Source organism: Bos grunniens, chromosome 7 (assembly GCF_055505025.1).
Source record: "Bos grunniens cultivar Pamir isolate PY7600 chromosome 7, Bosgru_T2T1.0, whole genome shotgun sequence".
Taxonomy (NCBI): Eukaryota; Metazoa; Chordata; class Mammalia; order Artiodactyla; family Bovidae; genus Bos; species Bos grunniens.
The window spans coordinates 31,008,776-31,152,954 of record NC_141171.1 but is presented as its reverse complement, the minus strand read 5'-3'; the positions used below and the strand labels follow the sequence as shown (position 1 = coordinate 31,152,954).

General features: G+C 37.9%; 1 protein-coding gene and 1 long non-coding RNA gene across 3 annotated transcripts; both read left to right on the top strand.

The window, feature by feature from the left end:
- Positions 1-72,162: 72,162 nt before the first annotated feature.
- SNX2 (sorting nexin 2) lies at positions 72,163-134,669 on the top strand. Of its 2 annotated transcripts, XM_086410669.1 has the most exons (16): positions 72,163-72,292; positions 101,654-101,771; positions 105,612-105,775; positions 107,068-107,134; positions 107,487-107,530; positions 108,937-109,078; positions 111,871-111,949; positions 118,060-118,135; positions 119,096-119,209; positions 119,462-119,555; positions 120,960-121,165; positions 127,367-127,510; positions 128,627-128,707; positions 128,831-128,902; positions 130,408-130,502; positions 131,244-134,669. In XM_086410669.1, the coding sequence occupies exons 1-15, from the start codon at positions 72,185-72,187 to the stop codon at positions 130,456-130,458; spliced, it is 1,560 nt and encodes a 519-aa protein (XP_086266795.1). In that variant the 5' UTR covers positions 72,163-72,184; the 3' UTR covers positions 130,459-130,502; positions 131,244-134,669. The 2 variants fall into 2 exon arrangements, with proteins under 2 accessions (XP_086266795.1, XP_086266794.1); XM_086410668.1 differs by lacking the exon at positions 131,244-134,669 and having other exon boundaries at positions 130,408-130,892.
- Positions 134,670-137,748: 3,079 nt separating this feature from the next.
- On the top strand, positions 137,749-143,635 carry LOC147368996 (uncharacterized). Its single transcript, XR_015167057.1, has 2 exons — positions 137,749-141,045; positions 142,295-143,635. It is a non-coding gene; the product is annotated as an uncharacterized LOC147368996 (long non-coding RNA).
- The last annotated feature ends 544 nt before the right edge of the window (positions 143,636-144,179 follow it).

The following is a 144,179-nucleotide window of genomic DNA, read 5'->3' as shown; positions in this document are numbered from 1 at the left end:
CCGTGAATCGCAGCACGCCAGGCTTCCCTGTCCATCACCAACTCCCGGAGTTCACTCAGACTCATGTCCATCGAGTCAGTAATGCCATCCAGCCATCTCATCCTCTGTCGTCCCCTTCACCTCTTGCCCCCAATCCCTCCCAGCATCAGAGTCTTTTCCAATGAGTCAACTCTTTGCATCAGGTGGCCAAAGTATTGGAGTTTCAGCTTTAGCATCATTCCTTCCAAAGAAATCCCAGGGCTGATTTCCTTTAGAATGGATTGGTTGGATCTCCTTGCAGTCCAAGGGACTCTCAAGAGTCTTCTCCAACACCACAGTTCAAAAGCATCTATTCTTCAGCGCTCAGCCTTCTTCACAGTCCAACTCTCACATCCATACATGACCACAGGAAAAACCATAGCCTTGACTAGACAGACCTTTGTTGGCAAAGTAATGTCTCTGCTTTTGAATATGCTATCTAAGTTGGTCATAACTTTCCTTCCAAGGAGTAAGTGTCTTTTAGTTTCGAGGCTGCAGTCACCATCTGCAGTGATTTTGGAGCCCAGAAAAATAAAGTCTGACACTGTTTCCACTGTTTCCCCATCAACTTGCCATGAAGTGATGGGACCAGATGCCATGATCTTCGTTTTCTGAATGTTGAGAGCTTTAAGCCAACTTTTTCACTCTCCACTTTCACCTTCATCAAGAGGCTTTTTAGTTCCTCTTCACTTTCTGCCATAAGGGTGGTGTCATCTGCATATCTGAGGTTATTGATATTTCTCCTGGCAATCTTGATTCCAGCTTGTGTTTCTTCCAGTCCAGCGTTTCTCATGATGTACTCTGCATATAAGTTAAATAAACAGGGTGACAATATACAGCCTTGACGTACTCCTTTTCCTATTTGGAACCAGTCTGTAGTTCCATGTCCAGTTCTAACTGTTGCTTCCTGACCTGCATACAAATTTCTCAAGAGGCAGATCAGGTGGTCTGGTATTCCCATCTCTTTCAGAATTTTCCACAGTTTATTGTGATCCACACAGTCAGAGGCTTTGGCATAGTCAATAAAGCAGAAATAGATGTTTTTCTGGAACTCTCTTGCTTTATCACTATAAAAAATCATAAATTCACAAAGGAAGATAGGAAAAAAGGAACAAAGGAACTACAAAAGGGCCAGAAATTGACAAGATGGCCATAGAAAGTCCACACCTATCAATAATTACTTTAAATGTAAATGGATTAAAGTCTCCAACCAGAAGACATACAGTGACAGAATGAAACAAACAAACAAACAAAATCAGGACCCAACTATATGCTGCCTATAAGATACTCACTTCAGCTGCAAGGACACACACTGGGGGAATTCCCTGGTGGTCCAGTGGTTAGGACTCCATGCTTTCACTCCCAGGACATGGGTTCAGTCCTTAGTGGGGGAACTAAGATCCCACAAGTCATGCAGTGCAGACAAAAAAAAAAAAAAGGCACACATTGTATCAAAATGAAGGTATGAAAAGAGATATTCCACACATATGGGAAACAGAAGAAAGCAGATATAGCTATACCTAATCAGAGAAAATAGACTTTAAGTCCAAAACTGTAACAAAAGGTAAAGAATGTCATTATATAATGATAAAGAGATCAATTCATCATGAAGATATAACAATTATAAATATATATGCACCCAGCATCATAACACTTAAATATTTTAAGTAAATACTAACAGATCTAAAAGAAGTAATAGACAGCAATACAATAATAGTAGGGAACTTCAGTACTCCACTTTAAGTAATGGATACATCATCCAGACAGAAGATCAACAAGGAAACATTGGACCTGAATACACTTTAAGCCAAATTAACCAAACAGACCTAATAGAGATACATAGAGCATTCCATCCAACAGCAGCAGAATACACATTCTTCTCCACTATATACAGAACATTCTCCAAAATGGATCATAAATTAGGTCACAAAACAAGTCTTAGCAAATTTTAAAAGACTGAAATTATACCAAGCATCTCTTCTAACCACAATCAATAAAAGAAGAAAAACTGGAAAATGTTCAGATATGCAGAAATTAAACAAACAAGTCAAAGATAAAATTGAGTGGGAAATCAAAAAATATGGGAAGCAAACAAAAATGGAAAGGAAACATAACATACTAAAATGTATGGACTGGAGCAAAAGGAAGTTCTATGAGGAAAGTTTATAGCCTGTGTTAAGAAAAAAAGGAAGACCTCAAATAAACAGGCTGATTTTATACATCAAGAAGCTAGGAAAACAAGAATAAACTCAATCCAAAGTCAACAGAAGGGAGGAGATACAGATCAGAGCCAAAATAAATGAAATAGAGACCAGAAAACAATAGAAAAAATCGAGAAAGTCAGGAGTTGATTTTTTGAAAAAGTTAATAAAACTGACAAACATTTAGCTAGACTTACCAAGAGAAAAAGAACAAGAATTTGAATAAAATTATAAATGAAAGAGGAGACTTTGCAACTGGTACCACAGAACTACAAAAGATTGTGAGAGACTGAAATGAACAATTAAACATCAACAAATTGGACAACTTAGGGGGAAATGGAAAAATTCTTAAAAACATACACCCAATCTACTAAATCTGAATCATGAAGAAATGGAAAATCAAAATGGACCAATAACAAGTAAGGAGATTGAATCATCAAAAACCTCTCAACAGGGGAGTTTGGGGAAGAATGGATATAAGTATATGTTGGCTGAGTTCCTTGGCTGCTCATCTGAAACTATCACAGCATTGTTAATTGACTATGCGTGCTAAGCAGCTTCAGTCGTGCCTGACTCTTTGCAGTCCCATGGAACCCTTGTGCACTATTTGTGGGACTATAAGTTGATCCAGCCACTATGGAAACCTATATGGAATTTCTTCAAAAAAATTAAAAACAGCTACCATATGATCAGCTGTCTCAATAAAGCTGAAACTTAAAAAAAAAAAGAGAGAGAGAATTACTTGGGCAAACAACAAATTCTCCCTTTGTTTGAGGAGACAAAAGAAATCTGATAGAAGACCATAGAGATGGGGGGAAATCTACTTGGAAAAGAGAAAGAGTACTTGGTAAAATTAGAGAAGATAGCATGAAGCCCATGGCAAGGTAAGAGTCTCATTTTAAAATGACTGTTTATTAGGGGAAAGGGAAGGAAGGAAAAAAAAGAGCAAGGCAGTTCCTAAAAGAGAGCTGCATTGGAAGCTTATTAAGAGAGCTGAGCCAATTATGTAATTGAAACCAGAACTAGTTGGGATAAAAGTAGAGGTTTAAAAAGTGAGATCATAAAACCAATCCCAAGTAGGCACAGTGTTTATACACAGAGATAGAATATGTCCTAAGAGACTTCAGAGGTCTGTTGCCTGTTTTCTAAGTAGGACTTGAGCTATAATGCCATAAGGGAGACTTTAGGGCAATGAGTAAGCACATTCCCATTTCATAGTCCTCTTAGATGGGAAATTCCTGTGTGCTTTATATATGGGAAGCTTTTAAAATGCAGCAATGGATGAAATTAGGATGAAAAGCAGCTATTAAAAGTCCTGCAACAGAAACCTTAAGTTGTACTTGATTAGAAAGTTAGTCTAAATAATGTGATTTGTACCTACCATAATAATTGCTAGGCTTCCCTGGTGACTCAGCTGGTAAAGAACCTGCATGCAGTGCGGGAGACCTGAGTTTGATCCCTGGGTTGGGACGATCCCCTGGAGAAGAGCATGGTAACTCACTCCAATATTCTTGCCCGGAGAATCCCATGGACAGAGGAGACTGGCAAGCTACAGTCCAGGGGGTTACAAAGAGTCGATTACGACTGAGCAACTAAGCACACAGCACATAAAAATGGTTACCAGGAGTTAAGTGGGAGAGGTATAAATTGGGAGATTGAGACTGACATATATACATCAGTCAGTCAGTCACTTCAGTCTCTCAGTCGTGTCCGACTCTTTGCGACCCCATGAATTGTAGCACGCCAGGCCTCCCTGTCCATCACCAACTCACAGAGTTTTCCCAACCCGTGTCCACTGAGTCGGTGATGCCATTCAACCATCTCATCCTCTGTCGTTCCCTTCTCCTCCTGCCCTCAATCTTTTCCAACATCAGGATTTTTTCAAATGAGTCAGCTCTTCTCATCCGGTAGCCAAAGTATTGGAGTTTCGGCTTCAACATCAGACCTTCCAATGAACACCCAGGACTGATGTCCTTTAGAATAGACTGGTTGGATCTCCTTGCAGTCCAAGGGACTCTCAAGAGTCTTCTCCCACACCACAGTTCAAAAGTTCAATTCTTCAGCACTCAGCTTTCTTTATAGTCCAACTCTCACATCCACACATGACCACTGGAAAAACCATAGCCTTGACTAGACAGACCTTTGTTGACAATGTAACGTCTCTGCTTTTGAATATGCTGTCTAGGTTGGTCATAACTTTCCTTCCAAGGAGTAAGCGTCTTTAAATTTCATGGCTGCAATCACCATACAGTGATTTTGGAGCCCAGAAAAATAAAGTCTGACATATACACATTTCTATATATAAAATAGATAACTAATAATAATCTGCTGTACAACACAGGGAACTCTACTATTCTATAATGGCCTATATGAGGAAAGAATCCAAAAGAAAAAAAAATGGATATATTTATATGTACAAGATTTACTTTGCTGTATACCTGAGACTAACACAACATTGTAAATCAACTATACTCCAATAAAAAAATTTTTTTAAGAATAATTAAGCAAGAACTATCTTGCTTCCTGAAAAACTCAGGAAGCAAGATAGTTCCCTCATGGACCTAGCTAGGGGCCTGTCATCTGTTCACAAACTGAACTAAAACTAGATATTCACTATACTGGTAAATATTTCTTCTTATTCCCTTGACAAATCTTCAGCTACTGAGCAGAGGCCATTGATCACTTTAAAGAATACTCATTACCAATATCCTAAATGTAATATTAAAAGATGAAAAGAGGCAGTAAGTTAAAAAAATGGTTATAAAATAAAATTGTAACTTAATTTTAAGAATTTAAAATGGAATAGTCTATATAAATTTTGCACATTGATTTTTCAAAATATTTTCTTGCCAATCTATATCTCTCAATTATAAGTTTCAGGGTCCTTTTGTTTGTTTGTTTGTTTAGAAATCTTTTTATCATTAGGATATTGACACTTTTCAGAACAAGTATAATTTTCAGACATTATACAAGGCAACTTATCATTAAATATCAATATTTATCAATGTTCTGTTTAGTTGAAATATTATTTTAATTGTAAACACCATTTTTGTTTATAAAAAAAATTAATAAACCTTATTGATTTTAACTTGCTTTTACAAATATCCTAAGTCTCAAGCTAAATGATATTTTAAGTAGAAAAACACTGTGTTTTAAAAATTTTGGTATATTATTTTTGTGGTTTATGTACACACATTAACTGGTTTCTTTTATAGGAAACCTGACAAAGTTTATCATATTAGGTACTGTGAAATAAAGGCAAGACCTCATGAGCTTTTAACAAAAATACTCAATGCAACAATTGCAAGAATCAAAGATATTCTTATTTACTGGTTGATAATGAACTGCCTGCTGTGCTGTGCTTTGCTTAGTCTCTCAGTTATGTACGATTCTTTGTAACCCCAGGAGTGTACCTGGCAGGCTTCTCTGTCCAAGGATTCTCCAGGCAAGAACACTGGAGTGGGTTGCAGTGCCCTCCTCCTGGGGATCTTCCCAACCCAGAGATCAAACTCAGATCTCCTGAATTGCAGGTGGATTCTTTACCATAAGAGCCACCAGGGAATTGCCAGACACAATATAGAAAATATCAGTTCAGTTCAGTTCAGTCGCTCAGTCATGTCCAACTCTTTGCGACCCATGAATTGCAGCACTCCAGGCCTCCCTGTCCATCACCAACTCCCGGAGTTCCCTCAAACTCATGTCCATCGAGTCAGTGATACCATTCAGCCATCTCATCCTCTGTCATCCCCTTCTCCTCCTGCCCCCAATCCCTCTCAGCATCAGAGTCTTTTCCAATGAGTCAACTCTTAGCATCAGGTGGCCAAAGTACTGGAGTTTCAGCTTTAGCATCATCCCTTCCAAAGAACACCCAGGGCTGATCTCCTTCAGAATGGACTGGTTGGATCTCCTTGCAGTCCAAGGGACTCTCAAGAGTCTTCTCCAACACCACAGTTCAAAAGTATCAATTCTTCAGCACTCAGCTTTCTTCACAGTCCAACTCTCACATCCATACATGACCACAGGAAAAACCATAGCCTTGACTAGACAGACCTTTGTTGGCAAAATAATGTCTCTGCTTTTGAATATGCTATCTAAGTTGGTCATAACTTTCCTTCCAAGGAGTAACTCTCTTTTAATTTCATGGCTGCAATCACCATCTGCAGTAATTTTGGAGCCCCCAAAAATAAAGTCTGACACTGTTTCCACTATTTCCCCATCTATTTCCATGAAGTGATGAGACCAGATGCCATGATCTTCGTTTTCTGAATGTTGAGCTTTAAGCCAACTTTTTCACTCTCCACTTTCACTTTCATCAAGAGGCTTTTTAGTTCCTCTTCACTTTCTGCCATAAGGCTGGTGTCATCTGCATATCTGAGGTTATTGATATTTCTCCCAGCAATCTTGATTCCAGCTTGTGGTTCATCCAGCCCAGCATTTCTCATGATGTACTCTGCATATAAGTTAAATAAGCAGGGTGACAGTATACAGCCTTGACGTACTCCTTTTCCTATTTGGAACCAGTCTGTTGTTCCATGTCCAGTTCTAACTGTTGCTTCCTGACCTGCATATAGGTTTCTCAAGAGACAGGTCAGGTGGTCTGGTATTCCCATCTCTTTCAGAATTTTCCACAGTTTATTGTGATCCACACAGTCAAAGGCTTTGGCATAGTCGATAAAGCAGAAATACATGTTTTTCTGGAACTCTCTTGCTTTTTTGATGATCCAGCAGATGTTGGCAATTTGATCTCTGGTTCCTCTGCCTTTTCTAAAACCAGCTTGAACATCTGGAAGTTCACGGTTCACGTATTGCTGAAGTCTGGCTTGGAAAATTTTGAGCATTATTTTGCTAGCGTGTGAGATAAGTGCAATTGTGCGGTAGTTTGAGCATTCTTTGGCATTGCCTTTCTTTGGGATTGGAATGAAAACTGACCTTTTCCAGTCCTGTGGCCACTGCTGAGTTTTCCAAATTTGCTGGCATATTGAGTGTAGCACTTTCATAGCATCATCTTTTAGGATATGAAATAGCTCAACTGGAATTCCATCACCTCCACTTGCTTTGTTCGCAATGATGCTTTCTAAGGCCCACTTGACTTCACATTCCAGGATGTCTGGCTCTAGGTGAGTGATCACACCATCATGATTATCTAGGTCATGAAGATCTTTTTTGTACAGTTCTTCTGAATATTCTTGCCACCACTTCTTAATATCTTCTGCTTCTGTTAGGTCCATACCATTTCTGTCCTTTATCGAGTCCATCTTTGCATGAAATGTTCCTTTGGTATCTCTAATTTTCTTGAAGAGATCTCTAGTCTTTCCCATTCTGTTGTTTTCCTCTATTTCTTTGCATTGATCGCTGAGGAAGGCTTTCTTCTCTCTCCTTGCTATCCTTTGGCACTCTGCATTCAAATGGGTATATCTTTCCTTTTCTCCATTGCTTTTCGCTTCTCTTCTTTTCACAGCTACTTGTAAGGCCTCCCCAGACAGCCATTTTGCTTTTTTGCATTTATTTTCCATGGGGATGATCTTGATCCCTGTCTCCTGTACAATGTCACGAACCTCAGTCCATAGTTCATCAGGCACTCTGTCTATCAGATCTAGTCCCTTAAATCTATTTCTCACTTCCACTGTATAATCATAAGGGATTTGATTTAGGTCATACCTGAATGATCTAGTGGTTTTCCCTACTTTCTTCAATTTAAGTCTGAATTTGGCAATAAGGAGCTCATGGTCTGAGCCACAGTCAGCTCCTGGTCTTGTTTTTGCTGACTGTATAGAGCTTCTCCATCTTTGGCTGCAAACAATATAATCAATATGATTTTGGTGTTGACCATCTGGTGATGTACATGTGTGGAGTCTTCTCTTGTATTGTTGGAAGAGGGTGTTTGCTATGACCAGTGTGTTCTCTTGGTAAAACTCTATTAGCCTTTGCCCTGCTTCATTCCATATTCCAAGGCCAAATTTGCCTGTTACCCCATGTGTTTCTTAACATCCTACTTTTGCATTCCAGTCCCCTATAATGAAAAGGACATCTTTTTTGGGTGTTATTTCTAAAAGGTCTTGTAGGTCTTCATAGAACCATTCAACTTCAGCTTCTTCAGTGTTACTGGTTGGGGCATAGACTTGGATTACTGTGATATTGAATGGTTTGCCTTTGAAACAAACAGACAATACTATATATATATATATATACATATATATATATATATACACACACACACACACTGGATTGTTTTTCAGCAGCTTCCCTCTGGCATCCAAATCAAGGATTTCCATAAATAAAAGCTGCAAAGCAATTCACATAGTGGTTAGTTTAGGCCAATGCTTTTTTCACCTTATTATTTGTTTTGTTTTCTCCACTACCCCCATCCCCTGCAGTGACACAGTATTATTAAAAACATTAAGTCCTTTGGACTTACGCTTCAGATCAAGACATCATTTGAGTAATTTAAAATGATGTGCAGCTCTTCACATAACAAACATGTGTTGTGGTCGTAATTACTTCAAAAATAATTATATGAAAATAGCCTGACATATCATGCTTTACCAATTACAGAACCATGATTCTGACACATGGAAATGCTGAAAGATGTGAATAGCTGTTCTTCTGTTTAAGTTAGAGTGCTGCAAAATTCCGATAATGACTTCATCTTTTCAGTTAACATAATCAGTCCACAATACACCATACTAAGTCATAAAGTGCAAATCCAAGGAAGATAATACCTTCACTAAGTTACAGAACTTGGCAAATCAATACAGTACTCTTTAACACTTAATAAAACACACTTTTGTTGGAGCTGTTTATTTTGTGATAACTTTTACTCCAGAAATGTTATTTGAGTATGAAATTAAAACGTTATGATTTTTAATCGTGGTTTTTAGCAGAGCAAGTTATTTTATACAGTTGATGTCTTTTTAAAATACAATTTCTCCTTAAAAGTGAGTTCCTGCATGTAAGTTCTCTCAGTTTACTGCAGCAGGGCAGTGGTGCATATGTAGAGGTGGATCTGCTTGGGTCTGGCATTGGTATAAAGCCAAGTAGAGTTCCAATGCACAAAAAGCTTTAAGATTCTACCTTAAGGAGGTTTAATCAGCCAATATCAATTTCCAAGTATACTTTTCAAAAATTGATGAATTATCACATTAATACTGAAATCCTCAAAACCAGTAATTTCATTTCAGTTCAGTTCAGTTGCTCAGTCATATCCAACTCTTTGCAACCCTATGGACTCCAGCAATGCCAGGCTCCTCTGTCCTTCACCAACTTCCGAAGCTTGCTCAAACTCATGTCCATTGGGTCAATGATACCATCCAACCATCTCATCCTCTTTCGTCCCCTTCTCCTCCTGCCTTCAATCTTGTCCAGCATCAGGGTCTTTTCCAATAAGTCAGTTCTTTGCATCAGGTGGCAAAAGTATTGGAGCTTCAGCATCAGTCCTTCCAATGAATATTCAGGACTGATTTCCTTTAGGATGGACTGGTTTGATCTCCTTGCAGTCCAAGGGATTCTCAAGAGCCTTCTCCAACACCACAGTTCAAAAGCATCACTTCTTCAGTGCTCAGCTTTCTTTGTGGTCTAACTCTCACATCTGTACATGACTACTAGAAAAACCATAGCTTTAACTATATGGACTTTTGAAGCAATATAATGCCTCTGCTTTTTAATATGCTGTCTAGGTTTGTCATAGCTTTTCTTCAGAGGAGCAAGCGTCTTAATTTCAGACAACACTAATTTCAGCTGGTCCCTTTTATTTAGAAACTCTGCACCTCTTTGTTTTGATCAAGTCACAGATCTTTTCTTCAGCTTATTAAAAAAAGAACCCTACCTAAAATAGAGTTGTATGTTTTAAATAACAAATAAATATAATGCTGGTGTAGAGACCTGGGGAACTGCATGTTGTGTATCAACTTTCATTACCACTTCTTCACAAATACTGCTATTCCCATTGCACTCCTTGCAGTCCAAGGGATTCTCAAGAGTCTTCTCCAACACCACAGTTCAAAAGCATCAATTCTTCGGTGCTCAGCTTTCTTTATAGTCCAACTCTTACACCCATACATGACTACTGGAAAAACCATAGCTTTGACTAGACAGACCTTTGTTGGCAAAGCAATATCTCTGCTTTTTAATAAGCTGTCTAGGTTGGTCATAATTTTCCTTCCAAGGAGCAAGCGTCTTTTAATTTCATGGCTGCAGTCATCATCTGCATCTTCTAATTAAGGGTTTTATTTTTTGGTAAAACAGATTCTGATACATTCACATAACAGAATATTATCCAACCACTTAAATATGTGAGGTAGAACTGAATGGGAAAGACATTTGCAAATGATAAGACTGACAAGGGGTTAATTTCCAAAATACATAAACAGCTCATACAGCCCTACATCAAAGAAACAAACAACCTAGTTAAAAAATGATCAGAAGACCTGAATCGATATTTTTCCAAAGAAGACTTACAGATGACCAACAGGCACAAGAAAAGATGCTCAGAATCTTTTATCATAAAAGAAATGCAAATCAAAACCACAGTGAGGTATTGCCTCACACCTGCCAGAATGGCTATCATGTAAAAGACAACAAATCAAAATGTTGGTGAGAATGTGGACAAAAGGGAACCTTTGTACATTGTTTGTGGGAATATAAATTGATGCAACCACTGTAGAAGCGGGATTCCTCCATAAACTAAAAATTGAACTATTGTATGATTCAAAAATTCCACTTCTGTGTATATATCCAAAGAAAATGAAGACATTAATTTGAAAAGATACATGCACACCAATGTTCATGGCAGCATTGTTTACAGTAGCCAAGATACAGAAGTAACCTAAGAGCCCATCAACAGATGAATAGATAAAGAAGATGTGATATATATAGCTAATGGAATACTACTCAGCCATAAAATGGAGTGAAATTTTGCCATTTGCAGCAACATGCATAGACTTGGAGGGTATTATGCTTAATGAGATGTCAGACAGAGACACATACCATGTGAGATCATTTATATGTTGAATCTAAAAAATAAAACAAGCCAGTAAAACAAAAAGAAACATATTCATAGTTATAGAGAACAAACTAGTGGTTACCAGTGGGGAAAAAAGGAGAGAGAGGGAAGACAGGAATTGGCAGTTAAGAGGCAGAAACTATGATGTATAAAATAAATAAACTACGAGGATGTATTGTACAGCACAGGGGATACAGGCAATATCTTAAAATGACCATAAATGGAGTATAACCTTTAAAATTATGAATCACTATATTATATACCTAAACTCATACAATAATTATATATCAACTATACCTCAGTAAAAAAAAGATAAAATAAGTGCTTAGATAAACAAGCATTAGCATAGAAAGATGTGCCTAGTATATTTAGGGAAGAAAGAAAACAGCTGCATAGTATCTACAATGCTGGTCCTATTTTTGTTTTATGTGTATATAAACATGGTAATAAGTCTGGAAGGACATCTTCCAGACTATTAGTAATGGTTATCCTTCCATGTTATAAAAATTTTTCCCCTTTTATTTTATAAGAATTGTTTAAATTCTCAGGGGTATCTATGACTTTGATCGTTAGGGAAAAATAAAGCTTTTAGTTAAAATAAAAAATGCCACTGAAACAATTAATGATTAATTACATAAAAGTATAATTACTCATATATACACTGAACCAAAGTGAAAGAGAAAAAAGTATAATGAAAGATTAAAAGCTTTAAGAAAAATGAAAACATTCAGTCCCTTCTTTTCTTAAAGATGATTGTTATCTAATAGCATTTCCTTTATTTGAGCAGAGAAAATGAAACAACAGACAAAGCACATTTAATAGTTTTAGTGGAACATCTTTTCCCCATATCTCCGATTTTACAAAAAAAGCAAAGCAGGCTATCTTGGAAGCAGATATGAAAACTCTCCCTGACCCCAGACCTAAAAAGGAAATAAAGCCAAATTACGCCCCGCAGCACACGTGCAACTGCCCCGCAGTGTTCCAGTCTACTGTTACTGTGTGTGTCAGTGCTAAGGCTCTTTAGTCTGCAAACCCCTTGAAATGGTCAACCAAAGAGTGTACATAAGTGCATATATAAATTTTCTAAGAAGGAAAGTGATCTTTTAACACTCTTTTCCTACCCCCAAATATTAAGCACAACATTTATCTATTCATATATATCCAAATATTCAACAGACATTGAGAGTCTTCCTTGCCATTCATTGTTATACATATAGTAGGAATGTCATTAGCCGACTTACATGCCTCATTTCTTATTCTTACAGCAATACTGTAAGTAAAGATTATCCCTATTTTCCCAGTGAGGAATATGGAGAATTAAGGTTATCATATTCTTTGATGTTCTGTCACTGAGACTTGGGGGTCTCTGCCCCTTCCCCTTGAATCTAGATGGGCACTCTGACTACTTGGACCAACTAAATAAGATGAAATTGACATTGTCAATTTCCAGGTCCAGGTCTTAGGAGACAGCAGCTTCTACTTCCTGTCCTTTGGAATAATAGTCCTTATAAGCCAGCCATCATTGTTGTGAGGAAGCCAGTGTAGCTCCACAGAGACTCCCTCATGGAGAGGAACTGAGCTCCCTGTAGAAAGTCAGCACCCACCTGCCAGCTCATGTTCACTCAGGAATGAACTTTCAGGAAGCAGATCTTCCAGACCCAGTCCAACCAGCCCAATTAAGGCTGTGCAGAGCAGAGACGAGCCATCATCTCCATTGCACCTGTAGTAGGCAGAATGATGGACCAGGATTTACTCCCTGAATTTCAGAACTTGTGAGTAGGGAGTCTTACATGGCAAAGGGGAATTAAGGTTGCAGATGGAATTCAGATTGCTTATCAGCTGACCTTAAGTAGAGAGGTTCCTTCTGGATTATCTAGGGTAGGTCCAATGCAATCACAAGGATCTTTGAAAGAGAGGAGCAGGAGAAGGTCACAGTGATTCAGTGGAAGAATGGCTTGACTTGCTGTTGCTGGCTTTGAAGATGGAAGAGGGATCCATGAGCCAAGGAAGGCAGACAGCCTCTAGAAGCTAAAAAAAGACAAACCAATTCCCTCCTAGGGATTCCAGGAGGGTGTATAACCTTGCAACACTTGATTTTAGCTTAGTGGTTAACTGTGTTGCATTTCTAACCTTCAGAACTGTGAGACAGTATATTTGTGTTGTTTTAAGCCACTAAATTTGTGGTAATTTGTTACAGCAGCCATAGAAAACTAATACAGACCCCCTCCTTAAGTTGCATATTTGTGAGCAAAATAAATTATTGTTTTAAACCGCTACCTTTGGAGCTGGTTTGTTCCTCAGTGAAAGATAATTGGAGTAAGAAAATTAAGGCTAGAGTAATTAAATAATTTTTCCAAGTGATCCAAAAAGTTCAATTACCTGGCCCTGGCATTACATGCTGTGAAAATTCTCAAACACCTCCACTGACAGAATTTCATCCGCTATTTCCTCCTTTGGACTCCACCACTTATTTCTTTGCTGCTCCCTGATTCTGCCCTCCCAGGAATCTCAAGTGTTCTTGTGCCAAGTCCGGGATGCCCTTCTCCCTGTCCTCATTCTCGGTGGTGACACTGCTGACCACCCCATCTCTCTTTTCTCCAAAAAAGGATTACTTGAAGTATTACTTCAAGGTCAACATATTTAAATCTAAACATATCATTTCTTTTAAATGATGACTATTTTAACAGTTAATAGTACATAAGAGAGCAACTAAAGACTCTTTAGTAAGCTATTGAACATTTTTATGAATGCCTAGGCCTTTTTTTTTTAACCTATTTGAAGATGCTTTATAGATTTAATTTTCTATGTTTAAGTATCTTTTTACACTGGGTCCATAAATGCTCTTTTAAATTAGTGATAGTGAAAATAGTTATGCTGGAGATAATTATATTTAGTGATTAGGTTTTACAATAAAGCTGTTTTAATCAGCTTGTTTAATACTCTTTACTGACCATTACGGCTTCCCAGGTGGCGTTAGTGGTAAAGAACCTGCCTACCAATTCAGGAGACATAAGAGACGAGGATTCAGTCCCTGGGTTGGGAAGGTCCCCTGGAGAAGGAAATGGCAACACACGCCAGTATTCTTGCCTGGAGAATCCCATGGACAGAGGAGCCTGGCGGGCTACAGTCCATAAGGTCTCACAGAGTCAGACACGACTGAAGCAACTTGGCATGCACACACACACTGATCATTATAGCATCAGATACGAAAAGTTTAGCTTTTAAGGCAAGGATGACATCACTTAACTGTTTCAAAAGTCAATTTCGTAGTAAATCTTCCCCCAAAATGTCCAAAGTAAAGTGACAATTGGTTGAAAAATAATTTCCCTTCATTCCTCCTTGTTTGTTGAGGATCATCTGATTTTTTTAAAACCCACAATATGTTTATGATTTAAAGAAAATCCTTTTCTCCTGAGTGAAAACAGTGAGTGCCGTTTCAGATCCCAGAGCAACTCTGTGGCCTACCAATCCAAAGACAGATTCAGTGGAACCATGGACAACCTTAGGAAACCATGAACCAAGTAGCCTTTGACTCACACCTTTCAATTCTTGTGATACCCCCAAAACTTTGGCTAGGAATCTGAAGAGATGGCAGGTGCAATATAACGTGTCACATGGTGCTATTTGTTAAAATGGTAAACACGGCTTTTGAATTTTATAATATTGCTCAAATAGGGGGCAAACATGAATCAATCAATGAGCTGTCTTAGTTGACCATTTTATGTCCTAACTGCAGTTTCAGTAAATGAGGAGAATTGACACAATGTCCACTGAAAAGATGGATAAAACAGAAGGGAAATTAGAAACTCGGCTTCATCAACAAAGTGAATGAAAACATTCCAAGAAGGGTTGAGGAAGCTTATAATCATACAAAGATGTAAAATTCACCAGGTGACAGAGTGACTGGTCTGTGTTTCCGCAGAGGGTGCCCATCAAAATAGCTTCGGGAGCAAGTTATTGATAATAAGGACGCATAGGACTCTTTCCATTGCAAATTATGGAAAATCCAACTCAAACGTAATTAACAAAAATAATTTGTCAGTTCATTCATCTGCAGGCTCAAGGACTATTCTAGCTTCAGGAATAACTTGCTCCAAGGACTAAATGCAATGTTCTATAAGCTCAGTTCATCTCCAATTATCAGTTCTGTCTTCTTACGTGTTTTGGCTTTATCCTGAGGTTATCTCCCAGAATATAATAGAACAGGAGAAGTGGAAATGGTCCTTCCTATACAAATAAGGTTGGGCGAAAGGAAGTGATTTCCCAAAGAAGATGCTAGATAGGGTGGAAGCGTACATTGAGCAGCCTTGTGTTCACTATGATAGTACTGGTATAACATGTTAGTAAGAGACATTATGAGTATTGTTTATATTTTTTAAAATAAGCAGAATCACTTAGTTGTAGAAGCATATACAAACAGGTAAAATATCAAGCCCAAGCACTTGGATACCTAGTGAGATGCTGATTGTGGTTCTCTTTAAGTCAGTTTATGTTCTTTCCAACTTTATCTCGCACAAGAATTGTCCACACAAACTTTGCTCCAGCCTCACCAATCAGCTAATCTGGATTGCTTACAGTCCATAGGGTCTCACAGAGTAAGACACGACTGAAGCAACTTGGCATGCACACACACACACTGATCATTATAGCACCAGCTAAGAAAAGTTAAGTTTTTCAGGCAAGGATGAGATCACTTAACTGTTTCAAAAGTAAATTGGAAGATCAAGTACCTTGATCTTCTAAATTTCTACTACCTGGAATGTCCCCTTCACCTCTTCATTCTTTGCTATCTAAATTTCCCTTTTCCGAGGCTTATTCATAATTGTTTCCTCTATGAAGCAATTGAGAAATAATAATCCTTTCTCCTAAATGTTCTTATAATTTGTAAATTAAAATTTGCAGTTTTCCCACCAGTTTTGACTCTCCAGATCATGGAAGATATCCTTTTGACGACTGACCATTTTGAATGAACACTGGGCACTGTATCTTCACTCTTTTGCACTTGTCACTCTACCAATTTATATCTTATAAGCATAAAGCTTTGCCTCTAGAAGATATTCAGTAAATGTTTGGGAACTAGAACTTAACTGAATGAAGGGCAAATCCTAAAAGGAAGCTAATGATGGTGGTAACTGATCAAAGCTAATGTGAGTAAAGAATGCATACTTCTAAGATGAACATTTAAAATGTGACTCCTGCCCCCAAAAAGTGTGTGTTCACAAAACGTGAAATAAAGTCTTACCATATAGAAAAGCTTTCCCTGAAGAAATGGTTGAAAACCATTTAAAGCAAAACACTGGCGTGTAACTAGTCTCAATCCTAAGAAATAAAACATTATAATAGATTTATTTACTTAGAAAATATAATATGTGACAGGTGATCTTTTTAAAGAGTGAGGGAAATCCATTCTCATAACTAGAGCTTGCTGGGAATAATTTCTGAAATTGTGGGCAGTTATTGTATACAATTTTAGCTATAATTTTAGATGACCTTATAGCTTTGGGAATTGCACTATTTTATAGCCCAGAAGTGATTACATAAAATCGTGTTTAAACGATTACAATAAGAACTACACAGGCAGTAATGTTTGCTACTTTGCAAAACACTTAGCCCAGGAGACTCTTTAAAGCTGAATGGAACAGAAAATGCTGGTAGTCATGTTAGACTATTCATCCAGTAAATATCAGCACTCACTGGCTACTACAGTGAGCAATGTTTCCTCTGAATTTCATATCTCATTTACCACTTAACATCAAAGCAGCCAGGTGCATCCTTGAAAAACAGAACAGATTAGTTATTTAACATCCTTTAGTTTATTTAGCATTATAAAGATCCCCTCACCTTAACCACATTGTCATTTTAATTTTCAGTGTTCTAGTTTGAAAATACTAATTTTTAATTCATTTAGGCCAATCAATGAAGGAGACATAAAACCAACATAAAACTTTTAAAATGTCTTTTAATTTAGCTTACATAAAACTTCCAAGTTTTTAAGAATCTCAATTAATAAAAACAGAAGAAATTATATTTAATCCCCAATAAAATAATAAATGTAGTCAGTAAACATCAGTGGCTATTAACAACATTAGGTGAAATGTTCATGGAAAACTGTATAATGGATAGGTCAGGTTGACAACACCTGAAACCATTGATCAATCTTAGCATCATTAAAAGTATTTCCAGAAAACAGTTTGTGATACACTAGTGATTTTTTTTCTTCTATTACTGTGTAACATATCACTCCAAAGCTTAGTGGCCTAAAACAAATATTTATACTTTCACATGGTTTCTCTGCTCACAAATTCAACAGTGGTTTAGCTGGGCAGTTCTAGCTCAAGGAATCTTGAGGTTGCAGTCAAGACATCAACTAAGGTAACAACCATTTGAGTTTCTGCCTGAGGCTGGAGGGTCCACCTCCATAATGGTTCACTCACATGACTATTGGCAGGAAGCCTCAATCCATCATGTGGCCTTCTCCCTAGGGCCACTGAGTGTGTGCATCTGCCAGAACATCTGGCTGCCCCCAGATTGAGTGATGCAAGAGAAAGAGAGGAAAAATCTACAAAGCCTTTTATGTCACATAGCAATATTTCTGTATGTACCATTGGTTTACAAGTCAGTTCTATTCAGTTTGGGAGAGAACTGACTATACGAGGACATGAATACAAAAAAAGTGAGGGGCAACAGAGGCCAATTGGTGGTCAGCTACCACAAATGGGAAGCAATCTTCTAAAGTACTCTTGCCTCTTCTCCTGTAAAACCAATCCAGAATTGAATCAAACATGTCTAACTACTAATATATAAAAAACAGGTCTAACTACTAATATATAAAAAATTAGGAAGAGGTCAGCAGTGGCCACAGGACTGGAAAAGGTCAGTTTTCATTCCAATCCCAAAGAAAGGCAATGCCAAAGAATGTTCAAACTACCACACAATTGCACTCATCTCACATGATAGTAAAGCAATGCTCAAAATTCTCCAAGCCAGGCATCAACCACACAATTGCACTCATCTCACATGATAGTAAAGTAATGCTCAAAATTCTCCAAGCCAGGCATCAACAGTACATGAACCATGAATTTTCAGATGTTCAAGCTGGATTTAGAAAAGGCAGAGGAACCAGAGATCAAATTGCCAACATCCACTGGATCAATGAAAAAGCAAGAGAGTTTCAGAAAAACATCTACTTCTGTTTCATTGACTATGCCAAAGCCTTTGACTGTGTGGATCACAATAAACTGTGGAAAATTCTGAAAGACATGGGAATACCAGACCACCTGACCTGCCTCCTGAGAAATCTGTATGCAGGTCAGGAAGCAACAGTTAGAACTAGACATGAAACAACAGACTGGTTCCAAATCAGGAAAGGAGTACATCAAGGCTGTATATTGTCACCCTGCTTATTTAACTTATATGCAGAGTACATCATGAGAAATGCTGGGCTGGATGAACCACAAGCTGGAATCAAGATTGCCAGGAGAAATATCAATAACCTCAGATATGCAGATGACACCACCCTTATGGCAGAAAGCGAAGAACCAAAGAACCTCTTGATGAAAGTGAAAGAAGAGAGTGAAAAAGTTGGCTTAAAGCTCAACATTCAGAAAAGTAAGATCATGGCATCTGGTCCCATTACTTCATGGCAAATAAATGGGGAAACAGTGGAAACAGTGACAGACTTTCTTTTTTGGGGCTCCAAAATCACTGCAGATGATGACTGCAGCCATGAAATTAAAAGACGCTTGCTCCTTGGAAGGAAAGTTATGACCAACCTAGACAGCTTATTAAAAAGCAGAGATATTGCTTTGCCAACAAAGGTCTGTCTAGTCAAAGCTATGGTTTTTCCAGTAGTCATGTATGGGTGTAAGAGTTGGACTATAAAGAAAGCTGAGCACCAAAGAATTGATGCTTTTGAACTGTGGTGTTGGAGAAGACTCTTGAGAATCCCTTGGACTGCAAGGAGATCAAACCAGTCCATCCTAAAGGAAATCAGTCCTGAATATTCATTGGAAGGACTGATGCTGAAGCTGAAACTCCAGTACTTTGGCCACCTGATGTGAAGAACTGACTCATTGGAAAAGACCCTGATGTGGAAAAGATTGAAGGTGGGAGGAGAAGGGGACGACAGAAGATGAGATGGTTGGATGGCATCACCAAATCGATGGACATGAGTTTGAGTAAACTCCAGGAGTTGGTGATGGACAGGAAAGCCTGGCATGCTGCAGTCCATGGGGTCGCAAAGAGTCGGACACAACTGAGGGACTGAACTGAATTAAACTGAAGGAATGGGTGCATGCATGTTAAGTCACTTCAGTCATGTCCGACTCTTTGCAACCCCATGGACTGTAGCCCACCAGGCTCCTCTGTCCATGGGATTCTCCAGGCAAGAATACTGGAGTGGGTTGCCATGCCCTTCTCCAAGGAATGGGTAGAGGAACACATTAAACAACACAAGAAGGAAACAATTAGTCAATTCTAGAATGTGGGACAATCTAAAGAACAAGATTTGATTTCTTCAGTTAATATATAATGTAGGGAGACAGTTACAGATTAAAAGAGATTTAAGAGATGTTAGCTCAGTCAGTAAAGAATCTGCCTGCAATGCAGGAGACTGGGGTTTGATTCCTGGGTTGGGAAGATCCCCTGGAGAAGGAAACAGCAACCTACTCCAGTTTTCTTGCCTGGAAAATCCCATGGACAGAGGAGCCTGGCAGGCTACAGCCCATGGGGTCGTAGCAGTCAGACACAACTTAGTGACTAAACCACCACCAAGAGATGTTAAGGACTAAATGATAATGATTTGATGTATCAATTACAAAAAAAATTTTTCATAGTTGTGAAATATCAAGGAATGAGTGTTTAGGTGATATTAAAGAATTATTGTTAGGCATATTCTGTAGGACAACGGTATTGTGGGTGGGTATATATATGCCCTTATTTATTCTAGTTATATGCTAAAGTATTTACAATTGAAATGCTATGGTATCTTTTTTTTTTTTTTTTTCACTTTTTAGATTGAACTATTCAGTTCAGTTCAGTTCAGTCGCTCAGTTGTGTCTGACTCTTTGAGACCCCATAGACTGCAGCATACCAGGCCTCCCTGTCCATTACCAACTCCTGGAGCTTACTCAAACTCATGTCCATCGAGTTGGTGATGCCATCCAACCATCTCATCCTCTGTCGTCCCCTTCTCCTCACGCCTTAAACCTTTCCCAGCATCAGGGTCTTTTCCAATGAGTCAGTTCTTCACATCAGGTGGCCAAAGTATTGGAGTTTTAGCTTCAGCATCAGTCCTTCCTATGAATATTCAGGACTGATTTCCTTTAGGATGGACTATATTGAACTATAGTTGATTTATAATATTGTGTTAGTTTCAAGTGTACAACTAAGTCGTTCAGCTGTTGTTGTTGCTGCTGCTCAGTCCTAAGTCATGTTCGACTCTTTGCAATCCCATGAACTACAGCACGCCAGGCTTCCCTGTCCTTCACTATCTCCCCAGGTTTGCTCAGATTCATGTCCCTTGAGTCGGGGATGCCATCCAACCATCTCATCCTCTGCCACCCTCTTCTCCTTTTGACTTCTATCTTCCCAGCATCAGGGTCCTTTCCAGTGAGTTGGCCCTTCATATCAGGTGGCCAAATTATTGGAGTTTTGGCTTCAGCACCAGTCCTCCAATGAATATTCAGGACTGATTTCCTTTAGGATTGACTGATTTCATCTCCTTGCTGTCCAAGGAACTCTCAAGAGTCTTCTCCAATACCACAATTCAAAGTTACCAGTTCTTTGGCACTCAGCTTTCTTCATAATCCACCTCTCACTTCCAAACATAACTATATGGATCTTTGTTGGCAAAAATACATATCCACATACCTATTCTTTTTCAAATTCTTTTCCCGTTTAGGTTATCACAGAATATTGATCAGAGCTTCCTGTGCTATACATTAGATCCTTGTTGCTTATCCATTGTAAATATAAAAGTGTGTATAAATAATATAACAAAAGTAATCAAGAGTTATGGGGATAGATTAAAACAAGACTGGCAAAAAAAAAAAGAAAATTTCTAAACACTAACTTATATAGTTATGGAAGCTCATTTTACTCCTTTCTGTAGTTCTGAGTATGTTTGAAAAATCTGTATAGTTTTAAGCTACTGGAAATTTGGGGTTAATTACAGCAAATGGCATTACCTAAAGGATAGCCAAAGAGGGATTGGAGGGTTTTAGCTGCATTAGATGGAGAAGGCAATGGCACCCCACTCCAGTACTTTTGCCTAGAAAATCCCATGGATAGAGAAGCCTGGTAGGCTACAGTCCATGGGGTCGCTAGAGTCAGACACAACTGAGCGACTTCACTTTCACTTTTCACTTTCATGCATTGGAGAAGGAAATGGCAACCCACTCCAGTGTTCTTGCCTGGAGAATCCCAGGGACGGGGAAGCCTGGTGGGCTGCCATCTATGGGGTCGCACAGAGTCGGACATGACAGAAGCGACTTCGCAGCTGCATTAGAAGATGGGGTGGGGCTACAGCTGTGGTTCTCCCCTTCTATGATCTATCTTGAAGTCTGTGGCATGAGAAGAGATAGACTAGGAGGTAAGGGCAGGGTGGAAGAGGTAGGCAGTCATGTCAGAGTCAGTGCAAAAGTATGCACGTAATGGTGCTAACCGTTGCTTCTAGGGAAGTGACAGTAAGACCAGAAAGGAAGGAAAAATCCTGCACTCGTGGGTGGCCACATCCTAGGATAATCTGCAGTTGCTTCCTGTCTAATCACCACTGTTTCCTGTGTAATTCCCCTCTCTGAAATGATAAATTTCTTATCATTTCAACTCAAATTTCCCTAACCTCTACAAAAGGTTTTGCTCTGTTTACAGTTTAAGATTTGTTTTCAGGGTGAGACGGTAATAGTTGATTTTGCTCTTCTTTTCAATCTAAATTTCTCATAGGAATATCATGACACTATTTCTGTGTTTGATTATATTCAGAAACTTGGAGAAAGCCACTATATAAATATCAAGTGATTAATTGGGTGTCACAAAAAAAGACTAAGAAAGACTTTTATTTCTTATCACTATTTTTAATCCACATATTTTTAACATATCTGTATTTAACTTAAATGAAAGGGCTCAGGGCTGATTTTAGAAGGTTATTTAAAATGTTTATATCTTTCCGGGCCTTTCCTGAATGGAAACATTAGCAATTAGAAAACTCTAAATTCATGAAAAAAAGAATATTGTACAGGGGAATGGAAGCCTCAGACTCAAATCATCACAGAAATCGTCTTATGAAAACCTTGCTAGTAAAAGGTGGTATTTTATCCCAAAATAGTATAGAATTCCATAGCTATTTATGGATCAGAAAAAGAGTCTTTTGGATGGTCAGTTCAAATGTGATATGTCTTTGGAAATGGTGGTTAAAAAAGAGGAGAGGTAGTCAATTATATCTCAGTAAACCTGGGAGAGAGAAAGAAAGAAAGAACAAAGGTAGCAAGCTTCAGTTTCCATAACTAAAATAAAGTTAATTACATGGCCAACTGTTTAGAACATATAAAAACATTTCATTGTGAGTGTGTGTGTGTGTGTATATATATATATATATATATATATATATATATATATATAATGCTTTTGTTTAGGGAATTTGTTTAATTTCTTTCTATACCCTCTACATAGGGATGTCACAGTAATTTCAAATAAAAAAGTCAAAACCCAGGCCTCTAATGAAAAATAAAAAATATGTTAGTTTTGAAATTTAAAATTCTGTCAAACTGATCACTTGGGGTTATGTAGCACTATATATCCTGATTTAATTAAAATACAGTGTTCAATAAGGAATAATTAAGTAAAACAGTACATGTTTTCTCACCAAAGTGGCCCTGTTTCCTAACCCATTAGTAAGCTAAATGTGTGTGTTCAAGCAAGAACAGTGGCTGAGTTCTTTCTGGGCTGCAGTCAGTAATGCACCTCTCTCTTGATACTTCCAATGTGGTCCACAGAATGTTCTGTATTGGCTGGCAGCTTGTCACATAGGCTGACTTTCAGGCCCCACCCAATACCTACTGAGTCAGAAACTATGTTTTGACAGGATCCCTAGGTGATTGATAGGAGTGGTATATTTTGAGAAGCACTGCTCTAGAATTCATGAGAATGCTTCTAATTTCTATTCTCACCTTTCACTTCAAATCCTACCACCAGATGTTTCTGTTTCAGTCTCAGAGATTTTTCCTCTCCATGTCTGTCTAGGCTTTTAGAATATCAAATATAGATAGCATCCTGGTGTAGACCCTAGCTCCTCAAACTGGAAGTCCCCCTAGGGCAGGGAACAGGTCCAGAATTGTGTCTACATCCACTCTAGTTCCTCCCGCATAGTAAAAACTCAAGTACTTTTTGGAGAATGAATAAAGTGAATGGCTAAGAACCTGTCTTTTGATACCAAATGAAGGAAGTGTGCCGGAGAAGGCAGTGGCACCCCACTCCAGTACTCTTGCCTCGAAAATCCCATGGATGGAGGAGCCTGGTAGGCTGCAGTCCATGGGGTAGCTAAGAGTCGGACACGACTGAGCGACTTCCCTTTCACTTTCACTTTCATGCATTGGAGAAGGAAATGGCAACCCACTCCAGTGTTCTTGCCTGGAGAATCCCAGGGATGGGGGAGCCTGGTGGGCTGCTGTCTGTGGGATCACACAGAGTCGGACACGACTGAAGTGACTTAGCAGAAGGAAGTATGCAGCTTGACTCCTCCACTTACTAGCTGTACTAATACGGGAATCACAATCCCTTTCTCAAAGAATTCATTTGAAGATTAAATGAAATTAAATGTATTCCATTGTAAGGGCTCTGGGATTTTTCCATATATTAATAAAAGTAATACTGTATCTTTTCCATTTTTAACTATTGTCCCCAGGCTTCCCTGGTGACTCACTTGGTAAAGAATCTGCCTGCAATTCAGGAGACCCAGGTTCGATTCTTGGGTCAGGAAGATCCCGTGGCAAAGGGAATGGCAACCCACTCCAGTATTCCTGCCTGGGAAAACCCATGGACAGAGGAGGCTGGTAGGGTACAGAACATGGGGTCACAAAAAATCAGACACAACTTCACAACTAAGCCACCACCCCTGTCTTAGTCTGCTTGGGCTGCCATAAAAATGTACTGATTCTGGGTGGCTTAAACAATAGAATATTATTTTCTCACAGTTCTAGAGGCTGGAAGTCTAAGATGAAGGTTCCAGCAGGGTTCAGTTTCTGGTGAGGACTCTCTTCTTGACTTGGGGACAGCCAGCTTTTCATGTATCCTCACATGGTAGAGAGCTCTCCAGTATAGCTTCTTCTTTTATACGAATAACAATCCCATCAGATAAGGAATGCCCCCCTCTGACCTCATTTAATGTTAATTATCTGTTAAAGGCTCCTGTCTCCAAATACGGTCACTTTAAGACTTAGGGTTTCAACAGACAAATTTTGGGGAGACATAGTTCAGGCCATAGCAATCTCAATACATGGCATTGCAGTACTCATAATAAATATTGGCTTCCCAGAGGGTGCTAGTGGTAAAGAACCTGCCTTCCAGTGTAGGAGACACAGAGACACAGGCTCATCCCTGGGTCGGGAAGATCCCCTGGAGGAGGACATGGCAATCCACTCCAGTATTCTTGCCTGGGGAATCCCAGGGACAGGGGAGCCTGGCGGGCTGCGGTCCATAGGGCAACAAAGAGTCAGACGTGACTGAAATGACTTAGCGCTTAGCACACACGTTAGGTATATCTACGTTGATAAAGGCAACATGATTTGTGTTTCTTTAGCTCTATAATATCTTAATGTGTCCCTCATTTTAATTTTTGTGTTTACTTTGTGTTATTTGGATCTCTTCTCTAATAATTACTCTTTCTTCTAGGTACCTCGGACTTTTAATAACACAATTTAGCTACGTTTATACTTCTTAAAATTTTCTTGGGTTAAGGAAATAAGATGTCAGACTACAAGTAATACTTATACACATTTCCTGTCCTATATCAGGACTTCCCTGGTGACTTAGACAGTAAAGAGTCTGCCTACAATGTGGGAGACCTGGGTTCGATCCCTGGGTCTGGAAAATCCCCTGGAGAAGGAAATGGCAACCCATTCCAGTACTCTTGCCTGGAAAATCCCATGGATTGAGGATCCCGTTAGGCTACAGTCCATGGGGTCACAAAGAGTTGGACACAACTGAGCGACTTCACTTCTTCATCCTATATCAAGATAAAAAGTTTAAAGATATAAATAAATCATTCTAAAATTTTACTTTCCTAAATATACAAACTAACACTCCTTTAATTTTTGAATTCATCTCTGACTATGCTTTTGCTCTCTTATTCTGATCTAAAAAAAATCATAAAATACTTTTAAAAGAGTTACTATCCATCTGTGACTAGCAACATTTATTTAAATAGACTTTTCACCTAATCTCTAGATACTGATATGTTCTGTGACTGCTATGATCGTATGAAAACCATGCCTACTTGAACTCTTAAATATTTCCAAGAACTCTATAGAAATAGACAAACCATTTAACTCAAAGAAACACTTAATGAAAGATAGTTATTATTCAATAAACTTTTCTTTCTTTCATCATGCTTGGTAAGAAAAAGAAGATATGAAAAACAGATTCCCCTCTCTGGGAGCTAGTTGGCTAGGAGGAGAGGCATACATACGAACAAAAAGTAAAGAAAATATCATTGATCCTTTAATGAAAGTGTCTGTAAGATTCAAATGATTGGTTGTGTTTTAAGTATACCTTGACTGTGGTTACAAGTCAATATCAATGACAGAAAAACTCCTCAAGAGCATTGTCTAGATTTGCTATCTGATTTTTTTCTATTTTGCCACACATTTATTCAATACTTCAAGCAAAACAATAACACCTTATGGACCTTGCATGCATAAAAAACAACATGGTAGCTGCTTCATTTCTCCCCTCTGAATATTAACAAGAAACATATCTGGAAAGGAAAAGTCCTAGCTGAGTCACATTACAAATCCACCACCCTTTCCATGATTATTCAGTCCAAAATCACCCAGTACAGCCTCCAGCACGTACTATCCTTCCCCTCTGCAACATTTTTCTCCAAGCACTAACATTCTATATGTTTGACTTTTTGTTTTGCTTACTGTCAGGCTTGCTCCACCTAAATGTGAGCTTCATGTTGGCAAGGGTTTTGTTTGTTCACTCTTCTCTGCCTGCAGCCCAGGAGAGTGCCTGGCACATAGTAGGCCCTGAGTATCTATTTGCTGGCTAAATGAATTATGTAAGCATTCTGATGAATATCTGAATAGATCTGTGATCATGATTATTGGTCTATGGGACAACCACAGACGGATTTTCTAACTGTAGCAAATGAGCATTAGAGGCATAGATGATAAATTCACCAGCTGCATAGTAGTGAGACTGCTTAAGAACTAATGGGCTATAACTTATTTCCATTCTCTATCCCCTCGGAACAGAGAGCAAATTTATAGAAAATAGTGAAGGAGCAAAAAGGTGTTTTTTAGCATCTTTCAGGTAATATATGGAATGGTGAAGATAAGAGTTTGTTCATGTAAAAAGGGAATGCTTATCACCAGATTTCTCACATTAAAGTAGGCACTTGATAAATGTACCTGGCTGCTACTGATAACTATCTTTAACACCTTGCCTTATCTTCCACTCTTTTCTCCAAATGTACACAGCTGGTGGAGACCTGTGCTCAAACATGATCATGAGAAACAGATCAATGCTTCATTTTCCTCTGCCCCTTGTACAAAGCCCCCTCTTTGAGGAAAACTCCGTCACCCAATGGTAGCTTGAACTGCTCCTTTTTATAGAATCATATTACTTTGGTTCATTTGTACAATTGATCTCTTTATGAATTTCTGTATGTATATCTCACAAACCTATGATAACAGGATCCCAACATTACACTGATATCAGACACACACACTGGAATAATTTGCAGTAAACTTGTTATATGGATCGGGCACTATATAGAGAAACCACGAGACTGTCTAGGAATCCAGGCTAGCTAAGGGGTGTTGTCCCTGCCGTTAACAACAGAGACGAAGTGGATACCGGAAGGAGAGAGAGTTGTAAACAGGGAGCCTCCATGGGAGGAGCTGAGACTTTCTGTAGCAGCCAACTTAAGGTGTCTTCATAGGGAGGTCACAAGGGCCACACATACCCTGACCTGTTTCTCCTCCCTTTCTCTAATTTCTTATCAGGACAGCCCAGTAGCTGACCCCATCCAGGAGCCAGGAACCACAGGATGGAATTCCTGCCAGTCAGCTTTCTAGGGCAGACAGCAGGTTGGAAAGCATATGGAATGAACCCAGAATGGCACGTGAAGCTTTCACGTCACCCAGTGAGAGCAAGGACTGGCTCTCCGGCTTCTCTCTCTATCCCCTAAACTATCTTTCACAAACTACTTGGTCTCTACATTGTATGCATGCAGTGGATCCCGGCAGGGTCCACTAACCTATCTCAGAACAGTTGAACAGAACTTCCATACCTGTAAAAAGGATCATAGTTTAACTGGAATGACTGCAGTGAGTCCTGAGATTATCTCAGACATATCAGAAACAACCTGAACGGCAAGAATCTTCCACTTAGAGTCATTTGTGACATGATCAGAAACAGAAAGAGTAAGCTCCTGGATTGTGGGTGGATTCTTTACTGCTGAGCTGGGGGGAAGCCCCAAGGCCCTGAAAGACCTTGTAAAATATTATTGGTCGGTTCTTTGGATTGGTGACCTGGAGTTGCCAACATTTCCCACTAGATGGGAGGCATAGAAATGCTGAAATAAAGACTCAGTTCTTGTGATAGCATGCTTCATGGCCTAATGCAAGGGGGTGTGAATTCATGGACTAGACTCCTAATACAGCACCAGTCGCTGGAAAACAACTCCCTCACATAAAAAGGTTTTTAACCAGGGTCTTACAGGTTTATCTTATTCCTTGTTATATTACTCTTTTAGCCTTATAACTTTATATGTATGATTTATGTGTTATGTTTAAATCTTAGTCAGTGACAGATATAAAGGAAGATCAATAAGGGAAGGAGAAAGGTACCTGGGAACTTTGGAACTTAATTTTTTTAAATGTCAAGCTAAGGAAATCAGAGAAGGCAGTTAGGGACATGGCATATATCTTAAAGACCAATTAATATTCTCCATGCCTTTTATGAAATGGATACCTCCCTTAACTAGCTATATTGCTTTCACTCAGCAGCCTAATAACCCAGAACGTAGTAAAACTAAATGCCTACCTTATTGATTAGCTGTCAAAAATATTATAATATTTCACCTTTCTCATAAAATATGTGCTAAAAATTTATAAGGACATTAATATACAGATTTACCTCTCTAGTGGGATGTGCTATGAATCCAAAACAATATGCTTCCTTTGGACTTTTCAAAAGTAGGATTTGTGTACAGAACTTCAGAAAACACACACACACATATATAGCAAAGCTCATAAATAAGAATTTGTCTTTGAGCCTTACACATATGTTCTTAGTTCTCTTTTAGGGTTTTAAAATAGCATAATTTCTTTATGATCACATTAAAGATCTTTTAAAAAGAGGTAAACTACATTAAACAAAGCTCATTTTTTCATTCCTAGAGACATATGCTAAAAATAAAAATTATTAGGAAATAATCATGTTTTCCTCCCAGAGGGAAAGGGCCTTGTTTTACTTTCCCTTGGATTCCCAAAGCTGAGGCTAATGCCTGCCATATTATCAGTATTTTATAAATGTTATAACCAACTGTATACCGTATATGCTAAATATATAGCTATATACCTCTATTGTCATTAAAACTCATGCTCTAAGAATTATCAAATGACTGTAAATGTACTACACACATGGCTTACTCCAAAATATTTGGAATGATACCTGTGATATATTTTATAATTAGAATGCTTTCCATTTCTGGGAACAGAAGGCCTTGTCTTAATGTCTGAAACAGCAGGAAAACTGATTCTCATGTGTAGGAAGCCTTGAGATAGGATGAATTCAACACTGGTAAAGTTAGCAGCCCAAAGTCATGTCCAAGGACCCTAACTCTTTCCGTCCTTCTGTTTTGCCTTCTCAGCACATCAGCCTCATTAGACTAAGTCCCTCCATGGGTCATTTCAGAAATGAATACAGTATTAGAGACATAAAAGAAGAGAAAAGGAAAGACCCTTTTGTCCCCGAATCTCTTTTTAAGATCAAAAGGTTCCCAGAATCTACCCCTTAAACACCCAGCTGGACTCTCCACAAATATGTGTGTGTGTGTGTGTGTGTATTTTTTTAAATTTTTTTATTATTATTTTTTTTTACTTTACAATATTGTATTGCTTTTGCCATACATCAACATGAAGGCTAAAAATCTTAGTTCTTTCAAAAATAATTTTCCTGCTACATTCTAATACAGCAATCAAGAACATTGCTACAAACTTAACATGTTCATTATAATTCAAGACTTAGAAAAGCTGTGTTTTTAGCTGCGCAGCAGACATTGTTGGCTGCCTACCCAACAGCCACTCCATTTTTTCCACCTTTATAAAAAAATCCTCATTTCATCCAGATGCCTTCTTCTGGAATAGTTAAGATATTGTAGTCTCCTTTAAAAAAATAAATAACACTTGTTCTTTTTTTTTTTTTCGATACATTTTTGTATTATTAGTAGAAATCTTTTAAAATCATCTCACTGACCTTGGTTCATGCTAGTATGTACTCACAGTATTGTTTTGTTTCCTTCACTGAAAAGCAATTATTTTCATTCACACTGCTCTACACACCTAGGATACAATTATGAACACTACAGACCCAAATCCTTGTCTTCCTAGAGCACAAGCTGTTACTAGTGAGATATACTGCATATGAGAGGCATTTTAACATTAGGTAACTATTTCAAAGTAAATTAACATTGTTTTTTTTTTATACTCTCTGACAGAACAACCCAGTTTCTCAAAATTTGTCCTGAAAAAAGTCAAACATGGATACATTTATTAGTGAACTACTGAGTTCAGAATAGTCTATAAAATAAGAAAATTGGAGATAACCTAAAAGTCCAAAATCAGAGAACTAGTTAGGAGGGAATTATTGTATGTCTATATAAGTAATCGTTTAAAATAATTATGCTGTTTATTACTTGGAATAGTATGCAGCCAGTAAACATAATTGTGTGAAATAATATTTATTTGTAAAAATGTTCATGACAGAACACAAAATGAAAAAGTAGGCCATGTGGCAATATAGAAACTATAATAGTGTTCTGATATACCTGAATACGAATAATACCAAAGTGTTCACGGTAATTTTTTCTGGGTGGTATGATTTAGAGGAAGATTTTCCCCCTTCTATTCTCCAGGTTTTCTTTTCTTTTTTTAATGGAGAAGAAAGAAAGAGTGGCTTTATTACTTTGCCAGGCAAAGGGGGAGCACTTCTCCCTGGTGAGTAAGGAAAGGTTATATAATCAGGCAGCAGAATGTGATAATTTTCAAGGCAGTAACAGTCTTGTATTCTGCTTTCTTCTGCAGTTTCAAAAGGATGGGGATGCTGACAAGTATAGGGTGTGTACAGGTCCTAGGTCAGGTTTTCATTTTTGAACATACTCTGACTTGATAAATAAAAGGGGGGAAATTAAAGTTATCAATGCTGACTTTCAGGTCTCATTGTAAAAGCATCAACCATTTATGAAGTGCCTCACACATGCCAGCCAGTACACTCAGAACTCTACATTGTACTGTTGCTTCATCCTTCCACAACTCTAAGTCAGGCATTGCTATTTCCTCCTCAGGCTTTAAAAGGATTTGAAGGAGGTTAAATATCCTGGCTAAGATATAGTGACAGTTCCACCAGCTTCCTGTTCAGCCTGTTGGGGACAGCACCTCACCTCAGCCTGTCCAAGTACCTCTTGCTCCCTATTCTGGGGTTTCTGAGACACTGTCCCAGAGGTGTCCATAGAATCCACTTAGTGCTTACACACACATAATTGCACATGTGTGAGTCCTCTGCCCCCGAAGGGAGCCACCCTCTGTGGGCTGCACCACCTACATGCCATTGTCCCCTTACTGCTAATGGGGCTTAGCTAATGGGAGGGCACTGACGGGACATCAGTGAACAGGAGAAAAGCTGGACATTTCTTCCTGCACTCCTGCTTTGCTTCAGTAGAAAGTTCCGGAGGACACTTCATCCCTAAGCTCCTGTTGGCCAACTTCTCTGGCTTGGTGCCAGCATCTGCCAGGCCATTTCTTTTCCTGATCCCTTCAGAGCAGTCATAGTAGCTTTCAGTCGTGGCTGGTTCCTGGGTGCTTCGACATTTCTCGTTCATTCCTGTAGCCCTACCTTCACCTCTGTAAATGGCTCCTTCAATAAATTCTCTCCTAAATCCTGGCTAAGCATGCTTTCTGTTTCCTAATAGAACCCTTCAGATACAATTACACTTATGGAGATTCTTATCTAAGAGCTAATTAGCTATCTCTCTTTGTAAGAAAAGTTCAGGCAAGAAGAACACAGGCAGTAAATTGGAATAGTTTAATAAATAATGAAGTCTATGCTGGAAAGCTGAAAGAAAAAAATTAGGATGAAGGAAGCATAGCATAATAAAAAGGTCTTACTCTAACAAATACAAATCACACATTTGATAGGAAAATGAGAAAAAGATCATTATTCTTAAAACTAAAGATACAAGGCTAGTGAAAATAAATCTGATCACAGGAAATACACAACTTGTATTTACTGTTTTTGACATTTAACCAAATTTGGTCATTGCATTCATATAAACAGTTTGCAAATATGTTCATATGAAGAGATACAGGGTACCAGCAATGCTATTCACTCTAACATCAGGGGTGCCAGCTTTTCACATGTTTAAAACGGTCATAAACAATGACGTCAAGTCTCAATAATATTAGCACAGGTCACTTGATTTACCAACACAATGACAAACAAATGAGCTTTTAGTAAACTGTGGGCCAGGCCCTGCACTGACATGTTCATGTAACTCATCTCCATTTATTTCCTTAAGAACTATGCTGGAACGTAGAGTTGTCAACTTGATTTATTAGGAGCTCTCTTTCTCAGAATCCCCTTCTCTGTACTGTTCCAAGTTAAACAAAGAAGAACCTCTCGGGAGCTTGTCAGATGCAGTCATGGACAGATGCAGAGGTGTGCGCAGGCCCTAGCTTGTCCTCACTGTCCCCTGTGCTGAGTCCTGCTCATGTCTGTCGGCCTTGCTGACCAAGCATGGCCCCAGGCTCACCACGCACTGCGTGACTGGGTGAAGGCGTGAAGGCGTTTTCCCTTCTTGCACCACTTCACTCAAGAATCAAATTCCCCAGATGCTGAGCCTGGGGCTCCAGTCAGTCTAACCTGGATTACCTGCCAGCCCAAGAAGACAAGTGCCTAGGTAGTTCCACCAGGGATACCACACATTTAGAAATGGATAACTTCTCAAAAAGGAAATCAAGACTTGGAAAGGGAGAATGGACACTAGCTGGCCAAAAATAACAACAGAGCATCAGATGTCTGCTCTGTGCATTTACCTGGAATGTTCTGATACTGACCAGCTAATGACAGCAGGTAAGACTTAGGCAGCACCTTCTCTGTGCCAATGACTCAGCCATTTACACGGACTACTTTAATGTTCACAACAGTCATAGGAGGTAGGTAGTTTTCTTTCTCTGTTTCACAGTGAAGAAAACAGATAAAGCTCTCCTTTCATCAACTTCCATTCTGTAAAATATAACCAGCCAGAGCTGGTACCAGTTAAAGGTGTTAACTCTAATTTCAGAATAACTAGTTTCTTCAAGCTCAATTTCATAGGAATTTTTGTTACTCCATCATTCAGGGATCTCAAGACTGCTAATTTATATTGTAATGACTAACTATATTGTATAAGCCTCATCCCCTTTGCTCCATAAGGAAGACCTAAGCATGCATAAAATATTCTATTTTTATTAGTATTCAATTTATTAAGATTAAATTTTTAAAATCTACTTTTGCCTTAAACTTTAATTATAATTTATAAATCCTCTTATTTTATTTGGCAGATTTTCACAATCAGTTTTAAGGAAGATTTTGTTGCTGTTCAGTCACTAAGTCATGTCCAACTCTTTTGCAACCCTATGGACTATATATCAAAGAAGGCAATGGCACCCCACTCCAGTACTCTTGCCTGGAAAATCCCATGGATGGAGGAGCCTGGTAGGCTGCAGTCCATGGGGTCGCTAAGAGTGGGACACGACTGAGTGACTTCACTTTCACTTTTCACTTTCATGCATTGGAGAAGGAAATGGCAATCCACTCCAGTGTTCTTGCCTGGAGAATCCCAGGGATGGGGGAGCCTGGTGGGCTGCCGTCTATGGGGTTGCACAGAGTCGGAACCAACTGCAGTGACTTAGCAGCAGCAGTAGGCTCCTTGTTCCATGGGATTTCCCAGGCAAGAATACTGGAGTGGGTTGTCATTTCCTTCTCCTTCCCAATCCAAGGACTGAACCCACGTTTCTTGGTTTGGCAGGTGGATTCCTTACCACTGAGCCATCAAGGAAGCCCTAAGGAAGCTTTTATAATTTAATCTAATGCTTTTAAATACTCTGATGTATAAACCGGGAAAAAAAATTCTGATACTGAATTTATAAGTGTACTGTATTTTTTCAGTATTACAATAGCCTCACATTCTCAAGAAGTCAAATGATTCTTTTCTTAACAGCTTTACTAGATATAAGTCATATGCCATACAGTTCACCCATTTAAAGAGTACAAGAAATGTACAATTTAAAGTGTATAGTTCAATGTATCCATAGAGCTGTACAGCCACCACCATAATCAACCTTAGACTATTTCCATCACACCATAAAGAAACCTCCATAATCTAGCAATTCTTATAAATCAAATAAGTTAAATTTATAGTAAGATGAATCGTAAATTCTCTTAATTGCTCTAATCATATGGTTTATAAACATATTTTTTAATTGGAGTATATTGCTTTACAGTGTTTTTTCTGTTTGTGCTGTACATCAGCATGAATTGACTATAGGTATACATATATTTCCCTCCCTCTTGAACCTCTCTCCCACCCACCATCCCACCCCTGTAGGTCATCACAGAGCACCGAGCTGAGCTCCCAGGGCTATACAGCAGCTTCCCACTTGCTATCTATTTTACAACATGGGAGTGCGGGTGGGCTCAGTCACTTCAGTTGTGTCTGACTCTTTGCGACCCTCGGACTGCAGCCCACCAGGCTTCTCTGTCCATGGGATTTTCCTGGCAAGAATACTGTAATGGATTGCCATTCCCTTCTCCAGGGTATCTTCCTGACCCAAGGATTGAACCCAGGTCTCCCATACTGCAAGCAGATTCTTTACTGCCTGAGCCAGTCTTACCTCTAGGAAAGCCTAGTGGTAAAGAACCCACCTGCCAGTGCAGGAGATGCAAGAGATGCAGTATCGATCCCTAGGTCAGGAAGATCCCCTGAAGGAAATGGCAACCCACTCCAGTATTCTTGCCTGGGAAATTCCATGGGCAGAGGAGCCTGGTGGGCTACAGTCCATGCGGCTGCAAAGAGTCACCTGCATCTCTATTCCTGCCCTGCAAATAGGTTCATCAGTACCATTTTTCTAGATTCTATATATATGCGTTAATATACAATATTTGTTTTTCTCTTTCTGATTTACTTCACTCTATTTGACAGGCTCTAGGTTCATATACATGACTACAAATGACCCAATTTTGTTCTTTTTATGACTGAGAGTATTGCACTGTATATATGTATCGCATCTTTATCCCTTCAACTGTCGATGGACATTTAGGCTGCTTCCATGTTCTGATTATTGTAAATAGTTCTTCAGTGAACACTGGGGTATGTATGTCTTTTTGAATTACAGTTTTCTTAGGGAATGTGGCCACTAGTGGAATTGCTGGGTCATATGGTAGTTTTAGGGGCTTCCTTGGTGGCTCAGTGGGAAAGAATCCGCCTGTAATGCAGGAGACAAGGGTTGGATACCTGGGACAGGAAGATCCCCTGGAGGAGGGCATGGCAACCCACTCCAGTATTCTTGCCTGGAGAATCCCATGGATGGAGGAGCCTGGCAGTCTACAGTTCACGGGGTGGCAAGAGTCAGACATGACTGAAGCGACTCAGCACAGCACAGCACATGGTAGTTTTATTCATAGTTTTTTAAGTAATCTCCATACTGTTCTCCCTAGTGGCTGTATCAATCTACATTCCCACCAACAGAGCAAGAGGGCTCCCTTTTTTCCACACCCTCTCCAGCATTTATTGTTTGTAGATTTTTTGACGATGGCCATTCTGACCAAATATGAAGTAATACCTCATTGTAGTTTTGATTTGCATTTCTCTAATAATGATGATATTGAACATCTTTTCATGTGTTTGTTATAAACTTAGAGTTTAACTTAATATCACAAATGTAAAACAGTTATTCAATTACTCACTTTAAATTGGAATGATGGAACCCTTCTAACAGGCCAAATTGTCTAAAATATAAATATCTGAAGATAGATTATTCCTTAAGAAAAATATACTAAGGGAGGAGCTAAGATGGTGGAGGAGTAGGACAGGGAGAACACTTTCTCCCCCACAAATTCATCAAAAGAACATTTAAACGCCAAGTAAATTCCACAAAACAACTTCTGAATGCTGGCAGAGGACATCAGGCACCCATGTCTTCGAAAGGAGGTAGGAAAAAATATATAAGACAAAAAAAGAGACAAAAGAGGGAGGGACAGAGCTCCATCCTGGGAAGGGAGTCTTAAAAAGAGAGAAGTTTCCAAACACCAGGAAACCTTCTCACTGCTGAATCTGTGCCGAGCCTTGGAAGCACAGAGGGCAACATGACAGGGAAGGAAAATAAATAAACAATTAAAACCCGCAGATTACGAGCCCTTCAGTAACTCCCCCAGCAGAGAAGCAGCACAGATGCCTGCACACACCACTAGCAAGTGGGGGCTGGGCAGGGAGGCACGGCGCGGGCTGCATCGCTTAGAATAAGGATCTGGCCTGAATACCCCCAGCGCTATCTGAGCGAAATAATTTGGGCTAGCAAACCAGACTGTGGGATATCTACCACGCGAAAAGCCAGCCCTAACCTAAGACACCGCCCGGCCCGTGCATGGAACAAAGGACTGTACAGAGATAGCCGACTGCAGACCGATCCCCTCTGGTGACAGGCAGCCAGAGCCGGAAGGGGGCAATCACAGCCCCAGAGAGACATTATCTACAAAACTGTAAGCAGGCTTCTTTGCTAACTAAAACTTCTTGGGGGTCTGGACAGTCAACATCCGCCTGAGAAGGTGTGCCAGTTGTACACCTAGATAACCGAGCAGCGGGGAGGCGGTAAGTCGCAGCAATCGGGCTCACCAAACACCTCATCACCTGAGCTGCTCGGACCGGGAAGGGCACAAAACGCTGGCCCAACCAAGTCCGGACATGGGAAGGGCACAAAACGCTGGCCCAACCGAGTCTGCGCCTCTGAGGACTACCCAAGTGCCTGAACCTGAGCGGCTTAGACCTGGGAGGTGCGAGCAGTCCAGGGCCAGCCACGGATGGTTCCTGGCAGAGCAGCCTAGAGCCTGAGCAGTGTGGGCAGGGAGGCTACATGCGCCGTGAGCGGAGGCAGGCCCAGTGTGGCTGAGGCACTGACAGCACACGCCAATGTTATTTGTTTGCAGCGTCCCTCCCTCCCCACAGCGCGACTGAACAAGTGAGCCTAAAAAAAAAAAAAAAAGTGTCAACCACCGTCCCCTTTGTGTCAGGGCGGAAACCAGACACTGAAGAGACCAGCAAACAGAAGAAGCTATAACAGAGGGAACCGCCTTGGAAGCTACAGGCAATAGATTAAAACCCTGTGGTTAGAACTGAATACATAGGAAGGGGCCTATAGATCTTGAGAAATGTAAGTCGGACCAAGGAACTAGCCGAAAATGAACTGACCCCACAATACCCAAAACAAAACCAGAGAAAGTCCTAGATATATTTTTACTATTTTAATGATCATTCTTACTTTTTTTTTTAATTTTTAAAAAAATTTTAAGTCCTCTATTATTCCTTTAATTTTCACTTTTATAACCTACTATTACTTTGCAAAAAAAAAAAAAGACCCTATTTTTTTTAAAGCAAACTTCATATATATATTTTTTATAATTTTTGTGACCTTGTTTTTTTTTCTTTTCTTTAACATTGTATTTTTGAAATTTACTCTAGATTTTTAATTTTAGCTTTTTGATATTTGTTATCAATTTTATACCTATATATATATATTTTTTTAATAATTTTGTGACTTTTTTTTTCTCTCTCTTTCTTTCTCTTCTTCTTTTATATAACATTGTATATCTGAAATTCCAAACTCTACTCTAGATTTTTAATTTATGCTTTTTGGTATTTGTTATCAATTTTGTACCTATATTTTCTTTATAATTTTTGCGACTTGGTTTGGTTTTGTTTGTTTATTTTTTCTCTCTTTCTTTTTCTTCTTTTTTTTTTAACATTTTATTTTTGAAATTCCAGGCTCTACTCTAGATTTTTAATTTTTGCTTTTATGTATTTGTTACCAATTTTGTACCTTTAAGAACCCAATCTTCAGTACCCATTTTTCACTAGGGAGTGAGATTACTGGCTTGACTGCTCTCTCCCTCTTTGGACTCTCCTTTTCTCCACCAGGTCACCTGTGTCTCCTCCCTAACCCCTCTCTACTCTATGCAACTCTACGAATTTCTGTGTGTTCCAGACGGTGGAGAACACTTAGGGAACTGATTACTGGCTGGATCTGTCTCCCTCCTTTTCATTCCCCCTTTTATCCTCCTGGCCACCTCTGTCTCCTTCCTCCTTCTTCTCTTCTCTGTATAATTCTGTGAACATCCTGAGCGGTCCATTTGTGGAGTGCACATAAGGAAGTGATTACTGGCTAGCCTGCTCTCTCCTCTATTGATTCCACCTCCTCTCATTTGGGTCAGCTCTAACTCCCTCCTCCCTCTTCTCTTCTCCATGTAACACTGTGAACCTCTCTGGGTGGCCCTCACGGTGGAGAAACTTTTCATCTTTAACGTAGATGTTTTATCAATGGTGCTGTATAGAAGGAGAAGTTTTGAAACTACTGTAAAAATAAGATCGATAACTGGAAGCAGGAGGCTTAAGTCCAAACCCTAACTCCAGGGAACTCCTGACTCCAGGGAACATTAATTGACAGAAACTCATCAAACGCCTCCATACCTACACTGAAACCAAGCACCACACAAGGGCCAACAAATTCCAGGGCAAGACATACCAAGCAAATTCTCCAGCAACACAGGAACACAGCCCTGAGCTCCAAGATACAGGCTGCCCAAAGTCACCCCCAAACCACAGACATCTCATAACTCACTACTGGACACTTCATTGCACTCCAGAGAGAAGAAATACAGCTCCACCCACCAGAACACCGACACAAGCTTCCCTAACCAAGAAACCTTGACAAGCCACCTGTACAAACACACACACAGCGAGGAAACACCACAATAAAGAGAACTCCACAAACTGCCAGAATACAGAAAGGACACCCCAAACTCAGCAATTTAAACAAGATGAAGAGACAGAGGAATACCCAGCAGGTAAAGGAACAGGATAAATGCCCACCAAATCAAACAAAAGAGGAAGAGATAGGGAATCTACCTGATAAAGAATTCCAAATAATGATGGTGAAATTGATCCAAAATCTTGAAATCAAAATGGAATCACAGATTAATAGCCTGGAGACAAGGATTGAGAAGATGCAAGAAAGGTTTAACAAGGACCTAGAAGAAATAAAAAAGAGTCAATATATAATGAATAATGCAATAAATGAAATTAAAAACACTCTGGAGGCAACAAATAGTAGAATAACAGAGGCAGAAGATAGGATTAGTGATATGAAGATAGAATGGTAGAAATAAATGAATCAGAGAGGAAAACAGAAAAACGAATTAAAAGAAATGAGGACAATCTCAGAGACCTCCAGGACAATATTAAAATGCTACAACATTTGAATCATAGGGGTCCCAGAAGAACAAGACAAAAAGAAAGACCATGAGAAAATACTTGAGGAGATAATAGTTGAAAACTTCCCTAAAATGGGGAAGGAAATAATCACTCAAGTCCAAGAAACTCAGAGAGTTCCAAACAGGATAAACCCAAGGCGAAACACCCCAAGACACATATTAATCAAATTAACAAAGATCAAACACAAAGAACAAATATTAAAAGCAGCAAGGGAAAAACAACAAATAACACACAAGGGAATTCCCATAAGGATAACAGCTGATCTTTCAATAGAAACTCTTCAAGCCAGGAGGGAATGGCAAGACATACTTAAAGTGATGAAAGAAAATAACCTACAGCCCAGATTATTGTACCCAGCAAGGATCTCATTCAAGTATGAAGGAGAAATCAAAAGCTTTACAGACAAGCAAAAGCTGAGAGAATTCAGCACCACCAAACCAGCTCTCCAACAAATACCAAAGGATATTCTCTAGACAGGAAACACAAAACGGTGTATAAATTCGAACCCAAAACAATAAAGTAAATGGCAATGGGATCATACTTATCAATAATTACCTTAAACATAAATGGGTTGAATGCCCCAACCAAAAGACAAAGACTGGCTGAATGGATACAAAAACAAGACCCCTACATATGCCGTCTACAAGAGACCCACCTCAAAACAGGGGACACATACAGACTGAAAGTGAAGGGCTGGAAAAATATTTTCCATGCAAATAGGAACCAAAAGAAAGCAGGAGTAGCAATACTCATATCAGACAAAATAGACTTTAAAACAAAGGCTGTGAAAAGAGACAAAGATGGTCACTACATAATGATCAAAGGATCAATCCAAGAAGAAGATATAACAACTATAAATATATATGCACCCAACACGGGAGCACCGCAATATGTAAGGCAAATGCTAACAAGTATGAAAGGAGAAATTAACAATAACACAATAATAGTGGGAGACTTTAATACCCCACTCACACCTATGAATAGATCAACTAAACAGAAAATTAACAAGGAAACACAAACTTTAAACGATACAATAGACCAGTTAGACCTAATTGATATCTATAGGACATTTCACCCCCAAACAATGAATTTCACCTTTTTCTCAAGTGCACATGGAACCTTCTCCAGGATAGATCACATCCTGGGCCATAAATCTAGCCTTGGTAAATTCAAAAAAATTGAAATCATTCCAAGCATCTTTTCTGACCACAATGCAGTAAGATTAGATCTCAATAACAGGAAAAAAAACTATTAAAAAATTCCAACATATGGAGGCTGAACAACACGCTGCTGAATAACCAACAAATCACAGAAGAAATCAAAAAAGAAATCAAAATTTGCATAGAAACGAATGAAAATGAAAACACAACAACCCAAAACCTGTGGGACACTGTAAAAGCAGTCCTAAGGGGAAAGTTCATAGCAATACAGGCATACCTCGAGAAACAAGAAAAAAGTCAAACAAATAACCTAACTCTACACCTAAAGCAACTAGAAAAGGAAGAAATGAAGAACCCCAGGGTTAGTAGAAGGAAAGAAATCTTAAAAATTAGGGCAGAAATAAATGCAAAAGAAACAAAAGAGACCATAGCAAAAATCAACAAAGCCAAAAGCTGGTTCTTTGAAAGGATAAATAAAATTGACAAACCATTAGCCAGACTCATCAAGAAACAAAGGGAGAAAAATCAAATCAATAAAATTAGAAATGAAAATGGAGAGATCACAACAGACAACACAGAAATACAAAGGATCATAAGAGACTACTATCAGCAATTATATGCCAATAAAATGGACAACGTGGAAGAAATGGACAAATTCTTAGAGAAGTACAACTTTCCAAAACTGAACCAGGAAGAAATAGAAAATCTTAACAGACCCATCACAAGCACAGAAATTGGAACTGTAATAAAAAATCTTCCAACAAACAAAAGCCCAGGTCCAGACGGCTTCACAGCTGAATTCTACCAAAAAATTTAGAGAAGAGCTAACACCTATCCTACTCAAACTCTTCCAGAAAATTGCAGAGGAAGGTAAACTTCCAAAATCATTCTAATACGACCATCACCCTAATACCAAAACCTGACAAAGATGCCACAAAAAAAGAAAACTACAGGCCAATATCACTGATGAACATAGATGCAAAAATCCTTAACAAAATTCTAGCAATCAGAATCCAACAACACATTAAAAAGATCATACACCATGACCAAGTGGGCTTTATCACAGGGATGCAAGGATTCTTCAATATCCACTAATCAATCAATGTAATACACCACATTAACAAATTGAAAAATAAAAACCATACTATTATCTCAATAGATGCAGAGAAAGCCTTTGACAAAATTCAACATCCATTTATGATAAAAACTCTCCAGAAAGCAGGAATAGAAGGAACATACCTCAACATAATAAAAGCTATATATGACAAACCCACAGCAAACATTATCCTCAATGGTGAAAAATTGAAAGCATTTCCTCTAAAGTCAGGAACAAGACAAGGGTGCCCACTTTCACCATTACTATTCAACATAGTTTTGAAAGTTTTGGCCACAGCAATCAGAGCAGAAAAAGAAATAAAAGGAATCCAAATTGGAAAAGAAGAAGTAAAACTCTCACTGTTTGCAGATGACATGATCCTCTACATAGAAAACCCTAAAGACTCCACCAGAAAATTACTAGAACTAATCAATGATCATAGTAAAGTTGCAGGATATAAAATCAACACACAGAAATCCCTTGCACTCCTATACACTAATAATGAGAAAACAGAAAGAGAAATTAAGGAAACAATTCCATTCACCATTGCAACGGAAAGAATAAAATACTTAGGAATATATCTACCTAAAGAAACTAAAGACCTATACATAGAAAACTATAAAACACTGGTGAAAGAAATCAAAGAGGACACTAATAGATGGAGAAATATACCATGTTCATGGATTGGAAGAATCAATATAGTGAAAATGAGTATACTACCCAAAGCAATTTATAGATTCAATGCAATCCCTATCAAGCTACCAACAGTATTCTTCACAGAGCTAGAACAAATAATTTCACAATTTGTATGGAAATACAAAAAACCTCGAACAGCCAAAGCGATCTTGAGAAAAAAGAATGGAACTGGAGGAATCAACCTGCCTGACGTCAGGTTCTACTACAAAGCCACAGTCATCAAGACAATACGGTACTGGCACAAAGACAGAAATATAGATCAATGGAACAAAATAGAAAGCCCAGAGATAAATCCACGCACATATGGACACCTTGTCTTTGACAAAGGAGGCAAGAATATACAATGAATTAAAGACAATCTCTTTAACAAGTGGTGATGGGAAAACTGGTCAACCACTTGTTAAAAAATGAAACTAGACCACTTTCTAACACCATACACAAAAATAAACTCAAAATGGATTAAAGATCTAAACATAAGACCAGAAACTATAAAACTCCTAGAAGAGAACATAGGCAAAACACTCTCTGACATACATCACAGCAGGATCCTCTATGACCCACCTCCCACAATATTGGAAATAAAAGCAAAAATAAACAAATGGGACCTAATTAAACTTAAAAGCTTCTGCACAACAAAGGAAACTATAAGCAAGGTGAAAAGACAGCCTTCAGAATGGGAGAAAATAATAGCAAATGAAGCAACTGATAAACAACTAATCTCAAAAATATATAAGCAACTCCTACAGCTCAATTCCAGAAAAATAAATGACCCAATCAAAAAATGGGCCAAAGAATTAAATAGACATTTCTTCAAAGAAGACATACAGATGGCTAACAAACACATGAAAAGATGCTCAACATCACTCATTATCAGAGAAATGCAAATCAAAACCACTATGAGGTACCATTTCATGCCAGTCAGAATGGCTGCGATCCAAAAGTCTACAAGCAATAAATGCTGGAGAGGGTGTGGAGAAAAGGGAACCCTCTTACACTGTTGATGGGAATGCAAACTAGTACAGCCACTATGGAGAACAGTGTGGAGATTCCTTAAAAAACTGGAAATAGAACTGCCTTATGATCCAGCAATCCCACTGCTGGGCATACACACTGAGAAAACCAGAATTGAAAGAGACACGTGTACCCCAATGTTCATTGCAGCACTGTTTATAATAGCCAGGACATGGAAGCAACCTAGATGTTCATCAGCAGATGAATGGATAAGAAAGCTATGGTACATATACACAATGGAGTATTACTCAGCCATTAAAAAGAATACATTTGAATCAGTTCTAATGAGGTGGATGAAACTGGAGCCTATTATTCAGAGTGAAGTAAGCCAGAAAGAAAAACACCAATACAGTATACTAACGCATATATATGGAATTTAGAAAGATGGTAACAATAACCCTGTATACAAGACAGCAAAAGAGACACTGATGTATAGAACAGTCTTTTGGACTCTGTGGGACAGGGAGAGGGTGGGATGATTTGGGAGAATGGCATTGAAATATGTATAATATCATATACGAAACGAGTCTCCAGTCCAGGTTCGATGCATGATACTGGATGCTTGGGGCTGGTGCACAGGGACGACCCAAAGGGATAGTATGGGGAGGGAGGGAGGAGGGTTCAGGACGGGGAACACGTGTATGCCTATGGCGGATTCATTTCGATATATGGCAGAACCAATACAATATTGTAAAGTTTAAAAATAAAATAAATAAATAAAAACAATATAAAAAAAGAAAAATATACTAATAATATGGATTATCTACTTCATCACTTGCATATTTAATTCCAATTTCTTCCAGAGATAGAAATACATCTGCCCACTAAAAAAAAAGTTGTAATATAATTTGTGATTTGCTCTTGTAGAGCAAGTTTGAAGAAATATTTTTTTCTGCTAGGTGAAGTCGCTTATCAACAAAAGATTCTGGCCAGGGTTTGAGAGCTAGAATAAGAGACACTCAAAACAACTTTTCTCATAACCTTGAGCAACAAGCTAAGCCTACTTTTACAGACCCTGTATCAAGAGACTTGGGTATTGGTGTCTTCGTAGCAGATGAAGGAAGGAAGGTTGGGATAACCTGAAAGAAAGAGGGACCCAAGCTGTATGGTGGCAGGCAGAGGTGGGAGAGAAAGTTATTTGATAAGACATTTTATGTAGGGAAAGCAGCTGACAAATTTTAGGACAGGAATATCTAATACCCTGAGTTGCAATTACCCTCTGTTGCCTCCCAGCTTCAGCAGAAATCTAATTGTCTTATATTTGAAACATATACATATGACAGCAAACAGCCAAGAGTAATGTAAGGATGCAGTTAGCTCTGTAGGGAGAGACAGGAGTGGTAGTGAAAGCAGAAGTAGCCTGGGCATTCCTTTCTTCAGGAGGGTGTATTAGGGCATCTTTAGGATACCAGGCTACAGGGATGAGATGGTGGCTTGGGCATGTTATTTGATTATTAAAGAAAAGGGTGATTCCAGAAAGACTAAAGGTTAGGGAATTACCAGGCAGCAGAGGCTTAGGTTAAAGAAGGATGTAGTCACATGGTTTTTTAAGGAAAACTCTTCTCCAGAGAAGAGATGATGAGTTATTTCCTGTCATTGTTCCTAGAATCAAATAATAGACTATCTCATTTGTGCAGAGTGACAAAATTCTACATTTACATTTAGCTACTCAGCACCTCTGCAGCCAGAGAGGACTTCCCCGATCCTCTTTTTCAACCAATGCTAATGGAAGAAAATGTCAGCCTCTCATATTCTCATATCATGAGGAAGGAAGTGAATCATGAGTGCTATGGCACCAAGTGTTCTTGAACTGTCTCAGTAACTCCAAGAATTCTGAATCTTGATTTTTCTAAGTAAGGAGAATATTTTGCTAATATTTTCTTTGGGGTTGTTTGTTTATCTTCATAACCCTCCGATTTGACATTAGAAATTTTATTTTTTTAACTTTTTATTATTATATTGAGTATAAGCTGATTAGCAAAGTTGTGATAGTTTCAGGTGGACAGCAGGGCAACACAGCCATACGTAAACACATACCCACTCTACCCCAAAGTCTCATCCCATTCAGGTTGCTATGTAACATTAAACAGAGTTCCATGTGCTCTAAAGTAGGTCCTTGTTGGTTATCCATTTTAAATGTAGCAGTGTGTGCATGTCCATCCCAAACTCCCTAACTATCCCTAAAGGTTTTTAAATAGCCTTTTATGTGGGACTGTGCTTATGTGTGGAGAAGGCAATGGCACCCCACTCCAGTGTTCTTGCCTGGAGAATCCCAGGGACAGGGGAGCCTGGTGGGCTTCCGTCTATGGGGTTGCACAGAGTCAGACACGACTGAAGCGACTTAGCAGCAGCAGTAGCAGCAGCAGTAGCAGCAGCAGTGCTTATGTGTCTCCAAACAGCTGATCTGTTTGAAGTGAGTCAAGTCATTGGCTAACATAAAAACAAAAAATTCAAACACACACACAGTTAAGCAAACTACTTGCCTTCTTGAAAACTCAAACATTGGGCATTTTCCCCACTTTTAATGATGATTCAGTAGCCCTTTATATCAGTTCACTTGGGTTTGGCTCTTTGACTTCCCAAGTGTATCACCAACAGAGTTTTGAGAACTCAGAGCTATATACTTCCTTTCTGGGAAAGATGGAAGGTAAAAGGAGAAGAGGGTGGCAGAGGATGAGATGGCTGTGTGGCATCACCAACTTGACGGACACGAACTTGAGCAAACTCTGGGAGATGGTGGTGGACAAGAAACCAGGCATGCTGCAGTTCATGGGGTCGCAGAGAGTCAGATCCTAGTTAGTGACGGAACAACAACATACTTCCCTTCACTGTTTTATTAGCAAAGGGTGCTGTGCTTTGTGCTGTGGCACTCAGCTGCTGGGAATTTTTTCATTCAAGCCACCATAGCCTGTCCTGGCTGTCCCAGGCAGCTACCTCCCCAACAAAGGCCCCCACACCCCCTCAGAGAAGTCAGTGAATGCTTTGGTGAAAGAAGTTGAAAGAATGCGAGTGGCAGTTAGGAACTCTTCCTCCGCACCTCAGTAAACAGTTTGATTTACCACAGCTGAACTTTGGTGACATTTCATAGCTTGCTCTGTGGGGAGGCTTTCTGTTACTGAAAGACTTGTCAGCCCGCTGGATCTGTGTGGTAACTTCACAACTGCTTTGCAGATAGCAGATGTGGGTGGACAATTACATGAAAAGGAACATACTTTTCTGCCTGGGAGAGAAGAAAAGTTCATGCAAGATTGAGCAGAGCTATTCTTTTGTCAAGGAACATGGTGTCAACTGAAAAAAAATGCACAACCTAAAAGTTAAGAATTATGTTTTACTTGGCAGACTTTCTGAGGATTCAAGCCCAGAAGGCAGCCTCTCAGATAGCTCTGAGGGATTTCTCTGAAGAGGTAAGGGAGTTTTTGCAACAAAACCAGGTAGTCAGAACATCAAAAGATTGTACTGAAGTTGCTTCAGTTGTGTCCAGCTCTACAATCCAGTCTACCAGGCTCCTCTGTCCATAGGATTTTCCAAGCAAGAATACTGGAGTGGGTTGCCATTCCCTTCTCCAGGGGATCTTCCCAACGCAGGGATCGAATCTGCATCTCTTATGAACCCTCCTGCATTGATAGGAGGGTTCTTTACCACTAATGCCACCTGGGAAGCCCCATCAAAAGATTACTATTAATTAAAGAAAACCAGACATCTCAAGTTAACATGTTTTAGTGGTTTTCTGTACATGGGGAGATGCAAGAATCGGGGCTCACTGAAGTCATTCCTTTAATATGCATCTTATTGGTCTAAGGTCAGTATTCTGCTTTCCTCACCCTGAATCCCCGGTGCATAGTTGGGGGTGGCTTCCAGGGCTGCTGGCTTAGTGGCTGCAACATCCTTTGTTTACTGATATGGCCAGCAACCTTTTTAATTCACAACAGCAGCCTTTGCACTGCCCCTTCCCATGAGAAAAAGCCTTTCCCCATGGGATGGAAGGATTCTTCTGGGCTTCAGAACAGACCATGTCAGCTGCACAGTGAAAACCAATTATGTGATATTCTTGGCAAAGAATAGAGATTACTTTTGATATTGCATCTCAACTCTTCTGTAAAATATGCCCTTTTTTTTTTCAACACAGTGGTATAACATGATCAGTTTTCTGGCTGAGATTATTTTGAGAATTTTTTTCCTCTTTTTTAAAAAAGTTAATTCATTTGGCTGCATCAGGTCTGGGTCTTGGTTGCAGTGCGTGGAATCTGCGTGTCGCGCAGGACCTATCATCGTGGTGCACAGACTCTCTAGTTGTGATGCACAGGCCCAGTAGTTGCAGCACACAGGCTTAGTTGCTCCTCGGCAGTGGGATCTTAGTTCCCCCACCAGGCCTCGAACCTGTGTCCCCTGATTTCAAGGTGGATTCTTAATCACTGGACCACCAGGAAAGAAGTCCCTTTCCTTTCTTTATGTAATCGTGAAACGCACATGAAGCCAGGTGAGTGAATACAGTATTACGAGTTGAATTGTGTGCTGTCCAAACTCATATGTTGAAGTGCGTACTCCCAGTTCCTCAGAATGTGACCTTGTGTGAAGACAGGATCCTTGCAGAGGTAATCAAGTTAAAGTGAGCTCATTAAGGTAGGCAGGCCCTAATTCCATATGATTGATATCTTCATAAGAAGAGGAAATTTGGACCCAGGGATCCACGTACAGAGAAAGTGCCATGTGAAAATGAAGATGGCTATCTACAAGCCAGGGACATAGGCCTAGAACAGTATTTTCCCTCATAGCCCAGAAAGAAAAAACCCTGCCAACACCTTGATATGAAGCCTCCAGCCTCCAGAACTGAGATATTGAATCTCTGTTGTTTAAGTCAACCAGTTTTTGGTGCTTTGCTACAATAGTGCCAGCAAACTACTACATATAGCAAAACAAGACGTTCTCCTCCACCTCCGGCCAAACCACAACATAATTTGTGTTTCTGCTCCAGAAACACAAGTTCAAATGCCAGCAGTGCCAAGGCAAGTAATCCAAAGCAGTGGAACTACCTGGAAGGGCTAAATGGAATTGTTAAAGGGGACGGAAGCAAACTGGAAAGCAGACAGGATCTAGCTCTAGTCATGTTACCATGCATAACTGTAGGCCTAGCTTCGCCAGAGGATCTGACTCTTTAAAGAGAAACCCAAGATGTAGACTTTTTAATATAGAAAGCTTCCTGTTTTAAAATATTGATAACTAACTGAAAGGTCTCTATATAGTCCTGAAAGTGAAAATGTTACTCAGTTGTGTCCGACTCTTTGCGACCCCACGGACTATAGCCTACCAGGCTACTCTGTCCATGGAATTCTCCAGGCAAGGATACTGAATGGGCTGCCTTCCCTTCTCCAGGGGATCTTCCCAACTCAGGGATCCAACCTGGGTCTCCTGCATTTCAGGCACATTCTTTACCGTCTGAGCCACCTCCTCTGGCTCTGTATTTTCCTAACCAATGCTATATGGGCCACATAAAATTTGTGTGAGGCCCAGTTCAGCCAACAACCTGATGAATTTTTTTTTTTTTTAATGAAAACTTTTTTTTAAATTTTATTTATATCTGGCTGTGCTGGGTCTTCATTGCTGCACGGGCTCTTCTCTAGTTGCGGTGAGCAGGGGCTACTCTTAAGTTGCCGCACGTGTGCTTCTCATTGTGGTGGCTTCTCCGTAACATGCTCATGTTAGGGAGCATGGGCTCTATGGCATGCGGGCTTCAGTAGTTGCAGTGTGTGGGCTCAGTAGTTGCGGCACCCAGGCTCTAGAGCCCAGGCTCAACATTGTAGCACAGAGACTTAGTTGCTCCGAGGCATGTGGGAATCTTCCTGGATCAAGGATCAAACACGCATCTCCTGCATTGGCAGGTGGGTTCTTTACCACTGAGCCACCAGGGAAGCCCAATCTAAAGGAATTTTAAGGAGAGATTACCCAGGATGCTCCCAGGGTCTGAGAGGAAGGAGTCAGAGACTTCATTTCAACCAAGGATCTCATCTCAAAGCCCCTTCACATGTAATTTGGGACATGTAATTAGTTCTGACCAATGGAATGTGATCAGTGGAAATGAAGTATATTGCTACTATGCTGTTACCAATTCAGATCCTTGGACTCTTTAATCAACAGAAATTGATAAAAGGCCAGACAAGGAATTTAAGCAAGGCTTTATTAGTATTTTATTGCTGCACCATGAGATCAAAAATAAGAAAGAGATGCTCTTGCTCACTCTCTGAGGAGGGCAGGCTGGTTCCTTAAATGGAGTGAGGTTGGGAGGAGGCGGTGGCTTCAGTGGTCTCCGCACCCCCTTGGTGGTGCTGTGTGCAAAGATCATGCGCAGTACCCTCCATTCACTGCAAGAATGGCATTTGCTTTGTAGCCTGTTTGTATCTCATTATTTGTAATTGCACTATCTATGTGTGCATGTAGTTGATTTTAGTCCTTTATGCTGTGCTGTGGGCATCCCTGGTGGCTCAGATAGTAAAGAATCCACCTGCAATGCAGGAGACCTGGGTTCGATCCCCGGCTTGGGAATATCCCCTGGAGGAGGGCATGGCAACCCACTCCAGCATTCTTGCCTGGAGAACCCCCAAGGACAGAGGAACCTGGCGGGCTACAGTCCATGGGGTCACAAAGAGTCGGACACGACTAAACAACTGAGCACACGTTCACATGTAAGATACTTCTCCCTGACCCTGACCATCAAAGGGAATCGGAAAAGACACAAGGAGGGAAAATTGCCTTGTATTAAGATAACAGGGTACACAGTTCCAACCTCCTCTGCACATTCTGGAGGAACAGGAAAAACATGACTTAGGGTCAGATTCCCAGTTTGATCTATCAAGGTCTCACAGTAAGAAATGAGTGGGAGGTGAAATTATCCCTTACCTGAGAACATCCAGGAAGAATTTGCTACCCTTTTCTTCATTCTTTGCCTATAAGAGGTCCACTGAGACCCACACGGTACACATATTGATGGCTATGTTGTCCACTTGCCTCTTGCCCACTCTTTCTCATTAGAAATGGTGTGGGACGATGGGTACTAAGTGAAATTTGTGCTTCTTTTTTTAACCCCAAAATCACACCATCAACACAACCATTATAAAATTTTCCTTGAACAGTCTTATCAGCCATAGTCATACTGCCAACATTGACTTGGTTACTGAACTTAATGAAGTAGTGACATTTGGAGAAATGTAACGTGTTTTCTGGATACTAGAGAACGCCAGAGAAGGGCTGTGATCCTTCTTTGGTCTTGCCACTTGACCTTTGGGCTCTTTTAAAATTCTCATTCTCACTCAGATATAAACCCAACCCCTGGGTCCTGTGACTCAGGTCTTGTGACTCAGATAAATACATATTAACTTGCTTTTGCCTACTTAGCTAGTGTCCTTACTGCTAATGTGAGTTTATGAATATCATTTTTCCCTCTGTCACCCTTAAGGCTTTTGCTGACTCCTTCCCCCATCCCTCTCCTATCATTTTTTCTCCCCAAACCTTCCTGGACAAGCCTTTATCTCATTAAGCTGATGAGCTTTCTACACATTTCTACATATCAAAAATAAACCTTTTGTAAGGAAATAAACTGGCACATACAAACATAGAAACATTGACTTTTTGCATCAATATCTATCTGTTAGTTGATTTTGATTTTTTTTTTTTTATTGTAACATTTAACAAACCTATTGGCATTAGAGGATTAAATTGTTCAGATCTCTTAACCATGTGACTGTTTATCTCACATGTTTACACTTGAGAGCTGGTAATTGTAAACTCAAATAAGCAAATAATGTAGATGTTATCTGCAGAAAGAATTTACCCAGAGCACAGGCTGTTACAGAAACAGAAGGTGACTACATTTTTTTATTGTAGATTTCAGTCACTCAGCTAGAAATTTTTTTGTTGTTTAAATATTAACCTGAATAAACTGTATTTTGCATAAATGTAAACAGTTTCATCTTCATCTCTGAATTGACTCAACAACATTGTGTTTCATATATCACTGCACTGTGTTCAGTGCTTCCGAATAGATTTTCCTGGTGAAAAGAGATCATAGTGGCTTCTGTTTGTTGTGTGAACTTCACTAATCTGATATGTATCATGTTTTCTTCTTTGTACTGATGAGTTTCTAGGTTTATGCTCCAGGGATTATTTCCTACTTCATATTTGTGCCAGCCCAGCTGCTTCATTCTTAATGGAGCTATGAGTAATTACCCTCCACTCTTCGCTAGTAGCGTATTGGACACCTTCCGACTTAGGGGGCTCCTTTTCTGGCATTCTATCTTTTTGCCTTTTCATACTGCTCATGGGGTTTGCCAGGCAAGAATACTGGAGTGGGTTGCCATTTCCTTCTCCAGTGGACCACATTTTGTCAGAACTCTTCACCATGTATGACCTGTCTGTCTTGGGTGGCCCCTTACATCATGGCTCCTGGCTTCACTGAGTTATGCAAGCCCCTTGGCCACGACAAGGCTGTGATCCATGAACAGGTTAGATAGCATCGCTGACTCAATGGACATGAATTTGAGCAGACTCCGGGAGATAGTGTAGGGTCCCGGCATGATGCAGTCCATGGGGTCACAAAGAGGGGGACACAATTTAGCAACTAAACAACAACAGTTTTTGCTAGCAAGTTAGACAGAGTCTCATGATCTTTTAGGAAAATGTCCTGTCGTGGTTTGGGAGTGGCTGGAGAGACCTCAAGGTAGGCAGATAATTGGGAAGCTAATGAAAAGGTAGGGAGCAAAGGGTCTGATCTAGGATTAGATAAAAGGCATGCCTTCAAGGGTTTGCAGTGAGGATACTGGAAGGTCACAGAGAGCCAGAGAAGTCAGTGCAAAAATACACCACGTGAAACAGGTAGATCAGGGCCCAGTTCCCAGGAAATGGATGACAAGAATAACACAGAAAGCTGGGTAGCAGGTGTTTAAGGTGAATTTCCCCTGTGGGGAATAGTAAGGGACAAACATGAGCCCTGAAGATCTGGGCATAAGGAGGCCAAGCAGTTCTCTGGCCACAAAATTCTGTTCAAGTTGCTGCCATTTTTTTTCTTTGAACTCTGGCAGTAGAGATTTTATTGCCTTCTGCTTTCAGTTCACCATATCCATGCTTCTTCTTACTATATGGTCTAAGGGGGAAAACTATATATATATATATATAAAATTTATATATATATATAAAATTAAGATCAGTCACTCAGTCGTGTCCGACTCTTTGTAACCCTGTGGACTGCAGCACACCAGGCCTCCCTGTCCATCACCAACTCCCAGAGCTTACTCAAACTCATGTCCATTGAGTCAGGGATGCCATCTAACTATCTCATCATCTGTCGTCCCCTTCTCCTCCCACCTTCAAGCCTTCCCAGCCATCAGGGTCTTTTTCAATAAGTCAGTTCTTCATATCAGGTGGCCAAAGTATTGGAGTTTCAGCTTCAGCATCAGTCCTTCCAAAGAATATTCAGGGCTGATTTCCTTTAGGATGGACTGGTTTGATCGCCTTGAAGCCCAAGGGACTTCAAGAGTCTTCTCCAACACCAGAGTTCAAAAGCATCAATTCTTTGGCACCCAGCTTTCTTTATAGTCCAACTCTCACACATCCATACATGACTACTGGAAAAACCATAGCGTTGACTAGATAGACCTATTTATATATATTATATACTGTATATTTTCAGGCTCCTCTGTCCATGGGAGTCTCCAGACAAGAATACTGGAGTGGGTTGCTGTTCCCTTCTCCAGGGGATCTTTCTGACCCCAGGATTAAATTCAGGTCTCCCCCATTGCAGGCAGATTCTTTACCATGTGGGCCACAAGGGAAGCCCATATAATATAAATTGTATATTTATATAATCTACCTTTATCTGCATATGCCCTTTCTTCCCATTAAAATGGGAGGAATGTTTCTTCTCTGTGTTGGGTTCCACCTGCTCAAATTTTAAGTAATCATGGTGGAGGCCTAGGGTGGAAAACTCCGTAAGTAATAAATATTCATGTGAATATTTACACTTCCCACTGAGGTGGGAAAATGTTCACAATATATTCCTAAAACTAAAAAACTCAGTCTATACAACAATATGCATGTCACTCAGTCATGTCTGACTCTTTGTGACCCCATGGACTGCAGCATACCCGACTTACCTGTCCTTTACTATCCCCCAGAGTTCGCTCAAACTCATGTCCATTGAGTCGATGATGCCATCCAGCCATCTCATCCCCTATTAACCCTTCTCCTCCTGCCCTCAATCTTTCCCAGCATTAGAGTCTATTCCAATGAGTCAGTTCTTTGCATTCTGTGCATAGTATTCATATTCTATGCATAGTAGAATATCATTTTAAACTGGTACAGATAGGCAGATGATAGATGGATATGAATGAAACTGTGTATATTAGAAGTTATTATTCCTCAATGAGTGGAGGTGGAGACGCTATATCTTCTAATTTGTATGCACAGAGTTGAATTACCTTTGTAAATTAGTTTTTAAGTTATTATTTTCAGGAAAGTCTAAAGGAAAATGGTACAAAGTAGTAGTACAGAGACAAAATGCCAGTCTCTATACTACTACTAATGAGATCCAGGACATTTCCTAGAGAGGGCTTGCCAATTAATCCCTGAGCTTTCTAGAAGACAATACAGAGAACACTCAATTAATTACTGATTCATAAATTCATAAGATAAAAACAGGCCAGTATACTAATATTGGGGTGCATATACTAGAATTGTGGTGCTGGAGAAGACTCTTGAGAGTCAACCCTAAAGGAAATCAACTCTGAATACTCATAGGAAGGACTGATGCTGAGGCTGAAGCTCCAATATTGTGACCACCTGATGCTAAAGCCAACTCATTGGAAAAGACCCTAATGTTGCGAAAGACTGTAGGTAAAGGAAAAGAGGGCGGCAGAGGATGAAATGGTTAGATAGCATCATCGACTCAATGGACATGAATTTGAGCAAACTCCAGGAGATTGTGAAGGACAGGGGAGCCTAGTGTGCTGCAGTCCATGAGGTCACAAAGAGTTGGACACGGCTTAGCGACTGGACAACAACAACAACATACTAGCATATTATTCATCCCACTTTTCAAGCAGAGAAACAGCGATATTAATTGCCCAAAATTCCAAAGCCAATATGTGGCAAAAATAAAAGTGAACACCTGCTATTTCATATCCAAATACATTCACCTCTTCATTAATATGTGTTTGTTCAAAAGAAAATGAAGTGAGAACAGAGAACACAGAGGAGGTGTCGCTTGAATTTGACCAGGAGAGTGGGCAGAATTTCAGCTCTGGGGGAAAGGAATGGAAAAGGTGTTCAAAGCAGGAGTGGAAACACTGCAAGAGAAAAGCAAGATCAGGAAACAAGCTATTTGTTTAGTGTTATGGTTCTGGGTATTCAGCTTATATGAAATGTAAACATTCCTTACCCTGTGATTTAATGCATTAAATTTTTTTCATTAAAATCTGGTTCTAAATGTGATTCAACATCACTTAAAACATTTTCAATGGAGATAGCCTTCATGGGACTTTTGTAAAATGAAATGATACAACGTATAAAGTAGTAGTTACCTCTCATGAGTACGCACTGGATACAAATTTTAGTTGCCATTATTATTTTAATTATTATTAAGTCAATATAGTTCCTTCCACACATTCTCTAAAAGTATCATCTTAAAAACCTGTTTTAACACATGTACACCCATGGCTGATTCATGTGAATGTATGGCAAAAACCACCACAATATTATAAACTAATTAGCCTCCAATTAAAATAAATTTTTTAAAAAGTAAGTAAAAAAAAAAAAAAACAAGAAACAAAAAAAAATTGAAGCTTTCTTTCTTCCCTTCTTGCCTCCCTTGCCCCCGCCTTCCTTCTTTGCTTTCCTCCTGTCATCCATCCTTTTCTTTTTTCTAACTTCCTTTCTTTTTAACCATATCATTCCGGAGACAGTGTTCTGACATTCATTATTAAAACTAGAAAGTGACTGTAGAAATTTCAGGTCACATTGGCTGAAGAACCAAATGAGAACAAAGTGAAAAAGGAGGCAAATCATGAAGGAGGCTGTTTGCTCCCCTTCTATGTAAACTCGGGTTTCTATCCACAGCCTTAGATTTTGAACATCATCAAAGACCACTTATTTGAATAACACAATAAGAATCCCTAAGATGTATATGTAAAGAACCTGCCTGCAAATGCAGGAGACGTAGGAGATGAGGATTCGATCCCTGGGTCAGGAAAATCCCCTGGAGGAGGGCATGGTAACCCACTCCAGTATTCTTGCCTGGAGAATCCCATGGACAGAGGGGCCTGGCAGGCTACAGTCCATGGGGTTACAAAAAAACCAGACACGACTGAAGTGACTTAGCATGTACGCAGGATGTATATGACAACACACTTAAATACTGAAAGATCTGATAGACATAAAGCTACATATCAGTTGATTAAAGAACTAACTTTCTTGTTCCAGAGCCAGAACCACAGGGTTTTATCCTCTAGATCAGTGATTCTCAAAGTCTGATATTCCAACCAATGGTACCCTACTCCAGTACTCTTGCCTGGAAAATCCCATGGACAGAGGGGCCTGGTAGGCTGCAGTCCATGCGGTCACTAAGAGTCGGACATGACTGAGTGACTTCACTTTCACTTTTCACTTTCATGCATTGGAGAAGGAAATGGCAACCCACTCCAGTGTTCTTGCCTGGAGAATCCCAGAGGCGGGGGAGCCTGGTGGGCTGCCATCTATGGAGTCGCACAGAGTCAGACACAACTGAAGCGACTTAGCAGCAGCAACAGCAGCAGCAGCATTAGCTTTATGGAGTACTGTTTAGAAAAGCAAATTCTTGGTCCCACCTCAGACCCTTTGATTCAGAGATGCTTAGGGGGAAGCCCAGAAATCTGTTTTCTCAAGCCTTCCAGAGGATTCTGAGGCACACTAGAACTTGAGAATCACTGCTTTCTATAAGTCAACTTTAACAGAAGGGCATAGTCCCACAGAGTATGAAAAAAGCATAAACAGATTGTCATCTCACCATGGTCTCATGACCAGATGGGGGAGAAAGGAAATGAGCTTTCGTGGTTTGTAGCCAGGAGTTAGTTTCTCTAGCCATTTAGGCAGGTGGAAGAGATGGGTGGATGGAGGCATTGAGATAGCCAACAAGTCTTCAAGGAAATTGAGTCTGACTTTGCCCCAGTAAACAAGGTCAAGTTAAATTAGCAAGTAGCTGTGACACTGGCAGCATGATCTGGGTGTGTGCTCTGTTGCATTATACTGTCCAGAGAGATGTTATCATTCCCTCCCTCCCACTGGGCTGGCTGGATGTGTCCTCTTATTGACAGAAACAGGGACAGGATGGTTCAGTTACATCAAGGGAAGCCAGGCATCTAGGGATGGGGCTGCCAGGCGAAAGGGACACTCCAAGCCTTTGAAAACATATATTCCAAAGCCAATTACACACTAAAATTCAGATAGAACTTTGGTACCTCAACTTAAACTGTGGTATTTAATTGTATTACATCAGTCTATTTTAAATCTAAAGCCTATCTAGATTTAAATCTTAAGATTTAATTTAACTTTAGATTTAAATCTAAAGATTAATCTAAAGGCTTCAAATATTTTGAGAATCTGACATCAAAGATAGAAAGCCTCATTATAATTGGTGCTGACCTGGAGGGTCCTTGGCCCCATCCTAAAGGATTATCCTAGGGAATTCTCACAAAATCCAACTGACAACTATAATTTTTTTTAAATGTCCCCACAATTGCATCTTCATAGAGGTTTTAAAAATCATTGGAAAAAATTATTAGTATAATCTCTCCCAGTTACAATATGGTTTCTCAGATCCTTTTTAGGGCCATCTTGTATAACTAATTCATTAATCATTATATCACAATTAAATACAAAGAAGATTTAGGATTTTTAAATTAGAATATACCTTTAAACATAGAGGACTGCTTTTTCACTGGTAAAATGACAACTTTAATATAAAATACACTGAAGAATAAGATGTTTTCACTGTGGACACTTTTATGAGTAATGAATAAAAATGTCATAGTCAAACTCTATGTAAATAACATATTGACTCTATGAATAGTATTCTTTTTCTATCTATGCAAATATTTTCCATTTATACTCTATGTGCCAAGATAAAACCACTTTTAAATTACTTCCTTAAAATGGCACCACCTTCTTTATTTCTTCTAAGCTGTATGTTTACTTTTAACTCAAGATATTTTTGAAGTCTCAGCGTTCACTGGATATTGTTTAAGAAGTGAGTTAGATACTAAAATAAGAAAAAATTTAATTTAATAAAAACTCCCAAATGGATGGAATTTCTTCTGATTCTAGTTTACTGGTTTGGTTTCCAAAAATACATAGATATTATGCAAATATATAAAAATAGCTCTGTTAATACAAGAAGAGTTGTCTGTGTGTTCTGTATGTACATTGTTCTGAGTTCCTGAGAAGTATTCTGACCAGCAGCTCACTCCAACAGCAGGAATTAAGTTTCTTGGTAAACTCAGGACTCTTTTAAGAGTTTATTAATACTTGTCTAATAATGGTGCTTTGATTAAGAAAATATAATTCCCACTCAAATATCATCAGATTCCCCACTGTTAGGGATGATTTAAGTGTGATATAACAATATTTGTATCTGAGATTTCCTCATTAGTCTTAACTTTAAATAGATCATATATATGCTGGCTTGAAGTAACAATACACTGAGCTCTTTCATGGTCAGATGAAAACTTTTCACTATCAGTCCCAAGATCCCACCATCTTTAATACTTCTTAATGTCAGAAGAGTAGAGTGAACAGGAAGTAAAATGTGCCTCTCTTTAGCCCCATATGCCCTGCCACCCCCAGGCCATCATTCTGTCATCTGCCTAGAATTTAAGGAATGAGACTTTTCCATTTGATTATGTGCTTTATCTCATCTAATCTTTCCAAAAAGTCATTAAGTAATGGCTCAGATGGTAAAGAATCTGCCTGTAAAGCTGGAGACACAAGTTCAATCCCTGGGTTGGGAAGATCCCCTTCAGAAGGGAATGGCTACCCACTCCAGTATTCTTGCCTGGCGAATTCCATGGACAGAGGAGCCTGGCAGGCTACAGTCCATGGGGTCGCAAAGAGTCAGACACAACTGAGTGACTAACACTACACACTAAGTGCTTTATCTCATCTGATCTTTGTAAAAAGCCATTAAGGAAGTTCCTATTTTTACTCAGAAACTCCAAAGCCTGCACGCTTCACTACCACACAATATTAGCAGAGACACAGGTGCCTCAACCAGTTTGTATTCATGAAATGTACAAGTATCGCTCCCAAATTATGGAATCTACTGCACAGATCCTTCTTTCCAAAGACTATGATTTTTCATAATACTTGCCTTACAGTAATAGTAGTCATGATAAAGAAGAAAAATCCTGTTATCTGAGATGATTTTGTAGTTGTATTATTTAGGATTAGGTTGGCTATGTGTGACAAAAATTCCCAAACAATGATGGCTTAAACAAAACAGGAGTTCGTTTCTGTGTGATGTAAAAGCCTGGAGCTGATACAGCAGATTCTGAATCAGGGACTCAGGCCCCCTCTACTTGATTGCTCTACTGGTCCCAAGTTTACTTATGGTCCCAAATGGCTGTTGGAGTGCCAGCGATTATATGTGATTACATACAACTTCTACAGCCAGCAGAAATAGTGGGTGGGGAAAGGGCATATCTCCTTTTTTTTTTTTTAAATAAAGAAGTTTGTACATAAAACTGTTTACATTATATGAGTCTCCCGCATTGTAGGCAGACGCTTTACCGTCTGAGCCACCAGGGAAGTCTTACATTATATAGGATGGCCAGAACTTAGTTACATGGGCACCCCTGCCTATAAGGGAGGAAGAAAAGTTCTCTTTATTCTGAATTATCACGATGCTTGCTGAAGTCTGATGCTTATTATGAAGGAAGAATAGGGTATGATTAGATTTGGATTTAGGGGATCAGCACACAGTCTCTGCTCAGAGGGGGTCCGGGGCGGGGGGTGGTTCATCCATGCTGAGAGGACAGCAGGGTGAACTCAGGACTATGAAGGAAAGGATAGCATATGTCCATAAAGGTCTGGGCCGAATGTAGCCAGATCTTTAAATTTTTTAAAGAGAAGCCAGGACACTGGATTTTTATGTGAAATTTCTTGATTTTTAATTACCAGTTGATTAAAATATTTTTTAAAAATGGTGTGGGCCAAATAAAACCCATCTGTGCCAAGGCCTCAGACTGACAGTTTGCTTCCTTTGATCTAAAAGAACTGGTTTTGTTTCTTTTTTTAGCTTTATTTTCAATTAAACAACATACTGACTGAGGAGTACAATGTGTATGGTACCATGTTAAGGCCAATGAAAGACAAAAAGATGTAATCTTTCATTGGAACAAGGCAGTCTCTGATATAGGAGACAGGGTTCATGACTAGAATTTTTTAAACAAGAGGTTGCAGTAACTCATTTTTAGTTTTATTTCCTTTTGGTTTTGACCCAGTTTCTTTACCTGACCCCCAACACCGTATCTTATTTCCTTTGATCTTTTCCCCAGTTTTAATAGTTTCCATTCCCACTTCAGTTCAACCAAGCAAATAATTCCATCCCTCAAAGTATGTATTTATAAATGCATCTCTTAGAAATATCAAATAGTCTCTTCCTTATTTTGTTGGCAGTGTTCTATTCTACTGAAAAATTGCTTTAAGCCTTTCTTTACATGCTCTCATCCTTGTAAGTTTAACCATATACACTTGTATGATATAATTTATATCTGAACTTTTTATCCTCAGAAGAATGTGTGATAGGACAAAACTTATTAATATGACTAATATGTAAGTGTCTACAACATTCGCTACTGCTCCTCCCAGTAGGTGAGAGACATGGAAAAGCCACCAGTACCACTCAGGCAGTTCTCTTGACCTGCCCTGGAAGACCCAGGATGCCCAATCCTCCCACTGTCCTCTGGTGCTGTCATAACTGGCAGACTGGAGTCAGGACCTGCTATATAATTTGCAGGGACCAGAGTTTAGACTTGTAAATAATTTCAAGACATTGATGTCAAAGCATTAAACTAAGCATGAGGTGCTTCTGAGTGCAGGGTGCTACGTTGGCTACAAAGCTCTCAGGGCCATGAAGTTGGCCACGACTGTGGCTGTGGACCTGTGGACATTTGGAGACAGAAAAGTTTGCTGGAATGCTGGTAGCAGGAAAACATGGCCCAGAGACATGGGATGAGGTATTTTTTTCAGGGGCATATTGGGGTGAGAGAAGTACAGAGGTCGTTTATAGTATGAGCAAAGGGAGGGAATGGAAAGGTTAAAGACTTCTTGTTTGGAGTGTTATAGTCTTCATGTCTCCCTTTAGGGTGTTCAAGAAATAGAACTGAAAAAAAAAAAAAAAGGAAAAAGAAAATAGAAGTGAAGAGGATAGATCTAGAGATAATCATACTAAGTGAAGCTAAGTGATACAGAGAAAGACAAATATCATATTGTATCACTTACACGTGAAATTGAAAATAATGATACAAATGAACTTATTTACAGGACAGAAATAGACTCACAGACAGAGAAAAATTTATGGTCACCAAAGGGGAAACAAGGGGAGGGATAAATCTGGAATTTGGGATTGACATGTACATCAATTCAGTTCAGTTCAGTCACTCAGCTGTGTCCAACTGTTTGTGACCCCATGGACTGAAGCACGCCAGGCCTCCCTGTCTATCACCAACTCCCAGAGTTTACTCAAACTCATGTCCATTGAGTCGGTGATGCCATCCAACCATCTCATTCTCTCTGGTCCCCTTCTCCTCCCACCTTCAATCCTTCCCAGCATCAGGGTCTTTTCCAGTGAGTCAGTTCTTTGCAGCAGGTGGCCAAAGTTTTGGAGTTTCAGCTTCAGCATCAGTCCTTCCAATGAATATTCACGACTGATTTCCTTTAGGATTGACTGGTTTGATCTCCTTGCAGTCCAAGGGACTCTCAGGAGTCTCCTCCAACACCACAGTCCAAAAGCATCAATTCTTTGGTGCTCAGCTTTCTTTATAGTCCAACTCTTACACCCATACATGACTACTGGAAAAACCATAGCTTTGACTAGACGGACCTTTGTTGGAAAAGTAATGTCTCTGCTTTTTTAATATGCTATCTATGCTGACATGTATGTACATGCATTGTACATAAAAAATAATAAGAACCTATCATATAGCACAGGGAAATATATTTAATATCATATAATAGCCTATAATGGGAAAGAATCTGAAAAAAATACATATACATGTATATATGTGTAACTTTGCTGCATACCTAAAACATTATAAATCAACTATACTTGAATTAAAATTTTAAATTAATTATTTTAAAAAAGAAGAAATGGAAATGAAGAAACAGTTATTTTGAAAGGTTGTTTTATTCTGTAAGAGTCTGTGCCATTCAGGGAGTGAGAGACATGGGGGTCATAACTATATATCATTTTAGAGTTAGTAGCAATCTCACTATTTAGGTGATTGCTGAAATTTTCAGAGTCATGGCAGTTTGTTGGCACTGATGACCTGTGATAAAGAAAACATGATGCTTCACTGACTTCCTTCCTTCCTTTAACAAATGTGAAGTCTTTCATTATTTTCCAGTAAGAAGCTTAAATATTTTCACTTAATTATCATTAAAGTTAAGCAACCAAATGATTACTTTCCAGATACAATTGGAAAGAAGATCATAATGAATCTTGTTTCTTCATAACTGCTACCCTGTATGCCACTTCACTCACCAGAAGCTATGTTCAAGGACAAGATCTGCTTAGGTCTTCTCAACTTGTTCCCCATTACCTCCTACACACTTGTCTGTCCGTGGCTGCCTACCATCTTCACTCTTTTCTCTATGCCTCCAGACTCCCAATTCCCATCCAAATGCTCTTACATCATCATTCTCTGCCCAGAAAGTTCCTTCAGCCTCCTTGCCTGGAGTAATATGTCACTTTTCACCAAAAATATAGTTCATATAGGTTCTAAATATGACTTTACCGCTACTACTAAGTCGCTTCAGTCGTGTCCGATTCTGTGCGACCCCATAGATGGCAGCCCACCAGGCTCCATCCCTGGGATTCTTCAGGCAAGAACACTAGAGTGGGTTGCCATTTCCTTCTCCAATGCATGAAAGTGAAAAGTGAAAGTGAAGTCGCTCAGTCGTGTCCCACTCTTAGCGACCCCATGGACTGCAGCCTACCAGGCTCCTCTGCCCATGGGATTTTCCAGGCAGGAGTACTGGAGTGGGGTGCCATTGCCTTCTCCGAAATATCACTTTATGTATGTGCTAAGTCACTTCAGTCGTGTCGTGTCCAACTCTTTGCGACCCTAAGGACTGTAGCCCGCTAGGCTTCTCTGTCCACGGGATTCTCCATGCAGGAATACTAGAGTGGGCTGCCATGCCCTCCTGCAGGGGATCTTCCCATTGCAGGGATTGAACCCAGGTCTCCTGTGGCTCCTGCATTGCAGGCAGATTCTTTACTGCTGAACCACCAGGGAAGACCTAAATATCACTTTAATACTATCAATTTTTAATCCCCTCTGGAAAAAGTCTCTTCTTCTTGGAGATTCATGCAACTTGCTGTCCCTCCTTGTCATTGGAAACCATCTGATTCTGGTCACTCCTCCCTGTTGAGGGAACCTCAAAATTCTTAGCTGCCTTGTCTCCCCACCAAGCTCATCCCCAAAATATCTAGCCTTGAATCAGCCTTATCATCCACCTCACTCCTTCACCTCCAGGGCCAGACTATAGGAGAAAATCACATAAGTGTTGGGATTATTGCTGCCAGAAACATACAGCCTCCATAGGCTTCCAGTAGTATTCGCCACTTCCCCATATGTCCCTAGTGAATGGTCTCATCAAATCTTCACAAGATCTACTGAAAATATTTGGAATTGCCATCTATGCTGGTACTGACTTCTTTTTGCTTATATATTAACCTTTCCTATCCCAATAAATAAATGTATTTTATACGTGGGCTTCCCTCATAGCTCAGTTGGTAAAGAATCCACCTGCAATGCAGGAGATCTCAGTTTGATTCCTGGGTCAGAAAGAATTGCTGGAGAAGGGATAGACTACCCACTCCAGTATTCTTGGGCTTCCCTTGTGGCTCAGCTGGTAAAGAATCTGCCTGCAGTGCAGGAGACCTGGGTTCAATCCCTGATTTGGAAAGATACCCTAGAGAAGGGAAAGGTTACCCACTCCAGTATTCTGGTCTGGAGAACTATACAGTCCATGGAGTCACAAAGAGTAAGACACGACTGAGCAACTTTAACTTTCATCAGTTCAGTTCAGTCGCTCCGTCGTGTCCAACTTTGTGACCCCATGGACTGCAGCATGCCAGGCCTCCCTGTCCATCACCAACTCCTAGAGCTTACTCAAACTCATGTCCATCAAGTTGGTGATGCCATCCAACCATCTCATCCTCTGTTGTCCCCTTCTCCTCCCACCTTCAATCCTTCCCAGCATCAGGGTCTTTTCAAATGAGTCAGTTCTTCGCATCAGATGGCCAAAGTATTGGAGTTTCATCTTCAGCATCAGTCCTTCCAATGAATATTCAGGACTGATTTCCTTTAGGATGGACTGGTTGGATCTCCTTGCTGTCCAAGGGACTCTCAAGAAGTCTCCTCCAACACCACAGTTCAAAAGCATCAATTCTTCGGCACTCAGTTTTGTTTATAGTCCGACTCTCACATCCATACGTGAAGTGAAGTGAAGTGAAGTGAAGTGAAGTCACTCAGTTGTGTCTGACTCTTTGCAACCCCGTGGACTGTAGCCTACCAGGCTCCTCCGTCTATGGGATTCTCCAGGCAAGAATACTATTGGAAAAACCATAGCTTTGACTACACGGACCTTTGTCCATCATTACCAAAGTAATGTCTCTGCTTTTTAATATGCTGTCTAGGTTGGCCATGACTTTTCTTCCAAGGAGCAAGTGTCTTTTAATTTCATGGTTGCAGTCACCAAACCCCAGTGATTTTGGAGCCCCCCAAAAGAAAGTCAGTCACTATTTCCACTGTTTCCCCATCTATTTGCCATGAAGTGATGGGACCAGATGCCATGGTCTTCGTTTTCTGAATGTTGAGTTTTAAGCCAACTTTTTCACTCTCCTCTTTCACTTTCATCAAGAGGCTCTTTAGTTCTTCGCTTTCTGCCATAAGGATGGTGTCATCTGCATATCTGAGGTTATTGATATTTCTCCCAGCAATCCTGATTCCAGCTTGTGCTTCTTCCAGCCCCACATTTCTCATGATGTACTCTGCATATAAGTTAAATAAGCAGGGTGACAATATACAGCCTTGATGTACTCCTTTCTGATTTGGAACCAGTCTGTTGTTCCATGTTCAGTTCTAACTGTTGCTTCTTTACCTGCATACAAATTTCTCAGGAAGCAGGTCAGGTGATCTGGTATTCTCATCTCTTTCAGAATTTTCCACAGTTTATTGTGATCCACACAGTCAAAGGCTTTGGCATAGTCAATAAAGCAGAAATCAATATTTTTGTGGAACTCTCTTGCTTTTTCGATGATCCAACAGATGCTGGCAATTTTATCTCTGGTTCCTCTGCCTTTTCTAAATCAGTTTAAACATCTGGAAGTTCATGGTTCACATACTGCTGAAGCCTGGCTTGGAGAATTTTGAGCATTACTTTGCTAGCATGTGAGATGAGTGTAACTGTGCAATAGTTTGAACATTCCTTAGCATTGCCTAACTTTGGGATTGGAATTAAAACCGACCTTTTCCAGTCCTGTGGCCAATGATGAGTTTTGCAAATTTGCTGGCATATGGAGTGCAGCACTTTCACAGCATCATCTTTTAGAATTTGAAATAGCTCAACAGGAATTCCACCAACTCCACTAGCTTTGTTCATAGTGATGCTTCCTAAGACCCATTTGACTTCACATTCCAGGATGTCTGGCTCTAGGTGAGTGATCACACCATCATGGTTAGCTGGGTCATGAAGATCTTTTCTGTATAGTTCTTCTGTGTATTTTTGCCACCTCTTCTTAATATCTTCTGCCTCTGTTAGATCCATACCCTTTCTGTCCTTTATTGTGCCCATCTTTGCATGAAATGTTCCCTTGGTATCTCTAATTTTCTTGAAGAGATCTCTAGTCTTATAAATAAAGTTGGGTGTGGACTTTTTCATTTCCTGCCCCTCTATTTTGGAGAAGGCAATGGCACCCCACCCAGTACTCTTGCCTGGAAAATCCCATGGACGGAGGAGCCTGGTAGGCTGCAGTCCATGGGGTCACTAAGAGTTGGACACGACTGAGCAACTTCACTTTCACTTTTCACTTTCATGCATTGGAGAAGGAAATGGCACCCCACTCCAGTGTTCTTGCCTGGAGAATCCCCGGGACGGGGGAGCCTGGTGGGCTGCCATCTATGGGGTCGCACAGAGTCGGACACGACTGAAGCAACTTAGCAGCAGCAGCAGCAGCCCCTCTACTTATTAACAAGTCTGTAACTGCATCCACCCTGTGGTAAACTGATTGCATTGATGAACCAAATTAATGACTTCCTTTTTCCACACCCTTTGCCCTATAATTTTGTAGTCACTTCTCATTCTGATCCTAGGCTTGGCTATGTGACTTTCTATTGTGAAGGATTACAAAGTACCTGTATGTCTCTACCTTCTTTTTTGAAATCCTATCATAGCCTTGCAAAGAAGCCAGACTAAAAATACAAAACAAAACAAAAAAAAAGAGAGAGAGAGAGTGAGAGAAATAAAAGAGAAAAGAAGCCCAGTCTAAGAGTATGAGAGCACATAGAGCAGAGCTAAACTGTCCTATCCCAAAGCAGCCTTGTTAGCCAGCCCCTAGACTTATCCCTCAGCTGACCACAGATAAATGAACAAACCTTATGATAAGATTCGCCACATCTGATCCAGCAGAGCTAAGTTGTAGACCTGCAGACTCATGAGAAATAAGAAATGATTGTTGTTTTCAGTGACTAAGATTTGGAATGGTTTGTTATGCGCAAAAGCTAATACAGGCTCTAAATGTCTCTTTGTCCATACAAAAGGATGAAGTAAACCTTCTCTTTCTTAAGGCACAGTCTTCTACTTGCTTTTATCCTATTCCTGCCTGTATGCTTTCAGATCTCAACCATTCCAATTATTTCTCTATTCTTATATTCTCATCTTATTGTTGTCTTTTCACCTCTTTCCATAATATACAAACATGTTTAAATCTAATTAAAATAAAACATACACACAAAAAAGTAAGCCTATGTCTTCAGCAAGTTACTGACCTATTCTATTATTGCTTCCATTTATATATTTTAAAAGAATAGTCTATACATGTGCATTTGTCTGGATTTGCCATAGAAACAGAACCAACAGGATGTGTTACATATAGAGAGAGATTTATTTTAAGGAACTGACTTATGCAATTATAGAGGCTGGCATACATGCGTGCTAAGTTGCTTCAGTCGTGTCTGACTCTTTGCCACCCATGAACTGTAGCCTGCCAGGCTCCTGTCCTTGGGATTCTCCAGGCAAGAAAACTAGAGTGGGTTGCCACGCCCTCCTCCAGGGAATCTTTCCAACACAAGGATGGAACCCAGGTCTCTTATGTCTCCTGCACTGGCAGGTGGGTTCTTTACTACTAGCGCCACCTGGGAAGCCCTTTGATGTTGTTCAGTTGCCCAGTCACGCGAACTCTTTGTGACCCCATGGACTGCAGCATGCCAGGCCTTCCTGTCCCTCACCATCTCCTGGAGTTTGCCCAAGCTCATGTTCACTGCATCAGTGATGTCCTCTAGCCATCTCATCAATAAGGAAAGCCTTTAGTGAGTCTAAAATCTGATAAGGTAGGTCAGTGGGCTGGAGACTCAGCGAAGAGTTGCAGTTCAACCCCAAAGGCAGAGGTGTGTTGGCAAAATTGCTTCTTGCTTGAGGGGAGGTCAGTCTTTGGTCTATTAAGGCCTTTATCTGATTGGATGAGGCCCAGCCACATAACGGTGAGTAATCTGTTACTAAAAGGCCACTGATTTACATGTTCATCTCATCCCAAAAACACTTTCACAGAAACATCCGTGTAATACTTCACCAAATATTTGGGCACCGTGGTCCAGCCAAAGGAACACATAAAATTAGCCATTATAACTTGCTGTCTTCATTTTTTGTACTCATTAATCATTCGCCTTTTCAGTTACCACCTTATTAATGTACCCAAGGCAATGGATACTGCCAAACACTCTCTTTTCTTTTGTTCCTTTACTTCCTTTTGCCTCCTTCCTACCTTGCTTTCTATCTATTTGCTGCTCTTTAGTTTTCTTTATGCCACTCTTCCTTTATCTGCTTCTTTCATGATCCTGAGGGTTGTGCTTCCCAGACTACCTGGGTCATATCATATACTAGTGGTATTAACTACCAAATTTATATCTTCCATTTGGCCCTCTCTTTTGAGTTTCATATATTCATTCATTTATTCACAGAAGGTATTAACAGCATGCTATATATTTTATTGAGTACTTAAACACTATTGGGGTGTGTGACAACCTCTAAAATGACCCCCAAGATCCCTGCCTCCTGTTAATCATATCCCCCATTTAATCCCTTCCCTGTAATGTGAGCTTCTAAAGAACAGAACACAGCAAAAGTGATGAGATGCCACTTCTGAGATTAGGTTACAAAAAGACTCTGGCTTCTGTCTTGTTCACCTCTCCTGTCCTTTCCTGGCTCACTCTGTCTTTCTTAGAGTCCTCATGTAGGGGAAGCAAGCTGACATGCTGTTTGAAAAACCTTGTGGTTTATAGATAGTCAGTGGGAATTTGTTGTATGAGGCAGGGAGCTCAAATCTGGTGCTCTGTGACAACCCAGAGAGGTGGGATGGGGTGGAAAGTGGGAGGGAGGTTCAAGAGGGAGGGGACGTATGTATACCTATGGCTGATTCATGTTGATGTATGGCAGAAACCAACATAATATTTTAAAACAATTATCCTCCAATTAAAAATAAATAAAAACAAAACAAAAGCTTTATGTAGAGGCTTGTATGCAAAGGAACTCGGTCTCCAGACAACAGCCAGCAGGGACCTGAGACCTGCCACCAGTCACATGAGTGAGCCTAGAAGCAGGTCCTCTCCCAGTTGAGTCTTGCTTGAATTGATTGCCACTCTGCTAGATACCTTTACTGCAGTCCTGTGAGAAACCCTGAGTCAGAGGCACTCAGCTAAGTTGCACCTAGATTTTTGACCCACAGAAATTATGAGAAAATAAATATTTGTGATTTTAGGCTGCTAAGTTTGGTATAATTTGGTTTACAGTGATTGATGACTAGTAGAGGACTACCCTGTCCTCTAGGTCAGGGTCACACTGCTTATTCTACTTATATGCAGAGTACATCATGAGAAATGCCAGGCTAGACAAAGCAAGCTGGAATCAAGATTGCCAGGAGAAATATCAGTAACCTCAGATATGCAGATGACACCATCCTAATGGCAGAAAGCAAAGAGGAACTAAAGCGCTCTTGATGAAAGTGAAAGAGGAGAGTGAAAAAGGTGGCTTAAAACTCAACATTCAAAAAGCGACGATCATGGTATCCAGTCATTACTTCATGGCAAATAGATGGGGAAACATTGGAAACAGTGATAGACTGTTGGGCTCTGAATCACTGTGGATGGTGACTACCCCCATGAAATTAAAAGACACTTGCTCCTTGGAAGAAAAGTAATGACAGACCTAGACAGCATATTAAAAAGCAGAGACATTACTTTGCCAACAAAGGTCTGTCTAGTCAAAGCTATGGTATTTTTCAGTAGGCATGTATGGATGTGAGAGTTGGACAATAAAGAAGGCTGAGTGCCAAAAAATTGATGCTTTTGAACTTAGGTGCTGGAAAAGACTCCTGAGAATCCCTTGGACAGCAGGCAGATCAAACCAGTCAATCCTAAAGGAAATCAACCCTAAGGAAAGGAATATTCATTGGAAGGACTGAAGCTGAAGCTCCAATACTTTGGCTACATGACACGAAGAGCTGACTCACTGGAAAAGACCCTGATGCTGGGAAAGACTGAAGGCAGGAGGAGAAGGAGACAACAGAGGATGAGATGACTGGATGGTATCACTGACTCAATGGACATGCGTTTAAGCAAACTCCAGGAGATGGTGAAGGACAGGGAAGCCTCATGTGCTACAGTCCATGGGGTTCCAGAGTCAGACACAACTGAGTGACTCAACAAGAGGACTACCCAGGATTCAAAGTCAAATAAGGAAGAGCCCTGACATGCAACAATCCTGTAGACTATCAAGGGTGATAGAAAAGTGGCTATGATCACACTATAGTATAATAGGTGTTATAGAAACATACACAGTGAGTGATGGGAGCACAGAGAGAAGAGAATTTCCATCCTGCTTGAAGATTGAAGGTTTTAACTGGCAGATTTTATTTTTGTCATTGAATGAGCAGGCTAAGTCATTTGATCAAAATGAGGAGAAATGGTGATGGGATACCTGATGAGAAAATGAATTTCTAGAACCTCTACTGGAAAGAATAGTTGAAAGATTTATGAAAGAAGCCAGTGATGATATCTAGGCAGTGAGGAGTTGGGTTAAGAATCATGGACTTGCAGAATCTCCAGTTGAGACTAGGGTTTACTTTTTTAAAATGTTCTTGGCAATATGTATATAAGATTACAGAAGTTGACGATTGGATTTGGGATCTCAGAGAAGATAAAACAGAAAAGCAAAGGACTGAGGAAGAAAAAGAGCAAGACAATTCTTTTTTTTTTTTTTTTTGCTCTGATCCCCAGTGTTTGAAGAGGTTAATTCTCTCCTAAGGGCAGGGGAAAAAAAGTGGTAGAGAGTTGCCTTCCTGTAGGTAGAGAGTTACCACATTAGGATCAAGACAATTCTTATAGTCCCAGTGGAGTTTAGATTGGATAGAGAAAGTAAGACAATCAAAGCGGCCAAGAGTTTGGGGAAATGTCACCAAATCTGACCTCCTACCAATCACTAGGGCCAAGGGAGTCAGTGCTAGGTTTGACTTAAGCCTAGGTCATATACTCCAGTCCTGAGTTGGAGGAGACTTCTAGCTGAGAGTGGGAAAGAATGATTATGCAGAAGGAAATTCAGGTTTTCTACCATGAGAAGAGTGAATGGATGCTTTATAGCAGAGACCTCTGGTTTCCTACAGTAGTGTTCATTTCTTCCAGAGTAAGAGAACCCCTAGTTTTTAGGGGTGGGGGAAGCACATAATGATAGTATTTCCTAGTCTCCTGCAGCTAGGAATGGCCATGCAACTAATAAGCTGATCAAAGGGATATGGACAGAAGTGGTGTGTGTGCCATTTCTGGACCATGTTCTTAAGGGGAATGGGATGTCATTCCATTTCCCTTTATTCCTTTTCTGTCCGCTCGAATATGGTTGTGGTGGTGAGCCAACTTGAACCATAAGGAAGACATTCTATTCCTAGGGAGGGCAGAACAACAGGAGGAGTTTGTAATCCCTGGATGATGTCATGGATCCTTTGTCATCCTACATGAGGAATAATTAAACTACAGTTTTTAAAAAGCCTCTTTTAATGTGGTTCTCTGTTACAAGTGACTGGACCTACCTTTCAACTAATTCAGATGTCCAGTAAAAAAAGATATGCTGGGAATATAAATGACCATAGCATAAGACAGAAAGTAGCAAGCAATAAACAGAGGCACAGATAAACAGGATACAGAGAAAAATCACTTCGAGCCAGACTGTGAACTTTCAAAAGAGATTAAAGTTTCTGATCAGTGACAGACCACAGACTGTCTATAAGTGGTGGAATGCAGGCGGGGAAATGTGCCTCAACAGCTGATTATTCCAGACAGGCCGGCGGCAGTGGTGATGGTGATGTGGCATGATAGTGACAACTGGCCCATGCATCCAGCTCACCCAAGCAACATTTGGACCTTGATATACTTATTTAAATTAGTTGTGGTTTGGGTTGATGCTTCTTGACAATGATCTTAAAAATTAAGAAATAGGGGTGGAAGAAATCCTAGCGACTAGGAAAACATTCTGCTCAATGCACTTCAAAAGACAATAATAATTACAGTGATGCTAAGTAAGTCTTGTACATAGCCAGTAAAACCCAGGACTTCTAACTCCCCGGCCATTGAGGGCTAAAGGCTTCTATATACTTAATTTGTAAAGAATCCCTGTGAAGGTTTCTTCTCCAGCAAAATACTAACCTCAAGTTGCTATCTGCAAAGCCCATCGGTTACTCTAGTAGACAATGGTGGTAGTGGTTTAGTCGCTAAGTTGTGTCCAACTCTCGCAACCACATGGACTGTAGCCCGCCAGGCTCCTTCGTCCATGGGATTTCCCAGGCAAGAATATTGGAATGGGTTGCCGTTTTTCTCCAGGGAATCTTCTCAACCCAGGCATGGAACCTACACCTGCATTGCAAGAGGATTCTTTTACCGCTGAGCCACGAGGGAAGCCCTGGTGGACAGTACTGAGACAGAACATTACCATCATGTCAGAAAGTTCTACAGGCTAGCCCACAGATCTAAGAGAGATGTCTCTCTCTCCTGCCAATCCTCAATCTTGGCCTCAGTCTGTGCATAACCCAAACCCAAAGATTGGTCCCCAAGCTCTTCCACTTCCTAAAGAAGATTTAAAACTGGTAACGACAACAAAAGTCGTTTGGCCTAGTCCCGCTAAGAAGGGGACACGGCAACAGAACACCAAGATTCTTCCACAACAGTCAGTAGAGCAAGTGGGCGGTAAAAAAGTAGCCGGGACCAGACGTGGGGGTGGAAGAAGAGGCAAAGGGGCGGGGATGAGCGCCGCGCGCTCGGACTGACGCCTGCATGAGGCCGGGGGCGGGGCCGCGCGCCGCTGGGCGGGGCCGCGCGCGGCGGGCCAGGGAGGAGGGGGAGCCCGGCGGCCGGCGCGCTAGCCTAGCCGTGCGTGCTCACGTGACAGGTCCGCGAGGTCCCGCTCGCGCAGTCGTCTGGGCGAGCGAAGATGGCGGCCGAGAGGGAGCCTCCTCCGTTAGGGGACGGGAAACCCACCGACTTTGAAGAGCTGGAGGACGGAGAGGACCTGTTCACCAGCACTGTCTCCACCCTGGAGGTGAGACCGCGTCGCCGTGGGTGCTTCGCTCCGTTGCTGCCGCGCATCTCACCTTTTGGTGCTTGCCCTGCCTCGACTTGACCCTCCGCGTCACCCCCCAACCCCCAGGTTTGCAAGGACCTGGTTGGGGCGACACCTGTGACGCGGGCCCCACCTCGCGTACCTGTCATTGGGCTGGAGTTGGCCTGGGCGGCCAGGCCTGCTTAGGAGAGCGAACTGCGGGGCCGGGGGCCGACCTGATCCCCTGAGGGCCAGGACCGGACAGAGCATCGAGTGTCCTTTCCCCGCTCAGCTGGCCCTCCGTGGTGTCACTTGCGCCTTTCCTTCCAGAGCTCTGAAGGTCTTGCCTTGGGTCTCAGCACACCTCCTGGCGCTGCGGTGCAACCCCCGCAGCCTCTTTGAAGAGGTGCTTGCTTTTCCCTTCCCAAGGGAGGGTGTGCCTCTGAAAAGGGAGAGCAGTGAAGAGAGCGCTCTGAGTGGCCGGGGCGCTGGAGGGACCGTGTGGGTGCACTTTTCCCTGTCCTGGACCTTCAAGGACTGCTAGTTCCCCTTGAGGGACGTACCTCTGTTTTAGACTGTTAAATAGGTAAATGAATTTGGCCGGTTTTGTTTGTCTTTAGTTTCTAAGCCTTTTAAGGATCATAGTGTTGATAAAATACAAAGTTGAAGGCAGGGAGTAGTCCAGGAAACTGCTAGGCACTAGGGGAAGTTTTTTTTTTTTTTTTAAGTTACCAGGGGAGAAATAACAGATCCTCACTCCTTTTTCCTCTTTTCTCGCATGATCAGCGATCTCTGAAGCTACGTGTTCCTGTTTTTGTCAAAGGAAACGCCCTCTATGAACTTAACTGTATTGGGCCTCCTGAATCTAGTTCATGTTTCAGTTGCTTTGCCTTTGATGAGAGCACACACACCTGATAGCCGAACTCTAAGTGTGTGTATGTGTATTAAAATACAAGCAAATTTCCCAAAGAGTTGTTTACCTTAGACTGTGAAAGTGAAGTCGCTCAGTCGTGTCCGACTCTCTGCGACCCCATGGACTGTAGCCTACCAGGCTCCTCTGTCCATGGGATTTTCCAGGCAGTAGTACTGGAGTGGATTGCCATTTCCTTCTCCAGGGGATCTTCCCGACCCAGGGATTGAACCCGGGTCTCCCACATTGTAGACAGACGCTTAACCGTCTGACCTTAGACTGTACTTCCTTATAAAGTGCTTTTTTAATAAGCTTCCCTAGCTTGATCCACTCTGCACCAAATTAATTGAAAATTATTGTAGCATATCCTTTATTTAGCTTTCAGTTACGTGGAACTGGTAACTTCCCTGACCGTTTTCAGTACTGACCATATTCTGCTAATTGTATATGCGTGTTCCTGGCCAAACCTCACCTCTCCTCAAGATTATAGGCTTTTGGGGGCTAGGGGTAGTACCTTTTTCATCTTTGTGTTCCTCACAAAATCTCGAACATTTGCATTTTGCAAATATTTGTTGAATGAATTGTCAAAACCAGCATCTCCTAAGATTTAATAAAAATTGTCTTGCACAGCAAATTACCTTTTGGGGATAGTATCCTTGTAGTCCTTTATACTTTACAGCTACTTAACATGTTTTGAAAGGTAATGTCTATGCAGGATTGTAAGACCTGGATTCCCTGTGGGACTACAAAGATTTTCCACCAACAAGGATCAGAATAAACTTAACATAGTGTAAACTAGAATATTGTGAACACTAAGCATTCTGTTTAATTGAGATCTTTGTAAAGTGGAGTAAAAGGAACTACAGTTTCTATTTCCCATTTGGATGGGCCTGTTTAATAAGGTTGTGTGTGTAAGTGTGTGTGTGTGTGTGTGTGTTTTCCCCCCAGTTAAAGTCTATAGAGTTCTGAGTATGAATACATGTATTGTGGTTAGTGCATTATGAAAGCTTTCTAAAATGTTGGTTTTGATTAGTCATCTAAACCCTTTATTTCATGAGACTCAGGATATTTTCAAGTAGTATAACTGTGAAGCTTATAAATTGAGAATAATTATTTTTTGCTTTTCAAGCTATTTTTGGGAAGGGTACATAGCAGTACTTATTAGTATACCAAAGCTGCTGTAAAGGAATATTTTTTCAGCATGTCACTTTTCTTTTGAATAGAATAGTGCTTCTCAAACTTCAGTGTGGAGGAGAAACTACAGGATTCTTGTTTAAAATGCAGGTACCTTTGCCTCACTAGAATCTGCATGTTTCCTGAGTGTTCTCTATCATTGCTTTTCAAACTTCATATGTCAGTTACCTGGAGATCTTGTTAAAGTGCAAATTTTGATTCTGTTGGGCTGGGATAAGCCAGTGTTCCACATTTTTAACAAACTCTCATTGTGACATTGCTGCTAGTTCATAGACAGGGATGAGTTGCAAAGCTCCAGGTGATTCTGATGCAGGTCATCTGCTTTGAACAGTTATTACCTAAGCTATAAAGTATAATAGACATAAAAATTAACATCTATTTTAAAAAAAGAGTTTTAAAAATGTTCATGTAGGAACTTTCTCCTTTGAGGGCATTGGGAGTAAAAAAGTCAATTGAAATCCATATAAGTAAAGAATTATACACAGCTTCAATATCATAATTGTTAACCTTGTAGTGACTGTACAACTTAGTGTATATGTATGCTGTGAGTATATTTTAATCCCAGTATTAAAATCCTTTCTTTTCAAAATGAAGAACAGTCACATAAAGCCATGTTCAGTAGTTAAAGCATATTTGAAACATCTAGTTGTGTTTCTGTTGTGACTGTGAAACAAAGTGGTGAAGGGCTGGCATAGGGAACATGGAAAGAAATGAGAAGGGAAAAAAATCTGGCAAAAGCTTGTTTTGTTTTGTTTTGTTTTTGGTAACTGAGAGGCTTTAGATGGTTTTGCAATGCTGCCTTAAAACAAACAAAAAAAGATGATACAGCTCTAAGGTTAAGAGGTGCTTGCCCTAAAGTAGCATGAAGTAGTAAGACAGGAAATTTATGTGTTACATGCCTGTTCTTTTCTTTTTTTCAGTTGCCCTGGGTCTTTGTTGCTATGCGAGGGCATTCTCTAGTTGTGAGGAGCGGGGGCTCCTCTCCAGGTAGTAATCTCTAGATGCGGGCTTCAGTGTTTGCGGCTCCCAGGCTCTAGAGCACAGGTCTATAACCACTAGGTTATGGCACACAGGCTTAGTTGCTCCACAGCACGTGGAATCTTCCTGGATCAGGGATTGAACCCATGTCTCCTGCACTGGCAGGTGATTCGTATCCACTGAGCCACCAGGGAAGCTCTGTTCCTTTTTTTTTTTTTTAATTTTTGTTGGAGTGAATTAATAGTTGATTTGCAATGTTGTTCATTTTTTAGTTCATAGACCATGCAGTTACCCATGTAATACGTACAATTTTGTGGGCTTTGGTATATTCACAGATATTGCAACATTTTTATCACCTCAGAAAGAAACCCTGTACCCTTTAACTATCACCCCCGTCCCCATTCCCTAAACCCCTCTGCCCTCAACCTTAGGCAACTACTAATTCACTTTCTATCTATATATTCCCTATTCTGGACCTCATATGAATGAAATCATGTAATATGTGGTCTTTTGTGACTGACTTTTTTCACTTAACCTGATGTTTTCAGAGTCTGTGTATGTATTCCTTTCTATCCCTGAAAAACATTCCATTGTGTGGCTATACCTTATTTTGTTTATCCATTTTGTCATTTGTTGGACATTTGCATTGTTTCCACATTTTGCGTATCATTATTATTGCTAGAACATATGATGACTCTGCTTTTAATCAATTGAGGAATTGCTGGAGTAGTTTCTCAAAATGGCCACACCGTTTTACATACCCACCAGCCATGTATGAGGGAACCAATTTTTCCACATCCTCACCAATACTTGTTGTAATTTGACTTTTTTATTCTGTCCATCATAATGCTTGAGAAATGGTATCTTAGTGTGGTTTTGATTATATTTTCTTTTTTTATGAATTTAAGTTTTTATTTGTGTGTTTCACTGTAGTGCTGTGATAACAAAAATGACATCTGTATACCAGAACATACATATATCAACAGTAAGATTAATTATATTTTCTTAAAGACTAAATTAAGTCTTTCTTAAGACTTAAGACTATATTAGATGTTCTTAAAGATTATATTTTCTTTTCATGTTCTTGTTGGCCGTTTGTACATTATGAAGAAATGTCTATTCAGTGCCTTTGCTCACTTTTTAGTTGGGTTGTCTTTTTATTTATAAGAATTTTTTTGTGTATTCTAGATGCAAGTTCCTTGTCAGATACATAATTTGCAAATGTTCTCCCATTCCATGAATTGTCTTTTCATTTCTTAATGGTGTCCTCTGAAGCACAAAGTTTTTTAAAAATTTGATGAAGTTCAGTTCATCTACTTTTTATTTTGTTGCTCATGCTTTCAGCATCATATATAAGAATCTCCCGCCCAATCCAAGATCATGAAGGTTTCCTCTAAGAGTTTTATAGTTTCGGCTTGATTTGTTTTGAGTATTTGTATATGATGTGAGATAAACTCTTTTTTTTTTTTTTGCTTGTGGCAATCCAGTTGTCACTGCATCATTTGCTGAAAAACTGTCCATTGAATGATCTTGACACTCTTTCTGAAAATTGGTTGACTGTAGATGTTTACAGTTGGTTCTTGTACTAGCCTCTCATCTTAAGGTCAACTGAAGTTAAGCTGAGTACCACAGTTTCCCTAACACTGTCGCATGATAGAGTTTATAGAATACTTCAAATGAAATTTCCATATGGGAGGTTCACAGGTCTTAGAATTCCTTCCCCACCATGTAACCCCATGCCTGCTCCGTAGATGCTGTACTGGTTGATTTCAGTAAATACTTGACTATTTACTCTCTGCTGTATTTTTTAGATGATAGTGGGAGTACAAAGATCAACTAGATATCAGCAGATCTTTGAGGAAAGAAAATCTCTGGTGAAGAAGAAAGAGAAGTACAGAAAACTCAGATCCAAAGAGATTGTGACTATGTTCTGAAAACACACCTATTTTCACTGAAAGTCCCAGTGGACTGGGGGAGATTGCTAACTCCTATCAGCATTCCTGACACATGGTAGATGAACATAAATGTTTCTACTGGCTAGGAACAGCCACTGAGATGGTAATATTTAAGAGAGACTTTAAAGGGTGGAATGAAATTTTCAACGTGGGAAAATAGCAAATGTCACTTACGGTTCAGTCCGTATTGTAAGGAACCATAAATAATTTTGAGTGGCTCTATATAGGATGTTACAGGTTTATATGATGAGACTGTGCAGAGCTTTGAAATTGTTACATAGGTGCATTAGAGCCCTACAAGACCTTCAGGGCAGTAATATTAAGCCTTGGAAGCTTAATGTTCTGGCAGTTTGGGGGATAAATTTGTAAGAGGTATCATTGGTAGGTTGATGACCTGGAGGTTATTTTAAGTCTAAGGTTAAAGACCTCAAGAGGAATAGTGCGATCAATTAAGGAGAGAAGGAAGTTGATACAGTAACAAGAGTAAAAGATGGCCATCTTAACTCTTTGAATGTCTCGAGGAAGGAGTTATAAATTTATTTCATTTGGGAATAAGTTACATCAATGAAGAGACTATCAGACAGCTAGAAATCCCAGATGGAGTAGAGATACAGATTCAATACAATTTATTGACTGGTGACACTAAATTGAACTGTGGAAATCTAGTCTTTGTCCTCATGGAGTATATGAGTGAACAGGAGTCAGCATGATAAACACAGCTTTGTGAAAAAACACCTGCAATACCAGGTGATAATGTGTGTAACTGAAATATGTGCGTGGCACACAAACAGTACCAGGTACTGTGAGGAGGAGATGATTGGATAGCAGTACTGACTCTGTGCACATGAATTTGAGTAAACTCCAGAAGATAGTGAAGGCCTGTCACTGGCATCCTTCAGTCCATGGGGTCACAAAGAGTAAGACACGGCATAGCAAACAACAGCAGCAGAAATAGTATAGAAACCTGGAGTGACTTAATTGTGTAGAAGTGATCTTTGAAACCTTGAAAAGTAGATGGCATCAACAGAGAGCAAGTAGAGAAAAACTAAAGAGTCTTTTGATAAAGAACTGAAGTTGAGTATTTATTGTTTCAACACAACAGGTAGTAAAAGCATGTATCTTGTTTTCCTAATTCTAATCTTTAGGTCAGCATCCATCTTTAAAAAGTTTTTTTTTTTAATTTCATTATGAATTACCTGTTTCAGAGGAGAGACATTTTGTGACCAGGTATTTAAAGACCACTGCATGGGAAATACTAGAAAGAGATTTATGACAAGGTATAACCAGTTGACCACTTGCCCTGGAAACTATTAAATATAAGGACTGAACTACTTCTAGTGCCTATATAAAAAAAAAAATGTTACTCTGTAGTTGCTTGAGGCAGAGGTGCTCACTTTTTTCATTTTTTTCCTGAAATAGAATAATTTTTTTTTTATTTTTTTTTCCTTTGCCATGCTACATGGCTTGTAGGATCTTAGTTTCCTGACCAGGGATTGAACCCAGGCCCTTGGCAGTGAAAACATGGAGTCCTAACTACTGGACGACCAGGGAACTCCTAAAATTTGTCTTTAATGTTAATTTTTTGAATGTGCACTTTCCTATAAAATTGGACTCTTGTGTTTTTTCCCTGTGATGATAGTTTTTAGTTGTGATAAAATTTACCTCAGTAAAGTTCACTACCACTTCATTGAAGATGCATGACATGTCTATCACCTTCTAAAAATTCTCTCATGTAGTTAATTCCACCCATTCCCAGCCTCTGGCACCCACTGATCTGTATTTGCCTGTAGTTTTGTCTTTTCCAGAATTTCATATAAATAGAATCATATAAATGGAATTATATTTTGTACAAACAAAACTGTGTGAAACTTTCTGAATAAGGCTTCTTTAACTTAACCTAAAGTATCTGATATTTATGGATGTTGCATGTATCAAGAGTCATTCATTTTTATTGCTGAATTTAGTATTGCATTGTATTATGCATCACAGTTTTTTGTTGTTGAACATTTCTGTTGTTTACAGTTTTGGGACGTTAATGAATAGAGATGACATAAACATATATGTACAGATTTTTGTATGAACACAGTTTTCATCTCCTTTGGGAAAATACTTAAAAGTAGGATGGCTGGTTTTGTGGTAAATACATGTTTAACTTTCTAAGAAACTGCCAAACTTTCTGCTAGAAAGGTTTGGGGTGGGGGCATAAGGCAAAGGGAGATGAAGTTATTTATTTTTAGTCTTACAGGTTGATGGCTCTTTAATAATATAACTCAAATTATAATAGGTATCTGTAGTAATAATATTGGGTTGGCCAAAAAGTTCATTTGAAAAAAGTGAGTGAACTTTTTGGCCAGCTCAATATAACTCAAGACCATGTCCATTAAGACAGAGTTCTCCAAGTCTGAGAACTAATAGTATATGGTTTCACTAAAACAAAATCATGATATGCTCTGGAGCAACGAATCCTGTGTGCCACAACTCCTGAGCCCATATGCCCCAGCTGCTGAAGCGCAGGTGCCCTAGAACCTGCGCCCTGCAATGAGAGAAGCCACCTCAGTGAGAAGCCCAAGCACAGCAACGGGAGAAGAGCCTGCACGGCAGGGAAGACTCAGCCTAGCCAAAAAGAAACAAATAAAATTACTCTTTAAAAAACTGATAAACAAAAGCGTGATTCTTCAAGACAAAAGCATGTTATGGTATGTTCCTCCCATCATAAAAGTTGCCTTAATATTGAAAGCTTATTCCTACTTAGAGAGCTTTGTGTATATTTACTGAGTGTTTGAATCCTGAAGGATCGCCTGAAGGAACCTTAGGTGCAGCTGGTTTTGCCTGTTTTAATATCTGTTCAGGTTTTCATTCATTTTATCTCTGAAATCTAATAACACTATAAAACATTCTGAGAAAGAAGAAAAAGAGACAGGTTTCAATGGTGTTTTGAGCCATTAAAAATATATTTATTTATTTATTTATTTATTTGGCTGCAGTGGGTCTCAGTTGAGGTGCTTGGGATCTTCGATCTTTGTTGTAGCATGCGGGATCTTTAATATGACATGCGAACTCTTAGTTGCAGCATATGGTATCTAGTTCCTGGACTGGGGATCAAACATGGGTCCCCTGCATTGGCAGCTTGAATCTTAGCCACTCTGGTCCACCAGGGAAATCCCTTCAATGGCTGAGAATTCAGTTGTTCCACATCCTTGTCACTATTTGTTAGTATCATTTCTGTTTCAGGCAGTGGCATGCTTTGTTGTTCAGTCTCTAAGTCTTGTCCAGCTCTTTAAAACCCCATGGACTGCAGCACACCAGGCTTCCCTGTCCTTCACCATCTCACGGAGTTTGCCCAAAGTCATGTCTATTGAGTCATTGATGCCGTCCAACCATCTCATCCCCTGTCGCCTCTTCTCCTCCTGCCTTCAATCTTTCCCAGCATCAGAGTCTTTTCCAATGAGTCAGTTCTTCACATAAGATGGCCAAAGTCTTGGAGCTTTAGCTTTGGCATCAGTCCTTCCAATGAATATTCAGTACTGATATATTTCCTTTAGTATTGACTGGTTTGATCTCCTTGCAGCCCAAGGGACTCTAAAGAGTCTTCTCCAGCACAATTCGAAAGCATCAGTTCTTCGGCACTCAGCCTTCTTTTTGGTCCAACTGTCACATCTGTACACGACTACTGGAAAAACCATAGCTTTGACTGTATGGACCTTTGTCGGCAAAGTGATGTCTCTGCTTTTTAATATGCTGTCTAGGTTTGTCATAGCTTTTCTTCCAAGGAACATGCAGGCGTCTTTTAATTTAATGGCTGTAGTCACCATCTGTAGTGATTTTGGAGCCCAAAAAAATAAATTCTGTCACTGTTTTCCACTTTTTCCCCATCTATTTGCCATCAACTGATGGTACCAATCCCATTATTTTTGTTTTTTGAATGTTGAGTTTTAAGCCAGCTCTTTCAGTCTCCTGTTTCACATTCATCAAGAGGCTCTTTAGTTCCTCTTGACTTTCTGCTGTTTAAGTGGTATCATCTGCATATGAGATTGTTGCTATTTCTCCCAGCAATCTTGATTACAGCTTCTGAGTCATCCAGCTCGGCATTTCACATGATGTACTCTGCATGTAAGTTAAATAAGCAGGGTGGTAGTATACAGACTTGATGTACTCCTTTCCCAATTTGGAACCAGTCTGTTTTTCCATGTCCAGTTCTAACTGTTGCCTCTTGACTTGCATACAGATTTCTCAGGAGACAGGTCAGGTGGTCTGGTATTCCCATCTTTTTAAGAGTTTTCCACAGTTTGTTGTGATCCACACATCTGACTTACGCTGGCTTGAAAGAACTGATCTTTAAATTTTCAGGAATTTTGTAAGCTGGTTAGTAAACAGCCATTGTTAAAAGTTACGTAGACATAAATTATATTATAAAAGGCAGTAAATATTTACAACTTGTCACTTGTTTATTTCTTTACTGTGTTTTACTAGTTTTTGAGCTCATGAATTAATGTGTCTATTGTATCTGTGTGGTGTAAAGTATCTTACTAGCTCCATTTTCAGTAAGGAGTAATCAGCCACAGAGGGAATTGTTTATGCCACAGAAATCAGCGAAAGCTAAAATTCAGGGTCTTCTTTCCCAAAGACCTGATTGCTAAATATATACCAGCATACCACTGCTTTTTAATTATTCTAAGAGATATGTAGTGTTACCTCATTGTGATTTCAGTATACAGTCCCTAATGATTAATGACGGTGAGTACTTTTTTGCTTACATATTCACCATCTGAAAGTTGTCTTTAGTTTTCTTTCATATCTTTTTCCCATTTAAAATAGGTTTCCTTATTGAGTTTTGAGAATTTTTTCATGTATTCTGAATATAAATCCATCATCAGATATGTTTTGTAGGTATTTTTTTCCCAGTCTGGCTTGTTTTATCCATTTTTGATTGATAATGCCTTATATGTTGCATATGAAATCCTTGGGTAACATTGTCCAAGGTCACAAAAGTTTTTCCTATGTTTTTTCTATAAGTTTTAAAGTTTTAGCTTATTTGTATTTAGACTTGGTTGATTTTGAGTTAATTTTCTTATGAGTTGAGGTTCATTTTTTTGCATATAAAATCTCAATTATTGAAAGATAGTCATGTTATAGTTTGGTTTATGGCTCAGAATATGGTCTTTTGTGGTAAACAGTATGTGTGTACTTGAAAAGAATATATTTAGTTTGATATTGAGCAGAATGCTCTATAAACCCTAAGTTAGTTGACTGTGTTTTTCAGTACATGAAACAACATAAGTAGATTTAAGATTTGTATTAAGATAAAGAAGCTGAACTTAAAAAAAAAAATTCTTCCTTGGGTTTTCTTTGAATGTTTATCGAAAAATCCATAGAACATTTATGTGTGGGTCTGTCTCTGGATTGTGTGTAGTTGGTCTTTTGACTGTCTTTCTGCCAGTTGTATGTTGTCTTAATTAACTGAGTCTTGAAATCAAATAGTGTGAATCTAGTGACTTTGTTCTTTTCAAAATTGTTTTTTGACTATTCTTGTTCTTTTGCCTGCCCATACAACTTTAGAACCTATTTATTGCTTTCTATCAAAAATTCCTGCTGAGATTTTAATTGAGATAACGATGAACCTGTTGATTAGTTTGGGGGAGAATTAGCATCTTAATACTATTGAGAGCCTTTAAGCCATAAGTATACTATTTCTCTCTCTCTCTTTTTTTTCCTTTTAGGTCTTACTTGGTTTTTTTCATTCGTGTTTCTACTTTTCAGCATACAGATCTAGTGCACATTTCATTATACCTATTTTATGGCTTTTTGGTGCTTTTATATCTTTTACATTCACTCATTAATAGCACATTTTCTCTGTTTTCTGCAACTGTTGCTAGACACTAGTTCTAGTAGAGTTTTAGAGTCTGAAATGTTCTATGTAGACAGTCATGTTGACTGTGATGTGAGTTTTATTTCTTTCTAATCTTTATGTCTTTTTCTTGCCTTAATGCACTAGCTGAATCCACCAGTGTAATATTGAATAGAAGTGGTGATGGTGGGTATCTTTTCCCGCTTCATGCTCATAGGAGGAAAATGCTCATTTTTTCTTTCTTTCTAGAGTATTGTCTTGGTAGATGGCTTTTATTGGGTTAAAGAATTTCCCTTCTATTCCTAGTTTTCTGAATTTTGTATCTGTGAATGGATATTGATTTTGGCAAATGCTTTTCCTGCATCTAATATACTCATGTGATTCTCTAGTTTATTGATAGAGGTATTGATCGATATTCAAATGTTGAGTAAACCTTGAATTCCCACACAGTCATAATGTGTTTATTTTTTTTTTTATTTATTGCTGCACTCAGTTTGCTAGTGTTTTGCTGCTGTTGTGTCTGTGTTTGTAACAGATACTTGGATGTTGTTTTATTTTACTTGTAATGTCTGATTTTGGGTATCAGAAATGCTTACCTCATTAATGAACTGGAGAGTGTTTTCTCCTCTTCTGTATTCTTGAGGAGTTTGTGTAAAATTAGTCTTATGTTTGCCTTAATTGTTGGCAGAACTTGCTAGTGAAATCATTTGAACACGTAGTTTTGTTTGTTAGAAGATTTTTAACTACAAATTCAGTGTCTCTGATAGTTATGAAAGTATTTCTTCTTGATGAACTTTGGTGGTATATGACTTTAAAGGAATTTGTCCTTTCCATGTAAGTTGTGAAATTTATGGGCAGAAGTTTTTCAGAATACTCCACACTTACTACTGTATCCATGGAGTCTATGGGTGATGCCCCTCCCTTTCTATTCCTTATATTGGTAATTTATGTCATCTCTTTGTTTGCTTTTTATTGTTTTGTTTTAATCTTGCAAAAGCTTTGTCATTTTATTGGGATTTTTTTCTTTTTCAGAGTAAGTTTTTGGTTTCTTGATTTCTGTTTTTTATTTTCTTTTTAATTTTATTAATTTCTTCTGCTTGCTGTTTGGTTTGCTTTTCTGTTTTGTCAAATAAAAGCTTTGATTATTGATAAAAGGCTTTTTTTGAGTACCAGTATTTAGTTATGTATTTCTCTGAAGCATTGTTGTAGCTGTCTCCCACAAGCTTTAATATTGTTTTTGTCTTCATTGAGTTTGAACTGTTTTCCAGTTTCCCTTGTGACATCCTTTTTAACTTACAGGTTATTTAGAAGTGTTAATTTCCAAAATTTGAGGATTTTCTAGATAGCTTTCTGTTACTGATAGCTGTTTATTTGATTATTGTCAGAGAATGTTTTATGATTTCAGTTCTTTTACATTTGTTAAGGTTTGTCTGATGGCCTAGAATGTGACCTCTTACAGTGAATAGTCTGTGCATACTTGAAAAACATGTATGAAATGAAGTGAAGTCGCTCGGACGTGCCTGACTCTTTGCGACCCCATGGACAGTAGCCTGCACCAAGCTCCTCTGTCCATGGGATTTTCTAGGCAAGAGTATTGGAGTGGGTTGCTGTTTCCTTCTCCAGGGAATCTTCCCAACCCAGGGATCAAACCCAGGTCTCCCACATTGTCGACAGATGCTTTACCGTCTGAGCCACCAGGGAAGTCCTGATGTTATTGTTGAAATATTCTCTAAAAGTCAAGTTGACTGATAGTATTTTCCAGGTGTTCTAGTATTTTCCAGGTGTTCTCTATCTTCTCTTATTATCTGTATTTATTGTATTAATTACTACAATTTAGTATTATTGCAATTTTTGGCACGTTGATCCTTTTATCATATGATACTGCTCCTTTATTGGGCTTCCCAGGTGGCTCAGTGGTAAAGAATACACCTGCCAAGCAGGAGACACTGATTCAGTCACTGGGTTGGGAAGATCCCCTGGAGAAGGAAATGGCAACCCACTCTAGTATTCTTGCTCCAGGAAATATCATGGACAGAGGAGCCTGGCGGGCTATAGTCCATGGTGTCTCAGAGTCAGACACAATTTAGCGACTAAACAACAGCAACAAACCCCTCTTTACTGCCGATGATATTCTTAAGTTTATCTACTGTTAATGTAACACTCCAGCTCTTCTTTGGTAGCATAGCATGTTTTTTCCATTCTTTCAGTTTTAACTTATATCTTAAAGTAGGGCTTTGTAGGCAGTGTATTGTTGTGAGTTGTTACTTTTATACACAATCTGGCCACCTCTATATTATAACTAGTGTATTTACATTTTTTGTATTATGTATCTTCAGGCCAAAGAACTTAGCACTTTTTTATAAAAAAAAAAGCTGATCTAGTGATGGCAGAGTCCTATAGTTTTCTTTAATCTGAGAATAACTTTATTGCACCGTCATTCCTGAAGGGTGTTTTTGCTGGATATAGAATTCTGCATTGGCATTTCTTTCAGTACTTTAAAGATTTTGTGCTACTGTTTCTGGTCTCTGATTTCTGATGAGAAATATTCAGTTCTTCTGTTTCTTTAAGTGTAATTTTTGTTTGTTTTTCCTTAGCTGCTTCAAGTTTTTAGTTTTAATGTTTAGGTTTCAGCCATTTTTAATGATGAGACTCTATCTAGTTTTCTCTGAAGTAGTCCTGTTTGGAGTTCTCATGTTGCTGGATCTGTAAAGTAATGTCTTGCACCAGATTTGGAGAATTAGCCATAACTTCTTGAAAAAACTTTTTGTGCTGCTCTTTTTGAGGGCTTCAGTAATGTGATTGTTGAACATTTTATATTGTTTCACAGATCCTTAGGATTTTGTTCATTTTCTTCATTTCTTTTTCCCTATTACTCAGATTGAATATTTCCTAAGACTTATCTTCAAGATCACTGACTTTTTCTTTTAAGAACTGTAAAGGGTACATTTTACTTCCCTGGTAAGCTGACAGATTAATTTCTTTTAAGGTTGCTAGAAGTTGACATAATAAAGGATTTTATACTCAGCGCATAGCAAATAGCAGAAGTGTCTTTGTGACTCTGCCTTGCCCCTCTCTTGCCAGCATGATAAGACAGAGGGGCCCAGACCAACGTTGCACCAGCCTTTGGTTTGTGTCATAGCTGAGAAACTTGAGTTTACAGAACCTAAATCATTTATAATGGACAATGTCTCCCTGCTCTTTGCTCTAGAAAATACAGTATCTTTATTGTTGTTGTTTAATTGCCAAACCATGTCTGACTCCTCTATGACCCCAACGGACTGTAGCCTGCCAGGCTCCTTTGTCCATGGGTTTCCAAAGCAAGAATACTGCAGTGGGTTGCCATTTCCTTCTCCAGGGGATCTTCCCAACCAAGGGATCAAATCTGCATCTCCCGCATTGCAGCTGGATTCTTTCCCATCGAGCCACCAGGGAAGTCTAGTCTTTATTATACTGGATATTAAACAGACCTAATCTTTTGGGGAGAAAGAGGTTAAATATGTTTCCTCAATACCTGTGTGGAATAACCTGTCTTGGATAATTCTGATCACCCAGAAGCTGTTACACTACTCTTCTACCATCACTTCCTCATTCAGTGGCCACTCTCTTCATACTCCTTTCTGTCCAGCTGAGAACAGCTCTTCCTGCACCCACTTGGAAACTGAAAGAGACATGGAGAGGCGGAGGCAGAGGCAAGTGAGTCCTGAGAGCGGTTACCAAGTGCCTGCTCAGTGAGCAGAGCAGCAGGGCACTGTGTTGCTGATGGATGGGCACTGATATAAAGTGCACACCTCATAGCCTGCCCACAGAGGGGTGCCTGCTGCCACCCAGCCATTACTGGAGTTGTTCACGGTCCACACCATTCCCATCTTGTTCTCCACTCCCAGGTATTAACCAATGGTAGGAAAGAGTCCTTTCTGTTACATAAACATTCTAGTTTTTCTTTCTCTGTGACTTTGATGTCAAAGAACTATGAATATCCAAGATATTAGCATAGTGTGAACGTTTATTTATGATAAGAATACATCCTAGGTTATTAATAGTCTGCGTGTGTTATAATTGTATCCTGTATTACAGTTTTTACTTTGAATTGTCATATCTATTTTAACAAATTGAAGATGGAAAAAGTAGTTTTTGTTATTTGGATATTTAGCATTCCTGTTATGTTTCCTTCTTTCATTGTTTCCTTTTGTATAAATTTTTCTTAAGCTTAAAGAATTTCTTTTAGCATTTTTTTTTAGACCAGGTCTATTGATGATGAATTATCTTATTTGTACTTCATCTGAAAACTATTTTACCATTATTCCTGAAGGATATTTTTGCTGTTTTGGGTAGTTTTTTTTTCCATCACTCAGAAACTATTCTTAGACTGTTTTAGTCTTATGATTTCTGATGAGAAATCTACAGTCATTAAAATTGATATGTCCCTGTGAAAATGGTGGGTTTTTTCTCTCATTACTTTCATTTTTTCCCCTAATAGTTTTATTTTTAGCAATGTGATAATATGTTGTAGTCATAGTTTTCTCTGGTTTTATCCTCCTTGAAGTTTGCTCCTATACATTTATATCCTTCAGCTTCAAGAATTTTCAACATTTTTTTTCTGTATATATTTCTGCAGAAATTTTTCATCTCTCCAGTGACTTCAGTGACATAAATGTTAGACCTTCTAATATCCCACAGATCTCTGAGGTCTTGTTCATTTTATTCAACTTTTTTTCATGATTATTCATATTGGATACTTCATATGGATTTATTTTCAAGTTCACTGATACTTTTGTGTCATCTACATTCTTTTATTGAACCCAGTCTGTAACTTTTTTAGATACTTTGATTTTAGTTTTGGAGTTTTCCTTTTTTCTTTCTTTTCTTTCTCTGTTTTGTTTGTTTTAGTAGGTTCTGTTTCTTTGCTGCAAACATTCATTTTTTTATTCACTTCAGATATATTTACCGTTATCTCATGGAGCATAGCTCGAAAACATTGGAAAAGTTTTCTTGGCTAATATTGCAATATCTGTTTGGGGGCTAGGATCTGTTGATTGTCTTTTCTCTTGAAATTTGATCACAGGTTTATTACACAAGCACTAAATAATAGCCTTGAGTTGAGATTGACTGTTTTTGAGATTGCATGTAATTTTTACAAATTTTGGTGTTTTTCAGAGTTATTATCAAGCAAAGTTAAGAAATGCAAAAAGAAATCAAGTTAGATGACTCTAGATTTAGAAATTGTAAAATAGTAAAGTGGGTAGTCAAACAAAAGGGGGGGGGAAGCACCATTATAGCAATTCTGATGTACTTCTTATAAGTTTGAACAAATTTTGGGAGATAGTGAAAGACAGGGTAGCCTGGTGTGCTGTAGTTCGTGGGGTTGCAAAGAGTTGGACACGACTTAGTGACTGAACAACAACAGCAAGGAAATTTATGTAACCCTAGACAAGTTCGTGTGCAGGCAAAACTAAAATCCAGAACTTTGATCCCCAGGAAATTTTGACATTTTAAAAATAAAAATCTCTTCTTAATAATCAAGTTGAGTACCCAGGTCTATTATATAGGCCCTTAATGCCTGTTTCTTACTCAAATCAAGTATAATCTCCCTCAGTATCCATACAGCATTGGTTTTAGGACACACTACAGACACCAAAATCCCTTTTGGGAAGTCTCTTATTTAAAATGGCATAGTGTTCCATATAACCTATACACATCCTCCCATATACTTTAAAATCATCTCAAATTTTCTTATAATACTTATGTCAGTGTAAATGCTTATAAACAGTAAATACAATGTAAATGCAACAGCAGCCCACTCCAGTACTCTTGTCTAGGAAATCCCATGGACGGAGGAGCCTGGTAGGCTACAGTCCATGGGGTTGTGAAGAGTCGTGGACATGACTGGGTGACTTCACTTTCACTTTTCACTTTCATGCACTGGAGAAGGAAAAGGCAACCCACTCCAGTGTTCTTGCCTGGAGAAACCCAGGATGGGAGCCTGGTGGGCTGCCGTCTATGGGGTCGCACAGAGTCGGACATGACTGACGTGACTTAGTGGCAGCAGCTATGCAGTTGGTTGCTGGAGTGAAAGTGAAAGTTACTCAGTAGTGTCCTACTTTTTGTGACCCCATGGACTATACAGTCCGTGGAATTCTCAAGGCCAGAATACAGGAGTGGGTAACCCTTCCCTTCTCCAGGGGGTTTTCCCAACCCAGAGATCGAATTCAGGTCTCCCCCATTGCAGGCAGATTCTTTACCAGCTGAGCCACCAGGGAAGCCCAAGAATACTGGAGTAGGTAGCCTATCCCTTCTCCAGCTGATCTTCCCGACCCAGGAAACAAACCAGGGTCTCCTGCATTGCAGGCAGATTCTTTACCAACTGAGCTATCAGGGAAGCCCTGAAGGTCGCTCAGTCGTGTCTGACTCTTTGAGACCCCATGGACAATATAGTCCGTGGAATTCTCCAGCCAGAATACTGGAGTGGGTAGCCTTTCTCTTCTCCCGGGGATCTTCCCAACCCAGGGATCAAACCCAGGTTTCCCACATTGCAGGCAGGTTCTTTACCAGCTGAGCCACAAGCTGGTGTGTGGCAAAATCCACTTTATTGAATCTCTCTGAAATTAAAAAAATATATTTTCAATCTGCAGTTGATTGAATCTGTTGGACCCCCACAAAGAGAGGACCAGCTGCAAAAAACAATATTTATTTGTGTATTGATTGGTTGGTTTTTAAAGAGTATGTGTTTATTCTTTTTTTTATGATTTTTTTTATGACTGTGCTGGGCATTCATTGCTGCAGGGCTTTTCTCTAATTGTTGCAAGCAGGGACTACTCTTTGGTTGTGATACACAGGCTTCTCATTGTGGTGGCTCTCTTGCTGGGGAGCATGGGCTCTGGGGCACGCAGGCTTCATTAGTTGTGGCACGTGGGCTCAGTAACTGTGGCTCCCAGGCTCTAGAGCACAGGCCCAGTAGTTTAGGTGCACAGGTTTAGTTGCTGGCGGCATGTGGGATCTTCCTGGATCAGGGACTGAACCCGTGTCTCCTGCATTGGCAGATAGATTCTTTACCACTGAGCCTCCAGGGAAGCCCAGCAGCGTTTATTTTTAATGAGTAGTGTCAGGAAACTGGGTCGTACTCATAGGTAACCATTTCTTTTATATAGTGGCATATTCGAAGCATTTTTCTGTGAAACCAAATGCCACTCTGCTGCTATGTCTTTTGAAAAATAGACTTTACCTTTTAGAGCAGTTTTAAGTTCATAGCAAAATTGAGTGGAAAGTATAGAGATTTCCCATATAATGTGCCTACACATGCGTTTTTCTGCATTATCAATATCCTCCACCATAGTGGTACCTTTGCTACAATTGGTAAAACTACACTGACAAATCACAATCACCCAAGATCCGTAGTTTACATTAGGGTTCACCCTTGGTGTTGTACGTTCTCTGGGTTTGGGCAAATGTATAATGACATGTGTCCACTGTTACAATATATTACAGAGTAGTTTCACTGTCCTGAAATTCCTCTCTGCTCTGCTTGTTCATCCCACCCTTCCCCCAATCCACTAGTCTTTACTATCTCCATAGTTCTGCCTTTTCAACAGTGCAGTATAGTTGTAAATATATAATATGTAGGTCTTTCAGGCTGGCTTCTTTCACGTTTAAGTTTCCTCTATGTCTTTTCATGGTTAGCTGCTTCATTTCCTTTTGGTCTGCATAATACAATGCAAACTGTATTGTCTGGATGTACTGTAGTTTGCTTACCCAGGCACCTACTGAAGAACATCTTCATTGCTTCCAAATTTTAGCAATTATAATTAAAGCTACTGTTAACATTATGTGCATGTTTTTGTGTGGGTATGTTTTCAGCTCCCCTGGATGACTACTAAAGATCACAGTTGCTGGAACACCTAAGAGTATGCTTATCTTATAAATGTACTGCCAAAATGGTCTTCCATAGTGGTTGTACCACTTTGCATTCCCACCAGCAGTGAATGAGAGTTCCTCTTGCTTCACATCCTCATCAGCATTTGGTGGTATCAGTGTTCGAAATTTTGATCACTTTAATAGGTGTCTGGAGTGACTCCACTGTGAGGTGTAGTGTGTCTCACAGTTGTTTCAGTTTGCATTTCTCTGATAACATATGATGTGGGACATCTTTTCTTACGGTTATCTGCCATATGTTTATCTTTGGTGAAGTATCTGTTACGGTCTTTGGCCTTTTATTAAATTGGGTTGTTCATTTTCTAATTGTTGAGTTTTAAGAGTTCTTTGTATGCTTTGCATAATAAAGCTTTATCAGCTGTGTCTTTTGAAAATATTTTCTCCCAGTCTGCAGCTTGTTTTTCCATTTTCTTGACATTGTCCTTTGCAGAGTAGTTTTTATTTTAATTTTGGTGAAGTCTGCTTTATCAAATGTTTTTTTCATGGATTGTGCCTCTGTTATATCTAAAAACTTACTATGAAACATGAGGTCATCTAGATTTCCTCTTGAGTTATCTTCGAGACACTTTATACTTTAGTGCTCTATCTTTAGGTCAATGATCCATTTTGAGTTGATTTTTGTGAATGCTGTAAGTTCTGTTTCTAGATGCTTTTCTTACATGTAGATTTTCAGTTGTTGCAGCAGTTTGTTGAAGAGACTAATTTTTCCACATTATGTTGCCTTTGCTCATTTGTTGAGAATCATTTGGCTGTTCTGTTGTTTTTCAGTCACTAAGTCATGCCTGACTCTGCAGTCCCATGGACTGCAACATGCCACGCTTCTGTGTTCTTCACTATCTTCCAGAGTTTGTTCAGACTCCCGTCCATTGAGTTGGCAATGCCATCCAACCATCTCATGCTCTCTTGCCCCCTTCTCTGCCTACCCTCAGTCTTTCCCAGCATCAGGGTCTTTTCTAATGAGTCGAATCACCATTAGTCCTTTCAGTATATGATCAGGGTTGATTTCCTTTAGAATTGATTGATTTGATCTCCTTGAAATCCAAAGGACTCTCAAGAGTCTTCTTCAACATCGTAACTCAGAAATATCAATTGTTTGACGCTCAGCATTATTTATTGTCCAGCTCTCACATCTGTACATTACTACTGGAAAAACCATAGCATTGACTATGAGGACCTTTGTCAGCAAAGTGATGTCTCTGCTTTTTAATATGCTGTCTATATGTATCATAGCTTTCCTTCCAAGGAGCAAGTGTCTTTTAACTTCTTGGCTGCAGTCACCATCTGCAGTGATTTTGGAGCCTGAGAAAGTAAACTCTGTCACTGTTTCCACTTTTTCCCTTTCTATTTGCCATGAAGTGATGGGACCAAACACAATGATCTTAGTTTTTTACATGTTGAGTTTTAAGCCAGCCTTTTCACTCTTCTCTTTAACCCTCTTCCAGAGGCTCTTTAGTTTCTTTTCGCTCTCTGCCAAGAGTGATGGTTGTTGATATTTCTCCTATCAATTTTGATTCCAGCTTGTGATTCACCCAGCCCAGCATTTCACATAATGTACTCTGCATATAAGTTAAATTAGCGGGGTGACAATATACAGCCTTGATGCAGTCCTTTTCCAATTTTGAACTAATCGGTGGCTCAGACAGTAAAGCGTCTGAGACCTGGTTCGATCGCTGGGTCGGGAAGATCTCCTGGAGAAGGAAATGGCAACCCATTCTAGTACTCTTGCCTGGAAAATTCCTTAGACGGAGAAGCCTGGTAGGCTACAGCCCATGGGATTGCAGAGAGTCAGACACGACTGAGCGACTTCAGTGTCAATGTCAATGTTGTTCCATGTTTAGTTCTAACTGTTGCTCCTTGACTCGAATACAGGCTTCTCAGGTGACAGTTAGGGTGGTCTGGTATTCCTGTTTCTTTAAGAATTTTCCACAGTTTGTTGTGATCCACACAGTCAAACACTTTGGCATAGTCAATGAAGTGGAAGTAGATGTTCTTCTGGAATTCCCATGCTTTCTCTGTGATAACAACGAATGCTGGTAATTTGATATCTGGTTCCTCTGCCTTTCTAAATCCAGCTTGTACATCTGGAATTTCTTGGTTCAAGTAATGCTGAAGCCTAGCTTGAAGGATTATGAGCGTTACCTTGCTAGCATGTGAAAAATGAGCCCAATTGGGTGATAATTTGAAAATTCTTTGACATTGATCTTCTTTGAGATTGAAATGAAAACTGACTTTTTCCAGTCCTGTAGCCACTGCTTTCTTTTCCAAATTTACTGGCATATGGAGTGTAGCACTTTAACGGCATTATCCTTCAGGATTTTAAGTAGCTCAGTTGGAATTCCATCACCTCCACTAACTTTGATAGTAATGCTTGCATTCAATATCACAGTAATCCAAATCTGTGCCCCAACCAGTATGCTGAAGAAGCTAAAATTGAACAGTTCTATGAAGACCTATAAGACCTTCTAGAACTAATACTCAAAAAAGATGTCCTTTTCATTATAGGGGACTGGAATGCAAAAGTAGGAAGTCAAGAGATACCTGGAGTCACAGGCAGATTTGGCCTTGGAGTACAGAATGAAGCAGGGCAAAGACTAATATAATTTTGCCAAGAGAACACACTGGTCATAGCAAACACCCTCTTCCAACAATACAAGAGAAGATTCCATACACGGACATCACAGATGGTCAATACTGTAATCAGATTGATTACATTCTTTGCAGCCAAAGATGGAAAAGCTCTATACAGTCAGCAAAAACAAGACTGGGAGCTGACTGTGGCTCAGACCATGAACTCCTTATTGCCAAATTCAGACTTAAATTGAAGAAAGTAGGGAAAACCACTAGACCATTCAGGTATGACTTAAATCAAATCCCCTACAATTATACAGTGGAAGTGACAAACACATTCTGGGGATTAGATCTGATAGATAGAGTGCGTGAAGAACTATGGACAGAGGTTTGTGACATTGTACAGAAGGCAGTGATCAAGACCATCCCCAAGAAAAAGAAATGCAAAACGGCAAAATTGTTGTCTGAGGAGGCCTTCAGACAACAGCTTTTCTTCTCGAGAAAAGAAGAGAAGCTAAAGACAAAGGAGGAAAGGAAAGATATTCCCATTTCCAAAGAGTATCAAGGAGAGATAAGAAAGCCTTCTTCAGTGATCAGTGCAGAGAAATAGAGGAAAACAACAGAATGGGAAAGACTAGAGATCTCTTCAAGAAAATTAGAGATATGAAGGGAACATTTCATGGAAAGATGGGCTCAATAAAGGACAGAAATGGTATGGACCTAACAGAAGCAGAAGATATTAAGAAGAGGTGGCAAGAATACACAGGAAAACTGTACAAAAAAAGATCTTCAGGACCCAGATAACCATGATGGTGTGATCACTCACCTAAGCCAGACATCCTGGAATGTGAAGTCAAGTGGGCCTTAGGAAGCATCACTATGAACAAAGCTAGTGGAGGTGATGGAATTCCAGTTGAACTATTTCAAATCCTAAAAGATGATGCTGTGAAAGTGCTGCACTCAATATGCTAGCAAATCTGGAAAACTCAGCAGTGGCCACAGGACTGGAAAAGGTCAGTTTTCATTCTCACCCCAAAGAAAGGCAGTGCCAAAGAATGCTCAAACTACCACACAATTGTACTCATCTCACACACTAGCAAAGTAATGCTCAAAATTCTCCAAGCCAGTCTTCAACAATACGTGAATTGTGAACTTCAGATTTTCAAGCTGGTTTTAGAAAAGGCAGAGGAACCAGAGATCAAATTGCCAACATCTGTTGGATCATTGAAAAAGCAAGAGAGTTGAAGAAAAACTTCTATTTTTACTTTATTGACTATGCCAAAGCCTTTGACTGTGTGGATCACAATAAATTGAAAATTCTTGAAGAGATGGGAATACCAGACCACCTGACCTGCCTTCTGATAAATCTGTATGCAGGTCAAGAAGCAACAGTTAGAACTGGACATGGAATAACAGACTGATTCCAAATGAGGAAAGGAGTACGTCAAGGCTATATATTGTCACCCTGCTTATTCAACTTACATGCAGAGTACATCATGAGAAATGCTGGTGGTTGAATCACAAGCTGAAATAAAGATTGCGAGGAGAAATATCGATAGCCTCATATATGGCAGAAAGCGAAGAACCAAAGAGCCTCTTGATGAAAGTGAAAGAGTTGGCTAAAAGCTCAACATTCAGAAAACTAAGATCATGGCCTCTGGTCCCATCACTTCATGGCAAATAGATGGGAAAATAATGGAAATAGTGACAGACTTCATTTTTGGGGGCTCCAAAATCACTGCAGATGGTGATTGCAGCCATGAAATTAAAGACGCTTGCTCCTTGGAAGAACAGTTATGACCAACCTAGATAGCATATTAAAAAACAGAGACATTACTTTGCCAGCAAAGGTCCATCTAGTCAGCTCTGTTTTTTCCAGTAGTCATGTATGGATGTGAGAATTGGACTGTGAAGAAAGCTGAGCACTGAAGAATTGATGCTTTTGAATTGTGGTGTTGGAGAAGACTCTTGAGAGTCCCTTGGACTACAAGGAGATCCAACCAGTTCATGCTAGAGGAAATCAGTCCTAAATGTTCATTGGAAGGACCCATGCTGAAGCTGAAATTCCAATACTTTGGCCACCTGATGTGAAGAACTGACTCATTTGAAAAGACCCTGATGGTGGGAAAGATTGATGGCAGGAGGAGAAGGAACGACAGAGGATGACATGGTTGGATGGCATCACCAACTCAATGGAGATGAGTGTAAGTAAGCTCTGGGAGTTGGTAATAGATAAGGAAGCCTGACGTGCTGCAGTCCATGGGGATGCAAAAAAGTCGTACACAACTAAGCAACTGAACTGAACTGAATGCTTCCTAAGGCCCACTTGACTTCATACTCCAGGAGGTCTGGCCCTCCGTGAGTGACCACACCATTGTGGTTATCTGGGTCATTAAGACTTTTTTTGTATAGTTCTTCTGTGTATTCTTGCCATGTCTTCTTAATCTCTTCTGCTTCTGTTAGGTCCTTACCATTTCTGTCCTTTATCCTACCCATCCTTGCATGAAATGTTCGCTTGATATCTCCAATTTTCTTCAAGAGATCTCTGTTGTTTTCCTCTATTACTTTGCATTGTTCTCTTAAAAAGGCTTTCTTACCTCTCCTTGCTGTTCTGTGGAACTCTGCATTCAGTTGGTTATATCTTTCCCTTTCTCCCTTGCCTTTCACTTCTCTTCTTTCCTTTGCTATTTGTATCGTCTCCTTAGACAACCACTTTGCCTTCTTGAATTTCTTTTTCTTCAGGCTGGTTTTTGGTCACCACTTTCTGTGTAATTACTGACCTCCATCCATAGTTTTTCAGGCACTCTGTGTATCAGATCTAATCCCTTGAATTATTCGTTACCTCCACTGTACAGTCAGAAGGGGTTAATTAAGATTATACCTAAACTGCTTAGTGGTTTTCCCTACTTTCTTAATAAGTCTGAATTTTGCCATATGGAACTCATGATCTGAGTCACAGTCAGCTCCAGGTCTTGTTTTTGCTGACTGTAGAGAGCGTCTCCATCTTCAGCTGCAAAGAATATAATCAGACTGATTTCAGTATTGACCCTCTGGTGATGTCCTTGTCTAGAGTTGTCACTTCTGTTTTTGGAAGAGGGCGTTTGCTATGACAGGTGTGCTCTCTTGACAAAATTCTGTTAGCCTTTGCCCAGCTTCATTTTCAAGGCCAAACTTGCCTCTTAACTCCAGGTATCTCTTGACTTCCTACTTTTGTGTTCCAATCCCCATATGATGAAAAAAGTATCTCTTTTTGGTGTTAATTCTAAAAGGTCTTGTAGGTCTTTATAGAACTGTTCAACTTCAGCTTCTTCAGCATTAGTGGTTGGGACATAGACTTGAATTACTGTGATGTTCAGTGATTTCCCTTGGAAACAAACTGAGATCATTCTGTCGTTGAGATTGTACCCAACTGCGTTTCAGACTCTTGTTGATAATGAGGGCTACTCCATGTCTTCTGAGGAATTCTTGCCCACCGAAGTAAACCTGATGGTCATCTGAATTAAATTCACCCATTCCCATCCATTTTAGTTCACTGGTTTCTAAGTTGTCAGTGTTTACTCTTACCATCTCATGCTTGACCATGTCTAGTTCACCTTAATTCATGTACCTAACATTCCAGGTCCTATACTTTATTCTTCTTTACAGCATCAGACTTACCTCTCAACACCAGATACACCCACAACTGAGTGTTGTTTCCACTTTGGCCCAGCCTCTTCCTTCTTTTTGGAGCTATTTCTCCACTCTTCCCCAGTAGCATATGACACCCTCTGACCCGAAGGGCTCATCTTCCAGTGTCATATCTTTTTGACTTTTCATAATGTCCACAGAGTTCTCAAGGCAGTAATAATGGAATGGTTTGCCATTCCCTCCTCCAGTGGACCATGTTTTGTCAGAGCTCTCCACCATGACCTGTCCTTCTTGGGTGGCCCTGCATGGCATGGCTCATGGCTTCATTGAGTTACGCAAGCCCCTTGGCCACAAGACTGCCATCCGTGAAGGACTTGCTGATAGTGAGTGAATCTATCTCTAGGTTCTCTGTCTGTCCCACTGGTCTGTTTGCTCTTTTACCTGTCCCATGCTGTGTCAGTTCCTGTGGCCTCATGGTGAGTCTTGAGGTCAGGAGCTGCAGTCCTCCCACTGTGTTCTTCTCGTTCAGTAATGTACTGTCTCTTCTGGGTTTTGTGCTTCTCGTGTAAACTTTGTCATCATTCTGTCGATACCCACAAAATAGCTTGCTGGAATTTTGATTGGTATTGCATTGAACCTGTGGTTCAAAGTCAGGAAGAATGGACATCTTGACAGTATTGAGTCTTCCTATTCATGAATATGGAATATCTCTCCATTTATTTAGTTCTTTAATTTTGTTCATTAGAATTGTTTAGTTTTCCTCATAGGGATTTTGTGCATATTTTGTTAGATTTCTTCCTAAGTGTTTAGTTGTTTTGGGTGCTGATGTAAATGGTATTTTTTTCTTTTTAAATTTCAAATTCTATTTGTTGATGGTATATAGAAGTAATTAGCTTCTGTAGGTTAACGTTGTATCCTGCAACCTTGCTATAATTGTTTATTAGTTCTGGAAGCCTTTGTCAGTTCTTCTGGATTTTATTTCCTTTTTTATCTTTACTGCATTAGCTTGGACTTGCAGCGTTATGTTGACAAGCAGTAATGACAGCAGACATCCTTACCTTGTTCTTGCTCTTAGTGAGAAAGCCCTTAGTTTTTCTTTAAATGTAATGTTCGGGGTAGATGTTTTTTTAGCTATTCCTCAAATTGCAGCAATTCCTCTTCTGTGAATGGGTGTTGGAGCCACTCTGCTATTTTTATGTATATATACTTAAAGGCATTTCAAACTTTATTGTAGACAGTCTGGTTGACAGACTTACTGCCATTTCTTACACACATTCATAGTTATTTTCTTAGAGTTGAGTTAACAGATAGTCATTGAGTGTTCGCTGCCAGGAACCTGGTAAAAAGAAATAAAATAAGACATTCTTCTTTCCATACAGAGTTGTTAGTCTATAAATAGATAATAATGGTAATAGAGAAATTATGACAAAAGAAACAGATATGCATTGGAAGCATATATACCACTCAACCATACTCAATTAGAGGGTTGTCAGGAACATCTTCTGGAAAAAGCTTATAGGAAAAGCTAATTTGTTTTTAAGTTCCTTCAAGAAAAACATGCTAAAGTGAGTTGACGCCTACCTTTGTGAGAGTTTGGAGATGTAGTAATGAGCTCCTGAGAGAAAAGAAAATTGCTTTTTAAAATTTTCCCATAAGGGGAAAAAAAAAAATTTTCCCATAAGGAATTTAAACTGTTTTTGAAAGCTGTAAAGAAATGTCCTTATGCCGTAGGGGATCGTTACTCAAAAAACTGATCAGACAAATGTTATTAATTAGAAATGGCCTTAAAGTAAAATTGATAATTTACCCTTACTACTTAATAACTTATGCCAGAAAGTGAAAAAGAACTGAAGAGCCTCTTGATGAAAGCGAAAGAGGAGAGTGAAAAAGTTGGCTTAAAGCTCAACATTCAGAAAACTAAGATCATGGCATCTGGTCCCATCACTTCATGGCAAATAGATGGGGAAACAGTGGAAACAGTGTCAGACTTTATTTTTTGGGGCTCCAAAATCACTGCAGGTGGTGATTGCAGCCATGAGATTAAAAGGTGCTTTCTCCTTGGAAGGAAAGTTACGACCAACCTAGACAGCATGTTAAAAAGCAGAGATATTACTTTGTCAACAAAGGTCCATCTAGTCAAGGCTATGGTTTTTCCAGTGGTCATGTCTGGATGTGAGAGTCGGACTATAAAGAAAGCTGAACACTGAAGAATTGATGCTTTTGAACTGTGGTGTTGGAGAAGACTCTTGAGAGTCCCTTGGACTGCAAGGAGGTCCAACCAGTCCATCCTAAAGGAGATTAGTCCTGGGTGTTCATCGGAAGGACTGATGTTGAAGCTGAAACTCCAGTGCTTTGGCCACCTGATGTGAAGAGCTGACTCATTTGAAAAGACCCTGATGCTGGAAAAGATTGAAGGCGGGAGGAGAAGGGGACGACAGAGGATGAGATGGCTGGATGGCATCACCGACTCAATGGACATGGGTTTGGGTGGACTCCAGGAGTTGGTGATGGACAGGGAGGCCTGGCGTGCTGCGATTCATGGGGTTTCAAAAGACATGACTGAGTGACTGAACTGAACTGAATTAATAACTTTATTCATTAATATGTACCATTAAGTAAGTGGAAAGGCAACAGTACAAACTGGGAGAAAATTTTATTCTCCATACATATGTGATACATATCTAGAACTTCTATCTAGACTATGTAAAGAACTCCTACAAATCAATAACAACAATAGAAAAATAGGGAAAATACTTAAAGAGACCCTTCACAAAGGAAGATATCCAAATGTCTGTTAAACATATGAAAAACTGCTCGCCATCGTTACTCATCAGGAAAATGCCAATTCAGATCACAGTAATGTGCACTTTATACTCTCCATAATAGCTTAAGTGAAAACATGAAATATATTTAAGTGTTGACAGGATATAAAGCAGCTGGAAGCTCTGTATATTACTGGTGTGTGTGTATTAGTCACACGGTCGTGTCCAACTCTAACCCCATGGACTGTAGCCCTCCGGGTTTCTCTGTCCATTGGATTCTACAGGCTGGAATACTGGAGTGCATTGCCATTCCCTTCTCCAGAGGATCTTCTGACCCAGGGATCGAACCCTGGTCTCCTGCATTGCAGGCAGATCCTTTACCGTTGAGCTACAGGGAAGTCCTATATTACTGGGCGGAGTGTAAATTATATAACTGCTTTAGAAGATTTTTAGCGATATCTTCTAAAGCAGAACATTTACCTATCCTGTGATTCAGGTATTCCACTCCTAGGTACATAACGAACAGAAATTTGTTCACTGTTTGCTAAAAGATACATGTGCTGGACAGTTCATACAGCACTGCTGGTAGTGGTAAAAAACTGGTAATGAAATTTGAAAACCTAGGTGCTCATCAGCAGCAGAATGGATCAGTTGTGGTGTATTTACACAGTGGAATATTTACATCAACAAAGATGAGTGTTCTATTATTACATGCGACAATATAAGAGTCTTGTATACAGAGCATTAAGATCAGAAAAACAAAACAAAACAAAAAATGTGTTTTGGATGATTCTAGTTCTGTGAAGAGCAAAAACAGGAAAAACGAATCCTTGTTGGTGGAAGCCTAGGTTGGGAGAGGGTAAAGAATGGGGGGGAGCACGAGTGGAGCTTTTCGATTTGATAATGTTCTCTTTCTTGATCTGGGTGCTGACTACACAGGTGTGTTGGGTTTTGAAAATATATAGCTGTGCACTTCTGCTATATACAGCTTCCTTTTTATGTTACGTATTTTTTTTAAGTACTGGTTTTAAACATTATAAGGAAACTGATAAATCTAAAAGCTTTACAGTGTTGATTCCATTTTGCTGATTTTTGTACTTTCAGAAATATAAAAATATTCCTTTAGCTTAGTTGAAATGTAAATAATTGGGAATTTTTTAGTTTGAAAATACAGAAATTTTAGAATAATTGTAGTCTTAAGTCAACTACTGCTAAACCTTTTTCTTAAAGTATTAATTTGAACTTCTTATTCATGCAACATATTTGCAAGGTCTGATTTTTACTATTATATGATATATACTGTATAAAACATTAAAATTTGTTTTTGTTAATTATAACTAAACTTGACAGATTAGTATAGCTAACTGGGTGACTGGAAAAGATTTTCTGTTTTAAATCTTAAGTGACTTCTTGTTAAGAAAGGAGGTGAGTGAAAGTGTGTTTTTGGTTATTTCTTACCCTCAGAGGAGGAACTGTAAATAGATGTTCTTATTCTTTTTCTCTGCTTATCAGGAGAATGTTCTATTTCTGTAGTACCTGGAGACATAATTATAACAGACAAACATGGCAATCCATTATCAATTATTTTTTTAACAGTCAAGTCCATCATCTCCGGATCCAGCTAGCTTTCTTGCAGAAGATATTAGTACAAACTCCAATGGTCCAAAACCTGCAGAAGTTGCGCTAGATGATGACAGAGAAGATCTTTTTGCAGGTAATTGTAAATAGCTTTATTTTTCTTTAAGTAATTGTCAATTGTAGCATATATCCTATCAAAATATTCTCTTAAAACTAACATTTTCTGTGAAGTACTATTGATGGCTTTTCTTGTTAACGACTTAGGAGGATAGGAAATTTTAGTTACTTTGCTTTGTGAAAAATAAAGACTGTTGTGAGAAGCATGAATGTGATCCTTTCTGGTTTTAAGCGTTTGGAAGTAAGTCACATGAATAATTTGATTATTTCGAGCAGTACTTGGACACAAACTAATGGTTGTGGCATTCAGACTTTGAGAAATAGCAATGATTATATTCTTTCTTACTTACAATTTTTCACAAAGCAAAATTAAACTCTGAACTTAAGAATTACTTTATTCATAATCTATATATATTTGAAATCTGTTTTAAAAATGTTTTAGTATTTACCATGGGTTCCATTTTGATTCAATTTTAAGTGAATAAATTGATGCTTCAGGAATTTATTTTTGATATGGGGGCAGGCTTTCTACCTTTAAAAAATTGGACCCTCTTCAAAACAATTACCTGCTTTAAGATTAAAATTTAAATTCAAATTAATGTTTGGCTATTAAAAAGCAGCATCTGCCTTAGAATTAATGGCACAAATAATTGCAATAGTAAGTCTTTGTGTGTTTGAGAGCTTAGTTTACCTAAACTGGCTTTCTTTGAGTTAAAACTTGATAATGTAAACTTGATAATGTATCCTCCCTCAGCTTTTATAGTGGCTGAATATTGAAACCATCCTGTATTTTTTTAATATAAGTATATTTAAAAATACAGTCCTCTATGACAGAGGTCCATATAATTTCCTGTTTAATGTGTGAAAAGTTTTCACTGCAGATGAATTCATGTATTTTATGAATTCGTGTCAGAAAATTAAAATGTGAAGACAATCATTTACCCAGCCACCCCCTCCCCTTTTCTGTAGCTACCTAACAACTTAGAGTATGACAGTTAACCAAAATTGTAATACTCCTTTTTCTTTTCTTTCCTTGACTTTTTCCTAGGAGATCCTTAGAAGTTTCTTCATGGCATTTATGTTTTAATCTGAAAGATGACAAAAGTAGCTGCTAATCTAAAATTGTGGTTATTCCTCTAATAGTAGAGGGTCATAAATAGAACACTTGGATTATCCATTGTATTGAAGAGTCTCTAAGTCTCAGAATTCTATGTTAATGAGTGTGCTGAAACTCTAAAGCAGAACTCTGTATCTCTGCCTAGGAAAGATGGTTTTCTTGTTTACAGTGTGCCCTGCTGATCAAACAGTTTGCCACGTCAGGGCTGTGCAGTAATATTTGCCCACGAGGCTCAACTGGAAAAATCTTTTTTGTGTTAGTGTACCTAGTGCAGAGTATACTAAACATAGTGATTGATCCATGGTCAGTGTCAGTGTTTTTGTTTTTAAGGAGAAACAGAGATGAAGCAATAAAAATATCCATCTGCTTTTGTTATCTGCAGACACTTTTTATGCTTTATCTTTTATCTTAAACTCAGCTACATTTCATAATGACATCATTAGGTTTCCTAAGACCTGTATAAGAGAAGAAACTATAGGTATTGGTCTAGTGACTTAGCCATTCTGATTTTAAAACCATTATGAGATTAGATTGTAATTGGTGTATATGCCAGTATACTTTGGGTAGCATCTCAAATACTATTATTATGTCAGAAGTGGCGTCAGAAAAAGTTCAAGCATGACTTTGTTACTGTTACTAGCTTACTTACAGAATGTTCACCAAACATGGGTAACTAGAGAGCCCCTTTCCACCATCAGTACCATCCTGCGCTAAGCTTCACTGAACACATTGTAGGAAACTGTCCTAGAGGAGTAAGTGAGAGTGAACAAGTTGCCAGTGTTGAAATTGTCCTAGACTTTTAGAACTTGGTTCTGCCAGGGTAGTTAGTATATTTCACTTACTCTTTTCAGCAGATTATACCAAATCCAAAGTTTAACAAGTATTCCTTTGTTTGAAAAATTCTCTGGTGTCTGTGGTATGAGTGAACTGTTACTTAGCTGACATTGACATAATCAATTTACACTTACCTTCAAAGTGTCTCTCTCAAGGAAATGTTAATCTTTATACTTAGTATATATGGGACTTTTTTCTGTATAAAAAGAAAAACTTTGACTTATTTTTTTATTGAGGTATAGTTGATACATAGTATCGTAAGTTTCAGGTGTACAATATAGTGATTTACAGTTTTTCAAGTTTATACTCCACTTATAGTTTTAAAACGTTGGCTGTAATCTCTGTGATGTACAATATATCCTTGTAGATTATTTATTTTATGCATAGTAGTTTGTACCTCTTTAATTCAAAGTAGACATTTTTAATACCTCAGAAATTCAAGAGGTATCTTATTGCTTCAAGTAAATAACATGTTATTACTGATATACTTTTTGAGGTATTAAAATGGCTTACTGTCTGTTGTTACTACTTTCTCAAACTTTGTATAATCTAAGAACCTCAGGTTAGAAATCACTGATCTAGTCGTGTTTCATTCACTGATCTAGTCCTGCCTGCCTTTTCTTGGTATCAGTTCTATAAACCAGCAGAACTGTGGTTATTATTTTGGCCACTGATTATAAATTTTACTTTTCTGGCTTTGCTTTTAACTTACTCAGTTATGACTGATTCCTGAACAATATGGATTTGAAATGCTCAGGTCCACTAATACGCATTTTTAAAAATTAATAAATACTACAGTACACCTTAATCGGAGGTTGATTGAATCCAAGAATGTGGAACCTCTAAAACAGAGGAGCCATGTATATGGAAGGCCCGGATATAAGTTATACTCAGAGTTTTGACTGTGTAGAGGGTTGGTGGCCCTAACCCCCATGTTGTTCAAGGGTCAACTGTGTTTCACTTTTGTGGAATGCTTCCCTCATTTTTTTCTCTAAATCCATTCAGATCTTTTCAGTTCAGTTTCATAAAATATTCCCTATTTTCCTCAGCCTAGCTTATTCTCTCCCATCTCAACTCAAATTATGGTTTGTTCTATAGTTCATATAGCAGGTAAATGTTTTGTTATGCTCTTTATATTGTTCTCTTGGCTGTTATTTGTCTTTTATTATTTAACATTCCACATGCTTGTGTCTTATTTTCCTGACTAGATTATAAACTCCCTGAGGGCAGGTATGGTACTTTACATCTTTTTGTGTTTCTTCATTGCATTTAGCACAATGTTACATAGCTTTTAGACACTCAGTTTATTGATTTGTTTTGTTTATAAATATATTTAGTTTTAGATTTTTCAAGTGAACAAGTACTTTAAATGCAAACCTAAACACCTATTTCTTTGTGTATATTTGTGTATTCAGCTAATATCCAGTAATCTTTAGCAGTTAATTGCTTTAGATTACTAACTTTGTGGACTTCCCATAACGGATTTTTAATCCCATTTGGGATAGTTCTGAGCAGCTTTCCACTATAAAGTTTGTGTTTGTGTATAAAAGAATCATAATGTTAGCCTGAATACAAGATTTTGGAAGGTAAGTTACCGCAAGTATTAGATATATTATAGATCCAAACACAAATGAGTGTGGAATTATTCACATCATTGCTTTCCTACTAGCTTTATACCACTAGAATAGATAACTATGTTGACTTACTGGAATTCTTCCTAAAATCAACAAAATCACTGTTGGTTTTAAAGTTTTAAATAAACCACTAAGGATGGATTCATAAATTATTTATAACAATTATTTTAAAATAATATTTTGATATTATGGGTTATATAAAAATGTTTCATAATTCATTGCCTGCTCTACTTGTTACCAGTATCCTCAACTAACTTGTTTAATTTATATCTAGAAGCTACAGAGGAAGTTTCTCTGGACAGTCCAGAAAGGGAACCTATACTCTCCTCAGAACCTTCTCCTGCAGTCACACCTGTGACCCCCACAACACTCATTGCTCCCAGAATTGAATCAAAGAGTATGTCTGCTCCTGTGATCTTTGATAGATCCAGGGATGAGGTATGGAAAAATGTTTATATTCTAAATTAATATGTAAATAATAACTTTTTTTTTGTTCCCCACCCAGTGTTTCTCTCCTGTCCGTCATGTGTAATCAAAGCCTTTTAGACATTTCCAAAAAGAACACTAAAGAGGTTGGGTGATTTGGTTTCTAAATTTATCCCCACACTTTTTAACCCAATAACTTGAGTACATCACTTTCCTTCTCAAGTCAGGCAGTTTGTCATTTGTGATCTTACCGTAATAGTCCCATGGACTTGGGCACCTGGCTGGCTACAGTTCATATGGTCGCAGAGTCGGACAGGACTGAGCGACTGACACTGTGTTGGCAGAGCAGGGGATGTGTTCTGAGTGGAGAGGAAGCATGAGGGCCTTCTAGGGTGTAATGATGGTGTTTTTTCTTGATCTCGGTTCTGGTTACAGAGATGTGTTTACTTTGTAAAAGTTATTGAGCTGTATACCTAGGATTTATATGCTTTATATATGTTACAGTTCAGATAAGGCTTACTTTTCAAAAATCTGTGCAGTAGGGCAACTTTGAAAAAAATTATCATTAGAAAAACATACTTTTCTGAAGTCTTAGAATATTAATGTTGCTTTTAAATTTTGAAAGATTGAACAGTTCCTGTGTTTTCTTCTTGAAAATAACAAACCTTTCCCTCAGAACTACTGTTAACAGGGATTGCTTACTTACAACGGCATAAGAAGTGCTTCTCTGTAGTCTCATAGGTTTATCATTTTTCCTGCTTCTTTCCTCAGTGAGCTTTGTAGTGCTTTTATTGGCTTCAAGAAGAACATGTGTTTACTAGGTAATTAGAGAGATCATGATGCTCAAGTTGCTTATCATAATTTCTGCAAGTATGTAGGATTCTACTGGCAAAAGTAATGGCTGCTTCCTGGTTTTTAAAGAGGAGAGATACAGCTTTGAAAATTAGTAATACTAAAAATAATTAAGGAATTATTTTCATAATCTGCATCTGAAGATTGAACAAAAATATTCCACAGTATTCCTCCAGAAGTTTTCTTTACATCTGAGGACTCAGAGGAACACAAGATTTTCTGTTGCTTCTCTCAATTATCCTTTTCCTATTGTCTTTTTGTGTGTGTGTATTTTTCACATAGACAGGAAATGTAAAAGGTTTCATTGATTTTCAGAAATGGAGTGCTGAGTGACTCTCAAATTGTTTGATGTGGCAGTGATCCTAATAAAAGATAGATGGTAAAAGTTATACTTATTACTGTTATGATGATAATACAAATTGGAATCTTTAATACCAAAAAAATTTTCCTAGATTGAAGAAGAAGCAAATGGAGATGTTTTTGATATAGAAATTGGTGTATCAGATCCAGAGAAAGTTGGTGAGTCAACATTTATTATATTTTGTACTTGCTACTTTTTGATAATTAACTTGGTTGTTAATGTGCTGTTTTTCCTAACTACATGCATTGTTACAATATTAAAATTGGTGCTTCTAATTTTTAAATTTGTGGCAGCTTGGTGGTTTGTATTGTCTCCCAATTCTCTCTTTATTGAGAAATAATTGACAAATAAAAATTGTGTGTATTTAGGATGTTATACACATCACAATTATCATAATGTGATAGCTTAATATTTTATGAAATGATTGCCACAATCAAGTTAATATATTACCTCACATAGTTACCTTGTGTGTTAAGCTTATGATTTTTAACAGCTTGGCTTTTCTTATAGGTGATGGCATGAATGCTTACATGGCTTATAGAGTAACGACAAAGGTAAGCCTTTTGCTCCTCTAAAAAAATACTGAGCCCTCACTGTGTAGTATGAGGATACTACAGTGATTAAAGTGTACGTGATCACTGTCTTTACAAGGTTATCATCCAGTAAAAGTTGCATGTAAATAGTCACAGTGAGTCGTGAGTGGTTTGGTAGAGAGAGAGTTCTGGGAGGCTATGCAGGAAGGGATCTAATCTAGGCAAAGTAGAAGTGTTGCGGGTGGGAGAGGGGGCAAAGGGATTTGCTTGTGTAAAAGCCAGAAATAAGAAAACATTGTGCTTTCTAGGACCTGCAGGAAGTAGTGCCAGATTAAATTGTTTGGCAGTAAGCCTGCCTTTATTATGAATAGCCACATTAGGAATTGTATGATGGAAAACCATTGAAGTTCAAACAAGAGTGTGGCACAATGAGATTTTTGTTCTAGAAAGCTCTCTCTGACTCAGTTTGGATTGGGAGGATAAAAGTGTCAGGGAACTTCCCTGGTGGAACACTGGTTAAGACTCTGTGCTTCCACTGCTGGGGAGTGTGTGAGTTCAGTCCCTGGTCAGGGAACTAAGATTCCACGTGCTGCACAGTGCGGCCAAGATAAAAAGAAAGGTCAGGATCTCTAGTTGAGGCAGTTTGAGGCAGTTGCAATTCTTAAAGAGATTGTAGACCTTCAAATCTTAAAGACAGGGGGTCTGCAGCAGTCCTACTGTGAGAAGTGATAGTTAATACTAAGGAATTGGTTTTGGGGATGAGTGAGAAAATGGTTTCTTGAGTTATATAGGAGCTGTGATCAGTAGAGCTTGGATGTAAGAAGTGAGGAAAGAGGGAAACCTGAGTCTTTGTCTAGAGGAACTCTGTGGTTGTTGGAATGATCTTGGAGAAAAGGCAATACAAAGAGAGGAACACAGTATGGAGTGAAATCTGTTAATTCATTAAACAGATACTTATTTATGTACCGTGGAGTCAGGCTGTCTTCCAAAAGCTAGAATAGTAAACAATACAGAGAAGTTCCCTTCACTTTTCCAGCAGGGGAAAATATGGTGAAATTGAGGTGGCAGTGCAATTTAAATGGAGGTTTTCCCTTGGACTATGTATCAGACTGAAGCCCAGTGGAGATCTAGGCTAGAGGTAAAGATCAGAGGTCAAGAATCATTAGCGTAAATACAGGTAGAGTCGGTGAGATGAGTTAAGTGTAGAATAAAGCAGGTGTTTTCTGTAAAAAAACAAACAAACCAGCAACAACTGTGATTTGGGGTTTTTTCAGTTGTTAGAAATCTTTGTTTCACAATAGTTAGCTATTTTTTTTTGCTATGTAGACCTCTGTGTGTGTGTATGCATATTCACAATTATGTATTACATTAATTTTTAAATAATTGTTCAGTATTCAAAATTTGAAATACCTCTTCTTCACTTGTAGACTTCTCTTTCCATGTTCAGCAAAAGTGAATTTTCAGTTAAAAGAAGATTTAGTGACTTTCTCGGTTTGCATAGCAAATTAGCAAGCAAGTATTTACATGTTGGTTATATTGTGCCACCAGCTCCAGAAAAGAGTATAGTAGGTAAGTATGAATCTTTAAAAATGGATTTTTGTTACTGGTACTAGTTCAATTTTAATTGTATGGATTTGTGTATTCCATAATCACTCACTATCATGACATATCAATGTCTTAAGAGATACTGAATTTAAATATTCTATTTGTGATAGTCATTTATCAACTGAAGAGTGTATAGCTAAAAATTTTATTTTCTAATACCTAAGGATTTTGATTTATACAATGTGATGATTGTAAATATTAAGTTGGAATTTAGCAAGATGGAAGCAATTAAAAACCCTTTTAGGGTTATTAGAACCTTATTACTGAGTAACATTTAGAGAATATTTAATATTATTAGCATATTAACATTTTTCTGAGGACTTGGAGATGTTCCATGCTCAGCTATACATTGTACAAAAAGATTTGATTTAGCCTTGCTCACAAAGGAGCTATTTAAACTCATCTTATTTTATTACATACCTCAATTTAATATTTAAAAACATTTCACTTTTACAGGTAATAAAGCCTTACTGAGTTAAGAATATGCAGAATATTACAAAAGAGGAAAACCTCTATTGTCCCACCATTAAAATTTTATAGTATTTTTTCCACTCTTTCTTTTCAGTCATAGATTTTTGGTGTTCTCTCAGGAGAAGTTGAGTGCACATCCTCCTTCTCCACCATTTGAACCAGTTTCCCAGTCATAGGTTTTTATTTAATCAATTTTTTATATATATAAGATTGTTATTCTGAAATATATTTGAAATAAGTTTTATTCTAAGTTACTGTTTTTTCCTCTTTAAACATTTGATTTGAAAAGCAGTTTTATCTGTATCTTTTATGATTTTGAAATCTTGATATATTCAAAAGCATTTTTATATTCTTCCTCATTTTTAAAATTCAAAGATCTAGTATAGTTCTTCAGCTTTTTGGTCTCAAGACCCCTTGTGTATTCAGATATATTGAAGGGCCTTTAAAGAGCTTTTGCTTTTGGAGCTATACCTCTTGATACTTACATGTGAGAATTTTTTAATTGTATTTATTAATTGACTCAAAAATAATAAACTCATAACCTGTTATTAACAAATAAGGTTTTTGTGAAAAATTATTTTTGTAAGGCAAAAAAATAATGATAAGAATGGCTTGGCTTTTTTGTTTTTTTACAGTTTTGCAAAATCTTTAATCTCTGACTTCATAGAAAATAGCTTTATTTTCACATCTGCTTCTGCACTCTATCTTTTGTAATACAACACATCATATAACTTTAGGAAAGCTCCACTGAGTTCTCATGAAAGAATGAAAGAAAAAATAACAAAAATAACAGCATGGTATATTATGAAGATAGGTTTTTGTACACATCCCCTGCCACTCCTCAGAAAGGTCTCAAAATGCTTCCAGATATTCTAACCATGCTTTGTGAACTGCTAGTCTAGTTAATAATTTTATTTCTCTAAACTGTTGCAGTGGTATCCTTCGGCCTCCCATTATCTGTGTAGTGAACTTGTTTCATTTATCATAAATTAATTATTAATATCCTTTTTTCTTTAGCTTTAAGTTGTACAACCATTTTTAATATATCAAAAGAGGAAAAACAAAATAATTTTTCTCATTTTGGTGACTAGATTCACTAGTCTTTAAACATTGAGCCAGGGGGAAAAAAAAATTAAAACTCAATTTTCATGCCAAGTTTACTGTGTTTCAAACTAATATTTTCCTCTAATAATCTTCAACCTTCCACCAATTATTAGATTAAAAGGATTGAAAAGATTGGAAGAATTTGAGGCAACCATACAAAATGCCTTTACTTATATCTTAAAAAAAGATATAAGTAAAGAGATTAGCAGGAAAAATAAATGTAGTTAAATAAAAGATAAAGTCAAGTTAGTTTCCTCTAAATGTGTGCATAAAGTTTGAGCAATTATTAAAGGTGGATAACAAGTTGTTCTGTGAAGTTCTTGGCAGAAAATCAAGTAGAGAAGTAGTCATTTTTAAAATTTCATGTTGTCCATCAGTTTTTAAAAATGAATACATTAACTAAGAAAAAATTTGCACATGACTTTATTTTTTAAATTCAGAGAGGTTCTGTGAAAGAGCTCATTATTTCAGCTGTTATAAAACCAGATATGATAAACAAACAAGAGCATGTTCTTAAAATCTGTGGCAGAGGAAATACTTAGCATATTCACAGATTACACTTATTTTTCTAGTACCAAAAGTAAAGACTTAATTATTGCTCATAAGAGATAAAAATATCAAGTGAGCTTAAACTCATGAATTTGAACTCCATTATGCATATTGCAATCAAACACATTTTAATTTACCAGGAGTATAATATATATCAAGTAAAATAAGGATTCCAAACTGGAAAGCTACAGACATAGCTCAACTTCTGCTTTAGCTGTACTCTTTTATGGTTTACATTAAAAGTACTTGCCCAGTATATATATTAATCTGTTAAACATAGGATACTAGTTATAATTTTTGACACTTTTTTGTCAAGTTCAAATATATTTTAAATTATTCAGAAAGTCAAAGTGTTAATTACTCAGTTGCGTCTGACTCTGTGACCCCATGAGCTGTGTAGCCTGCCAGACTCCTCTGTCTGTGGAATTCTCCAGACAAGAATACTGGCATGGGTAGCCATTCCCTTCTCCAGGGGACCTTCCCAACCTAGGGATTGAACCTGGGTCTCCTGCATTGCAGGTAGATTCTTTACCATCTCTGAGCCACCAGGGAAGCCAAATTATGCAGAAATTATTTTAGAAGAATGTTTCTCAGTAGTAGAAAATCATGAATCTCATTCAATTTTTTCAAAGGCATGACCAAGGTCAAGGTGGGTAAAGAAGATTCATCATCCACAGAATTTGTAGAAAAACGGAGAGCAGCTCTTGAAAGGTAATTCTGATCAGCTATGTTTATTACTCTTATGTTTTTACTTCAGTAATATAAGTCTGATTCCACTAAGTGGCACAAGTATATTATTAAGTATGAAAATTCTGAAGTACCGCTCGACTACTCTTAAGAGTGCTATAAGCTTTTTTAAAGAAAATTGGTTCATTAAAAAATATGGTACTGTATCCTTGTTCCATTTCTATTCTCATAACAAAGTGATACTTGTTTTCATCTACATTAATTTTTCTTTTGAATAGTTAGTGATATTGAAATATTATTAAACGCAATGAAAAATTAGGTTTATGCTCCCTCCTTCAATTCTTTATAGTTGATTGTGACTTGAGAGTACAAAAGGGTTAGTCAGTGCTTGAACTGACTGTATAGTTAAATAAAGGCTGATAGATATATATGTTGTACCTTCTTTTATACTTCTTGACCTGACACATTTCCTATAGCTTTGAAGACGTGTTCATTGTGGCCAACTCAAAGAGAAATGGATGGGAGGAATCTACTCCCAGAATCTTAACATTTCTTCCTTTCTATGCTGAAAATGTGAGAAAACAAGTTCAAAACTATCTTAAAGTTCACCTTATAGTTGGTAATTACCTAGATTTAAAGTACTTGCTACTTTCATAGGTTTTTTTTGTTTTTAATTGTAATCAAATTTGCTTATTTGTTTTATTTTCTCTCTTGGCTTAAAATTAGTGGTTAGAGTAGATAAGGACAGTTTTTAGGAAATAGCATATTATATCTACAGGATATAAATTAGTTTTTAAAACTCTTTTTGAGACAACATATTTCTGGATTTTAGTAATAAATTATTTCAGTTTTAAAAAAATGCCACAGTAAAGTCAGGTTTGAACAATTCATAATAAGAAAAGCTAGTGTGCAACTTAAAATCTTATGTTAGAGAAGACTTAAAAGATGAGATTGTGTCTGTGAGACTAGCAGTCACTCTGGAAAAAGATTTAAATTGCATCAATAGAAGTTTAATTTAGGCATTAGAATTGATTCTGTGGTGAAAGAAGTCATAGACTGAGTATGTTTAAGAATAAAGACAGATAATGTACTGCCTTGATTTCACTTAGTTCTTCCTGAAAGTATAACCATGACCTTTTGAGAAGCCTTTCCAGTCCTGTTTTTCTGTGAGTAAATTTGAAATATTTTGGATGACATCTTTGATAAGAAACTTAATGAAGATTTATTGTACCAAGGACATATTTGGTTCTCCACTCACCTTTTCTTTTAACTTGAATGCATTGCATAGTACTTAAACCGTACCTTCATTCACTATGTAACACTGAGGAGAGTTTTACAGAAGTATTGAAGCTTGACCTAGTATATTTGTGAAGGTAGTTTCTTGACTAGTAAATATTACTTGTTAAATACTATCAGTACCTTAGTAGAATTTGCAGTAGTGATAAAGCGTATTATGAGTTCATTCTACATTAGAAAAGATAACTAAAGAAAATACAGGTGTAAAGGTACAGAAGCAGAGGAACTGGAATGATTTTTATTGTGAGTTTTCTGTGGCATTTCTTAAAATTTAAATATTTAGGCATTTCTATGGGATACATGACCTAGTTGGATCTGGCAGGTCAAGGATGTATTTCTTCATATATGGTCTAGTAGTCATTTACATAGTTATTTATTCATTGAACTTTGAGAATCCAGATGACTGTCTTGAGCAAAAGGATTAATATCTGGTATTAAAATATGAGAAGAGAAAGGGAGTGGTTAAGAACCCAAACATTCCTCCTGTGCCACACTCGGTAAGCAGAAACTACATCTTCTAAGTATCCTAAAGATAGCTCACTTGATTTTCTTATGAGCGCTTCATGTGTTACCTTACGAGCATATTGAGTTTGTTTTATAGTAAGGATGCTGCTGCTACTGCTGCTAAGTCGCTTCAGTCGTGTCTGACTCTTTGTGACCCCAGAGACAGCAGCCCACCAGGCTCCACCATCCCTGGGATTCTCTGCTACACTTCTGTAAATGTAAACTGAGAAATGTAAAGTAGCATGAAGTACTGTATAGGGTTTTAGAATCCTTTCTCTGTTGAAACCTGCACTCCATTATGCACTGCACACTATCTGTGAGGTCTTGGACCAGTTATTTAACCTAAATTCATTGTTCCTTTTCTCTAAAAATGTAAGTGTATCATAATAAGTACCTGCAAACCCAGCTGGCAAAGCCTCAACAGTTAGTGTAGATTGATTAACCCACTCATGTCAGAAGGTTTGGAGGTAGGCAGATGTTTAATGTTATCAAGTTCATCAGGAAATCCTGTTGTTTCCTTTTGATATCTGGACAACAGATTTTTCTTCCGTTCACTACCAGTTGAAACGTTGGAATTAACTCCAGTAGACTCCACGTTGATCTCCCTGTTTCCACCCTCGTACCTCTATTCTTTTTTTAATATAACCGCCAGTGTCATCTGGTGGTTATGCATCATCCCCACTCATACACGCATCTAATTTCACTCAGTAAAAGCCATAATCCTTATAATGATCTATAAAATCTTCCATGACATGCACTGCTAACTCTGTTACGTACTTGATATCATATCTTCCTTGATCACTTTGCTCTAGGCCACACTCACCTTTTTGCTGCTCCTCATAGATCCCAGGCATTTTCTCACCTGGGTTTTCACTCCCCTACCCTCTGTGGCACTGCCTATAAAGCTTTTGCTCCTGGGGTATCCGCATGGCTAATTCCATTACCTGTTTAAAATTCAGGCATTCAGGTATCACCTTTTCTGACCTATTCTATTTAAATTGCCATCAACCGCTGATCCCATTGGGCTTCCGTAGTAAGCTCAGTTGGTAAAGAATCCGCCTGCAATGCAGGAGACCCCAGTTTGATTCCTGGGTGGGGAAGATCCCCTGGAGAAGGGATAGGCTACCCACTCCAGTATTCTGGCCTGGAGAATTCCATGGACTGTATAGTCTATGGGGTTGCAAAGAGTCGGACACGACTGAGCAACTTTCACTTTCACCAATCCCATTTACTTGTCCTTTCTCTACTTGTCCTTTCATTTCTCCACAGCATTTGCCATCTTATCTCATACATTATTTTTATGATTTGTTGTCTGTCTTTTTCTAATATAAGCTTCAGTAGGAAAGGAATCTTGTTCTCTTTTGTTCATTGATACATTCTGAGTACTCAGAACAGTAACTGATGTGTAGTAAATGCTCAAGATATGTTTGTTGAATATCATCAGATATTCATCATCATCAAATGAATGTCATCAGAGACACAGGTTCTTTTTGCCTTCTTGGTCTCTCTTTGTTAGCACATATCTTTGAGTCTAAAGCAAGAGAAATATCTTTAACTCTGTTTCTCTCAAGCATTTTGTATAACCTGCTTTATTTTGTGTTGGTAAGTAAGTAGAAATTTGAAAGCGACCCCATGGACTATAGCCCTCCAGGCTTCTCTGTCCATGGAATTCTCCAGGCAAGAATGCTGGAGTGGGGTGCCAAGGGATCTCCCAGATCCAGGCATCAAACCCAGGTCTCCTGTATTGCAGGCAGATTCTTTACCATCTCAGCCACCAGGGAAGCAGTTGAAAGCCCTTAGTGATTGTAAATATACTGATAACCTTTCCTTAGCACAAATCTTAACTAACTGCTGACCACTTCTTGCAGAGTCTGATACTTACTTTTCATCAGTTCCTAGCGTCTTTCATTTATGTCTTCTTTCAGTGTTTGTTCTTCCCCCCAATACCTCTTTGCATTGTATTTTCAGTGTATTCTTCCTACATTTGTTTTTGTTCTTTATCTTTCTTCTACGTATCTATAACCTTCTCTGACCTTAATTCTGAATTGGTGTATAGTTACAAATAATCAATTAAAAATCCGTTTTATGTTTCTTTTCTTAATTTTAACATTATGTAAGTTTAATACTTTTTTAAAGTGGTTGATTACCTTTATTTTCATGTAACTCTTAAGAAAGTTTTATTGTCTTTTTCTAGAACGTAGAAAAAGGCAGTATTGTCTTTTTATTGTCTTTTTTTATTGTCTTTTTCAACGTTGATTCCTCAAAATGCTAGTATGTTTTAAGGTGAAAAAAAGAAATTTACTGTCAGTTGAGGTTTATTAATGTAAGCTTTAACAAAGTTAAACCAGATCTTTTTCCTGCAGTACTTCTCACAGCATTTAATATGCTGCTATTCACTATGAATCTTAAAGGAATATGTATGTAATATATTTCAAACTTTCTTGGTTATAGAAACACTCTTTTTCTTGGAATATTGCATGAGACTAGTGTTCTCACTTAATAGAACTCACTCAAAAATTCTCACTAGAACTCACTTTAAAAAGTTATTTTAGAATATAAGTAGTATTAGCTATTTCCATTTATGTTTGAAGTACTGCAGTTTTTCTTAAAGGTTGTGTACTTCCTTGCTTGTTCATTTTATGAATGTCTTAAGTGCTTGCTGTTTATCTGCTGTTGTGTGCACTCAGATGAACAACTTATGCAAACTGCTCTTAAACAGTACACAGTCCTGCTGCTGCTGCTGCTAAGTCGCTTCAGTTGTGTCCGACTCTGTGCGACCCCATAGACGGCAGCCCGCTAGGCTTCCCCATTCCTGGGATTCTCCAGGCAAGAACACTGGAGTGGGCTGCCGTTTCCTTCTCCAATGCATGAAAGTGAAAAGTGAAAGTGAAGTTGCTCAGTCGTGCCCGACTCTTAGCAACCCCATGGACTGCAGCCCACCAGGCTCCTCCGTCCATGGGATTTTCCAGGGAAGAGTACTGGACTTAATAACTCAGCTAGAGTAGTACTGGACAACTTCAGTGTTAAAACTGTTTAAGTAAAATTCCAGTGGAAAAATATCAGCATTTCTCAAACTTACAGGATTAGTGTTCCTGCTGTACTTTTTTTTAGTTTCATAAACTAAGCAGCAAATAAATAATTTTTAAAACCACAGTGTAGATTGTACTGTACATATCTATTAAATACCACTTCTATTATAATGACCTCTTACATGAGCTGATGACTTAAAATGAAGTTTAATATGGTAAATATTTTATTTAAATATATAAAAATATTTTTATGGTATATATATATATGGTGAAAATATATATGGTAAATATTTTATTTAAATATATAAAAATATATAAATGTTAACGTTTGAGCTTTTTTTTTTCCCAGAAACTCTTAGGCATATTCTATAATCTGTTCTGTATAAATAGAATAAAGGCATATTAATTATTATATGTTGGGCAAAACTAATACAATGTTGTAAAGTTTAAAAATAAAATAAAATTAAAAAAAATAATAGAAACATTACTGCATGTAATTATTAATCTGGGGAAAGAGCAATTTTTAAAAAATGGGATTAGATAAGTAGCAGTGATTGAAATAGTGGAATTTTTTTTCTTATGAAAGAAGGATTGGTAATGTATTGTGACTGTCAGGGTTTGACCTTTTCTCGTAAAGAAAAATTACTAAAGTAAGCTGATAGTGATTTAAGTAGTGATTTTTCTCTTTACTTTTTATTTTATGTGATGTTGTATAAGGAAAACATCAAAAATAGCAAAACCTTGGAAATAGAAATGTTGAAAAAAATTTAGTCCTTGTCAAATGAGGATCAAAACTGATTTGATAATTTAAATCTACTGCCAAGGGGGAAAAAATTGGTAGGCTGTTCTCCATTTTGGTAATGATGACAATTAAAAAAAATAGTTTGGACTAATTAGTAATATATATATTACTAGAATATAGATAATAATGACTGGGGACATACTGACGTGCTAAAAGATAGAGTTGTTTCACAAACTTACATATGTACCCTAACTCTAATATTTTGCAGTGAGAAGTTTGGTAAGTAATTTAACCTCTCTCCATTCCTACCCCTACCCCCCTACTGTGCCTCTTTTTACATAATTATGAATTTTTCTTTTTATGTAATTATGAATTTTCAAAAGATGAATGCAAAGCTTATTAATATTAAATTACTGTAAAATTCTACATAATCAGAGTGAAAGCAAACTGATAGGAAGCAAACAGAAGGCATCTTTTTTAATTTTTAAATATTCTTTTGTTGAAATAAGATTTAAAATAAGATGCTACTGATAAATAAAGGAGCATTTTATTCTTAAATCTAGGTATCTTCAAAGAACAGTAAAGCATCCAACTTTACTACAGGATCCTGATTTAAGGCAGTTCTTAGAAAGTTCGGAGGTACTATTTCTGCTTTAAATTTTTATATGTAAATGTTCTCATTTATGATTATCAGTATAGTAATTTATATAAGTATAGGTATAAGTATAATTATATGTGTTCAGTAAACAGCTGCATTAATAAATGGAATAAAACAATATGTTGTGTTTTGTTTTTTTGCTTAGTGCTTTAATTAGCTTTAATTAACTAAATTCATAGTAGAATATCTTCATATCAATAATTGTAGGATGATTATTCCCTTTCTTGAAATATATTAAAACCAGATTTAAAAGAACAACTTACAAATAGTCTAATTCTGAATACCCTAAGTCATTGCTTAGGCATTAAATAAGTTTATTCAGACCTCATTTTAAAGATAGTTGAATGTGGGTTTGTATATCTACATTCTAATAGTCTTATTAAGGTTTTGAAAGGGAAATGTGTGATTTGAAAGAACTTTAATTATAAACATGCTGATCTTTATATTTGGCACATTTTATCCTCTAATTGTTACCGTATGAGACTTTTTTTTTAATCTACTTGAACTCCAGAGTTGTTAAAAAAAAAAAAATTCCAAATCTCACAGCCCTGACTAAGCATAAGGAGATTTTTCTCAAGACTTTCTCCTTTTTTCCTTTTAAACAGTTTATATCTGCTAGCAAACAGGTGGCCAGTGTTAAAGTGCTTGGCAATTTCTTAATATATTTTGACAAACAGAGTGTTGTTCTATCTAAATGTAAACGTGCAGAAGAAAAACAAATGGAAAGTCTATTTTTTAAGTTTTCCTTTGAGAATGTACAAGTAGTGTATTTGAGAAATTAGATCTCACTATTGAAATGTATGAGAGTGAAGAAAATACAACCTCCTTTTTTTCTTTTTTTTTTTTTCGGGGGTGTTATGTGGGGGCAGTCCCTTTTGTGGCCAGTTAAGCCTCTAGGCTTTTAACCGGTTTGTTTGCCCTTATTTGTCATTCAATTCCAGCTGCCTAGAGCAGTTAATACACAGGCTCTGAGTGGAGCAGGAATATTGAGGATGGTGAACAAGGCTGCCGACGCTGTCAACAAAATGACAATCAAGATGAATGAATCGGATGCAGTAAGAGCTGATTTTTCGACTTGAATAATGAGATGAATTAATGAGCCCAACAATTGCATTTTAAAGCTGTACAAGTAGAAAATAGGATATTAATTTGCTTATTGAGTGTAGTTCCCAGCACATCAGTTGACCACCATGGTTATACATGGTTAATTCGTTGCTTTAAAACAAGGAATGTAGCTTGCTATTGGTAACCTAATTTACACTGGTTTGTTGTGGCTAAATTAGCTCCATTTTTCATTTTTCTCTTAGTGGTTTGAAGAAAAGCAGCAGCAATTTGAAAATCTGGATCAGCAACTTAGGAAACTTCATGCCAGTGTGGAAGCCTTGGTCTGTCATAGAAAAGGTTTGTTTGTCTTGTTATTTATATGTTTAACACTGTAAGTTAATTCAGATATTTTATTTTATTAAAAATGATTAAAGTTGTGAAATGAATAGTTTTAAGAGGATGTTTTCTGTTTCAACTTTGTTACTTAATATTTTTTCTTGTATTTTAATCTTCTAGTTTAGGAGAAAAATCTTAGTTTTGTATATTTTGAATTTTAGATTAAAACTGCTTGATAATTAACTCTTTGTTAAGCATATACTGAATGAATGAAGATGTCTTATTGGTAACTCTTAATAATTAAAGAATGAAATTCAAAAATTGATACTTGAAATTTGTCTTTAAAATGTAGTTTTGTGCCTATATTTCCTAAAGAACTGTGAAGCATTTGCTTCATTTTTCAACCACAGTATTTAAAAACCCAGAAAGGGGAGTATTTAAAATTCATTAAAAATTTGAGTTCTAATTTTTTATTCCATTGTGAGGTGTTTTTGGTTTTATTTTTAAAGAATACATGACTTCTAGAATTACCTTTCTGAAACACTTAGTAAGTAATTATCTTTCTAGAACACGTTCTAAACCACTTAGTAAATAATTTATTACTTGTAAGTGCCATTATCAGTAATACATTGCAAAAAAAAGTAATTACAAAAATCTACTAATATATTTCTCACTGAAAGTGGTTTATAACAGTTTTTCCTATTTATATTCTCTCTTAGGGAACATTTTATGGTTCTTTAAGAGAACTTTATGAAATGCAGAGCAACAGAGCAAATCCAGGCAAAGTAATCGTTAGTTCTTGACATCTGTTTTTCTGTTTGATGTGTTTAAAATGATCACATTCAAAAATTCTTAATATTTCACTAAGCTTTGGTGTTGCACACAAAGGAAAAAAGAATAAGATTTATGTGAATTATATATACAGTTTTGCCTTGTTTTCTTCCTGTGTGCTAAATAATAATCTCATAAAAATTGTTATTTTCAATGATAAATACATGTTTAAAGGCCAGATAATGTAATACAAATCAATTGTGAGTGTTCCCAGTGCTTTTCATATAAAAATATTTATTTTTTGTCTTTTTTAGGACTAGACAGAGAAGCACTTAGGAGGAGAATGGGAAGGGAGATTATTATATCAAATTTTTAAACATAGTTTATACCCTAGGCGTATAGGCAGTGTACTTCTAAATTTTCAGTAGAGCTCTGAACAGTTGACGTTTATATGCCCAAGGCATTTTAATGACTGTTTTTATTATTTTTAAATATTTTTCTTATTTTTTAATTGGAGCATATTGCTTTACAGTGTTATTTTAAAATATTTGAGCAGCTTGTAAATAGATAAAATTTAAAGAGAATGTAAAATATCAATGCAATATTTAAGAACTTCACTAGTGAACACTAAAAATGAATGCTTTTCTATTTCAGAACTTTCAGCCAACACAGCTGCCTTTGCTAAAAGTGCTGCCATGTTAGGTAATTCTGAAGATCATACTGCTCTATCTAGAGCTTTGTCTCAGCTTGCAGAGGTTGAGGAGAAGATAGACCAGTTACATCAAGAACAAGCTTTTGCTGACTTTTACATGTTTTCAGAACTACTTAGTGACTACATTCGTCTTATTGCTGCAGTGAAAGTAAGCCTTATTTTGTAATCTTCCTTGAATTTTTCATACTTCACTGTTTTGCTTATAAGAAGAATATGGTTTCCTATTAGGCATGCATTTAAGTATGTAAATTACATACTATACTAGTATGTATAAAATGATTTCAAGATGATTATTCATAACTTAATATTCTCTTCCCCATGACTTAATACCATAGACAGAATTGATTTTTTTTTTAAGGGATCTAAAGATGCCAAATACGGTAAAACCAATACATACATACTTACATATTTACATATAGAAGTTTGCAACTAACTGATAGCATTAGTTTACTCTTTCTAGTATGAGCTGACACTACCACTGGACTCTGTTCTCATTAGTAAAGTTATAATAAATCAGACGAAACCAGAACTGACTGACTGTTGCATGAATACATTTAACGGTGACTTTAGCGTGAATTTAGATGATAAGAAAACATTTGGTGTGGTCATCACGTATTTATAGATGACATGGGACTAGATTAGATAAAGAACTGTGTTTTCAAGTTGTAATGGTTGAGGATGAGCAGTCTTAAGTTTCTGAATAATTGAGAAAGTAAACCTATTAACTAATAAAAATTAGTCTTTTACAGATATCTCTAATATTCAGATAATTGAACTGTTATTTTGTCTGTTACATGTTTTGGAATATACTTTTTAAGATCTTATGGTGTCTTTGAAGTATTGTTATGAACATTAGTTTATGGAATAAGGGGAACTGGAAGTTTACTTTGAATTCAAACATCTAGAAAGTTAATGCAACCTTGTTCCTTGCTTTCTTACACAAAATTTTTTCAGCTTAAGTCTGATCAAATTGATATTCATCTGTAATCAGAACACTGATGCATCTTTTAGATGATTCCGTTCTCAGGCTAGTGACAGTTTATTGCTGGAGGGTTCTTAGCACTTTATAGAGGCTCCTTAGGTTTAGGCTAAATTATCAATTTTGTTTGTATTTACTCTTAGATGTCACTCTTTATCCTGGTGGTTAATTTTTCTCTTCAGCTATTTAAAGATGTTAATATAGATAGTTAGAGTATTCAGTTCAGTTCAGTCACTCAGTCGTGTCTAACTCTTTGCGACCCCATGAATCTCAGCACGCCAGGCCTCCCTGTCTATCACCAACTCCCGGAGTTCACTCAGACTCACGTCCATCGAGTCAGTGATGCCATCCAGCCATCTCATCCTCTGTCGTCCCCTTCTCCTCCTGCCCCCAATCCCTCCCAGCATCAGAGTCTTTTCCAGTGAGTCAACTCTTCCCCTCAGGTGGCCAAAGTACTGGAGTTTCAGCTTTAGCATCATTCCTTCCAAAGAAATCCCAGGGCTGATCTCCTTCAGAATGGACTGGTTGGATCTCCTTGCAGTCCAAGGGACTCTCAAGAGTCTTCTCCAACACCACAGTTCAAAAGTATCAATTCTTTGGCACTCAGCCTTCTTCACAGTCCAACTCTCATATCCGTACATGACCACTGGAAAAACCATAGCCTTGACTAGATGGACCTTTGTTGGCAAAGTAATGTCTCTGCTTTTCAATGTGCTAGGTTGGTCATAACTTTCCTTCCAAGGAGTAAGCATCTTTTAATTTCATGGCTGCAGTCACCATCTGCTGTGATTTTGGAGCCCAAAAACATAAAGTCTGACACTGTTTCCACAGTTTCCCCATCTATTTCCCATGAAGTGATGGGACTGGATGCCATGATCTTATACTTCATTTTAAACAGGCAACTAGTGATACACCGAAGTCCAGTTTATAGATAATGGTTCCTGTTTCTCTGCCACCTGCTCTCACCTCATTCCAGAACTCCCACTAGCATGAGAGCTGTTGTTAAAAAGAATAACACCTCCAGAAAAAACCTCTGGGTTCAAAAAGGGACACTTGGCACTGTGTGAGACATGCTGAGAAGAGCTAACCTGGGAGAAGACTCCCTCTCAGTGTTAATCTTCCTGTGTGATGGATGCTCATCCTTCAAAAACAGCTTTTCTCATACTGCCTCTACCTTCTTATTGTATTTTTGCATCTCATGAAGTTACAGTTATATTCACATCCTAGAATGTTTCCTACAGAACACTGACACTGAAAAATGTACCACGGTCAACTAAGTCTTTGAGATAATGTTTGTGATATCCCTGTCCTTGTCCAGTTAATGTCCTTGCACATATATGGAACACCCTTTGGGAAATACTAAATCAGTATGGTCTGTGGTCAAGTTATACGTTAAGATGCATTAAGCTGTTTCAGATTGATTTTCTACTGAAACCTAGCCCAACTCAATTTCATAAAGGAATTGAGAAATTATAAATGACATTTATATGACATTTTTATGGTCTTTATTTTTTGTTTTTAAATTTAAACTGTTTGTATTTGAATAAGTAATACATGCATAGAATAATTCTAGCAGCCCTAAAAGGTAAATTTCTTTTCTACCCAAGACCTCTAATCTCTCTTCCCTCAGTCAGATACTGTGAGGTGTCTTTACAGAATTAGCCATGCATGTGTATGAAACTAATTTTCTTTTTTTTCCTTCTTTCTATCTCTTTTTCTTAACCACCTTTTTCTCTCCATTCATCTCTTCCTTCTTCAAAAAGGAGCATACTATATGCACAGTTCTTTGCCTGCTTTTTTACCCACTCCATTTCTAAGAGATCTGTTTATCAGTTTATGTAAAGATATGTTGTAATCTTTTAAATGGTTAATCATATTCCATCATTTATCATATAGATAGACCTTGAATTATTTGATCAGTCTAATATTAAATATTAAGTATTTTGATAATAACTCTTTGGGCATAAAATCCCTAGAAGTAGAATTACTTGACCAGTGGATATATGAATTTTAAATACCCATGAACACTGCCATGTTACTCTCTGAAGAGGTATAAGTTTTAATTTCTTTAGTTATTGTGAATGTAAGCATTTTGACAAACGGTAAACCTTTTGTATTTCTTTTTTCTATGAACTGTTTATGTCCTTTGCCCAGTTTTCTTTAATTTTTTTGTCTTACTGATTTCTAATAGCTGTTTAATACTATTTAGCCCTTTGTTCTATCCATATGGAGAGTATTTTTCAAAATGATGGTAATTTTGAAGCTAAAGTACTTTGAGAACTAGCTTCAAGTGAGGGTGCTGAGAACAGGAGAAATTGGGGTCTTAAAGAAAAAGATAAAAGTTCACCTGCTCAAAATACTCCCCAGTTCTGGCCTTTAAGCCAGAAAATTTCTGTTTTCCTCTTTTGTACAGCCTCTGACATCTGGGACTCCACATTTTGGGTAGTACTGTTAACTGACATGTATTAAATGGTAAACTCGTTACATACATTTTCATGTGTTGGCCTCCTATGAACCTCTAGAGTAGGGTCAGGAATTGAGGGAGTAGTTTTCAGTGTTTTCAGCACTAGAATTCTTTATAAGGAATTCTTGCTCTGAAAGTAAATGTATAAAATATATAAAATGTAATTTTTAAAAAAAATCAATAGATGGATTCCCCAAGAAGTTTAGCATCTTCATTGTCTGTCTGTATAATCAGCATTCTTTCAGGACTCCAGGAATCTGGGCCACATACTTTCAGATTCACTGAAGTAGAATATGGTATTAATTAAATTACAATGGGAAAAAATTAAAATTACAGCCTCAAATTTCCTGGTTGGCTAGGAAAACTGCTCTACAACTGCAACCTTATCTAATTTAGACTAGCTTGCATACAGATAGGTACCACAAAATCGCCAGGGGTATGGAGTCTAAAGTGAATCACCAGTCTAAATGTTTCCCTCTTACAGATGAAACTGTTTATACCAGAGTGGATTAGTATCTTGCCATGCAAAGGCTTACATTACATTATAATTTGATTTTTTTTAATTGAAGGATAATTGCTTTACAGAATTTTGTTGGTTTCTGTCAAACCTCAATAATAATTTGATTTTTAAGATCACATTTTTAGAAGATTAAGTGTGGTTCTGATTTTCTCTTTATATTCTAGTGTTACAAGGGTAGAAAGACAAATGAAGAAAAAGTTAATTTTTATGGAGTTAAGATTAATTTTTTTTTTCTAACGTAACCAGACTTTTATCATTTTGCCTTTAAAATTGTTCCTGTATCTGTACCACAATAAACATGTGATGGTTCTGGAATATTATGAAATAAACTGGGCAGAGACCAAATTAGTTTCAGGTAGTATGTCACTGAAAAGGCCCGTTGATACATGTTAAGAACTTAAGCAAATATTAAAATTAAAGGGCATTTTAGTTCGTTTCTGCCCTGTATTGGTAAATATTTTAAATAATAAATTTAGTTATTGAACAGAGGAATTTATAAATAAAGAGCTGATATGGCTCTGTCCATTTAAAGGGAAACTAGGCCTAAAAATCTTAAATTACTTTTAAAATTTGTGTATATGGTAAGGCACAGGGATTGCTTCTTTTAAAGGATAGTGACTTTGGGAATGTATTTGTGTTAGATTTGTTACTTTTGTGATTTTGGCCCACTTTAATTTGGCTGAAGCAAAATTAATTCATAATGAGAAATGTTTTAAGGCTAATATGGTCTTTTAAACAGGAAAAGCAAAGAGTCACTAGGACTCACTACTGAGAGAAGAGAAATGATATGAGATGACAAATCTAATAAAACGGATTTCAATGCCTATAGATAAGAGTGTTTTTAACTTAATTGTCTGCTGCTAAGTCGCTTCAGTCGTGTCTGACTCTGTGCGACCCCACTTGTCTAGTATGTCTCTTGTCCTGGTTAATTAAAATGTGTATTGTCTTTAAGAACTATCTGTTGACTTGGAATTTTTAATATTATTGCCCACATTTTTATAATACACAAATACAGAACTAGTATTTTTCTGAATACAGTCCAATTATTTTTTCCCTACTAAATTATTATTATGTGCACTTCTAGTAGATATCTAGTTAATCAACTACATTTATGTGTGTATGTTACTTATATGTAAGCTGTAATAGTATCTTCTAATTATTAAACATCTGGTAGGTTAAGTCACTGTGCATGCTATATACTTTTTTCATTTTATTTCCAGTGCATAAATCTAGATCTCATTTTCCTCTTTTATATTTGAGAGAACTGTGGATTATAGAAATTAAATGAATTTACCCAAAGTCAAGTGACTTTGGGTAATTTACCCAATTTTTTGGGTATTTTGGGAATTTACTCAAAGTTTTAAGCGACAAAACTAGTGTTCGAATCCAAATTTCATTTTTTCCAAAGCCTACATTTTGAAAATACACAATCTAGGTGCTTTCTTCTTCATCAAGTTCTTATAAGAACATTTATTAATTTACTGTTTCTTGATCCAGAACACTTTACTTGGAATAAATGAAGATAACTGTTTCACCTATTAATGTTTGATTCATTTATTCAATTAATAAATACTAAAAAAATATGAATATATTCTCAACATCAAGTTAGAAAAGGGATTACTGTTGTATTCCATCCTGTCCATCAGCTTTTTGTTTTTTGTTTTTTTTAAAGAATTCTCTAATTACTGTCTTCTAGTAACTTGTTCTTGCTCTGCCAAACCCCTTGAAAGAAGTCATGGAGTTGGTTGGATTTTTCTGTTCTTTTTTTTTTTTTTTTTTGTCTATTTCTTCATTAGGTTCTGCATACTAGATATGTACATCCATTTGCCCTTTTCATCTTGTATAAGACTCTCTCTCTTTTCCCCATTCCCCATTTTGTTATACCTTTAAATTGTTTGGCTTTTCTTTTATTTGCTATTGATAATGTCTTCCACCACATTTTTACTTTGCTTTGTTATCTTACAGCTTTTCCAATTTCCTATTTTCAATTTTCTGACATATTTCCAAAACTTAAATCTGCTTTTGATATTTTAGTAGGAAAACTTTCAATTGTAGATATGGATACCAGCATTTTCCTATTAAAAAGTCTTTCTTCAAATCATAAAACTCTGTTAGAAACCTTGTTATAGGCCAGATTTTAAACCCTAAAGGCTAGTGAAATGGATTTTGTATATTTCATCCAGTTATGGGTGGGTTTTTATTTTTATGTAAATGAGTATGGAAATCTACTTCTTTTGATATTAGCATGTTTATTTTCAGTATCTTAGTATAAAGAATAGCATATAAATACTCGGTTTTATTGTTTTCAGTATGTAGCACTTCTGGTATTTTGAAAGAATTTCAGTGTTAGCTCCCAGTTAATAATTATTATGTCATTCACTTATAGGGTGTATTTGACCATCGAGTGAAATGCTGGCAGAAATGGGAAGATGCCCAAATTACTTTGCTCAAAAAACGTGAAACTGAAGCAAAAATGATGGTTGCTAACAAACCAGATAAAATACAGCAAGCTAAAAATGAAATAAGAGAGGTGATTAATACAAAATGCTTTTACTTATCTCTTTTACCCAAGTTTTCCATTAAGTCATTCATATATGCATAATTTTTCATGAATTTTTTTCTGAACCATTCAACACTTAGCAGTTTTTTCATAATTTGTAAACTGTTTTAGAATTACTTTAACATTTTGATCATCGTAAAAATCTCCAGCAGCCTTTGTTACTTTCACATAATTATGGAATGGATAAAGAAGCATACAAGGAAAACATTTAAATTAACCTTTCTTTTGAGATAATTTGATTTCAGATAATTACTTATATATTATCCCCCATATATATGTATTATATATGGTATTTTAGTAAATTTGTATAAGTTTATTATAATTTATACACTTCTTTTGCCATGCTTCAATAAGGAAATTGAAGAGGTAGGACAACCTTTATATTACTTAAAGTAAATGTACCTGCTCTTTGAAGAGTATGTACCAGTGTTTCGGTTACATAGTGGGAAAATATCATTCCATTGCTTAAATCTTGATTTATTTTATTTTTAGCTGTTCCATTGGTCACTAATCACAACTTTCATTGTTTCTGTAGTGAGTTTAATGTTTACTAATAGCTCTTCAATAGACCATAATTGCATTTTTTTTTTTAATCTGGACATTACACCATTACAAAAATGTTTTCTAAATGTATGTCATATAATTTTTCTAATTATTTCCATGGGCATATAAATTGTGAACATGTTTTCTTGAAATTAGGCAAATATTATTGATATATTTTGAAATAATTTAAAGTTGTATAAAGAAATGAGAGGATTATACTCTTAGCATTGCTGAATTATTTGATAGTGAACTTTATATTCAAAATCTTTTCATCTAAATTAAGATGTGGGGATTATAATTCATTAAGCACTATAATATCCTGATCTTGAGTATATCTGATAGTAAAATATTAATGGAAATTAAGCTGATAATGCACTTCCAGTACTGGAAAGTTAGATACAAGTTTGAGTGATGCCAAACTGGGTCTTGCCAGTGGTGAGCTTTCAGGATTTTTAGGCATAAATTAAATGAGTGGTCATAACAGCTAGTTCTAATGATTCTTCCCAGGCAAGAGTTAAAAATCTTATCTTTTGTTTTTGTCAGTGGGAGGCAAAAGTACAACAAGGAGAAAGAGATTTTGAACAGATCTCTAAAACAATTCGAAAAGAAGTGGGAAGATTTGAGGCAAGTATAATAATTTTACACTTTTCTTAACAACGGGGTCACATTTTGCTGTGATACTGTGGTAAAATCAAATTTAGTTTTGTACTAATGGAGCTTTTTTCCCCATTTATTATATTTCAACAGAAAGAACGAGTGAAAGATTTTAAAACTGTTATTATCAAGTACTTAGAATCATTAGTACAAACACAACAACAGGTAAGGTAATTTTTTTTTTTTTATAACTTACAGACTTCTAGAACTTGTTTTTGATATACTTTTTTATTTTAAAGATGATAACCAATGAAATGAGCTTTTAAACTTGAGAAGCAATAAATGGAGTAGAAAAAAACAAAGCTAGCAAAGGGAAAATAAAATGGTACAGTAAAAGTAACTGGAAATCCTCAAGTCCTTCTTGGGGCTCCCCTGGTAGCTCAGGTGGTAAACAGTCTGCAATGCAGGAGATGCAGGTTCGATTCTGAGTCGGGAAGATCCCCTGGAGAAGGAAATGGCAATCCACTCCAGTATTGTTGCCTGGAGAATCCCATGGACAGACCATGGGGTCACAGAGAGTGGGCCATGACTGAGCAACTTAACACTCACTTTGAAGTTCTTTTTGCCTCTACTCCTAACCCCTAGGAGAGAGAGAGGTTTCTCAATTTTAGACTTTAGAGAAACATGCTGTACTATTTTTCCTTTTTTCTCTGTCTTCCCAGTTTTATTTCTCTATTGATTGCAGATGTTTAAATATATTCTTATAGTAAGTTCTCTTTCATACTAGCTAGAACTTAAACTAAAAACTAAGTTTTGAAGGTTTTTTAAAGAATATTGTTTTTGCTTTAGTTTGGGTTTCATGTTGATTGTATACCACAAGTGGCATTTGTCTCCTTAAATAGAGAAAACCATGGGTTTTCGTTATAGTAAAGAAAAGTCTGTAACAAGATAATAGAGATTTTTTTCCCCTGTGTACTTTAATGTAACTTTGAGTAGTATGTCAAATTATTTAATATCTTGAACAGAAGGATTTCTTCCCCCAGTTCTTTTAAAACTATATAATAAAATTTTAAATTAGGTGATAACATTGTATCTTCAATTTTTTTTATATATTTTAAGTACTTAGTTCATAAAATCAGATTTTTTAAATGGAAAAATTAGTTTATATAAGCTTGTCTTTAAAAGAATTGTTTTAAACTTAATGTTACTTTTTATGTCAATCTGTACTATTTTCTGGACTATCCAGAAAAGACCGACAGCTAATTCTTTCCAGTGTCTTTTTCGCTTTCTTGCTTGGATGTTTTCTTTTCTTCCTTCTTTATCACTCTTTTTGGCTGGCAATAACATAAAATGTGAATATTCTCTGAATTAGGAGATGTTATCACTTTATATTGGAAAAGCTCATTGCAGTTTTATTATTTAAGGTAATCTTATATAGTTTACACTAGCAAAACTTTTTATATATACAGTTTTGCATAAATTAATCGTAACTTTTTAGGTATTTTTTAAATTGTGTTTTTTATTACAGAAATTCAAATTAGCCATGAATAGTTAATATTTTTAAGTAATTTATAAACTAATTATATTGACAAGCTGTATAAGGGAATTTAGATGGTCCCTTTAAGAATCAGACTTTAGTAAATGTTATTTATTATTAGCTAGATTTTTTTAATGCTTCATGAAATATATATATGACAGATTATAAGAATATGTTTTATTATCATCCACAGCTGATAAAATACTGGGAGGCATTCCTACCTGAGGCCAAAGCCATTGCCTAGCAAGAAGATTATTCCTGTTAAGAAGATCTTGGATGCTTGTTCCAGTTATGCAGAATTCCATAGTGAAATCATTAAAAACCATCTAAATAAACCACTATATATTTTATGAATTACATGTGGTTTTTTATAAATATATATTCTGACATTTTATTACAAGCTGCATGTCCTGACCGTCTTTGAATTAAGTGGACTGTGGCATGACATTCTGCAATACTTTGCTGAATTGAACACTATTGTGTCTTAAATACTTGCACTAAAAAGTGCACTGCGAGGCCAGAAAATTTTACAATATTTTTTCTTTACAGTATGTTCTGTAGTGTGTTCACCCTCTTTATGAAGTGAATTATCAATGCATTGATTAATGTTCACTTATACATTCCTGTACAGAAATTATGATTTTGTGATTACAGTAATAAAATTATATTCCTTGTGAAGTATTAGTAACAAATTATTTGGGTATGTAAACATATTAGAAGTCTTTTGAAAGCATTTTAATACAAAGAAACTTTTTCTTTTAGATGTTATTTAGGTGATGCTATGATCATTAATTTTTTAATTGACCAAAAAAGCTGAACTCTTTGATTACTAAGTCACTAAATGAAGGTTAATTAAGTTTTGTTTTTGCAAAATCATCATAAACCAAAGAACATTTATCTCTTGGTTCATCTTTGAGAGATGCTTTTTGTCTTGAGTAAAGGAGTAAATAGTTGTCTTGTTTTTTATCCTTTCCTATTATAAGTGCCCAATTTAACAATTAAAAAAATATTTATCTGTTTCTGTTACAGGTCCTATGGATTTTGCTCATCTTCTATTACCTTCAAAGTCTAAGACTTTGCATATATTTAATTTATTCCTTACCTTGCCTTTTTTTTGTTGTTTTAAGCTAAAAGATCATCTGTGGTCATCGTTGACAGAGAAAAGTGCTGTGCTAAAATACCCAGTGATTTGATGAATAGCCAATGATGGTACAAAGCAAATTTGAAGTAAAGTGAAATTTGTCTTTGGCAACCATATCACCTATTTCTGTATCATGTTTACATGGCAGTTATATAATCCTTGATGTTGATGAAAATTTAAGTTGTGACTAGCATCAGACTTTTCTTAAAGATGCTCCTCAGTTGTGTCTCCCTTCTGGAAGGGTAAGATGTATGTGTAACTGAGTCTTTTCTAACAGCTTACTGAACACAGTTAACGTAGCAGAGTCTCCTCAGGCGATGTTTGTGCACTTCTTTTAGTTGAAATTTTTAGCCTCTTGTAGGTATTGTTCATATTTATAATCCTAGAACCTAGAAGAATACCTGACACTTACAGGTTAATAATAAAGACTTGATGAATTGAACAGAAAAAAAAAAAAATCCCGGACGATGCAAAATAATGTTTGCCGTCTTAAGAACAAGGAGAAACTGAATCGGAAACAGTACAGTCTTCTGTTGTTGCTTCTCTTGGAGGTGACTTAGATACTTTAATGAGTAATTCATATTAATATATATCAGATCCTATCTTGTTGTCTCGTTAATACTGAGCAAAATACAGGCTTACTGGGAACAGTTCCACTATAATGAGGTTTTAGTATTAGGTATATAGTTTTGTTACTTCCAAATATTCAGTTTACACATAGGATAGTAACTTAGTTATTCAAGCAGAAATCTTCAGTTCTGCTCTGATATATTTATAACAACCTCCAGGACCACCAAATAAAATAACAAATATTTTCGGATTTAAGCTGAAGAGAGTAACAGACCTGAGTCCATTCCAGATTCCATTCCCCTTAACAATCTTTTTATTAAAACATAAAGAGAGTATTGGAAATTTCAAATAAATTATGTGAGCCTCTGATACAGGATTTAATTTCTTCAGCACTACAGTCATCTTTAGCCATCAGTCTTCACATCTTACTAAAATACTTTGATTCCAAGTAAATAGAACAGCAAGAGCATTAATATAATCTTTTAGTTATAAACATACGAGTTTAATTTTTTTTCTTTAACCAGATAAAAGATAAAGAAGGACTAAAACAGCGTAATACAGCAGAACAAACCGAACTTGGAGTCAACATACTCAGTAGCTGTGTGACCCATCTATAAAACAAGGGTATAAAACTGATTCCTAAAGTGCCTTTCTACTTTAAAATATGTTGTTTACCAAGCTTTAGCATAAATATTATTCTATTAGAGAGTCAAATTCTAAGCAAAATCACCTTCTATTAATAACGTAAAAGCAAGGCTAAAGCAAAATAAATGTGTATAAAAATATTATTTCTAAAATATTTCTAAAACATAAGTTTTTTATTGTATTTTTGATGAGTAATTTCAACTATCCACCTTTTTTATACATATATATATATATATTAATCTCATACCCTTGTTTCATTGTTGGCTACTCTTTAACCTTTTTATTATTCAGATATAGCAAAGTTTTACCAATTTCTTGTGTAGATTGTTTCATAAGTGGCTTTTAAATATAAAATAAGTCTCTTAACAAATCAGGTTTCTTTAAAGGAGGGAAATCAGATGAGTAAAAATGGAAGATTATAATCCTTTAAAAAAATATTTCTTGATGTCTAAGGAAGTTACAGAGATTTTCATTTTTCTGTGCTATAGCATGTGACTAGTTATGAAGCCAAGTGTCTACTTCACTTTCTTGTTATGGCTCCCTGCATGGGCAGTCATGTGAATAACAAGACTCAAGACTATAGATAGAAGGAGCGAACGTCATCCTGTTTTAGAGGAAGGAAGATCACTGGTAGGAGGGAAGACAACAGCTGTGAAAAGGAAGTGCAGTCACTGACTTGAGATCTTTGGACACATTTCCATATCCACCAGCAGGAAATGTATATGTTACCATATCTGTGATATAATCTGTTTCAAAGTATTGAAAAAAAGAATAAAATCCAGATCAAACAGGTTTCATTTCTAATCCTCACAGTGAAGGATATGGTTTCAAGTAATAAGATAAACGATTGGCCAGACACAGAAATAGCAAGAAGAGGGAAGAAATTACAACAGGAGTTGTATCAAAATTGTTGATTACTCCACCTTTGTAATCAAGGCCATGAGGAGAGGTCACGGTGATCTGTGGATGAGGTCCTTAGTGTTACAGACCAATAGAAATACGATGTGAGCCACATACATAATTTTCAGTTTTCTTTACCCATATTTTAAAGAGTAAATGAAACAGGTAAAGTTAATTTTTAACTGAGTAGCTCTGAAATATTTTAGCATGCAATCCAGTATATTAAAAATTACTGTGGTGTTTTACATTCTGTTTTTTGTGCTAAGTGTTCTATATCCCCTGTTTCACACTTTGATTGTATATGCATTCAGACTAGCCACATGTTAAGTGATTGGTTGTCACATGTGGCTAGTGGCTGTGACTCTGGGCAGTTCAGATTTAGATAATTGCATGAAACTGGAAAAGGAGAGTTATGTCCAACAGCGATTTTTTTTGTTTACCACTCCAAATCCAGTGAAGTGTTAAAAGCTAAATGAAAGGGACTTGTTGGTGTTGCTCTCAAAAGCAAATACAATTCAGGTATAAGATTTGGTGGCGCAGTGCTTTGCAAGTAGTGAGCACTCATACCATTCCACAAGTGGAAAGTTAGAGACTCTAGTACAACTTCCTTATTTTACAGATAAGCAAACCCAGAATCTAAATCGTTATCTTGAACTGATTTTTCTTAAATCTGTTGAAGGTAAACATTCTTCCTTGAAACTGTATGGAAAAAGATATATTAGCAATTCTTCTTCTAATCATAAACATTGAACTCTAGATAGTCCTTTGGTATACAGAGAATTTATTTCTTCAAACTGTTACTTCAGAAGTGGCTTAGAATAGAAGATGGTACAAAACAGGAAAATTGTGGCTTGCTATCTGATCTTTTAATGCACATGAAAAAATTAAAAATCCTCATCTTCCTTCCTCTTGTCACATACTTTAATTCTCAAGAAATTGAATAAGTATTTTTCTTAATAAACTGAGTCAAATGGAAACTTTGTAATTAAAGACAATTAAGGTGAGGCTGCCCGCTTGTTAATACACAGAAATTTTTCTTTTTTTATTAACATCAGTTAATGGGATTAAACTGATTTAAGGGACTGCTTTGAGGGAAAGAATTCTATTTTAAATTTATATATGTAACTGTTTAATAAAACTAAAGTCAGACAGAATCTAACAAAACTGAACAATAAATTGCCTTCTTGTTGCTTCCATAATCAAGTCTTGAGTTATCTTGATTTTAACCTATACGTATTTTCTAGATCTTTATTTCAGGTGGTTCTCAGTATATGTGTAAGTGTGTGTGGACTTGTGTGTGTACATGAATGTGCATGTGCATGCATGAGAGGAGGCTTTTTAACCAACACTTGCTGCTAAATTTCAGTTAAAAGTGCTTATCTTCTTGCAACTGAGACACAAAATGCTTATGTTTTCATTTACATAGCTGAGATTTTTTTTTGCTAAGACCAATTTGAGTTGATTCTAGTTCCAAAATCTGTTCGCTTCTCATTTCTTCTCTTTCTCCTCACAAGATGTTGTGACCTTGATAAAGTCCAAATTATCCAGAACATAGTTTCAAACCACTTTTCCTGTCTTGATCTTGCTCCGTGCTTTCACCCACCTTTTGCTTTAATCAAATGATGATTGTGAGAATCATCGTCTTGTGAGAATGCGCTATCCTTTTATGGGTCAGTGCTGTTGATGTTGCCTTGTCTGAGTTAACTTTTTCCTCTTTACCAGCAACTCATTAAATCCTACTCAGTGTTCTATGAAGTCCACATCCTCCGTATATCCTTTTTAGTCTTCTAACTAGAAGGAAGCAGAGAACTTCTGGATCTCTTAGCAGGACTCTGGTAACATTCTGCACCTTTCAGATTGTGTTTACTGATGTTTACCTTGCATTATAGCAGTCTTTCTACTTTGAGTAGTCTGTGCGCTTCTTGAAGAACGACTATGTGCTTGTTGTTTCTTCTAGAACCTAGTATGGTACAATCAAGGGAGGGTAATGGGGTGATGAAAAATACAATTATGCATCCAGTCTGCCTGTTTGAACCCTGGTTCAAGAATCTACATCATTGACTTAGAGAAAGTTATTTTTCTCTAAAACTTAAAGTTTCCTTATTTGTAAAATGGAAAGTAATAATAGTACCTGTTCAGGTGCTCCTTCAGGGGATTAAGATAATTTGTGTGACTTTCTCAGCAATAGCATGTACTTAATAAATATTAGCTCTTATGCATCCAATAAATGTTTACTGAATATTTAATCTCAGTCTGAACAAAATGACCTGCATTTTGACTATTTTACCAGTCTTTACTGCTGCTTTAAAACAATGGGTGTACGCTTGACTAGGATCTAAATGGGCTTACCCAACAGGGTCCTTAGGGACAGAATAATCTGTCCCTAAGATCTGCTCTTAGAGCCCTGAGGCTAAGGATCAGGGATGGAGGGGAAGAAGGCTTGCAGACAAAATCCGTTTTTTTTCTTTTTTCAGCCAGCAAAAGCTTAGATCTACCCCCACTACAAAGATGCTGTAGTTAAATGAATCTTGTCAGAAAACTAGAGACTTTTAAAGAAGCTTGGGGACAAATGAAGGGTGAGAGAGAAGTGGGGCAGTTGCTTAGGGAGAGTTTGTTTCCACACAGAAACACATAGAAGAACCTTAAATATGTTGTAGATTAAGGGAAGTAGTAATCAATGGAGAAAAAAGGAGAGAAAAGATCTTGACAGCAATTGTTGGAACAGTAATCATACAGACAACTGGTGAGGGCATGACACTGCAGTGGTAGCCATAAGGGAGATAGGGGGATGGTAAGGGGCCAGCATCACTCATTCACTCATGTAGTATTTGTTCAGTCTCTGCTGTATCAGGCACGGAAGTAATGGATTGATTATCCGGGAAGAACAAGAAGGTTGTCTAGAATGATGCCTTGATTTCTGGCTTTGATGACTTAGGATACTTCTGCTTTGAATAACTGAGATAGTATGGGAGAGTTCTAGGCATGTTATATTGTTTCCACCATAGTTTATCACAGGATAGTGATAGAGTTCCCTGTGCTGTACATGCAGTAGGACTGTGTATATCCATTCTGCATGTAATAGTTTGCATCTGCTAACCTCAGGCTCCCAATCCATCCCTGTCCCACCCACCATGTTTTTGATGTACCTTTGGGCATCCAAGATGAAAATACATGAAAACATAAGTCAGGACTAGATGTTGTGTCATCAAGTTAGAATGTGAACATGCTCTGTTCCTTAAAACCATGATTATTAATGAATGCCTTTGCTGAGGACAAAATATCACATACAAGTAACATCTAAGGGAAGAATGGAGGTGAGTAAGTCAGGTAAGTGCAAAGAGCCTCAGAAAAAAGGGGGAGTTTCTTCCTCTGAACAAAAAAGAAGGGAAAGAAGGCATTTCCATTATTGGGAAATAATGTCTGAATGCTTTTATTTTCTCAGTGAAATAGAAAATTAAACCATCATTAGGGAATACCAGCAGAAAAGCCAAAGAAAAGGGTGGGGGAGTGGGCACGGGGCACAGGAAAGTGGTAGGTGGCTAGAAAACAGAAACCGAGAAGAGTCAGAGCTGTGGAAGAGTACCCACTTTCAAATAAGTTTGGAAATCATGAATTTAAAATGGAGTCAACCAAAATATCCATTTTTTTAAGCCATGAGAAAGCAAGACAAAGTCTGATCTATTCAAGATTAGGGATTGTTGGTGTATGTAAGAAAGCGAAGGGGGGGAGGATTTTGAATGATTTAAAAGACCAAAAGATGAAGGTAAGTGAGGTGACAGGCACAGATTGGGGAACGTAGCTATGATGAGGTGAAAGAATAGTTTGGTAAGACGAAACAACTCAAGAAAGCAGTCAAAGGAAACCTGCGTTTAAGAAACGACATTAATTGGTGTATTGCCACCTTTTTAAAAGAATAACTTCAATATGACAGCTGCATAGAGCTCTTACTGCAAAGCCTAGAGCTCATAGTGCGGCAAAGGTTATTTCTGTGGGTTCTTCAAATTTACTTTTTGGTTTGCTAAAGTATTGAAAGCTTTTTGCATGTCAGCAGATAAAAATTGACTTTAGTCTTTTGAATTTTAAGTTAATGTCTATCTCATCAAATCACTCCATGTACATAGTCTGAAAACCAAACTAGCATCGGAAACACATAAAACACAGTGGTGCCCTGCCCCACAAACCACGATTTCCCTGGTCATTTTCCTCAAAGATAACCTCTTTCTACACTGTTTCTTCTGCCATTTAAATACCTTCACATTTCTAAGTAGAATGCATATCCTGCTGTCGTTTGAATCATCACTTTTAGACATCAGCCACATCTTTTTTATGGCAAATGAGAGTTTTTCTTTTATGCTACCATCCGTCTGCTTCATAACACTCGTCTCCCAGTGTAAAGTTTTTGGTTAAATCAGTATTCAGTATTTTCATTTTTAACGCCTTACAAATGTTCACTGCTGAAAGTTTTAGTATATTTAATTGTGATTGTCTTTAAAAAAAAAAACTTTTTAGAACAATACTAGAATTACGTAAAAACTGAGGGTAGTACACTTGGAGTTATATGCTATATACCTTGCTTCTCTTATTATTAACATGTTAGTGTAGTACATCTGTTACAGTTAATGAATCAGTATAGTTATATTACTATTAACTAGCATGTATGCATGCTGTCATGTCCAACTCTGAGACCCCATGGCCTGTATCCTGCTAGTCTCAGTCCATTTGATTTTCCAGACAAGAATACTGGAGTGGGTTACATTTCCTCCAGGGAATCTTCCCAACCCAGGGATGGAACCCGTCTCCTGCATCTCTTGCATTGGCAGGCAGATTCTTTACCCCTGAGCCACCTGAGAGGCCCATTGTTAATTGGAGACCATAGTTTATTCAGATTGCCATTGTTTTTGTCTAATGTCCTTTTTCTAAGATTTCATGCAAGATACCACATTACATTTAGTTGTCATGTCTCCTGTTACTCTTGGTTGTAATGGTTTCTTGGACTTTCCTTTTCTTCAGTGACTTCACTGGGTTATTTTGTTGTTTTTCTTGAGGTAGAACATACCTTGATTTTTTTTTTTTTCCATTGGGCTGGTGCTTTTTTTTTTTTTTAATCTATTGCCAGTTTTTTCCATGTCTTCCTACAGTACATTTCCCACAAGACCATTCGGATCAAGTAATTCAACCATTCCAATTGCTTTCCCTAGGGCTTGCTCTCCTGAGGATTTTGGTTTTCTCTGAACTGATGCTCTCTGAGCATGTTGTATGTCTGGATTTGCCCCGAACTTTGGAATTGCCTGTACCTTTATCTTGGGATCCATTCCCTATATCCTGGGTTTCATGCTTTCTTCCTTCTTGATTTATTCCCTTGTGTTGGAATAGTATGTTCTCCAGTAGTTTCTTTGGTTAAGAAGATACGGCAGAAAGTATTATGAAAACAGCTCTCACAATGTCCACCTCTTGAGTCAGACTGCTCTGGTCTGGACTGGTTCTTTCTTTGCCTGTTGTACAGAGGATCCTAAAGATTCCCTTTGCTTCTCCCCCTGGCTTCCTATTCTCTATAACCCACATTTTCCTCTTTCTTGATTTATTCCTTCATTTGAGTAGATACACAGTTCTTGAAAATGATGCATAGAAACTTACTTTTGAGACTTTATTTTGCCTTCATCCTTGATAATTTAATTGGTCATATGTAGGAAATCATTTTCTCTAGAATTCTGAAGACATTGCTTCCTTGTCTTTAACCTTGCAGTGTTGCTGTTGAGAATTCCAAAGCCATTCTGCTTTCAGATCTTTTGTATATGCATTTTCCCTTCACCCCTACCCCTTTCCAGAATGTAAGATGTCATTTTTTTCCTTCAGTGTTCTAAATCTCATACAGATTTCTTTAGTATGCATCTGTTTTCATCCTGTGTGAGTGCTTTCAATCTGGAAACACAAAATTCAGTTCTGGGCATTTTCTTGAGTTATTTCACTCATGATTTTCTCCCTTCTATATTCTCTCTTCTCTTTCTGGAAGACTCATTATTTGGATATTGGATGTTCTCAACTGATGTTTATTTTCTTATTTTGCATCTGTTATTTTGTTCTACTCTCTGAGTTTACCCTCATTTTCTAATTGGATTTAAGTAGCTGCTTCTTGTTCCACAGATGCAATGCCTTCCTGTATCTCTCTGAGAATATTAGTGATAGTCTTTTAAAGTTTCTTTTTTCCTCCCTGTTTCTGTTTCCTCAAAATTAATTTTCCGTTTTTATCTCTCTTGTGTATTAGTTGCTTTCCTCAGATACTTGTTAATTTTTGGATGTCTTCTCAAGATTAGCAGTGGGAACTGAAGCTGATTGGAAGCTCTGTCAAACTTAAAAATGTTTTTCCAGGTTTATTCAGGTATAATTGACAAAAACTGTATGTTACGCACCCAATCTAGCTGGCTATCAGGTCCTGCCTCATATGAAGGCCGCCAGCAGTTGATGGGTAGGGCTGTGTCCCAGTGGGGCTGACTACTTAGGATTGGTGTTGACCTACTCCTGGGTGTGTTAAGCCCCTGGTGTTGGTAGGCTAGAGGGAGGATTCCAAAATGGTGCTTGCCAGCATCAGTGCCCCTGTGGTAGAAATGAGCTCCCTGGAATGGCTACTGCCAGTATCTGTGTTCTCAGGTGGAGTACCAGTTGGTCCTCCAAGATCAGGAGGAGTGTCTAAGCCTCCTTTCAGATCGTTACCTCTGTGCTGGGACTTGGAGCATGTGAGGACTTGCATGTGCCCTTTAAGGAGGGTCTGTGTTTCCCACAGCCCTATGGCTCCTGTACGCAAGCCCCATTGGCCTTCGTAGCCAGATGTTCTGAGTACCTGTCTTCCCAGTGTAGGACCTCCAGGCTGGGAAGCCTGGCGTGGGGCTTGCACCCCTCACTCCTAGGGGAGAACCTCTCCAGTTGTGATGATCCTTCCATTTGTGTTGTTGCCTACTCCAGGAAGGTGGGTCTTGACTGAAGCAACACTGCCCCCTCTACAAGGTCTCATTGTGGGTCTGTCTTTATACTTTTAGCGGTGGAAGGTCTTTTCCACTAGTCTTCAGATCATTCTCATCAATAGTTGCTTGTAAATAGTCTTAGTTTTTTGTGTGTTTGTGGGAGGAGCTGAGCTCAAGTTCTTCCTACTCTGCCATGTTGGCCACACCTATCAAATCTGAAAATCACTGAAGAGTGACCTCATTGGGCTGTTTGTAGGGAATTTCCAATGTTGGTGTTTCTAGAGTTTCCTTCGCTTGGGCTTATCAGATTTCCCAGAGAATATCTTCCACTTTCTTGCCTGGAAGGTAAAGGCATAGCTGCCAGCCTCTATGAGGTTTTAATACTCATCATTCAACATGTGTATGATCACGTGCCCCCAGGCCTCAACTATTTTTTGATGAAAGTTCCCATGCCCTCAGGTGGGCAAGTCATTGTCCAATGTAAAGACTCTTTTTTTTCTCTCTCTCCAGGAAATATCCTCTGGAATTATGCCAATCTGGAAGAGGGGATTGAAGGATTTTCCCACTCAAATTTCACTCAGTCTTCCTTCTAGCCAGCCTGTCTCCCGTTCTAGATGAGGTATATCTTCTCTGTCCCCTCTCACTGAGCCTTTTGGGTATTGTCCTGTGTAAATCAGGTTGATTGTCTGCTATCTCACCGCTGGCTTAAATTTGGCTTTTTCTTGTTTACCAGAATGGTTGCTTCTCATTCATCTGCTTTCTAGTTTATAAAAATCTTTTTGTTGTTCTCTCTTCTGCTTCTCCTATCTTTATGTTTTTTGTTTTGTTTTTTTTAAGGGGAAATTCCTTTTAGTTTTACTGGGTCTAGAAGCAGTGAAGTTAATAATGTATGTTCAATTCGTTATCTTAACCCAGAAATCCTAACAGTTTTGTTTTTTTAAGTGCAACATAATATTCATAGTGTAAGTACACCAAAATATTTTAATCCATAACGTGACAGAATTCTTTCTCTGCTCATGGTTACGTGGCAGCTAACCTCCATGGGAGCCCCGATTAATTCTTGCCACCTGAGACTCAAGCCATTATATAGTCCCTCCTACACTGAATAGGCTAACCTTTGTAAGCAGCAGGATATTGCAGAAATGATGGAGTATAAATTCTTAGGGTAGATGTAGTCTTCACCCTGAGCTCTATTTCAGATTTTTTGCTTTGGAGGAAGCCCCTGTCTCTAGGGAGAGGTCTGAGGGCCAGGAGCTGAGGCCTCCTGCCAACAATTAACATTAACTTTCAAGGCATGTGAGTGAACCACTTTGTCAATGGCTCTTGCAGCCTGGTGGACTCTTGAGATGACTGTAGCCTGGGTATATGTCTTGTCTGCATCTTAAACTGCTCCCAGATTCCAGGACCAACAGAAACTGTATAAGTACTTCTTGCTTTAAGAAGCTAAAATTTGGGGATAACTTGTTACTCGATAATAGATAATTTATATAGTGGGTTTTTGGTTTTTTTTTTTTTGGTCTGCTTGCATTCTTCTGGAAATTCCCTGTTCATACTGTGTCCATTTTTTATAGTGCTATTAAGAAATATTATATATTCTTTACACAAAAATGTACACTAATCCTTTGTTATACATGTTGCAACTATCTTTTCAGTTTATTGAACATTTTTTAACTTAATGGTCTTTGTTTTACATTAATTTAAAATCCTTATTTAGCCTTATATAGTATAATCTTTCCCCCAAAGTCATTGTTTTGGTTTTTGTAATAAGGTTTTGTCTACCTTGAGGTGTTTTACAGTTCTTTTTTTCCACAGAGCTTTTTTACTACACGTGGAATTCATTTTAAAAATAAATTTTACTTTTCTTTCAGGTGGAGAGCCAGTTATTCATAAACTTTCATTACACCATTTATTTATACTATTTTTAACATTTACTAAAACTTTAGTAATTATTTATTAAAACTATATAAGCACTCAGCTATTTATTGAATAGCTTTTTTTTTTTTTTTTGTACCCTCATGGCTTTGAAATACCATTGTTGTTTCGTATTATGTTCCTATATTTTAAGGAATCTATTTCTGAGCTATTTGGTTCCCTTCGTCATGTGTCTTAATTTTAGCTCCCCTCAGTCATTTGTCTAATTTTGCTCTGGGATCATACGGGTTTAATACCATGACTTTATAGTATGTTTTGATGTCCTACAAATAACTTATCCTCTCATTCTTTCTTTCCTTTTTTTGTTCAAACCTGCCCTGGCTATTCATTTTTCAAACAAGCTTGTCCCTTTTCTTAGCATGTTGGTTATTTGATTGTATTGGCTCTGTAAATTGTTTTGGTGAAAACTTACCCAAATAAAGCAACAAAATATTGATTCTTCTCATTCAGAAATGTGATACAACTATTTCAAACTTTCTTTTGTGTCCTTGCATAGCTTTTTAGTTTTCTTCATATAAATCTTGCATGTTTCTTAAATTTATCTTTAGAAATTTGTAAGTTTTTAATATTGTTATTCATGAAATTGTTTGGTTTTTCCCTATTATTTTCGAATTGGTTAATGTTGGTGTGTGTAAGCAAGTTATTGTCTATGAAATCTATTGATTCCTATGTGATGATTTACTCTCTGGCACCTTATGAAACTTTTATTCTAACAAATTTTTAGTTGATTCTGTTTTATGTATGTAGATTGTTTCATCTACAAATAACCTTAGTTTTATATATTCCAATCCAGTGTCTGTACCTGTTTATTTTGCTTTTCTTTTTGTACTGAGTGGGGCCTCCAGCAAAATGTCAAACAATAATCATGAAAGAGTTATTAACACTATTCTTATGCTTCCTCCTGTGATATTTAATGGGATATTTCCTGTAGGGTTATGGTACTTCTATCAAATTAAAGCTAGTTTGGGGGTGTTCTTTTTTTTTTTTTTTTTGCTGTTTCAGGTGTACTGATTTATTAATGTTGGTTTAGAATTTACTGGCATACTCATTTATCTTTGTTCTTTTCTAATCTGACAATGTTGAGATATATATCAACAGATTTTCTAATGTTTAACTGTCTTTATATTTCTGGAATAAATCTTGTTTGGTCATGATATGCTAGTCTTATAACAGAATGTTGAATAAATAATATATTTTAGATAGATATTGGTCAGGACTTATAAGTTGGTATTTAAAACAGTTTATCATTAAATATGCTGAAATATTTATCTACCCAATACTAGGTGTTGTATTTTCAGTGCATGGATTTCATACTCTGATTCCAGCAGAATTTTTTTCTCTTTCTTCTTTTTCCCCTCTCCTCCCCCACCCTCCCGCCACCCCTGCAGTGGAAGTGCAGAGCCCTAACCACTGGACTACCAGGGAAGTCCATATTCTTATGTAATGTTTTTGCCTTTATTAACAGATATTAAGTGTACAACTTCTTATATAGTATTTGCCATGTATTTTTATTAACGTTGTGAGGAGATACTATTTAGCTGACCTGTCGGAGCATAGAGAAGATATGTAAGAACATCAGAATAATACATTGCCATGTTCTCTTACTTTAGTGCTATTCTCTTCTTTCCTTTATAGTGGTTAACCCACAGAACTTGATTAGAAATTTAACTCTTCTAATTATTAGCTAGAATAATAATTAGCTCAGCTGGTAAAGAATCTGCCTGCAATGCAGGAAACCCCAGTTCAATTCCTGGCTCAGGAAGATCCCCTGGAGAAGGGATAGTCTACCCACTCCAGTATTCTTGGGCTTCCCTGGTGGCT

What these genes read in the sequence shown, in the direction of transcription:
- SNX2 (XM_086410669.1), top strand. Translation starts at nt 72,185, where the DNA reads ATGGCGGCCGAGAGGGAGCCTCCTCCGTTAGGGGACGGGAAACCCACC. An exon ending in AAGAAGTGGGAAGATTTGAG is followed by an intron (nt 128,708 to 128,830) that starts GCAAGTATAATA and finishes ATATTTCAACAG; the next exon opens with AAAGAACGAGTGAAAGATTT. An exon ending in TAGTACAAACACAACAACAG is followed by an intron (nt 128,903 to 130,407) that starts GTAAGGTAATTT and finishes TATCATCCACAG; the next exon opens with CTGATAAAATACTGGGAGGC.